The 144,179-nt window shown below is 37.1% G+C and overlaps 1 protein-coding gene across 2 annotated transcripts; it reads left to right on the top strand.

Moving 5' to 3' along the window:
- The first annotated feature begins 47,655 nt into the window (after positions 1 to 47,655).
- LOC307157350 (shisa family member 6) lies at positions 47,656 to 139,322 on the top strand. Of its 2 annotated transcripts, XM_079869237.1 has the most exons (9): positions 47,656 to 47,715; positions 48,614 to 49,412; positions 68,175 to 68,323; positions 76,813 to 76,905; positions 81,880 to 81,945; positions 128,604 to 128,669; positions 130,952 to 130,972; positions 131,801 to 131,926; positions 137,942 to 139,321. In XM_079869237.1, the coding sequence occupies exons 2-9, from the start codon at positions 48,868 to 48,870 to the stop codon at positions 138,616 to 138,618; spliced, it is 1,743 nt and encodes a 580-aa protein (XP_079725363.1). In that variant the 5' UTR covers positions 47,656 to 47,715; positions 48,614 to 48,867; the 3' UTR covers positions 138,619 to 139,321. The 2 variants fall into 2 exon arrangements, with proteins under 2 accessions (XP_079725363.1, XP_079725364.1); XM_079869238.1 differs by lacking the exon at positions 130,952 to 130,972 and having other exon boundaries at positions 137,942 to 139,322.
- Positions 139,323 to 144,179: the final 4,857 nt, after the last annotated feature.

The raw sequence follows: 144,179 nt of genomic DNA, 5'->3' as shown, positions 1-144,179 counted from the left end.
TCGACTTCGGCGCAGTAATATCTTCACTCGTGAAAAATCCTCTCACCGGCTCCCGCTCCCTCTAGTTAAGATATTACTGCGCCGAAGTCGAAGTGCTTCCAAGCACTTGCTATGGTATTCCGCTATCGGTGATTGGACAAGGATTGTGGGGAATGCAGTTCAGAATTGTGACAGACACCGTGGGGAAGGAGGACATCTAGTGGTGACCCAGGGAACATAAACCAGACACTGTGACAGGATGAGGTTCAGAACTGTTGCATCGACTGAAAGCTCGATGTAGACTGCTCCAGTTTTGAGAAAAGATGCTTTTAGCACTGTTGTCATTGCGGCCTGTAATTTTATTTTTAAAGCGTGTGAGAGTTGAGTTTGAAATATTCTGATCTGTCAGTCCGCAGCTGTTGTATCAGTGTGTGCGTCAGCAGGAGCAGCATAAGCGCACTCTGAGAAATGCACTCAAATCTCTACATTTTTAGTGCATTAATGAACTCAGAATTTGGGGCATCTCAAGCCTCATTATATCATCTCCCTGTCTATCGTCAGAATAATACGCAAATTAGCCACCATTATGATGTCATCACTAACCCTTTTTTTCTTATAATGCATAGACATTGTCATGTAACATTAGCATATGCTCCTTGAGTTATTTTATTATTATAAAAATTAAGATGGAATTAAAACAAAATGGCTAAAACAATTTTCAATCAAATTGGATCAATAAACTGGTGTTCCTGCAAAAAGCCATGATTTAGTGTTGTTGTTTTTTTTTTAGATTGTCTATGGTTAGTTGCTAAGGTGTTTTAGGTGGTTGCTAGGTGTCACTATGCAATTGCTTGGGAGTTCTGGGTATTTGCCTAATGGCCCAAGACAAATGTACTAATTAAAGTCCTGCATCAAAACATACATTTGTGAAGAGCTTGTACTGGAGTGATACAAAAAATAGTTATGAAACTTATAGAAAACTTTCTCTCGAAGGAATGTTTAAAAAATGAATGAAAACATCACTTAAATGCAGGGTAGCCGATTTGGTAGCAGAACAATTTTTTGTTATGCTGGTTGAAAGTATCTGATCCTGATAGCAATCACTAAGTTAAGTGGTCTTAATGTATTTATATGTATATACAGTGAGGAAAATAAGTATTTGAACACCCTGCTATTTTGCAAGTTCTCCCACTTGGAAATCATGGAGGGGTCTGAAATTGTCATCGTAGGTGCATGTCCACAGTGAGAGACATAATCTAAAAAAAAAATCCAGAAATCACAATATATGATTTTTTAACTATATATTTGTATGATACAGCTGCAAATAAGTATTTGAACACCTGTCTATCAGCTAGAATTCTGACCCTCAAAGACCTGTTAGTCTGCCTTTAAAATGTCCACCTCCACTCCATTTATTATCCTAAATTAGATGCACCTGTTTGAGGTCGTTAGCTGCATAAAGACACCTGTCCACCCCATACAATCAGTAAGAATCCAACTACTAACATGGCCAAGACCAAAGAGCTGTCCAAAGACACTAGAGACAAAATTGTACACCTCCACAAGGCTGGAAAGGGCTACGGGGAAATTGCCAAGCAGCTTGGTGAAAAAAGGTCCACTGTTGGAGCAATCATTAGAAAATGGAAGAAGCTAAACATGACTGTCAATCTCCCTCGGACTGGGGCTCCATGCAAGATCTCACCTCGTGGGGTCTCAATGATCCTAAGAAAGGTGAGAAATCAGCCCAGAACTACACGGGAGGAGCTGGTCAATGACCTGAAAAGAGCTGGGACCACCGTTTCCAAGGTTACTGTTGTTAATACACTAAGACGTCATGGTTTGAAATCATGCATGGCACGGAAGGTTCCCCTGCTTAAACCAGCACATGTCAAGGCCCGTCTTAAGTTTGCCAATGACCATTTGGATGATCCAGAGGAGTCATGGGAGAAAGTCATGTGGTCAGATGAGACCAAAATAGAACTTTTTGGTCATAATTCCACTAAACGTGTTTGGAGGAAGAAGAATGATGAGTACCATCCCAAGAACACCATCCCTACTGTGAAGCATGGGGGTGGTAGCATCATGCTTTGGGGGTGTTTTTCTGCACATGGGACAGGGCGACTGCACTATATTAAGGAGAGGATGACCGGGGCCATGTATTGCGAGATTTTGGGGAACAACCTCCTTCCCTCAGTTAGAGCATTGAAGATGGGTCGAGGCGGGGTCTTCCAACATGACAATGACCCGAAGCACACAGCCAGGATAACCAAGGAGCACTGATGGGCAGTAACGCGTTAGAAGTAACGCGTTACTGTAATCCGATTACTTTTTTCAAGTAACGAGTAAAGTAAGGGATTACAATTGCAAAAGCAGTAATTAGATTACTGTTACTTTCCTGTAAGCAGGCTGCGTTACTGCGTTACACTGCGAGACTGTCTCGCGACGTGAGCCGTGACTCATGCGTGACAAATGACATGAGCGCCGCGAAGTCAGTGGTAAACACTATGGCAAGCGATCGCGTTCAAAAGTCTTTAAACGAAACGCGTGAATTTTGACGCGTCAACACGCACCGTTTGTCCGTGTTCAGACGTCATGTTTATTCATGAATGATGTCGTAATGGTAAACTGGTATGAACGTGCAAACACGTTAGGCTATATTTGTTCATGAGGGATAATGCATTGGTACGTTGTGAGTGATGTCAGTCTTATGTCATGATTTGTCATGCCTTTTTAAGTTGTTCGTTTAACGTTATTTCCCAAGGTAGAAAAGACAACAGCTCTTAGAATGGGTCTTTTATTTTAGCAAACTGCCAAAAAACCTTTTCAGCATGTGTGCAGCTGAACCAAGAAAAGCTTAAGATTGCATGGAGCTGATAAGCATGAATGGCAGAAGAAAAAGACTGCAATTAAAAAACAAAACAAGAGAAAATTATTTTAATGCAAGCAATAAAAAACTGCACACATCAGCTGTGGAATAAAAGAAAATAAATGCATGATCAACTAGATTAAGGCAAACTCCTGTCTTAATTTAAACCCTGTCCACCACCCCCAAAGGTTTCACAAAGTTATTCTTGCCACTGTAACTGTAGGCTTCCTAAAGACAGGTTTATGGGTAAATAAATGAATAATAATTTAAAAAAATATACCAGGGCTCAACATTTAAGCCTTTGCATTTGTCCTTCGGTCGGTCATGAGTAAAAACATTTGTTAGAACAGGACTTTTTTTTTTGTGTGTGTGTGTGTGTGTGTGTTGTAAATATAATTTATTCCAGTATTCTCATCAGTTCAGTCAGCTTTAACATATATAAATCGGCATATTTATGATATTTTAACCTTTATAAAGGGCATTTTTCCCTAATCGTTTGCTTCATCTTTCATTTAAAATTCTTAAATTTGATCAATAAATTACAATAGAATGATAACATGCTAAAGGTCTGTTACCAATCAAATAAACTGCATTAAATAATGTAATGAGATTATTTAAAATATTTTTTGAATATACAAATAAGAAATATTATTTGTGCATAGAAATAATATTTATAAACCGCCAGTAGGAGGCGGCAGGCGACCATATTAATGAGTGAGTCATTGACGCAATGTGCATAAAGTTAAAATACTGAAACTAATAAAACAAGTTTTAAAAAAGAATGCTACATTTGATTAAATTTTAGATGATGGAATATGCAGAAAGAATAGAATTAAGCAGAAAGGTCTATGGCTTTATAGCTTATTCATTTCGTGCATCATGTTTTTGAAAAGTAACTAGTAAAGTAACTAGTAAAGTAACTAATTACTTTTGAAAATAAGTAATCAGTAAAGTAACTGGATTACTTTCTTGGAGAAGTAATCAGTAATCAGTAACTAATTACTTTTTCCAAGTAACTTGACCAACACTGCCAAGGAGTGGCTCTGTAAGAAGCATATCAAGGTTCTGGCGTGGCCTAGCCAGTCTCCAGACCTAAACCCAATAGAGAATCTTTGGAGGGAGCTCAAACTCCGTGTTTCTCAGCGACAGCCCAGAAACCTGACTGATCTAGAGAAGATCTGTGTGGAGGAGTGGGCCAAAATCCCTCCTGCAGTGTGTGCAAACCTGGTGAAAAACTACAGGAAACGTTTGACCTCTGTAATTGCAAACAAAGGCTACTGTACCAAATATTAACATTGATTTTCTCAGGTGTTCAAATACTTATTTGCAGCTGTATCACACAAATAAATAGTTAAAAAATCATACATTGTGATTTCTGGATTTTTTTTTTTTTAGATTATGTCTCTCACAGTGGACATGCACCTACGATGACAATTTCAGACCCCTCCATGATTTCTAAGTGGGAGAACTTGCAAAATAGCAGGGTGTTCAAATACTTATTTTCCTCACTGTATATCATCTGTGGAATGTGTAGGACCATAAAATGTCTGAATGCAATGATACGATGTCCTACCTGCCTGCCAACAGGTAGTATTTCCATACCTCCGTGCCATGCTCACGCAGACATCACACGTCATCCACGCGTTTCATGCTAGGCAGAGTTAGACAGACGTCAGTCACCGAGCGCCACAAACGAAACAACAGCCACCTTTTACAGTTCCTCTTGAACCAAAATAATGAGCTTATGCTGCATTCATGCCATAACTACTGTAATTTGGAAAACATGAAAACCAGTGACGTTATACTCAGAGCGGTTCGTGACTCGAATTTATACGTTTCAATGTCAACACTATCAACGCTGAAATGAATCTGCAGCAGTCAGGTGGTACAGGTCAGTGCCTTTTAAGTTGTTTATGTTCATTATTATTGTAATGTTATGTGCTTTGAGACATGAGGTAGTTTAACGTGACGCTTTGCAGAATCTGCTGTGTGAGTTCATTTGTTTTGATGGAGGTGTGGTTTTGAAAACGCTCTGAAGGGAGGGTGGGATCTCATGCTTTCAAAGCTAGCTTGCTATTGCTAGCCGCTCTCGGAAATTGCTCACCCTACCTTTAATTGAATCAGTGAATGAATTTAATCAGTGAATTGTCTAAAAAAAAGGTTTTCAGGTGTCTAAAGATTTACAAAAATGACCAAACATAAAAGAAAAACTCAAACAAAAACAGCATCGCTACTGATCCATGTGTGGTCCCATAATTGTTTTATCTTTTGGAACACTGAACATATTTAAGTCTGTATGAGCAGGACTGATAAAAGAAAAGAAAAGAAAGACAAGCAGCCACATGTCATAAATGCACACGGTTTCAATGGCACGCTATGATCTGAATCCTGTTATTATGCTCCATACATTTGCCACCAGTTGTTTTAGTATTTCATGGTTGTTAATCGCTAACGTTTATGTATGTTAATGTGAGTTGTCGCTGTTTGACTCCGATCGGCCTGTCATTGAGGCGAGATCTAAAAGAGCGAGCGAGCCGCGAAAACAAGCACATGTCTGACAACATGCCGTGGAAAACTCCTACAGCAAAGAGAGTGAGATTGATGTTTGTATTTCATCCTTAGATGGGTTTTCAGAATTCACCGCTTGGCTCGCTCTGTATTGGATGTGCTGTTGAATGTCTCTCTGTTACGGCAGCTTTCAGCATCATGGACTAATTACTGACAGCTCATGTGCAAACAAACTAATGCCGCCACTGCACCAGTGTTAGTGAGGCGGCTAGAAAGAGACGCAAGAGGGAAAATGAACAGGGAAAAAGCCCCATAATGGTAATCCATGTGACTTGTGTGTTATATTTGAAGGCTTAGACAGAACACGTGTTTCCATTCCTCTGGGTTTTTGTTTCTCCATTTTTTCCAAATAATTTCCCATTGGTTTTCAATGTAAACATGCACTTGACGGACGTCTTTAACCGCTGCGCTCGCGTCTCGGTTATAATCAGGCATTTTACAGTTAAAGGAAGTTCAACATTTAAAAAACGTGTCTTTAGACCTTCCCCTATTTTTGTTCCACTGACCTGCGTCTCGTGTTTTTAACAGCAAAAAAGCACTGCATATTAGTAATTTAGAGTGGCATTACATACCATAAGGTACTACTATGAAACTTTTAGGGGTAAATAAGCTACAAAGATGTTCTTTTAAGGGTGCATCCCCTGTGTCAAGCTGTTGTACCCCTAAAAGTAAGATTTTAACACACTTTTATTCTGAGAGTGTAGCGACTGTGGCCAAAGTAATATCAGAGATGACAACGTCCATAAAACTGAAAGTCTGAAGTGTCACTTTTGATGCGACAAGAGACCAATCAAGCTGCATGTTCATTCACCAAATCTTCATTAACCGACAGCAGCTTTTATATCTGGGAGGAAATGGAGTGTAGCCTAGAACACAAAACTGACGGGAGCAGAGAACAGTGACTGGATTTAAAACCTTCAGATGACACACAGCTCATATCTCCATCACTGTAAGTTACTGAAAACACTCATGATAGACACGCGTTTGTGCGTTGCTCTCGCACTGTATGACGTGATGGAGAACTAGTAGTCATTTCCAGTTCGGTTCCGTCCAGATCTGGGTTTTCCGAGAATGCGTTTGTGAATCCTGTAAATGTATGGGTGTGAGCTCAGTTATAGAATGTGGTTTTCACTACCGTAAATAAATGAACTTTGTGTGAACGTAACCGTATTAAGAACTCAAATACAGGACTGACATCTGTATTCTGCTTCTGTGTGAACATGGCCATAAATATGAGATCGAAACAAATTGGATTTATTGATTATAAAAGTATAAATATTAAAAACATTTAGTTTATAAGTACTTGTATTTATTAGTTTATGTTAAAACTGTGTAATCCACATGTTCAAAATGCACATTTTAAAATCTAAATATATTTTTTTAATTGTTTAATAGGTTATTTGGTTGAACTATGTGAGAAGTCGCTCGCTATGATCTTGGTGTTGCGTGTAAACAAGTCGTAAATCATTTCTGCCTTGAGCCGTGATATTTCTCAAATAATCCCAAGCTATTTACTTACTTGTAAGTGAAGTGACTTTATTTCTTGTCGACATTTCTGGCTCCTCTTCTGTTTTTTAATGAAAGCACTCGCTCTGTTTGGCCCGGGGAAAGATGCTGCTTTGCCGTGCATTGCAGTGATCCTCAGACCCTACAGCTCACACACTCGCACTGCTGCATTTATTCAGGACTTTTATTTAAAGTTGCATTGCTGCTGGCTTGGCACTTCTAAAGTTTCCTAGTAAGAAGCTCTCAGCCCATCTAGCACAACTATGAGTATGTATGTATGTATGTATGTATGTATGTGTAGGCTATGTATGCATGTTTGCATGTATGTGTATGTGTGTATGTATGTATGTATCTATGTTGTATGCATGTAATAGTCTGGATTCAGACCGCATCATAGCACTGAAACTGCGCTCATTAAAATCACAAATGATTTACTTTTAGCTTCTGACCAAGGCTGTATCTCAATACTAGTTTTACTTGATCTTAGTGCTGCGTTCGATACTATAGATCATACAATACTCTTAGATCGACTACAAAATTATGCTGGTGTTCAAGGACAAGCATTAAGCTGGTTCAGATCATACCTATCTGACCGCTACCATTTTGTCTATTTAAATGGAGAAAAATCGATCATAACTCCAGTAAACTATGGAGTGCCGCAGGGATCTGTGTTGGGCCCTCTATTATTCTCAATATATATGCTGCCACTTGGAAAATTATAAGGAAACATGGAATTAGTTTCCATTGTTATGCTGATGACACTGATGACACTCAAATCTATATTTCATCACGGCCGGATGAAAACGCTAAATTATCCAAATTGACAGAGTGTGTTAAAGATATAAAAGATTGGATGACGCGCAATTTTCTTTTATTAAATCCAGGCAAGACAGAGGTACTAATCATCGGTTCAAAAAACCGCCCACAAAACCTCTCACACTACAACTTTAACATAGTAGGATGTCCTGTTACTTTATCCTCTACAGTAAAAGACCTGGGTATACTAGACTACAACCTGTCTTTTGAAAATCATATTTCATATGTTACAAGAACAGCCTTTTTCCACCTTAGAAACATTGCTAAGCTACGTAATATGCTATCAGTTTCTGATGCAGAAAAGTTAGTTCATGCATTCATGACATCGAGACTAGATTACTGTAATGCTTTATTAGCCGGTTGTCCTGCATCCTTAATAAACAAGCTACAGTTAGTCCAAAATGCCGCCGCTAGAGTTCTTACTAGATCAAGAAAATATGATCATATAACACCAATTTTATCATCACTACATTGGTTACCTATAAAGTTCCGTATTAATTACAAGGTATTGCTACTGACATATAAAGCCCTAAATGGCTTAGCTCCAGTCTATTTAACGGACCTTCTATCGCCCTATAATCCATCGCGCTCTTTAAGATCACTAAATTCAAGGCTTTTGGTCATACCTAGGATATCCAGATCCACCAAAGGAGGGAGAGCATTTTCACATTTAGCTCCAAAACTCTGGAATAGCCTTCCTGATGCTGTTCGTTGCTCAGACTCGCTCTCCCAGGTTAAAACTAGATTAAAGACGCATCTCTTCAGCCAGGCATTTATATAATACTTTCAATCTTACAGTTAAATCCGGTCTCTAGTTCATAGACGCCAGAGGAGAACTGGCCCCCGACTGAGCCCGGGTTCTCCCAAGGTTTTTTTTTTCTCCATTAGGTCACCTGATGGAGTTTTTTCGGTTCCTTACCACTGTTGCCTTTGGCTTGCTCAGTTGGGGATACTTAATTTAATTAATCAATCAACAATACTATTGATCAGCATTACCAAACGTGGACGTTTTCCACTAGAAACAAACATTGATGTATTATTTTAATTTAATACTGTGAAGCTGCTTTGATACAATCTGTATTGTGAAAAGCGCTATATAAATAAACTTGACTTGACTTGACATGTATGTACTGTATGTATATATGTATGCATTTATAATTTTTTTTATTTGATTTTGTTTATTTGTAATTATTTTTATTTATCTCATTTGTATTTATATTTGTATTTATCTATCTATTTGCATTTATATTGTAAATCTATAGTTGTGGTCAGAATTATTGGCATCCTTGGTGTAAATATGATCAAAGATGGCTGTAAAAATAAGTCTACATTGTTTATCCTTTTGATCTTTCATTGAAAAAATGTGCAAAAATATAACCTTTCATTGAAGTAAAAGAATTGAAAGTGGGGGGGAAATCATATTATGAAATAAATGCTTTTCTCCAAAACACTTTGGCCACAATTATTGGCACCCTTTAATTAAATACTTTTCGCAATCTCCTTTTGCCAAGATAACAGCTCCGAGTCTTTTCCTATAATGCCTGACGAGTCCAGTCATTTTCTATAGGGTTCAGGTCAGGGGACTGGGAAGAAGGCAGAAGCTTCATTTTGATGTTAAACCGTGGGCATGGGGTACTTTTTATCCCTGTTTGCACCAAAGCCATCTGGTGTGTTTGCTGCCAAAAAGCTTTTTTTTTTTTTCTTTTTCATCTGACTATAGAACCAGGTCCCTTTTGAAGTTCCAGTCGTGTCTGACAACTGAATATGCTGGAGTTTGTTTTGGGATGAGCGAGGAGGATTTTTCTTGAAACCCTCCCAAACAACATGTGGTGATGTAGGGGTTTCTATCTGACCCCAAAACTCACTAATCTCTGCAAATCTCCATCTGTGATCCTTGGAGAGTCTTTGTCCACTCAAACTCTCCTCCTCGCCATGCATTAGGACTATATAGACACACGTTCTCTTCAAGGCAGAATCATAATATCTTTAGTTGATTGGAACTTCTTAATTATTGCCCTTGGTTTTACTTATTGTGATGAATGATTAAAGGAATTTGTCCTTTGTGTTTCCTCATATTTATACTCATGTGAAACAAGAAGTCATAGCTAGACAATTTCATGGTCCTAGTCACCCTGGTGTGTTAAAAAAGGTAAATATTAATGGGAATATACAGAGATATTTTACCCGTCAATTATTATTATTTTTTTTTTTTAATGAAAGATCAAAAGGAAAACAATGCAGATTTATTTGTACAGCCATCTTTGATCATATTTATCAGGGGTACCAATAATTCTGACCACAACTGTATGTATGTATGTATGTATGTATGTATGTATTTATTTTTTTATTTTTTTATTTCTATTTTTTGTTCATTTGTTTTATTGTTTTTTATTTATTTGTTTATTTATAATTGTTTGTATTTATTTATTTATTTATTTGTATTTATATTATTTATGCTTATTTATTATTGTTGTTTATTTTTTATTTGATTGCTTGTTTTTGTTTATTTATAATCATTTTATAAACACTTATTTATTATTTATTTATTTGTTTATTTATCTATTTAATATTTTTTGCTAATTTTTTTGATGTAAAGTTAAGACTAAAGTTAAGGAACTAAATGAAAAAAAAAATGAAACTATAATTACCCTACATACCCCAATTATTAGTATTAGTGTTATTTTTGTTGTTGTTAGTTGAATGTTGTATTATTATTGATAATAATAATAATAATAATAATATCTATTTATCTATTTATTTGTATCCATCCATCCATGTACTTATTTATTTAATTCATCTATTTATTTAATAGAGTATTTTATGCTAATTTATTTTGTAATGTAAACTTATAGTATGTGCAACTATTATTACCCTACTTACTTATTTTATTTTAGAAGTGGTTTCTAGAATGTTTTAGGATATTGTACAACAATATAAACTAACTGCAACGTTGTGAAAACATTTGCTAGAAAAAATCCCAGTCAGTCACCATGCACTCCTGGCTGAAAAAAAGCCCTCCTCGTCGTACTTCAAGTCTCTACCCATAAACCTTCACACTCATTCATGCGGCCCAGCTTTACTCATTATTGTGCTAATGAACTAAAGTCAGTCCGAGCCACGACTCTGCTAGCATATGAATAGCGTCTACAAAACCCCATCTTCACAGCTTCGTCTCTTATAATGGATTGGTGGCATGTTAGTTTGATTGTATGTGCATATGGCCGTGTCACCACAGATAAATGCAGCTCAAACGCTGCTCATTGAAATGCACGAGAGCGGACTCCACCGGTTCATATTTAACACGATATATGCGTCTGCACACAGCCGAGAAGATGAGAAAATGAGCTCGCTGATAGAATTACGTCCTCCCCTTTAATTTCTTCGGCAGCCCTAGAGAGCAGAGACACAGCGAGATGAGTCAACCTTAATTTGATGCCAATCAGAAATGAAAAAGAGAATATTTTACATGCAACTCATTAAATTATTTCTACTCTCAGCATTATTTCACCACCTGATATTCATCTGTTGTTCAAAGTCTTTTGCATTCAGCCTTTAATTGATGAACTTTCAGACTGCTGGCTTGTCTCGATGCTTGTCTCTGACAGACATGAGTTCGTATTTATTAGCTTAGAGAACTTTAAATGTAGAAACGCTCAAATTTGAGCAAGAGATGTTTTGGTAAATGTCGCCTGTGGTTTTAACTAGCTCTAACGAATCACGATCTGAAGTGAACAGCGAGAGGATTTCAACTTCATGCTTTCAAATCAATCACGTCGCCTTTCGTCTGACAGCATCCTGTAATTTTATTGATGAGATTCTCACCGCGAACCGAGCTTCTGGAAACACAGAAACTCACCCAAGTTAAACTGGCTCCTGTAGACCTTCACTCCTGCGGTGATGTTACTCTGTAGGAACTAATTTAACATTCATTTATTTTACAGCGCATGCAGATGCATGATGTTACGACCCAATTGTTCTTCAGGCCCTTTCACCTTGTTTTTGTATGCTTTTTTTATTTTTATTTTGCTCTTTTCGGTTTGCTTTTGTTTCTCTTGTTTTTGCACTTTCTTGCTACTTTGTAACCCCTGAGAATAATTTTTCCATGATGCCTTTTGTTACTTTTTTCTTGTAGTGAATCAAAGGAGCTTTAGAAATAACATGTTTAGGTTACACTTTACAAGTTTACATTTGTTAACATTTGCTATATTAGTTACACTTTTCGAAGAATAGGTTCTATATAGATTCTGTTAGGCGCGGTGTTCTCATAATGGGATCATTTTATGGATTTAGTTTTAATTCATTTGTATTACTTTTGATGAAATAAGCACCTCTTAAACATACTTAATCACTAGAAAGAAATGAAATAATCTGTTAAATATGAAAGCATTAGGCAACCATTCAAGACATTTCTTCTTGTATAGAACCTTTTTGGCATAAAGTGTTCTTTAAAAACCATTATTTTTATATAAAACCCCAATGAATCTTGAAACAAGCAAAGAACAATATTTCTACAGCATTTAATAATCGTAGTCAATGATAATTTTAACATTTACTAAAAAAAATTCAAATCTAATGATGTGTAATTTTAACGTGCTAATACACTGTGAACTAACATGAGCAAACAATGAACAATTTGATGTTTGCTAATTAACGGTAACAAAGATTAAATATCGCTGCAAGCAGCAATTATCAGGGTCAAGCATAAAAACTTAATAACATAAAGACATTTGTTGGTGATTTTAGGAATTTTCTAAATTGTTGGAAAATAATAAATACACAATGCAATTTAATTGCTTATTACTTTTGACCAATAGGTGGCAGTGTACACAAACTGATGGGGTTTGGTCAGTGCGGGGTAACAATCACATACACGAAGTTTGGTGTCAATAGAGCAAATTGCAGAGAATACAGCCTCAGATTCAGTTTTTCATGATGACATCGAAATTTGGTGAAAATCAGAAGCGGTCTAGGGGAATTCAAAAAAGTAGTTTTTTAAAGAAAATCAAAATGGTGGACAGGAAGTCCGGCCGACTATGCCAAATTTGGTATCAATGTTCTTGGCATGACTCAAGCAATCTATTAGGAATCTATTTCATAACAATAGGCAAAAATAATCAAAACGTATTTGCATTCTGGGCATGGTGCTGATGAATGCAAATGCATTTCTAAAATGTAGCATTTTTTGACTAAATTCAAAATGGCCGACACCCAAAATCCCTGACATGGGAAAATTGGGTTATATTTTGTATGTAATATTTAGGTGCCGGTAAATCAAAAACGAGCTCTGAGAACAACCGTGAGCAGCACTGTATATTCCTCTTTATTTTGTTTAAATGCTAACAAACTTTTGCATATCCTTCAAATTTAATTCAATGAGCCCAGTGTCTAGTTCTTTCTCAGAACTCATCTTTATTTCCAGATATAAACCTGTGCACACTGACACATGTAAATTGCACAAAGCCAGCTGGATATCAGACTGGAGCAGCAGTTATCAGAAAGCTTCTGTCAGTCTTGTGCGTAATATGCATCAGACGGTCCGTGGGATTTAATACCTCTAGTTCTCTAGTCACTCGAGGCAACTTTTGCCAAATTTGCGGTTTCAAACTTCTATTCCTTGACCTCCATCCATTCTAATAAGTCTGTGGATGAGATATCTCAAAACAGAGGTCAGGCAAGGTCATCAAACCTCATAATTACATTTCCAAAAGGTCACTTCCTCCTCTGGGTTTGAACTATATGAATCCTCCTGATATGAAGTCCAGAACCTGCGCTGTGAGTTTAAAGGCCAGAGATTTCCCGTCGGAGGGGAAAGGTCGCACTCTTTCCGGATATGTGGACATTTCTGACATTAATTCCATGCAGTCATTATTGGCTGAATTAATTATCGCTGAATACAGTTTGTGAACTGCCTGATTTATTTCTGGATTTATTGCATGCAGAGAAGAGGTTCGACTTTGCTGAACTTTACTAGACGGCTCAAGTACAGTAGTGATGTCCGGCCAAGGAAAACTGACATCTTCACCCGTTATTTAAATATTGTTAAAAATGTGTTAAAGATTTTATCATATTGCGTAGCTGTGCTTGGAGTCAATTGTTGTATTTGTGATGATAACGCTATGAAACGTGCTAAATTGAGAAGACATATTTTTGGCCAGGCTGTCATTCAAAGAAATTATGAACACACAAAAAAACAATAGAGAACCAGCTAAATATTAATATATGCTTTTTGTATTTGCATTAGGGATGCGCCAATACCGATAACCAATTCTTTATATTTGAAAGCCAATAACCGATATAGTGGCCGATAAATCTAAATCCAAATATTATATAATTTGCCTGATTACAAAAAAAATTATGTAGCCTATATGACAGCTTGTGTTGCACTTAACTGTATTTTTTTTTTGTTGAGTGATTCCAATCATATTTCAAGCCATTTAAAACCATCATGGTGCATCTGAAGTGTCTCATCTGAAGGAAATAATCTATTATTTATCTGCTTTAATATATTGGCCAAATTTTCTTATCGGGCCGATAACGATTACAGTTACATATATAGTATTTTACCATGCCTTCTACAGAATACCCTAAAAAACACAACAAAAGGTAAACAACAATCAGATTTTGCAACTTTCTAGACCTCAATAATTATATTTGAGCTTAAATCTGAATCAGTTTCTTCCAGCAATCACAGATTTATGCTCCTGTTTCATTTTTTTTCATGTGTAATTGATTATAACCGCTAAATATGTTTTGTGATTGTGTCATAGCAGTGCATAGATGTAGTAGACACATACGTATCCCATGCAAATTGACAAAAACATTACAGTGATAGATGATAATTATTTGTTCAAAAATAGACAGACTTAATATAAAAGTTTTGTGAGCATGAAAATGTTTTTCATCTAAGGGGTCAAGGTTTGGCTCGGATGCTTCAGTGTGGAAACACGTGGAAAGTTTCCATAGAAAGCACGCAGTTGATAGCACAGGCAGCAGATGGTCAGGATGTTCCCGTCTGTGTGTCATTGTCACTGTCTCGCTGTTGTTTGTTGTGCGTCCAGAAAGACAGAATGATTGTTAGGAGTGTGCGACTGTAATTATTGCTCACATAAGCAGCTTTAGTCATTAACTGCAGCTCACATTGCTAAGGGGGTTCTGATTCGTTGTTCGGTGCAGGCAGGCCCAAAACACGTTTTTATTGTGCATCCACTAACATGCTATACCCCACATCATCTGTGAAGCACAAATGTAGCAGGATGAGTAACAGGGCTTGACATTAACTGTTTTGCTCATCAGCCACTGTGGCTTGTGTTTTTTTCCAAAGTTACGAGCCACTCAGCATTTTCACTGGCCACAATTTTGACATCGATACCATGGGGAAAATATAGATATAGATATTTTTAATATAATCTCATAATTTGGCAGCAGGTTTATTTGGCTGCTGTCACTTTAAGGCCTTACACATACTGTTACGCATGCGTTTTCTTTCTCAACTCTTTACGTTCACTTAAAACATAACTGACTGTGTTTACGTCAGTACTCGCCAAGACTGGCATTATGACATTATTTTGTGTGACTTATTTGACTACTTAAGAACAATTACTTTATGTGCGCGCTCCTTGAGTGTGAGCACAAAATCTGCGGGAATGAGTAACATTATGTGCAACGCATGCAATCCCACGCCGAAATTCAAGTCATGAAACACCAACAATATTCATCGGGAGCAAATTAATCGAGTGAGTGAGTGGAGGCGGGTTTGTGTGTAACTCGCTGTCAGAGAGAAGAGAGAGAGAGAAAGAGCAGCTGGTATTGTGTGTCTATTTTGTCGAAAATGAGTATTGGAAGCGTTTCAGATATTTCAGTATCGAAAAATCTATATTTTTGCACTTAGTTTATTATTTCAGATGCCTTTTTTAAAAGACTACAATTGAAAACTGTATATTATATATAAAATTCAACCCACCAAAGTGGGCTAGTAGGAGTGACTGCATTCCACGCCACTGCTGAAATACATGCGCATTTGGCGGGTCAGTGGGTGTTAATGTCAAGTCCTGAATCTGTTTACCCAGACAGCAACATATGATTTCAACGCGCACCATATGTGGGCCGGATCTGGGCCGACACTATGTTGCTGTCTGGGTAAGATGCCTTGATCTGGTCATTTGGTGGGTTGGTGGGTGTTAATGTCAGACCCTGGTTAGTAAGTTTGAATTTTACTCTTCCAGGTTTGTTCATATCAATAACCCCAAGTGTAAGCAACAGCAATAGTGATGCTTGACTTAGCAAACTGCGCTAATAACCTGTGAAATCCATATTCATTATCATTAGATTCTTGATAGCCTGTAATTTCCATTCAGAGATTACTGAACCCAGTGCAGGAGCAGAACAATCGTTCGAGGATATTATGCACATAAAGCGAGAGAAGGAGAGAGTGGGCTGTTAATTAGGGACTATAAGTTAATTCAACAACCTTAACTGGAGGTTTTGTTTGGGCTAATATGCCGTATAAGGGCAGACTGAATATGCGATATCATAGGTTAACAATAATGAATCATGCACAGACACATTTCCAGGATGTTGCTATGCAGCTGCTAGGTGGTTGCTGACTAGCCTAAGCCTCTTTGTGATCTTAGATCACACAAAACGTGTTTTTCCATTCCACTGCGTAAACGCGCTAGACGGACGACTTTAACCGTTTCTCTCGCATCTTTTGCAGCGGCGCTTAAGTTAAAATAAGTTCAACTTTTAAAAAACAGGTTTCCAGCCTTGCACTTTTTTTCAGTCCCCTGACTCGCGTGAGTGAGTTTCTGTGTGAACCGGCCCTTAGACTATATATATGGCTTGGTTCCCTCCTTCGATATGCATCTGTTGTCATTTTTTCACCAGTTTTATAATCCAGCTGGTGAAAATGGTGCTTCTGATCAAATTCCTTGTCCTGTAAACAGCCGGGCAAAAGTTTAAAACTTATGATGTAGACGAGTGTTGAAGCTAAAGCCACAGTACTTTAGACCTTATGACCTGGTTTTCCCATCAGAATAAGTTCTGTTTTGTGAGCATTTTGAGGCATGTCTCCCCAAAAATATTCATTATTAATATTTAAACAAACTGTCCATTTTGATAAAGAGAATTAAGCATCACAATGTTTGTCAGAGATGACAAGTTTTTGTGGTTTTTGTAATAGTAATAGTCATGCACTTTTTTAGCAGACACTACTAATTAAAGACAGCACAGAAGAAGAGGAGTAAGTGGAGTAGAAAGGGAAAGAGAGCTGAGTGTGTCTGTCCTGGATCTGTCGGTGGCTTTAATGATGAAAAGCAGCATTAATCAGGTCTATCCAACAGACGCGAGAGGAGAACTTCAGCTCCCCAAAATTAGCCCTGTTGCTAAAGCACTGCCGCCCCGGACAGGAATACCCTGATCCACTTATTCCCTCTCTCTCTCTTTCTCTCTTTCTTTCCAACCCTCTCCAGCTTATATTATATCCCTGTACTCTCTCATTGAGCCTTCTAGATGTTTCACTCTGCTTTTTAAAGCATTTAGCTTTTGTTAAAATATATGTTAGCTAATTCAAGCTTCAGAATAGTTTTACATGCTAGTTTTACATGCTGTGTTCTGAAAACTGGATGAGCTGTTTTGCTGTCTATATAGGCAGCTGCTTTCTAAGTGATTTAAACCCGAATATGAGATATGGTGGAATAAGAAGTAGAGCTGCTTATCTTCTACATAACATTTCTACATAACCTTTTTGGGGTAGCTCTGTGTATTTCTATGGCATCGCTGTTGAAGGGTAATTAGCTGGTGAAGTGGATTTACTTATTGTAGAGTTAACGACAATTGTAATGTTTGAAGAGGATGTCATAAATCTCAGTTGACCGGGAAGATTTCAAAACGAGCGGTTCATTCATAAATCCGTAAGATCTTCCCTTAAGCTGTGGACATACACACCGGAAAACAGAACACAAGAAGCGCAGAGCTGAAAAGGAGTGGGGCTACATAAGTATAAAATATATAGTACACAAAAATATTGGGGATTTAACTGTTTTTATAAACTTTTTGATATTATATATTGGAGGCTATGTTTTATGCTTCTGAAGTGGCATGTAAGTGTCTGAACACTGGGGTGGTTTAAAGGGGTGGTTGATTATGATTTCACTTTACTAACTTTAGTTAGTGAGTAATGTTGCTGTTTGAGCATAAACAACATCTGCAAAGTTACAACGCTCAAAGTTAAAAGCAAAGGGAGATATTTTCTTTTACAGAAATCGTTTTTTTAAGAACTACAACAAACGGCTGATAGGGAATACAATGAGGACTAAAATTTGCATAAACCCTGCCCCCGGGAACACGGTTTATAGATTATCATGACAGAATCACTGTCTGGAAGATAGTTAACTCCACATCAGCAACATAAATTCATCAACTAACCATTCAGAAATGTCCTACTAATTTCTGACAACGCTAAGCGATCAAAAGTCCTGTTTGATACGATTGATTCTATTCTAAACCCGACTACGAATATTTTATCTGAGGCCTCTATTGAGCTTTGTGAAGATTTTTTAAAACATTTCACTCAAAAAATTGATGATATTAGAAACTCCATTGTTCCCTCTGAACCATGTAACTTGCAACTGCCCTGTCCTATGAGTTGTCTGTCTAACTTTAAACCTGTCTCTCCAACTCAGCTAGCTGATATAGTCTCTACTATGAAGTGTTCTGGTTCTAAGTTAGATATTATCCCGGCTCGTCTTTTCAAGGATGCTTTTTCTACCATTAGTCATATGGTAACCGCTATCATAAACAGCTCTTTAGCCAAAGGTGTCGTTCCAGCTAGTTTTAAACATGCAATTGTGCAACCTATGTTGAAAAATCCTCAACTTGATCCAGAAATGTGCAGTAACTATCGACCGATCTCTAAACTGCCTTTTATCTCTAAGCTTTTAGAGAAAGTAGTTTTCTCACAGCTCCAGTTTTATTTTAATTCTTTTGATATTTTGGACATGTTCCAATCTGGCTTTAGATCATTACATAGCACTGAGTCAGCTCTGTTGAGGGTTACAAATGATATCTTGCTTGCTCTAGATTCAGGCTCTTGTGTTGTGCTGGTTTTGTTAGACCTGAGCGCTGCATTTGATACCATTGACCACAGCATTCTTCTTGAACGGCTAGAATGTATGGTAGGTGTCAAGGGCACTGTATTAAAGTGGTTTGCTTCCTACCTCGGAAAGATGACTTTTTCTGTAAATTTAGGAAATTGTTCCTCGTCATCTGCGCCTGTTTTGTTTGGTGTGCCTCAGGGATCTATTTTGGGACCTTTATTGTTTTCCCTTTATATGCTCCCCTTGGCCCTCATTTTTGGCCCCAAGTACAACATTTCATATCACTGATATGCAGATGATTCTCAGCTTTACCTTCCAGTAAGGCTTGACACCACTGCTCCATTTGATGTGTTATTGGAATGTGTAGATGATATCAAGAGGTGGATGACAAATAATTTTCTGCAGCTAAATGAGGATAAAACAGAGGTTTTAATTTTAGGTTGTCCGGCAGATTCCTCTCCTGCTCTGAAAGCCCAGTTAGGTCCTCTCTCAACAAATGTATGCAAACAAATCAAAAACCTTGGAGTGATCTTTGACTCTTCACTATTTTTTGATAAACAAATTAGTGCTGTTATTAGAGGAAGCTTTTTCCATTTAAGATCTATTGCAAAGTTGAAGAACATTCTTTCAAGCAAAGATTTAGAAGTTGCAATTCATGCATTTGTAACATCACGATTAGACTATTGCAACTCTCTTTATTGTGGTCTTCCTCAATCTTCACTATCTCGTTTACAAATTGTTCAAAATGCAGCTGCAAGACTTTTGACTAGGACTTTTGACTGGGTCTAGGAAGAGGGATCATATTTCTCCTGTTTTGGCATCCCTTCACTGGCTTCCTATTAAGTTTCGAGTTGATTTTAAGATCCTTATGTTTGTTTATAAGGCATTGTCTGGCTGTGCACCAAGATATATTTGTGATCTTATTGTGCCATACTGTCCTGCTAGGGCACTTATATCTTCAAATCACTTACTTTTAAATGTGTCACAAAGTCGCTACAAATTAAAGGGTGATTGGGCCTTTTCTGTGGCTGGGCCCAAGCTTTGGAATGCTCTCCCTTATCATGTGAGGTCTGCTCCTTCACTGGACATTTTTAAATCTACTCTGAAAACACATTTTTATTCTTTAGCTTTTGGAAACTTGTAATTGTTGTTTTTTATAGTGTAGTCCTGCTATGCACTATGTACAGCACTTTGGATCAATTTGTATTGTGTTAAAAGTGCTTTATAAATAAAGGTTGTTGTTGTTGTTATTGCATTCTACATGTTGTCACTTCTTCTTGAGTCGTCTCTCCATCATTGTCTGACTCCGGTTTGAACATAAAAGGCTAAAAGTTTTTGAAACTTTCAGTGTATGTCTGTGTGAGGTAATCGGAGCTGCTAATAGAACACACAAGATCTATAAGCTCCGCTCTCTGTGCCGGGAGCAGCAGCTCATTTGCATTTAAAGGGACACACACAAAAACGGCACGTTTTTGCTCACCCTCAAAAAGTGACCATTTTAACATAAAAAATATCTGTGGGGTATTTTGAGCTAAAACTTTACATACACACTCTGGGGACATCAGATACTTATTTTACATCTTGTTGATGCCTATACATCATCATAGGCAGGGGTGCTCCCCCTGCCTATAATGATGTGCTCCCTTGAGAACCAGACCAAAAAAGTTATGTGCACCCCTGATTATTGGAACCTTTTAATGCTGCTCGGGGCTTCGTTTTTCTCAAAAGCTTTCGTGAGCTAAGTTGATCATAGAGACCATTGTTGTCAATGACTGTGATTTACTTAGGCTTGTGATTACTAAATTATCGTCCACACCAAGGTCACGATAACGCTCTTTTAATTCTGCAGTTTTGTCGACTGCTGCTTTAACAGTTGTCAATTAATATTCATTATATTCCAAGCTGCCTACATGAATGGAAAATCACAAATACTGTATGATTTCTTTAATATCTCATTCTCCTAGACAGTAATTAGATGGGAGGAAACTTAATTTCCCTTCAAATTAGAGGAAAATAAAAAACCATCAACAGTTAGAGATCTCATTATGAACACTTCTTATCACATTCTTCCAAACCCAATGATCTACACATTCATTTTAAAGCTCTATACTATATGACAATTGCTGAGTAATTTGTTTCTTATTTCTTTCTGGAGAAACACCAGAGAGAAAGTTGATTTCTACCCGACAGACCAGCCTGTAAGATCACATTAAACCAGCAACAAACCAAGTTGGAAAAACCCAAAATGACCTGTTTTTTTCCATCAGGGTAAGATCTAAATTTGTCCATTCAGAATATATTGCAATGCATTTCTGAGGCTTTGTGCCATTTGCGCCAGATATTCATAAGTGTGTGAATGGTGTGTCTGCATGGAGTGATGGTGGTGTTTGTGATAAGACTGTGTGTCACAGCTGTGGACAACCAGCAGTCACTGTTCCCACACAAAAGAGCTGACAGCACCGATTCCATATCGATCCAGACGGCACACATCACAACTGTGACTTCTCTCTTAGCCACGAAAGATGGATGCGGAGAGAGAGAGAGAGGCAGAGGGAGAGAGAAAAAAGATGCTAGAACCAGATAATGATGCTGAAGAGACACTCAGGGAAGCTGAAAGAAAGAAGTAAAGGTGGAAAGAAATGAGAGAACCGAAGACATAAGGAAACAAAATGAATCTTTCGTCAGTCAATAAATCTTCTTCTTCTCTCTCTCTCTCTCTCTCTCTCTCTCTCTCTCTCTATATATATATATATATATATATCCCCCTCTCTCTCTGTCTCTATCTCTCCCTCTCTGTCTCGGTCTGTCTGTCTTGGTTGGTTAGACATGAATTGAGAGAGACAAAGTTTATCTCTATCTGGCAGACCAGCCTGTAAAGACCAGCTACAAACCATCTCCCATGTTGCTAAAACCAGAGTGACCTGCTTTTTCGATCAGGACAAGTTCTGTTTTGCTAGCATTTTTGAGGGATGTCTCAACTCAGTGATTCATCTTTTTAACTGGTTAATTTAAACAAATTGTCCAATTTGGTAAAAAGATTCAGACGTCACAGTGTTTGAGATCTCAATTTGATCTCAATCAAATTCTCCCAAAAGGAAAGGATCCACTTTTTAATTTTTTTTTTTTTTTTTTTTTTTTTTTTTTTTTAATAACTCTATACTTCTACTTTGTGATATGTTGACTTATTTATGTCTGGATTTATTTCTTCATAAAGTCATTTCTGGGAGAAGAACCTGAGACAAACTTGATTCCAACCTGGCAAACCAGCCTTTAAGATCACAAATAAACCAGCAACAAACCAACTCCCATGTTCCAAAAACCTTTGGACTTACCTAGTTTTTCCATCAGGGAAGTTCTGTTTTAAGTTTGTCTCCCAAATCAGTGATTCAGGTCTCTTTTAAATGGATTCCTTTAACCCCTAAATGCAGTCTAAAGTGCGGCCCGGATCTATATCTAACACGGATGGATCTCTACCTGTTGTGATAATTTAAAACTTAAAGTAACAATTACAGAAGAATAAAATAAAGCATATTTTGTTACCTTTTGGAGCTTGGAAGGGTTCAGTTTGAGCAGATGTTTTATACCATCATCACTGTCCTCCTCAGAGCTCATTTCACAGAACATTCAGCATCTGGTTCATAGTCGCCATCTCAAACATATTCTTAAAAATATACATTTCCAGTAATATTTGACTGCGTTCAGTTCTTGAGCCATAAATCGCTGAGTCATTTCAAGTTTTGCTGATGATTTTTCCTATTCTTTTGTTTTCTGCCTGCGGTGACTATGAGTGAAACGTCACTTTATCATTGTGTATCAGACACTGCTACCTTATGGAATAAAGGGGAAATGCATTTATTCAGTCATCAAAGATTCAATAATTGTTGCGGGGAAATAATATACTTAAACTGTTACACAACTCAGGTTGTAAGCGACCCTATAGAATTTTTACAAAAAAAGAATCTGAAAACAGGCATTCTTTTATAATTGTATTATTTATTTCTTGTTATATTGTTTATAATGATTGACTGATTGAGGAATAAAAAGAAGGTTGATGTCTAACTTTATAAAATTAATGAGAAGGAGGGTTGTGAAGAATGTCCCAGGTCCCTAAAGACCTGAGGTATGTGTTTGAGGTGTTAGCCAAACAATCCGATATGATAAAGGACCAGGTGTTTCAACTTTTGCAATGATTTCACACTCAAAAAAGTTAAACTGGAAAGTGTTTGTTTCACAAAGTTTTATTGGGTAATATTCTTTTCTTTTTCTGGTAACATTAAACACTCCCGTTCCACACACAAGCACTTTTTTCCCCCAAGTTTCCACCACACTTATTTGCAAAGAACATAAAAGCTGTGCTAGAATGGCTGATTCATTCAAAGAACCAATGCAGAGTTTAATGCCGTGCCGCGTACATTAGCCCACACAAGAGACAAACCCTCAGACGGGGGTAATAGAGGAGGGCTGATTCATATTTGCTGAGACGTAGAGGTAGATGAATGACCTCTCCTCGCCTGCAGTAAATTAGCGAGAACGCGATCACTAACAACAGAAAGCAGCGTCTGGTGTAACGGTTATAAATGGTCCTGCTGGGTGCTCGGTTAAGACTCATTAAGTTGTTTTTTCCTTGCCTTGCGGACCACTGAAAAATGTGGAGAGTGGAAGTTTTAGCCTGGTTTACGGTCCTTCGTGGACTTTATATTAATGAGATGCGGGTTGCGGTGTTGTTAGCCAGATAGCTATGCTAACTGCAGGTTGAATCCAGTCAGGAGCTCATGAGCTGAGCAATTATGCACTAAGTGTAAAAGACAGGAGGGGATGAAATCAGTTCAGCTAGGCTGTGCGTGAGGCGTGTTTCTCTAAATTGGAGGTAATAGACAGACGGAGAAAGGCAGTAGTGCTGTGCTAAGGGTGTCTAGTTCTCAACTGGAGGAAGAGTCTTGGAGAATCTGAGAAATGTGCTGTGAATGTCTGGCCTGTCAGATGATGCAGGACAGAGAAAGTTTCATTACCGTGGAATGTCTATGAGAGAAGAGAAGCGTTTGGCAGTAGTAGCCTAATACTGATACACTGCAAGTATTTTTGTCTTGTGTTTCAGTACAAATATTTAAACATTCTTAAATCAAGATACATTTACTTGAGAAGGAAAATGACTGAACCCTCCCCTTTCAGTTTCATTTTTTTTTTTTCTTCTTCGGAATGGTACGAAACTTGGTAAAGGTTTTGGCACTTGCTATGTGAACACACACGCACAAAAAAAATCATGGCATGATTCGAAAAGGTTAACTGGTCCTGAAATAGTCACACTTGTAATGTTCACGATCAAAAATGAGCGCAGTGGAAATGAATGGGCGAATTTCATCAAGTGGAAGCGTTTGGTACTCCACACAGAAAAAAAACAAAAAACAAAAAAAAACTTTTTGCTACATTTTTTCTAAATATCAAGCTCAAATAAGCAACACAGCTTGTTTAGATTTATGGCTTTGATTTTCTCACAGTTTTATAGTAAAACATGTTTGGTATTTTTGTCCATTTTACATATCAATAAACATAAAAAAAAAAAAAAAAACGTTTTAAAACTTGTCACTTTAGCAATATCTGCCAAGTGTCGTCTCTAAAAAGAGACCAAACTTAAGTCTGTGCTTGGATGTTTTTAAACATCCAAGATTTATGACAGTTTAAGTTGGGAAATTTCATTTTCAGGTCTAAAGTGAATAAATGGATTATTACTACATAAACATAATTAAGTATCACAAAATATTAACAGACCAGTCAAATTTGCACAAAATTAAGTTCCTTGATGCTTAAAATAAGAACAAATATCTGCCAAACATAATTTAAGGGGAATTCCGAGGTCAATTATTCCCCAAAAACAACCATCGTCAATAGCAATTCTATATAATGAGCGCTAATCCGGGTATTTGATTTGGATTGAAAAATCGTGGAAAAGATTTTGCTAAGTCAACAATTAATAATTTAATCCCCTTTAAGTAGCAGGGTAGTGTTAACGGCAAATCACCCAGGTAATATTTCACCAATGAAGTTGTGTGTCCAGTATTTTAGATGTTTAGAATTAGAACTAGCGATGTTGTTCCAGACTTTAACACATGCAGCTTTGTTCACAATGTCAAGAGGAGCTCTCAGGCCTTGCTTGAGTAATTGCTAACAGATCTTCCTTTACCACTTCAGCTTCCTTCGCTCGGGCAATCATGCCTCAGAGGGCCAGATGCTCAGATCCAACCGTTTAAGATGTTTTTCAACTGCTTTCTTCAGATTCATTCAGAATAAAACACATGAACTGAACCATGGCACATGCCAGTTTGATTTCAGATGCACATGAGCAACTCTGTAATGGAAGATTTGTTCTATAATGTTGCCTATTCTGGCAAAGGACCGTCTTTTACGCATGAAGAGAGGTTCTGGTCGACATGTAAAGTGATGGAATTTTTAATTAATCATAACTAACATTTATTTTTCTTGCAGGAATAACATTCATATGCTTTTGAATCCTAAATGTCCCAAATTCTGCCATGCAAATAGCGAATCCGCCATGGTGTGAGCGCAACTGGCTTTTAAAGGGAATGGGAGATGAGACTCTGATTGGTTTATTGCATGTTACGCCCAAAACACACCCATTACTCATTAAGATAATACGGACAACCCTTTTAGACCATGCGCCGGACTCACCAACCTTTTTTCTCATCGTTAAACTAGCAAAAGTGGATTCGGGATTCAGATATCTTTCAAAGACTCATCCTTACAAACTTTGTCAAATGCAGTGACTTGTTCTTCCTCAGAAGTGCTCGTAACAAGTGACCTGTAAACCCGAGCACTCTTGACTCCCAAACATTGCGTAAGCCAGTAAACAAGATTGTAGCCATCCCGATTTGAGGAAGCTCTTGCCATTCCTGTGTGCAATATTCATCAGACGATCCACGAAAGTGATGAAACTGGGGGCAGCTTACCTGAGATTGAACTTTCACATCAGATACTGATCTGTCGACACTAAGAAAGCCTCTTAAAGCTGTTTATCTTGGTTAAAATTGCGACTTCAACTGTCTACTCTAGTTTGCCTGTAAGTGGTCTGAGATCTGACATATAATCTCTCTTTCTCAAACACGCACACATTCTTTACTGGTGTGCTTATTGTGAGAGAAAATAAATTGAATGTTTGACCTCAAGGAGCATTCAATAGCTGTGAGATTCATTTACAAACACATCTCACTTCATTTCCGATTGAATATTCCTCCCTTGTAGTTTTGGACAAACCCCTTCCAGGCTGTGAACCCCAAAGCAATTGAAAACAACAAACGTTCAAGAACTGTTGAGATGAATGCAGTTCCACATTTATTAACCACGTATTACGCACCTCATTCACTCTGAGCATCATGCTTTGGGTTTTCTGAAATGAAAGTGATTCCCAAAGGGGTGAGAGTGTAGAGAGATAGTAAGATAGAACAGAGCCGGAGAGATGAGGTGAACCAGGATCAAAAACCAGTTGGTTCTGTCAGTTGAATCGACTGTCATGATCTGGAGTAGCTGTTTCAGGGTGTGTGATGCAACCTGCCGAATCTTTTGCACAAGGAAACCGATGAAAGTCTTGTTATCATCGCAGTTATTTTCCACACGTGTGTACAGTATTCCCAATCCTCTAGATTCTGCCTCTATTTCCAATGGTGTAGAGAGCAATAATTGATATAGCCTATATGTCAGGCAGAATTTATGTCTGGATAAAGGGATTGTGCACAATTTAGAATTGATTTAAGAATGTGCCAGTTCATGATGGATGTAAAAAATGGATTGAAAATATAACTAGAAAATAGTATTCAAAGTTGCGAATTTAACACCAAAAAATTGGAATCTCACATAAAACATTTACGAATAAAGCAGTGTTTCCATCCCATGTGTTGAGAAAACAAAAATCGTCACTTCCTGGAAAATTGGTGCAAAAATATTTTTGAATTTATGCGCTGCATTGTGTTTTCATTGTATATATATATATAAGAGAGAGAGATGGATGGAAATATAGCTTATGAAAGTATGTCAAGGCAAGTTTCGATTGTTGACTTGATTGGAAAAATCCAATTGGAATCGGAATTTGGAACATTTTGGAATTTTGATGACATTTTGGAATTTGATTAAATTGGCATTGGGAAAAATTTGGAATTTTGTATTCAGGATCGATGACATGCATATTTGGCAACATATTTGTTTAACCATCTTCATTTTCTTAAATAATTGTAGATGCCAATCTTGGTCACTGTATATATTTTCCTTGTATAACCAAAAAATAAAATAAGTTTAAAAAAAAAATGCAGCTTAACTCTTATTGCATTTTGTTAATTTCCACTTCCTGTGATTCCAATTAATCTCCATCTGTGTTGTGGCTAATTCAAATTCCAGCATATTAATCAAAAGAGAATTTCTTTTTTTAATTTAGAATTTTGCATGCCCCTGCTGGGAAGATGAACGCTGATGTAAAAAACTTGTTGACTAACTTGTTTTATTTGTAGAAGGTTATTTGAAGGTGTAGCAACAATACGGCCTTGAACACTTTACCAAACTAACTCTTATTTTTCTCTCTCTTTTTGTCCATGTCTCTCTCTGGATGACCTGGAGGTGGAGGTTTTTCATTTAAAGAAGTAGTTGCCAATGTTGACTGCACACAGTTTTATTTTAGTATTATTAATGTTCCATTATAGTATTTCTTCATATTTTAAACTAGCTTTGGTTTTTTACCCTACCCTGAACTGAGGCTAAAATGGCTAAAATCATATTTTGGTGGTTCACAGGAAAATTATGGCATTTTTGCATTGTGAGACTGGGCTGTTTTAATGTGCGATTCAGAAAATCATGCCGTTGCCCTTATGGACTTTTAAGTCCAGAGAGCATTAAAAATGTGAAGCAAGCAAATCACAATCTCCCATTAAAACCCAATTACGTGTGATTAGCGAGAGCTCTGGGTTTGTGTGTGTAAACGGTCCGGCCGCCATCATTTGTCAGTGTTTGAATGTGTCGTCTTTCTTCAGGGACACTGACATTCTCTCTTTAAATGGCCGTATCGATCGCATCTAGTCTGTGTCTGTGGCAGCAATCTTTAGGACTAGTCTCTCTCGCTTTCTCTCGCTCAGTGTAACGCATGAGAGGAGATAGAAATCTGTCCTTTTAGATGGTCTCTCAACACTAACGGGCAGCTCTCGACGTTTGCGCCAGCCAATCCTGACACTCGTGATGAATGGAGGGTCCAATGGGGGGACGTGACCCATTGCCTCTTCATCCTCCCTTTGCATTTTGCCTGCCTGGTTTCCTGAAACAGAAGAAAGGCTTGCCTTTTGTGGACGCCGCGGGTGGTTGGAGACGTTCTTCTGTAGTTCCTCTGAGCTTTGAGTCCCACAAGTCAAACAGAACTGCGTAACTGGGGGGGTTTTGTAGCTGCATGAAAGAGAAGAGAACAAAGAAAGAGAATAAAGGTATAGAGCGAGAATTTAGGCTATACAAAATGTAAGACATGGAAGGAAAATGTTAGGAGCTGATGGTTAAATGATGATGTCTCCCATTCAGAAAATGAGATGTTCAAAACACAGCGTTTTTTGCAAAGCCTTCAAAGTCAGCATCCTAAAGCAAAGGAAACATCATCAACCCTATTTTAAGGATCTAAGCGCATGGTCTAAGTGTAATCCACTAAGTCCGAATCCACTTTTGCTAGTTTAACGACGGGAAAAATGGTCGGCGCTGCATGGTCTAAAAGGGTTGTCCCTATTCTCTTAACGAGTAATGGGTGTGTTTTGGGCGTAACGTGCAATTAACCAATCAGAGTCTCATCTCCCATTCCCTTTAAAAGCCAGTTGCGCTCGCACCATGGCGGATTCGCTATTTACATGACGGAATCTGCAAGCGGAAAAACTGAACGTTTCTGCTGCGAGGAAACAGATCTGCTCGTCCGCGTGGTTAAAGCGAGACCATCTACGGGACAAGCCGGATTCCACCATATCTTTATGTACACAATATTCATCTTTTACATTGTAATCCTTTTATTTTTAATATTTGGCATGTCTGTGTGCTGCAAAAAAAAAAAAAAAATATTGCGCCAATGACTTTAGACCACGTTTCAGTTGGTCAATTTCAATTTCAATTCCTCAAAATAGAAACTCAACAAAATGCGCCTGAACACACCTCGTTTTCAGACCAGCAGCCCATGGGCGCACAAATTGATGCGAATGCATTTGCTATTTAAACAATGTGGTGCAGGATGTGAAAATTAAAAACTGCTCGAGCTGTTCATAGGTAACATGCAGTACGTCTATACTAATAGCGCTTCTTTACAGTGTGCTGGACTCTTGCATTGTCAATACAAGATCTTGACCAGAAATTTCTAGAAATAAATGTTGTGATGTTATTTCCATCCATATTTCTGGTCAAGATCTTGTATTGTCAATGCAAGAGTTCATCACTCTGTAAAGTCTCCTCCAGCACATCCCAAAGACTTTCAATGAGTTTAAGATCTGGACTCAGAGGAGCCGATTCATGTGTGAGAATGATTCTTCAAGCTCCTCTCAACCATTCTTTCACAGTTTGAGCCTGATGAATCTTGACATTGTTCTCCTGGAATATGGCCATGATGTTTCTCCCTACATTGCTGTTTAAGAAATGAAAAGCCACTCCATCAGTTAGCGTTAGAAGAACTGTTCCATAACATATAACATGCTAGAAACATAATAATCACTGCAATAATGATCCAGTCATATACTCTTAAGCATTTTCCTATTTAAATCCAAACAGCCAGTTTTTATTCGGCCAGTTTAAGTGCGGCTTCTTTTTCTGAATTGCATTTGCAATGGATGCATTTAGCCAAAAGAAGTGTGTCTAAGATGTTGAAAAGGCACCGCTTAAACAAGCCTAAGGTGTTTAGCTGGTCTGGTTTGCTGGTTTTAGAGGGTTTTGGGCACGTGTCAGCTGGTCAGCCTGTTCTTCACAGATATGATGGTGTAAGTGCTGCCTGCGTGTACAGTATGTACTGTAGCTCAGTGCGTTTGAGAACACAGCTTTAGTCTCATGCAGATGTGACCCAATTCAGACCCGCAGAATGATGAGAGGAAAAGAGGGAGAGATGAAAGAGAAAAGAGCAAAAGGGTTTCTGAAACAAACACACAATATCACGTTCAGCCTCGTTCATTCATTCGTTCTCTCTATATTATCATCCCTTCTCAGGTATGGGACAGTTTTGAAGACTAAAGTAAAGCTTGACCTAGTGTATATACTAAGTGAGTTTAAAATAAAATAATCAAAATATAAGAAAATATATTCTTGTCTCTTGATTCTGAGTCGTAATGTAGGGTGAATTCAGGTTGATTGAGAAACTTTTTGTCATTGACATGACTGGAAAAATAAATCACCAAAATGAATGTAATTTTTGCCCCATTTTTAATAATAGCAAATTTTTTTTTTTGCTATCATTCACGTCTATATGAGATGCACCTACATTTAATACTTACTGTAGCGCAGGGTTATTAAAAATAAAAACATAAAAAATTTCACTACTTCAAATAAAATAAATGTTGTTAACTGAAATAAAAAAAATATATATAAAAAAATACATTTTATTTCAGTAACATTTCTCATTTCACATTTGATTTAATATGCTCGATAAACTAAAACTGAAAATGTATAAAAGCTAAATAGACTTAAATAAACACGCCCAATTCTCTAAAACTTTAACCGTAACCAAAATAAAAATTAAATGGAACACATAAAAATAAAAAATGTTACTAGTATAGTAAAAATAAAAATATAAAATAAATATAAAAAAATGTATAATAAAATAAAATTAATAAAAACTTTATATTTCAGCCTGTTTTTAAGATTTACGAATTTCAATTGTATAGTAAAGTTGCCTATATGCCATTCAATTGTATTTCAGTTTATTTAATTCGTATTCATAAATTTAAAAATAAATAAAAAGATTGTTTAAATTTATGAAAAAGAATCACATAAACTAAATGGCCCATTCCCTTTTTCCGTTAAGATTTACAGTATACAACATATTTTATTAAGCTCCTTTTTTTTACTATTTTAAAATTCTTAATTCATAATCTGAATAATATAAGGATTATTAAATTAAATTTGATGGAACTTTTACTATACAACAGAAATTCGTAAATCTTGAAAAAAGGCTTAATAAAAGTATAAAATAACACCGCTGTAGGGATTTAGGGACTCGAGCAATAGTTATAGTGATTCTCACTGTTCACAGATTCAGAAACTCATCATTTCGGTAACTCCACCATGACATGAATTCAGCGTTAGTGGAGTTACTCTTATTCCTTCCATCATATTACCGGCAGCGTGGTTTCCAACGCTTCATCCGTCTACGTGTCTGTTCTGCTTCCCTTTAGACGTGACTTCAGACGGAGAGACGCTGAGATTTTGTCTTCGACTCTCTTCATTATCCTTCTCTCTCTGGCTTCATCCTGAGTCAGCTTTCGTATTCGTTGGCTGAATATTAATCAATTCATATTTCACTGATGATAACCTTCCAAAGACCCCGGAGTCATTAGACATTTTCCCATCCCTCTTTTCTGCGTTGGCTTCTAATTCCCCTGTTCTTTCTCCCATCAGGCCTTTCATGGCTTTTCACGCTTTCATCTGAGGCTGACGAAGAGGATGCTCTCCCAAACTTTGAAGGGTTTCTCCTCATAGCAGTTCTTCTGCTCTCTAGAAACACTCCAGACAAATAATCAGCATTCCTGCTTGACTTCAGCTCATCCGGTATCCCGGTTCATGGAGTGACGTGCCCTCTATTTTGATGTGTCAGGCTAATACATGCGGCCCATTTGTTTTAGTTAATTGGGGCAGAGCATTGCATTCTGGGTACTGTCTTCACCTCTCTTCCTTTTCTGTTTAAATCGGCCTGAGTGTTTCATAATTTACGCCTCCGGAGAACCGAACTCTGAGCTCAAGAGCCGAATCAAACGCTTTTTCTACCTCTTCTATTTCCATTCATCTGCTCTTGCTTTACTCTTGTTGACTGGCGTTTTCTGAAGGGAGAGATGATATACAGTAGGAAAAATGCTTTTTTTTTGTAAATACGAGCATTTTGTATAACTTAATGCATAACATAATTGCATTTACAAACCTCAGTACTGACGGTCAAAATATGAGTTGCATTATTGTTCAAGTCGCTTGCTGTAAATATACAGAAATCTAAGTTGTTCAGTTTTTTCAGTTTTTCAAGTTTTTTAGTTTGCTAATCTAATGAAACAGAATGACTAATATACTGTACATAGCAAATACCAAAAATTCATAATGTTTATCCTGACACATTTTGTACACTGCAAAACTATCTAAACATTCTCAACCATCTGGTGCTCTTTTAGCCTATAGCGGCAGCAAAATTTATTTTGCAGCCAGGGTAGTCTAGCAACTCTCCGTTGACTTTCGTGCTGTAAAAACCTAAATTGGGTCAGGCCAATCATCGTATATAGAGTAGGCGGGGCGGGCTTAAAGGGGGGGTACAATGGTGTTTCATGTATTCAGAGTTGTTTACAGTGTTAAAGAGATAGATTCTCATGCTAAACATGGGCAAAGTTTAAAAAAAATATTTTGGACGAATAACGGAGAATTTCTATGCTGAAAATCTTACTTCCGGGTTGGTACAAGTTTCGGCTGGTTTTTTTTAGATCGTGGATCTAATGACGTAGATAAGAGTGGAACTCCTTATATGAGCATTTCTCTCGGAAAAGCTCGCCCGCGAGCACGTCGACTAGAGGAGAGCGAGACCGCGCACATCAACGCGCTTCAACAGGAAATCATCGGCAGCGCTGCATAGGATTTGTTCAAGAATGTCTCCAAAAAAGTGTGTATTTGGATGTGAGGGAAAGCTTACCGTGTTCAGTTTTCCAAAGAACCCAGTGTTACAGGAACAGTGGATGCAGTTTGTTTTTCCGGGGCAGCAACGGAGTGTAGGAAGTGCGGTTGTGTGTTCTGGTCGTTTCAGTGACGAATGTTTTATTAACAAGGCTCAGGTCGACGCTGGATTTGCAAATTGTTTGCTATTAAAACGTGGAGCGGTCCCAGTGATAAAAGACCCCATTCATGTAAGTACAACTGGATCAGATTTCTGTCTTTTGCTGGAAATCAAGAACTACCGCTTGACTCTATAGCTCCGCCTCCAGGACCTCGGCTTTTTCCGGAGAGAATCGGAAAGCTGTATTTTTCTTTTCTAAATATAATAAAACTAAACACTTTTTTGAGATATTAAGGATGCACTACTACTCTATAGGTACTCAAGATTAACATGAGATTAGGTGAAACTGTGCATGTTATGTACCCTTTAACATAATGACGACAGAGTTGCGACGGTTCCCTGCTACTTGAAAACAAAGAATGGCGGCTGCTGCTGGCGAAAAAGTCTTTCGAATCGGCTTTTGGCCGCGACTCTGGAGGACTTGGAGTTAAGTTTTTCTTTGAAAAAAAAAAAGAGCAAAGAATGGCACTTAAGTCATTCTTAAAAAAGGAAGATGTGTTCGTAGTTTTGCCAGCCAGATTCAAAAGTTGAATCTATCAACTAACGTAAGCTCCGCTGTTGGGAAAACGCTCTGGTTGGTTGAAGCGCTCCTATTGCGTGCAGAGTGAATTTGAAAGACAGCCGTTTATCCCGCCCCTCGGATTGAGCCGTGTCTGTGGTGAGTTGCCAGACCCAACATCTTGAACACAACTTGTTTAGATTTATGGCTCCGATTTTCTTGCAGTTTAGAGTAAAGCGTGATTTTGAAAATATATATTTCATATAAAAATTGAAAATAGTATTTTTGTGCATTTTTCATAATAATACACGTAAAATTCTGTTACTTTTTTTTAAGTTAACTTTTTTAAAACTTTTTTCACTTCAGCACTGCCAAGTGTCGTCTTTGAAAAGAGATCAAACTTAAATTTCAGGTCTATGCTCAAAAAGTGAATAAATGGATTATAAATACAGCGTAAATATAATTTAGTATAAAAAAATCCCCTAAAAATACTAAATATTAAATAAAAAAACATTATCAAACTAAAATATATAATACATTCATTTCATCGACAAAAAAATAAATAAAAAATCTGTCATTTTTGACCGACATGCGAAGAGCACCAGAGGGTTAAATCAAGATACATTTACTTGGGAAGCAAGAGTTTATGCTTAAAAGAAGAAAAATAAACAAGTTAAATGTATCTTTATTTAAGAATGTGTAGATATTTGTACTGGAAAACAAAACAAAAAAAATATTTTTTCGCTGTGTAACACGATGCATGACATACGTTCTTAAAAAATAAAGGCTCGAAAAGGGGATTTTGACAGCGATTCCAAAGAAGAATCATTTTTGGTTCCCCAAAGAACCTTTCAGTGATCAGTTCTTTTCTTAGTGTGAAGAACATTTTAATATTCTAAACAACATTTTGTTGAATGGAAAGATTCCATGGATGTTAAAGGTTCTTCATGGAACCATCGATGTCAATTAAGAAGCTTTTATTTTTAATAAAGAGAGCTTGTGCAAGTATAAGCCTTTGCATTGATGCACTTAAGAGTATGTTTCTGCTTTATGTGGGAAACTCAAGCTGTGATTGGTAATCAGTGGAGTGTTTGTTCATGTAGTGTTTTTAATTAAGGGTAATTGTGCTGCGTGTCACATGCAGGGTTCAACACTCCACACGTTTCCCTCAATATGAGCAGAACTATAAAACATCTCTATAAAACTCACCTGGGAACTGGGGTGCATATATGAGGAGAATCATAATGGTTTAGTATCAAATTTTTTAATAATTCACACAGAATGTGAATTCCACTGTGCTAGTTTTCCATTGCTCTAGAAGGACGTCTTTGACCATTGGACTTTTTCAGGGTCTCTCACAACATTTTAAAAACGCAGCACTCCAGTTAAAAGTTTAACTTTAAAAAAATGCATCTTGAGACCTTGCGTGTTTTTCCATTCCACTGCCCTGGATGATGTGTCCTGTGTGAACGAGCCCTTTGACCTCAACGCCAAAAGTGTTGCGGATAACGTTCACGGAAAGGCGATTTTACAAGGTTGTTAGCATTAAAGTGGGAAGTAAACAGTGAAAACAATGCATTGAAAAGAGGAGCATGTATTTCAGACTAGAACACCACAACAAAAAAAGTCCAAGTTTTTTAAGTTTAAGTTTGTCATCTAATATTTAAAATGTATTTTATTTCAGCTTTAGTATGATTAATGACATTTATTTTTAATAATTTTAGTTAACAACTACAACTGTGGTTTTTATGTTCTGATGAGATTTGGACATCAACAGCGCAAGTTAATTTTAAATAACAGATTAAAAACGTGTTATAAAAGTGTTATTTAACAGGTGAGAAAGAGATGCAGGAATGCAGAATGTCTAGAAGAGACCAACTTAGTGTGTGTGTGTGTGTGTGTGTGTGTGAGAGAGAGAGAGAGAGAGAGAGAGAGAGAGAGTGAGTGACTTGAGTGTGTGTGTGTGTGTGTGTGAGAGAGAGGTCTTAATGCCTGATTGGGCTGATTAGAGGAAGTACTGCGCTTGCACTTTTGATAAATTGCTTTGATGAGAAAGATACCAAATGAGCAGCATAGGAGCTGTTAAAGAGAGAGAGAAAGGGATGGAAGGTGGAGAACGGACGGCTTCATGAAGGTTTAGTGTATCACTGCCCTACAGCAACTCATGAGTCACGTCTCGAGGGTAAAAAAGCCGGAGATATACGATACAGAGATATAGATCAGATTGATATCTGATCTTGTCTTACAGGGAACCGACCCAGGAAACATTTTAATGATAACTTATAAATAACTTATAAATCTTTAAAGACAGACCTAAAGACAGCTAAAAGGTGTTAATCGATGGGATATGCTTTTGTTGAAGGCGCCACTCTGCATTATTTCAACTTATTTGTTTTTTTTAAACAATCATGTTTAACATAACTACATTACCCATGAGAAATCAACCAATTTCTCTGCTAAGAAATCAACCAATCAGAGAATCACAACAAGCAAATCGCTCCAGAAGCACTGCCAACGAAGTAATAGTCAGTGTCCATACACTCTTAAACTATTTAAACATTTGTATACATAGCCTATGCATATTTTGCAGTAAACATGAAATGTGTTGTTTCTATATATATAATTAACATCCTTAATTCAGAAGTTTCATATTCATGCCGTTTTTAATTTGCATTTGAAATGCTTCATGGGATTGTAGATTGCAGAAACATTTATTCATCAATATAAATTAAAGCATATTAGACTTCTATTGTGCCAACTATAATAATTATAACAGACTAATGAGCTTAATTGTCATTTACTTTAAATACTGTCCCAATGCTGAAAAAAAACCCAACATATTTCATGCATGCAAAATCAGATTTTGTGCTTTTTCTTTCTTCTGGTTTTGCAGTGAAATGTGAAATGCGATCCAAGAACGGTGTCGGCTCAACATTTGCACACTGCAAATCTCTCTCCTTGTGGGATCAGAACTGCTTTGCTCCCTTGATCTCTGTTTTGCTCTCTCTGTCCCTCCTCTAGTGTCCAGATCAGTGACATTTAGACAGAAATGGTAATTGATTCATGTTGTGAAGACTGTCCGCCGCGGGGTTTCTGAAGATGCTTTCACACGCTCTGGTTATTAGATGTGTTTGCTAGCATTGCTATTGCTCATTCTTAGTACAAACTTCTAACCCCAACTATTAAACTTCAGCATGCAACTTGTCTATTTGATGGACGATAATGCATGTGACACAATCGCACAGACTGCATTGAGTCTAGAGACCTGAATGACATTGCATCATGGCGCCACATTTTGCACAGGCAAGTACCTCTAAAATCTACATTTGTAAAAAATCTTAGAGCTAGCACTGGTCTGTTTTTATAATGGCATAGCACTCACGGTGCATTCACATGAGGCGTCGGCGTTAAATGGTTGCGTTGCCGAACTGAATTTTGGGTTCCATTGCGCCTTTGTTCGTGGCAGAAGTTGAAAAAATTTCAAGCGCCAAAGCAGGCTTCAGCCAATCAGATCACCTGTGCAAATACCCTAGCAAAGACGTTAGCCAATTGCGTTCATGCAACACCGGAAAAGTGATATGATTGGCTGTTGTCACTATGACGGTCACGTCAGCACCAAGCTTTAGACACGCCCTCCGTCAAACATGGCTGGAAATTTTAGCTGGAAAATATCTTTATTCAAGAACCGCTATAAGCCAAAACAATCTCTGTTACCTTAAATTATCCGTTTGTTACTGTCAAGCCGCTTTGAATCTACATTGTTAAAAGCGCTATATAAATGAAGATGACTTGACTTGACATGACTTATAACTCTTAAATGATATGTGTTGGGTCCCCGCTATGATAACAGTAACTTTCTCAAATGTTTACAGAACAAGCGGGAACCCAGTGTGCCTGTATCTTTCTCTATTGCTGTTCTATTACAAGATAGAAAGTCTAAGGCCTTCAATAGCCGTACAGCAAACCCAACTAATCTGGTGCCTCTTACACGTCAAACTAAGATTGCTGTGGTGACCAAAAGTAAGACTGTTAAGTTAGCACTTTTAAACATCCGCTCACACACAAATAAATCACTTCTAGTCAACGACTTAATAAATGAGAACACCAGTGTACTATTTATGAAGGCTATATCCTTAACACCAAGCATATCTGCAGACTCTGTTGATTTTCTTCTTGATTCTTTTAACTCAAAAGTTAAAAGTGTAATTGATGATATTGATCCTGTTAAAGTCAGGAAGAAGAGTGGCAGACAAAAAGCACCTAGGAGAAATTCAACAGCAGTGCAAAATATGAAAAGACAATGCAGAAAAGCAGAGCGCATGTGGCGGAAGACTCAACTTGTAGTCCATTATAACATCTACAAAGACAGCATCCATGCTTTCAATATGGAACTAGGCAAAGTTAGACAGACTTTCTTCTCAAATATTATAAACAGTAATTTAAACAACACACGCACTCTTTTTGCTACTGTAGAGAGACTGACAAACCCCCCAAGCCAGATTCCCAGTGAAATGCTCTCAGACAACAAGTGCAGTGAGTTTGCTTCTTTCTTCTCTGAGAAAATCAATAATATCAGAAAGGTGATCAGCACATTCTTGAGTTGTCCTGGGGTCAGACAGATCAAACCACCTGAGAAAGTAGTTACTATGTCTGATTTCAAAGAAATTGATGGAAAAATTTTGGAAGAAACCGTACAGCACCTTAAAACATCAACCTGCGCTCTTGACACACTTCCCACATCTTTTTTTCAAAAGTGTGTTAAACAGTTTAGAAGCAGATCTTCTAGAAGTGGTAAATGCTTCACTTCTCTCTGGGAGTTTTCCAAACTCCCTGAAAACTGCAGTTGTCAAGCCCCTCCTGAAAAAGAACAATCTGGATAAGACCATATTAAGCAACTATAGACCGATCTCAAATCTTCCTTTCATAGGCAAGATCATTGAAAAAGTTTTCTTCAATCAGCTGAACAAATTCTTATGCTCGAATGGATACTTTGACAATTTTCAATCTGTTTTCCAACCGGATCACAGCACAGAGACAGCGCTCATAAAGATAATAAACGATATTCGCTTAAATACTGATTCAGGCAAATTATCAGTGCTGGTACTACTCGACCTCAGTGCTGATTTGACACTGTCAATCATATCATACTTCTTGACAGGCTGGAAAACTGGGTGGGGCTTTCTGGGATAGTCCTAAAATGGTTCAGGTCATCCTTAGAAGGGAGAGGTAATTATGTGAGTATAGGAGACCATAAGTCTGAGTGGACATCCATGACATGAGTCCCTCAAGGCTCAATTCTTGCGCCACTCCTGTTCAACCTGTATATGCTCCCAATGGGCCAAATAATGAGAAAGAACCAAATTGCTTACCACAGCTATGCAGATGACACACAGCTCTACTTAGTCCTATCGCCTAACGATTACAGCCCCATTGACTCCCTGTGCCAATGCATTGACGAAGTCAACAGTTGGATGTGTCAAAACTTTCTTCAGTTAAACAAAGACAAAACTGAAGTCATTGCGTTTGGAAACAAAGATGAAGTTCTCAAGGTGAATGCTTACCTTCACTCTAGGGGTCAAACAACTAAACATCAAGTCAGGAATCTTGGTGTGACACTAGAGTCAGACCTTAGTTTCAGTAGTCATGTCAAAGCAATAACTAAATCAGCATACTATCATCTGAAAAATATTGCAAGAATTAGATGCTTTGTTTCCAGACAAGACTTAGAGAAACTTGTGCATGCTTTCATCACCAGCCGGGTGGATTATTGTAACGGACTCCTCACTGGCCTTCCCAAAAAGACCATAAGACAGTTGCAGCTCATACAGAACGCTGCCGCCAGGATTCTGAGCAGAACCAGAAAATATGAACATATCACACCAGTCCTCAGGTCTTTACACTGGCTCCCAGTTAGATTTAGGATTGATTTTAAAGTGTTATTACTGGTATATAAATCATTCAATGGCCTAGGACCTCAATATATTGCAGATATGCTCACTGAATATAAACCCAACAGATCACTCAGATCATTAGGATCATAACAGCTAGAAATACCAAGGGTTCACTCTAAACATGGCGAGTCCGCTTTTAGCTATTATGCCAGCCGCAGCTGGAACCAGCTTCCAGAAGAGATCAGATGTGTTCCTACTGTAGTCACTTTCAAATCCAGACTCAAAACACTTCTGTTTAGCTATGCATTTACTGAATGAGCACTGTGCCGCTGTTTGTCCGACTGTTTGTACTGTACTGTATTTTATTTTTCTAAACCGTTTTAATTATTCTTATTTCTTTTTATTATTTTAATTTCTTCAATGTAAAGCACTTTGAATTGCCATTGTGTATGAAATGTGCTATATAAATAAACTTGCCTTGCCTTTCCTTAAATAAACACGTTTTTTAAAATACCTGTGGGAAAAATACTTCTGACACCAAGCCTGCTGAAAAACTGGGCTGGCAATGTTTATTGTTGCATACTGCATACTGTTTCCCATATGTTTTGAAATAGGTAATACAGTATATTGCATAGTAAGCAGTGCACTAGTGTTCCAATATGTAAGAAAAATTAGGAATTTTTGATGTCATTCTAGTGTCATTTTCCATTCCCCATTTTCTCATTGTCCCTGGGGATGATGGGTCAGAGATCCCAGATATGTAGAGCTGCATTAAATTTCTTTGAATCCACCACTGTGATCTTTCTTTAGACCACACGCTGTGTTTCAGAGCGCTGATGAGTGGGAACCGGATGATAAGACCATGCTAATTTTCCCTCGTCTTATCTCATAAGGACTCTGCGGTGGATTCGGCTCGTTGCTGTTACAAGATACCAAACAACTCGTGTCCACATTTGATCTCTCTGCATGTAAGTGTGTGCGTCCTTGATAAAACTGTAAGGCCAAAAACGTACTGTACAACCGAAGCCTTTATTTACTTTCAGCTTTCAGAAAAGACTTCCTAATAGAGTCTTTAGGTTGACTTGATGCTTAATTAGTTGCTTGTCATGTAACTGATGCTTTTTATTCACACAGTGATTTTAAAACTTCACTGACTAATGCACCGGTTCCTCTGAGGACATCTGCGGTCTTCCTCAATTTGCACAATGATTCAGGAAAGGAAACATAAATGAGATATGAGAGAAGCTTGCCATCAAAATCAAGAGATCTCAATATGAACTCATCAAAAATAAATTATAAATTACATGACAAATTATAGTTAGTAAGTAACTATAGTTAGTAATTATAATCCATTACAGATTTAAAGTAATATAATCTGACTACTTCTGGACTACTTTTAGATTACTTTTAACCTGTTTATCACATTACACATTTTAGGTAATATAATCTAACTACTTTTGGATTACTGTTAACTTGTTTTTCACATTACACATTTTAGGTAATATAATCTTACTTTTAACCTGTTTATCACATTACACATTTTATGTAATATAATCTGACTACTTTTGGATTACTTTTAGATTACTTTCTTCCTAGATCTGCTCTCTTCCTTTTCTGTTGATGTTCATGCTGCAAAATCTTCTTATTTCCACAACAAGATCAACAGCGCCTCTAACATACAAACACTTTTCAAGACATTTAACTCTCTCCTCTGTCCACCTCCACCATCACCCACCTCCTCTTTAACTGCTGATGAATGATTTTGCTAACTTCTTCACCGACAAAACAACAACTATCAGCATTCAGTTCTCAGCTCCACACACACAGGAACCCAGACCAACCTCTCCCACAGCCAATATCCCTCTCTCCTCCTCCTCTCCACTAACCGAGGAAGAAGCCATCTCTCCCACACTTCTTCCAGCACTCACACACATTATCAACTCATCCCTCCATACTGGCATTTTCCCTACTGTATTCAAGCAGGCTCGGGTAACTCCAGTGCTTAAAAAAAAACACTTATTACGGAATTACAGACCTGTCTCTCTCCTACCATTCATTGTGAAAACACTTGAACGAGTTGCTTTCAACCAAGTAACATCCTTCTTGTCTCTGAACAACCAGCTGGATGTCAACCAATCTGGCTTCAAGAAAGGGCATTCAACCGAGACTGCATTACTGTCGGTCACAGAAGCACTACGGACCGCAAAAGCAGCTTCCAAATCTTCAGTCCTCATTCTCCTGGATCTGTCTGCTGCCTTTGACACTGTGAATCATCAGATCCTTCTGTCCAGCCTCTCAGCACTGGGCATCACAGGAACTTCTCTCCACTGATTTGAGTCCTTTCTCACAGGTAGATCCTTCAAGGTTGCATGGAGAGGCAAGGTATCCAAAGCACATCAACTGACCACAGGGGTTCCTCAGGGTTCAGTTCTTGGACCCCTCCTCCTCTTCTCCACATCACTGGGACACATCATACAGGCACATGGTTTCTCTTACCATTGCTATGCTGATGACACACAGCTCTTCCTCTCATTTAAACCAGATGATCCAACAGTAGCTCCACGGATCTCAAGCTGTCTGGTGGACATCTCGGCATGGATGAAGGAACATCACCTGCAGCTCAACCTGGCAAAGACTGAGCTTCTCGTCCTCCCTGCCAATCCGTCTCTACAGCATGACTTCACTATCCAGCTAGATTCATCATCAATCACCCCATCAAGGTCGGTCAGAAATCTTGGAGTAACGTTTGATGACCAGCTGCCTTCACAGACCACATTTCAAAGACAGCTCAATCATGCAGGTTTGCACTGCACAACATCAGGAAGATCAGGCCTTTCCTAACTGAGCATGCAACACAACTTCTCGTCCAGGCCCTGGTCATTTCTAGGCTTGACTACTGCAATGCTCTTCTGGCTGGACTTCCATCATGTGCAACTAAACCTCTACAAATGATTCAGAATGCTGCAGCTCGTCTTGTCTTCAACGAGCCCAAAAGGGCACTCCTCTGCTCATCTTTCTGCACTGGCTACCTCTCGCTGCTCGCATCAAGTTCCAGGCACTGACGCTTGCTTACAGATCTACCACAGGGTCAGCTCCCTCCTACTTTCACTCACTCCTACGAGTCTACATCCCTACCAGAAGCCTACGATCGGTCAATGAGCGACGTCTCGTGGTTCCATCACAGAGAGCCACAAAATCACTCTCCAGAACATTCTCATTCTCGGTTCCATGCTGGTGGGATGATCTCCCCACCCTCATCCGGAATGCAGAATCCCTGGCAACATTCAAAAGACAACTGAAAACTCATCTCTTCCGTGAGCACTTAACCTCATAAAATATATATATATATATATATATATATATATATATATATATATATAATATATATATATTGGTGGGCCGTTATCGGCGTTAACGCGAGACTCTTATCGCGCGATAAAAAAAATATCGCCGTTAATCTATTCTCCAAGTTGGGTTGGGAGCTGGCTCAAGCTACACAAGCTATGATGACGCAATCTACCCGCGGCCGCGAGGAACACCCGGCTGCAACGCATCATAGGCCTATTCGTCGTCATCTTAAGTAAACACGGCTGAAAGTGAAAGCTGGTGTAAAAGATCGGTGCAACATCCATTATTATTTGGACTTGGTTCGGATTTAAGCCGTCCGACGTAGATTGTGTGGTGTAACAGTTCGGTAAGTTAACACACGACTAATCCGTTCTACCACCTCAAATTCAAAACGAAACATATCACTGAATACCAGCGCGTGCGTATTATTCCCAATATATCTTAGTGAGTGGTGTAGCACATAATCTCTTTTTATTAAAAGCGCCCGATTTTAAGAATCGTTGTTGTGTTTCTTTTTAACTGAAAAGACATCAGTTATATTCTAATTTTAAATTTGGGGTTTCATAAGCTCCAAGCCATAATAAACATTAGACCTAACCTTACTTAAGTCTCTGCAGCTAGTGTACTTAAATTTTATTTATCTGCAAAATTATGTTGTATACTTACAGTTTTGCACAATATATGTTCTCAAAACTACGTGCACCCTTTCAAAAAAAAAAAAAAAAAATACATTTAGCAGTTGTTTAGCAGGGTCTGTGTAACCTGTTCTGAAATGGTTTTATTATAATAAATATCGTTATCGCAAGAGGCTGCAATGTATATCACATTATGGATTTTAGGCCATATCGCCCATCCCTAATTGATAGCCTATAGTAGTTGATAATAACATAGGCCTACCTAATGTTGCCTACGGATGGTAACAGTACAGTAGTAACCTTTTACAGTCTATGAGCAGAACAGCTTTCTCAAGCAGTTTGTGATGCATTTTGGAAACAGGAGATGAGCCCCTGGTCTAATGCGCCACCTGGCTTGAGAAACCCGTTCACAAAGACTTACTTTTATAGTCATTATTTGGGTAGCACACATATTCTGAATGCCTTCGGCAGAATTCAAATGAGCCATTTTAATCTAGATTAATCTTGATTAATTTCAAAATTAATCTAGATTAATCTAGATTAAAAAAAATAATCTATGCCCACCTCTAATATATATATATATATATATTTTTTTTTTTTTCCTTTTCCCTTAATCCTCCCTTATCTGGCTTATGCTACTCTGAGAAATGCCTGCACTTTGTATTTTGAGCACTTCTGGCATTGTTTTTACATCTTCACAATGACTTGCTGAATTTGATCCTAATTTGTAACTCGCTTTGGACAAAAGCGTCTGTTAAATGACTAAATGTAAATGTAATTACTTTCGACCTGTTTATCACATTACACATTTTAGGTAATATAATCTGACTACTTTTTGATTACTTTTTGATTGCTTTTAACCTGTTTATCACATTTCAGATTTTAGATAACATAATCTGATTACTTTTGGATTACTTTTAATCTAAAAGTAACTCTTATTAATATAAAAATACAAGGGGAAAAAGAAAGAAAGATATTACATCAACAACATGAAGTGCATTAAACATTACAACATGAAGTGCACTAAACATTACATTACGTCTGGATTTCCCAGACTGTGGTTTGTGAAGAAAATGCAGAGGGTTTGTGAATTAGAAAAAGCTAATAATTAAATTATAAAAATGTAAAATTCAAATAATAAAAATAAAAATGAGTTTGAACACAAAAGCCTTCTAAATATAGTAACACATTAAATGGCTCACTAAGTGAAAATTCAAATAATAATGTTAGTCAGATTTGATTCAGTATGCAATGTTGAGAAATGCTCTTGAAAGTGAAATGATTTCTGTAAATCCAGTGGTCAAATGCTTTGTGGCCTCTCAGTTTTTTGTAGCCACCTGACTAAGTGTCTGGTCTGTGTGGGCAATTTCACAAAACTAAAAGACTTCCTGAATGTATATAAGTGATATGTTTTTTTAAAAGTAACATTTAAAACACGAAAAAGAAGATTTAGTGAGAATCAATAAGTTATGAATTATTTACTGCCATTGTGTAACTGTAGTATGATTACAAGTATTTTAAAACACAATATAATCTAATTGCAAGTGCTTAAAGTCCCCCTGTGGTGAAAATCAAGATTTTAATGTTGTTTATATGTCTATGTGGTGTTTTTAACATGCTTTAAGACAAACCATGTGTAAATTCATAAGTCATCACCATTGCTGAGTATTTTCTCCTTAAAACTGCAGTGAATCAAAGACAGTCTAAAAAAAAAAAAACGGGTTGAAATCGCTGGTGTTTCTGACATCACAAACTACCTTGTAACCAATCAGATCAACGTGTGATCGTCAACGAGTGGATCTCTGAGCTGCTGTGAGTGAGTGGAGACAGGGCTCAGTTGCATATTCATAGAACCACATATACTAAATGAGGCAAGGGTGTAGAGTTACATTTAAGCTAAAGCATGAAGAATTATTTTAATTTTTTTTCCAAGGAAATAATGTTTAAATATGTAATTTTGGTGATCAAAGATGAGTTTTAAGGTATAAAATTATTGACTACAGGGGGGACTTTCATTTTGGGGATCTTATCTTCTCAATTTTAAGTTGCAAAATGTAACTAACACTGGTCAATTATGAGTGGAATTAAATGATGTGCACTAAATTATAATGTAATAGACTCATTGCTTTAATTAGAAGTTATGTCGCCAACAAGACGAAGAAAACAAAGAAGGTTGAAATCAGCAGTTCTCAGTTTATCAAGCGATAATAAGTTATCCATGCTGAAATGTTTACAGTCCAGTGGTGTATGCAGATCTATAGGAGGTCCCGTGTTGGAACAGCTTGTGTGGACGCCCCGTCTTCACAGCTGAATATTCCTCTGTGATTAATTACGTCTTTTCTGAGGGCTGAAATTTCTGCCTCATAATTCCTAAGCCAATGTCAGCGCTGACGTTACCTGTCAGGGAAATTTTTTTTCTTTCTTTCTTTGCTGAGGTCGCAGTTCTGAGGTGGGAGCAGTTAAAATCTAATGGACAATCTGTCCTTCCACAGTGCATCTGTCATACTTGCATGCTGATTGACAGAATACAGCACTCGTCTGCAAACCTCCGAACCAAAGAGCTCTTAAATCCAGACGGGTTCCTCAAACTCTTCCTGTTTTAACAGTGTCTGCAAATTACTTCCTCACTTTACTTTTGAGAGACATGAAAGCTCTACTTTATTTTGAAGACTTTCTATTACTGGCTATATGGATGATACACCATCACATGTTAGTATTTTTAAGTTTTAGTGAGCAATTAATATATACATAGATTCTTATAATATATATATATATATATATATATATATATATATATATATATATATATATATATATATATTCCTTAGATTCTTCCTTTTGCAGTCTGCTTCTAACAGTACATGAACTATTATTATTCCTAACAGAATGGTTATTAATCTGTTCTTTAGACATCAAAAATGCAAAATCTGAAATTCATCTTAAGGTTCTTGTCATAACATTCTTCCCTTTGATATTTATATCCTTTTGCTGTCCAAGACATCTTCAAGACTCATCCCAATAAGGATGAGTTAGGGTTTCGTAATCTTTTCTTGAACTCTGACTTCTTAAGTCTTTAATTATTCTGTTATCGCATAGTATCCAATCTCAGCTGAACTTCTACAGCATATTGAACGAGTTGAGAATCAGATTTCATGATGTGCCAAATTGCAAACTGTTCCTGCACACAGGAACAACATTATATTCAACTTTTCAGATTTTAAGAATTGGAAAAGACTGAGGGTAAGGGGTTTCACAACACTTTTAACAATCTATCATTTTGATTTTATGGGTTGTTAATTGGTTCAGTGAATCGCCTGAAAACTGCCAGAAAATGCCCCATTCATACTCCACCACAGGATAAAAAACAAAAAAAAAACAAAAAAAAACCCAAATATTTTTATATAATGAAAGCGTGGCCAATTCTGGCAATGTGCACTTTTCACAATAAAATGAATTCCTTCCTTAGATTTGTCTAAAATTGAACATCCAGACCAGTGTCACTCTGAAGAGGTTGTCAAGGGCAAAACATATTTAAGATTCCCCATGAATGCCACATTTCATGATTTAAAGTGTGGGCTACATTTCAGTTAGTGGCTGGTTCTTGACCAAAATAAGATGCAGACCTTATGTCACATCACAGATATTGTTTACCTACTGGAGTATTTTGATAGGCCTATCTCCTACTCAGTTTACATATTTTACGGGCATCTGGGATTTATAGTGTCAAAACATTGTAATATTAGAAGAATGCTACTTCTTAAATTTCACAGATCTGTTAGATCAATGTACAAAAGCCGTGCATTAGTTTGGTTATTGATTTAGACCATGCCTCTGATATGATCCGCGCGCTTTCAAAATTCAAAAGTTAACGGTCATATCGGCCATCTTAGTTTAATGATCTCTTTCTTATTTCTTGACGAATAAATTATTAGACCCAACACATTCTCTTGTTCGTAATAGAAAAATAGAGACAGAGAGAAAACCCCGCTTAATATACCTGGTAATCATTTCTTGCTTTTTAAAAACATTGCACTATTGTATGGAGAACAAAGTAATGTAAGCAAAGTACAGTTCTCAGAAACGTATGTTTTCCTCACAGGAATGTTGATCCACCAACATGTCTTGTGTGTGTTTAAAGGCTGTCCGTGACACTAATGCAGTTGTTGAGAGGTGTAGTTGTTATAACGCCTGCAGGAATGAGCAGGCGTGCGTTTACCCGAGACGGGTTTGTAATTACCTGACTCGCTGTTGACGTTTACAAGTAGCTACACCGAGAGAGAAAGAGAGAGAGAGGGAGAGAGGGCGGGTTAGAGCGTAGGGGAATCTCTCTCTCTCTCTCTCTCTCTCTCTCTCTCTCTCTCTCTCTCTCTCTCTCTCTCTCTCTCTCTCTCTCTCTCTCTCTCTCTCTCTCTCTCTCTCTCTCTCTCTCTTTCTCAGCTGTGTTCGGTTCGGAGACGCAGTGACGGACATCCCGGAGTCGAGCGCACTAAACGCGTAAGTTCTGCTCATTTTTGCTGAGTTAAATCCACTTTTTAGCTTCTTCATGGCTGTATGTGGAACGTCAGGAGATTGTGATTTAAAATGTGAATATGTATTCAATTTAATTTACTGTAAAAGTGAAAATGTGTAGATTTGATTAAGGAGCAATGTCTAAACGATCTGGCTTTTAAAAAATACTTTTGTTGGAGACACCCAGTGCAGTCAGGTTGATTCGGTCATGTTAAATAATGTTTTTTTTAAAACCTGTTAATTTGGATGTTACCACATGTAGCACATGTTCAGGTTTACTTAACGGAAATCAGTGTAAATGGGATCGGGAAATAAATTAAGTTGGTTTCCTTTTACACAGTAAATTATTTCTTTTATTGTATATTAATATCGTCATGTGTTTAAGAATTTATTAATTTATCTTTAAATGTATTTATTCTTGTATATTAATCTGATTAAAAAAAAAAAAAAAAGGCTATATCTTTTATGCAGCATATGATGGCATTATACAATAGATTCACTATTCATAGCTTTTTAATCGTTGACAGTCTTCATGTGTTAAAACATGACTTTTTTTCTGTCAAGAACATAACTGAACTATGATATGTACGCTGTCCATGGTGCTGAAATCATGTTTGTAGTCTGTAGTGCAGTGGTTTTCAACCCTGGTCCTGGAGACCCTCTGCTTTGCACATGTTTTATGTCCCCCGTATTTATCACACCTGATTCAGATCATTAACTCATTTGGTCTGATCTCCAACTGAACTAAGTATGTCGGTTAAGAGAGAAATGTGCAGAGCCAGTATTGAAAACCACTGCTGTAGTGTTTCAGACATTAACTGAGAAGAGAATCTGTCCAAAATTGTGTTTGTTAATTGATTTCCGTCTCACATTTCTTTTTCAGACAAACATAATGTTTGAGTAAGTTTGAGAACCTATTCTCTCCGTTCACTCAAGGTGAAATGGGCATTGCGCAGTTGTTGTCTTGACTCTGTAAGTGCTTATGCCTTAATAAATGAGAGTCTTGGAGGAGGACTGTTGAAATGACGCTATGCGGAGATGGAGAATGGAGGACCCGCAAAAGTGCGTGACAAGCAGGTCAGGGTCGGTTTGAAGAAATCCTAAAACGAGGCGAAACACACATCACCACCTGAAGCCATGGGGATACGACATCTCCTGCTTCTGTTGGTCTATCTAGACCCGTTGTGCGTGCTGAGCGCATCCACGACCAAGAGGAGCAAACCCCCTTCAAAGAGACCCCCGAAATTGAAGGAGGTCAACAGCACTGTTGCCCCAACGGTGGCTCCCCGACGGATCACACAAGTCCAGGCGCCCATCATCGGTGATCACGACATCTGTCTAGGGTACTACGACGTAAGCGGTGCGCTCGACAAAGAGTTCGCCTGCAACAACACTGACCACAGGTACTGTTGCGGGAGCTGCTTCCTTCGCTTCTGCTGCCCCGTGAAAGCCAAACGAGTGGATCAGAGAGTCTGTACCAACTACAACACGCCCGACTGGATCAAAACACAGCCGCCCTCACCGGCCCCCACAGGGGACACGTATGACCCCGCGCTGGACCAGACCAACACCACCGTCTACATCACCTGCGGGGTCATCACCCTCATTATTATCCTGGGGATTTCTGCCAAAGTGGCCTATGATAAAGCCACCAGACCACCTCAAGAGATGAACGTCCACAGGTAAGTCTCAGAAAACTCTTTGGAAATGTACTTACTCTGCAAACCTTGGGTTAAAGCATCACAAGAAAGAAGTATTGAAGGTTAAGGGGTGGCATAGCCTGGTTAACACTCTAAAAAAATAAAGGTTCCATGAATCTTAAACATCAATGGAAACTTTCAATTCCACAAAAGGTTCTTTATAGTGAAAAAAAAGGTTCTTAAGGTTTTTTATATGTTCTTCGCACTAAAGCCGGGCTCGATTGTGAAATCTGGTTGCATCACGCACATAGGAAGACTCTTCAAAGAAATCTCATACCTGCACATACTACAAGATTTGAAAATCGTGGTGCATCACACACTACAAGATATTCTTAAAGTCCCCCGTGGTGAAAATCCATCTTTTAATGTTGTTTATATGTCTGTGTGGTGTTTTTAATATGCTTTAAGACAAACCATGTGCAAATTCATAAGTCGACACCATTGCTGAGTATTTTCTGCTTAAAACTGCAGTGAACCAAAGACAGTCTCAAAAACATGGTTTGAAATCGCTGGTGTTTCTGACGCCACAAACTATCTTGTAACCAGTCAGATCAATGTGTGATCGCCAACGAGTGGAGTGGAGGCGGGGCTAATTTGCATTTTTATAGAACCATATTCACGCAATATGTTTTAGAGAAACTCCTTAAGGAGTGTTATACACCAAAACAGTTCAAAGAGCACTGACTACATATCGAAAAAGAGTGATTTGTCATTGTTAGTGCATGAGACTGAATGAGGAAGTGAGAACTGAATGAAACCTTGTAACACATCTCAGTTGGAACATACAGTACATAAACTAGACCGTGAGTGAAAGCTTTACGGTCTCAAATTAAGCACTGGGTTCTGGGCTAAGATGGAATATTAATAGTTAATTGCATACTGTATTAAATCTAGGACTCATCTGTGTCTAGGAGGGATTGATTCTGGATTTCATTAGTCTTGTGCTGAGATGGAGGTCAACTGGAAACCGTCGTAGTACTAGGAGAACTAGGTCTTCATGGTGCAGTTTGTCAATAAGACAGATTTATAGTCCTGTGGTTCGTCATTGTCAAAAAGGAGAAATTTCAGAGAGCAAGGTCAAATTCTGCTCTAGGTTTTATCTGAATTTATTAGATTTATGTCAGACAATGTTAACTGAGAACAATGAACTCTCATATTAATAATGATGTAACACTGACATCATAGCCGTTTTAATAAGTCACTTGCAAGAAGTCGCTCCTGTGCAGAGCTGTTGAGAGTATTGAAGATGGCACATTGCTCTCTTCTTATTGAACTGATACATGTACCAAATATGAGTCAAGCTCAGACAGTCTGATAAGAGTTTGGCTGGTGCTCACAATGAGGCTTATTGGATTTGTGAAGACGGACTGGCATTCTCCACAGCTGCTTGACACTTGTGAGCAGCACACTTAAAATGTGCAGTCTGTTGTTATTTACTCATGTCTTTCCAAACCCGTATGATATTTTCAAAATATATACAAGTATTTTGATATTATTAAAAATAAATAATAGTAAATAATTTGAAAACATTATTATATATATATATATATATATCAGTGTTTGCTGTAAGCTAGTTCCTCTGAACCCCTCCACCTCCCCCCAGCTCCACCTGCCTAGATCTGCTACAGGATTTATGTGTGTGTCTTTATGCAGCAGGAGCAGATCTTACATGCTCACAGCATCTCTGTGTGTCTTTTAGTAGTAGAAGCCTATATTTGCTCTACAACAGCAGTAGCGTAACATATCTAGTCTGCCAAGTTATGTGCTTAATTGTCCTTAAAATAATCAAGAATCTTAAAATTGTGAAGCTCCTAGAAACAAACTTTTTTTCTTTCTTTTTTTACTCAAAATATAACTTGATTTAATTCTGGGGTGAAATATGACCTGATATTTTCTTAATGAGATTCGCAACTTAAACGAGCTTACTTTAATTTTACTTTCATACTACTTGCTCTAGTTTTTCTTTAAAGTCCCCCAGTAGTCAATCATTTTATACTTTAAAACTCATCTTTGATCACCAAAATGACATATTTTCCTTGAAAAAATTTGTATGAAGAATAATGTATAATTTGTAAAAGAATGTAACTCTACACCCTTGCCTCATTCAGTATACTTGGTTCTATGAATATGCAAATGAGCCCCGCCTCCACCCACTCACTCAGCTCAGAGATCCACTCGTTGACCATCACACGTTGATCTGATTGGTTACAAGGTAGTTTGACACGTCAGAAACACCAGCGATTTCAAACCGTGTTTTTGAGACTGTCTTTGATTCACTGCCGTTTTAAGGAGAAAATACTCAGCAATGGTGTCGACTTATGAATTTACACATGGTTTGTCTTAAATTATATTAAAAACACCACACAGACATATAAACAACATTAACCCTCTGATGGTCTTTTTTTATGTCTACACTTGAGTTCTTTGGGGTCTCTAGAGACCCCAGACAATAACATTTAATTTTGTAACAAGATAATAGTTTTTTTTTTTTACAAATGTAATTTTATTCTGTTTGTTAATGTTTTTACTCAACATTTGTGCAGTTTTTGGAGAATTTATGATATTTTTTAAATTTCTATAAATAAATAAATAAATAAATATTTAAATAGCCTTTTTACAAAAAAACAGCACTTGATGTAAAATTCACTTTATAAAAGACCCAGATTTCTAACTTTCATTCATGGGGATAACATGGATGATTTTAAATGGTTTAATGTAACATTTATGCCCATTTTTTGGAAAATGCAGTTTTAAAATAAAAAATAATAATTTTAACCACTAGATGGCTATAGAGCTCCAGTATATGCTATTTGCTATTAGACTACCTGAAAGATATCTTTTCACAAGTTGGATTCAGTTGGATTCATATCTAAATATTATAAAATCACAATTATAACAAAAATAAAATATTTTTGTCAAAGTTTAGCATTTTTTTGTACCAAAAAACCCCCCAGTTTTTCAATAATGTTACATTATGATTAGAATCAAACCTGAACAAAATGTTATAAAGAGAAATGTTGGAGTCTTAAGATTTTATCATTTATTTCAATCATTTATTTTTAATCTAATTCTAGATTCTAGACACACTCAATTGTGTGTGTGTGTGTGTGTGTGTGTGTGTGTGTGTGTGTGTGTGTGTGTGTGTGTGTGTGTGTGTGTGTGTGTGTGTGTGTGTGTGTGTGTGTCTGAGAGATAAAGAGAGAGAGAGTGTGTGAGTACACATTGTCGATGAGCCAGTGTCACCACACCACTTTATATTTGTAGTGGTTCCGCATTTTGGATGATTTTATTTGACACATTATAGCCTTACAAATGTTCCTGTGTGTGTATGCGTGTGTGTGTGTGTGTGTGTGTGTGTTTACATTTTCAATGTGTCAGTATCACCAATTTATTTTTGTGGTGGTACTGCATTTTGGATGATTTTATTTGACAAATTATAGCCTTACATATGTTCCTGTGTGTGTGTGTGTGTGTGTGTGTGTGTGTGTGTGTGTGTGTGTGTGTGTGTGTGTGTGTGTGTGTGTTTGTGCACATTTTTCAATGTGTCAGTGTCACCAATTTAGTTTTGTGGTGGTACTGCATTTTGGATGATTTTATTTGACACACTATAGCCTTACAAATGTTCCTGTGTGTGTATGCGTGTGTGTGTGTATGCGTGTGTGTGTGTGTGTGTGTGTGTGTGTGTGTGTGTGTGTGTGCACATTTTTCAATGTGTCAGTGTCACCAATTTATTTTTGTGGTGGTACTGCATTTTGGATGATTTTATTTGACACATTATAGCCTTACAAATGTTCCTGTGTGTGTATGCGTGTGTGTGTGTGTGTGTGTGTGTGTGTGTGTGTGTGTGTGTGTGTGTGTGTGTGTGTGTGTGTGTGTGTGTGTGTGTGTTTACATTTTCAATGTGTCAGTATCACCAATTTATTTTTGTGGTGGTACTGCATTTTGGATGATTTTATTTGACAAATGATAAGAGAACAGTTTTTATAGTCTCAAAAATGTATTCCTCTATGTGTGTGTGTGTGTGTGTGTGTGTGTGCACTTGTTGTGAGCAAAATAATTCAGCATTGTGGATGTTTTTTGCATTGGTGGAAGTGTGGCACTTTATTTGTGCCATTTCTGTCGATGTGTTCTGCGTTGTTTCTGATTTTGATGATGAATTTTGTCTATTTTGATTGCGGGGTCTCCAGAGACCCCGAGGACCTCGAGTGTCACAAATTTTGTCACGCTAACATAAAAACAGATATCATTCCACTTTATTTTTTTTTTTGTAGATCTAGAAAGTGTTAAGAGCCGTAGAAGGTTTCATACCATTTGGACAAAGGGAACATTTTTTTTAATTTGAGCAAAAGTCATTTGCGGGTCAAAAAGACCCCGCGGACCATCAGAGGGTTAAAAGACGTCAGTTTAGGTATTTAGTGAATAACTAAATACAAATTTCAGTCTGTTTCTCACCCAAAACTCTCATATGACTGTAGAAGTCTTGAAATATAGACCACAATTCACATGGTCACTAAATCAATCGGTCAATCACTTATTCGATTGTGATTATTAAATTGAAATTTAACATTTAGACACCTTGAGCATTTTTATATTCAGAACAAGCTCTTCTGTTAAGATACAAAGAGTATGAAATGTGTCCTAAACACAATCCTAAACATTTCTCAGAAGGTTTTGTAGCTAAACTCAGATGTGTCCCATCTTAGATCAGTCTTGTTCTCCGTCATTACTTGACAAACCGTCCCTGCTGCTCACAGCGTCTCATAGAGACAACACGTTTCGTTCTAGTATTACAGAATGTTCCAGGACATTTGTTTTAACCAGCACCATTTGAAACTGCTCTGCTTCATTTAGACTGTGTGTGTGGAGGCTGGTGATTTGCAGGAAAATACAGTTAAATATATGATGAGTGTGTGTTTACCCAGCAGCTCAGATGTGTAGTAAAACAGCTCAGGGCTGGAAAGCTCTTGATGTAATGTGTGTGTTTTTGTGTGTTTGAAGAGCATAGGCACATGAAATGCGGGTTCTCTGAGGAGAACGTCTGTGTAGGACTCGGTCAATAAGGGAAAAGATCTGTCTCTCTCATCTCTGGCTGATTCATTAATGAATTGATCACAAGGACTATATAGTTCTTGTAGCTATAAAGGGCATGTTGTGGTTTGACCTCATAATTTATTGTTATACTGGAGACTGATGATATAGTGATGACGAAAGGACTCTAATGACCTCATTCTGGGTAAAAGATGGATTAGCTCAAATGGATAATGGGTTTTAATTTGAGCTAACTTTGACTAATTTGTGCTGAGGAAGAGGCAGACTACTTGTGTTGCATAATTATATTTTTCCCAAGCTTTACTTGGGTGAATATCACAAATGCAGTTCTCAACTCTTTTATATTTCAATTTGAAAATGAGCGTGAGATCATTTTAATTGCAAACTAATGTATAATGTAAATTGTTTACGTCATAGATTTTGCTAGAAACTAAACTAGAGTAAATGTAATGGTAATTTTAATCAAATATTAGTGGGAAACGATTAATCACATCCAAAATAAAAGTGTTTACATATGTGTGTGTACTGTGTATAATTATTTTCTATATATAAATACACTCACATGCATACATTTTTTTTTTGTTATTTATATATAAGATATTTATATTTATATATAATATAAATTATGTATAAATATATATACAGTATATACATTCAAATATTAAATATATACATATGTATTTATATATACAAAATAATTATACACAGTACACACACACATATATTATGTAAACACAAACTTTTATTTTGGATGAGTTTAATTGCAATTAATCGTTTGCTGAGCACTATAAAATATATATTAATTTATTCGATTTCTTTGAGAATATAGTGCTTAAATGTCTTGAAAATAATCATCTTAAAATCTTACAACACCCCAGAAACAAACTTAAATTTGTTGACGCACAAAATAACTCTTGAGTGAAATATGACCTGAAAATTTCTTCATAAGATTCACCAACTTGCATTTTGCTTGCTAGTTTTTCTCCTCGCCTTAAACACAGACATATTTGTCGAGTCATCAAAGAGCCTGCATCTTTTTCAACTGTCTTCTCATATTCTTATTACAGTAAGTGACATATTGAGAAGTTTCTTTGATCATAATGCCATCTAATTGTCCCGTGTTGATGACATAATAAGGAATGTGATTGGGTGAGCAGCTGCAGTCCTGTCCGATCTCTTCATCCCCGTGTGATGACTCTCCATCTCTCAGCTACCCAGAACCCCCTGCTGTGTCTCAGCGTGTTGTCTATCTTTGTTTAAATATTGATGGCGCTGTGCTGCTTTAGACACCTGCTGAAATGGCCAGGGAATGAACAGCCTCTGGGAGAAAACAGCAGAATAAAGAAAAGTCCTTGAGAGATTCACCATTAAAGAAATAAGAACATGACTTGCCTAAAAAGTAATGAATGAGAGTTCAGTGCCATGAATATATGATCATAATATTGGAATTTACATGCAATTTACATGTAAATCGGTCGGTCAGTAAGAGTTTTTTTTGTTTGTAAAATTTAAAGGATTAGTTCACTTCAGAATTCAAATTTCCTGACAATTTACTTACCCCCACATCATCCAAGATGTTCATGTCTTTCCTTCTTCAGTCGAAACTAAATTGAGTTTTTTTAGGAAAAAGGAGGTTTTTCCAGTGCAGCTTCAAAGACTCTACACGATCTCAGCCGAGGAATAAGAGTCTTATCTAGCGAAACCATCGCTCATTTTCTAAATTTTTTTTAACCACTTTCTAACCTCAAATGCTCTTCTTGCACGTCCTCGACTTCACACATTACGTAATCGCATTGGAAGGGTAGGGCGAAAAACTCCCTCTCATTTTCTCCTCCAACTTCAAAATCGTCCGACATCGTTGTTTTACCTTTTATTTATTTATGGTTTTTTTACATTTTTTTTATGTAAAGGGCGTTTGACTTAGTCTTTGCATGTTTGCTTTGTAAACACTTGGTCGGTACTTCCGCCTACGTCACACTTGACCTTTCAACGTGATTACGTAATGTGTGTTGCATCACAGCCAGTGCAAGACGAGCATTTGTGGTTAAAATGTATATAAATGTTTATTTTATTTTTTTAGAAAATGACTGATTGTTTCGCTAGATAAGACCCTTATTCCTCGGCTGGGATCATGTAGAGCCTTTGAAGCTGCATTGAAACTGCAATTTGGAACTTCAACCCGTTGGACACCATTGAAGTCCACTATATGGAGAAAAATCCTGGAATGTTTTCCTCAAAAAAATTATTTCTTTTTGACTGAAGAAAGAAAGACTTGGGGGTGAGAGAGATTAGGACGACTTGGGGGGTGAGTACATTATGAAGATTTTTATTTTATTTTTTAGAATTCAACTTTTTTTATTGTTCAACAGTCAAAACTTCAGAGTACATCACCACTTTATTCAGTAATCACCTTTGCAATTACACATTCAGCCACAGTCACCGTCAGTGGAATACAACCAAAACAAAAGCACATTAGAATTTAACAATTGTTAAGCAGTCCTATTTATTTACACCATTTTTTAATGCTGCCAAAAATGACCCCATGTTTTTTTTTTTCACTCCCCAGCATGTTCTCATATGAAGCAATTTCAATCATCCCATCAACTCAGTCTTTCAGGTCTGAGGTTTTGGGGCATTTCCAATTTTGTAAAATCAGTTCCTCTAAAGTTCCCTCTAAAGTATTTTGTAAAATCATCCTGGAAGCAGTAATACAACCACTCTTAATAAGGGTAAATATATGTGTTGCTATGCTAGGTTTCACTGATTTATCTCCAAGAAGGCATAGTCGTGGTTCCACAGGTAAATTAGACCCCATCCACTCTTCAAGTACTGCCAGAAATTTACACCAGATTGGGTGAACTATAGAACATTCCCAAATCTGATGTTAATAAGTACCCTCTTCTTCATTACATTTCCAGCATAGATTATTTCCAGCTATCCACATCCTGTAAAACCTTGATGGTGTATAATAATATCTTTGTACTATTTTGTACTGAATGAATTTCCCCCTAGCTTCTTGTATGTTCTTACCCACATTAGATAGAATTTACCGCCAGTCATTATCATGGATATTAATTCCCAAATAAATAAATCCTTCTGCCATATTGTTTTCAGGTTATTACAGGTATCTGCAGTTACACCAAGCATTGATTTGTAACACATAGAAACAGTATGAGCTACACATGGCAACTGAAGATAAACAGGGTTGCATAAACAGGGTTATCACTTGCATTAAATTTGTTCTTGACACAATGTCTAATCTGCAGATACTTCCAAAGGTTTCATTGGCCTCCAATATTATATTTTTTCACCAATTCAGAGTATGACATAAAATACAGATTACAGTGACCCCTTTAAGCTGCCATTGTTTCCACAATGATGCATATGACTGTTTATAATGTGATGTCCTGCACACTTTATGAATTTTGCTCCAAACATGTCTTGAATGTATTGTCACTGGATTTGAGTCCCATTTAGCTCCAGAGCATTGTGAAAGAATGCTGATGGGATGCAATGGTGAGGCCAGTTTCTGTTCTATCTTGATCCAGTCCAACTCAGATTAGCCAGTCTCGTCCCAATGTTAAGCCAGTTTGGCCATTTCAAAAGAGATATTATACATTCTCACATCAGGTAGTCCCAGGTTTGTCTCTTGGGGAGGTCAGCTTACTCATTTTGATCCTTTGTCTTTTTCCTTCCCATAAAATGTCCTTGATAATTTTGTCATATCTTTTAAAGATAGGGTCTGGAATGTTCACAGGTATCATCATGGATATATAATTGAACTGCGGAGCAATAACCATTTTGACAATATTAACTTTACCCCACAGAGAGAGTTTCAGCTGTTCCCATTTGTCCACATTATTTGTTTTTATCTTTGACAGCAGTGACTCATAATTCAACAACATATCCTCCACATTCTGCGTTAATTTAACCCCAAGGTACTTCAAAACTTTTGGAATACATTTAAACCCAAATCGGGTCACTGTATGGGAATGACATGTTCTAGATATTGGCATAGCTTCTGACTTCTCCCAGTTTATTTTGTATCCTGACACACTTGAATATAATTGGATAATGCTCATTAATGGAGGTAAATATTTGTGAGGATCACGAGATAACAACAAAATATCAACCACATACAGCATTAACTTATGCTCTATCCCCTCCTCTACTCCCCTTACTCCCATAATGTTTGAGTCTGCCCTGATCATAATGGTTGAGTCTGCCCTGATCATAATGGTTGAGTCTGCCCTGATCATAATGGTTAGAGTCTCTAAAACTATTGTGAATAATAACGGGGTCAATTGGCATCCTTGACGAGTACCTCTATAAACTGTAAGAAAATGAGGAAGTCATGCCATTTGTCATCACTGCTGCTCTAGGATTTTTATATAATAAACTAACCCAGGACCTAAAAAGTATGACCAAATCCAAAATTCGAAAGCCTTTTCGCCGTCTAAGGATATAGCCGCGATTAGGGTGTTTTCTGAAGAATTTAGCCACATCAGATGAATTAGCCTTCTCATATTATCGGCTGATGACCTTCCTTTAATGAAGCCCACTTAGTCCTTATAAATTATACTTGGGAAGATAAAATTTTGCTCTAATCGTGAAGCTAAAACACCTTACAGTCCACATTAATAAGACTTAAAATTAGCCAGATCTGTTAAATCCCTATATATTTTTTAGCTATCAGTGTTATCAGTGCTTCCATGAAAGTACTAGGCAATACTTCAGCTTCAAATGCCTCTATACTGTAGACTTCTGTTAGAATTGGGGCCACTATGTCAACATACTTTCTATAATATTCAGCTGGAAACCCGTCCACCCCTGGTGATTTGCCAGATTTCATAGAGGTTATTGCTGCTTTAACCTCCTCTTGTGTAATGGGAAGATCTAGAGACTTGGATTGCAGTACATCTAATTTAGGTAACTCCATGTTAGAAAAAAATGTTTCAGTTTTTCTCCATCCAGACTACCTGAAGATTTATATAGATGTTTATAGAACTTCTGAAAAACCTCGTTTATATCTTTTGTAAATGATACCATAGTATCTCCTTTCTTAATTGCCGGGAAATGTTAGCAGCATTTTGCTGTTTTAATTGTCTGGACAGGAGCTTGCCCGCTTTTTCACCTCCTTCATAAAATAAAACTTCATATTTACAAATATCCTGATATAAATCATTAGAGTTATGTCTAGCCAACTCCTTCTCCTGTGTACAAATTGTTGCTTCCAAGTTCTTAGCCAAGTCTCTTCCTTCCTTCCTTTTTCTTTCTAGCTGCCTGTGCAATCAATTTCCCTCTAAAGTATGCTTTTGAGGTCTCCCATACATACGCCAACTTATCAGTGCTTCCTACATTCAATTCAAAGAAGGAGGTCAGATCATCAGCCAATAATGTGCTAAACTCCTCATCTTGTAATAATGCAGTATTTAAACGCCATCTTCCCTTTCTACCAGCTTCTGTATTTAGATCTATACCCAATTCCACAGTCGCATGGTCTAATAATATTGCTCCAATTTTACAATCTACAACCTGATCAGTGATAGAGTTCGAAAGCAAGAAACAAATCTATCCTAGAGTGAGATTTATGGCAATGAGAAAAAAAAGTATATTCTCTTTCTGTTGGATTTACCAAACGCCATGTGTCAGTCAATCCAAAATCATCTCTTAGCAAATGAAGGGCAGCCCTATCCTTTGGTACTGAAGGTCCCTGATTTGTACTCTTATCCAGAACCCCATCCATAACCTGATTAAAGTCCCCAGCCAAAATGATTTGCCCCTCTTTGTCACCAAGAATCTTGTTTATTTTATTAATAAAACCCGGATCTGTCTTATTGGGGGCATATACATTGCATAATATCACTTTAACTCCATTAATGAGGGTTTCTATATAAACCTCCCAACATCGTCTTTAGTTTCCGTTAACATTACAAAATCTATCCTCTTATTTATTAGGATCATAACCCCATTTTGTTTGCTTGTAAATGATGAATAAAATACATGTCCCACCCAGTCTCTTTTGAATTTGAGCGCTTAATTATCTGTTACATGACTTTCCTGTACAAAAGCAACATCCACTTGTTTATGTTTGAGATATGACAGGACCTTTTTTTCTTTTAATCAGACTTCCACATCTGTTAATATTCCATGTTATAAACCTGATTTGACTACCTATGTATAAAACATATTAATAAGCACATTATCGTGCGCATAATCAAATGTGTTGAGTGACTGCCCCCTATTGGGGAATGGCATATTAAACCGTGATGCACATTTATTCAAATGTATTCAACCTCAATTCGGTTCCACATAACTTCCAGGCGTTTATCATATCGCTCGGCGTCACCGACGAGCTACGAGGTGACGTCTTCCATATTGGAGATGCGGCCCTCCGCTTCGTCCAGCCTTTCTTGGATTGCATTCACTGAATTTTTAAGGTCAGTAACAACCTCTTTTATTGATGACACATCCGCCGCTACCACTTAGGTAAGGTAGAGTTAATTTTACTTATTTCGGATAATACGTTTTCCATCTTTGTACCTTGGTCTGTGGGCCGGGATGATGGCGACTCGTGTGCCGGCGAAGTCTGTCTGGTCGTCATGCGGCTCGTCGTTATCTCCTTAAAATACTAGATGTGGAGGTCGACATTTGCGATCTAAAGCACTTTTTTGTTCTCCAAGTATTTGGTCTTACCAAGGACACTAGTTTTGATAAAAATGTGAATATTCTCAAATAAATAGAAAATATTGGTGGGCCTACGGAGCGACACAACTATGCTGCCATCTTCCTCGGCGGTCCCATGTGTCTCCTCATTATCAGGAAATTTTAATTCTGAAGTGAACTAATCCTTTAAGGCTTTTGAAAGGTGAGTAAATGACGACCAAACCATCATTTTTTTAAAGAACTCTGTGGAAACATGACAGCTAATGCCGAAGTGAATCCTTTCCATCCGCTTTAGCAGTTGTTGAAAAGACTTTAGATGGTTTTCACACTCTGAACTCAGCGCAAAGTGACTTCCGGAGCTCTGTAAGCATATAATGATTCAGTTCTGACCTTAGAGTGTTTTAAACCCTCATCACTGTCATGGCTCGGCCAGTGCGGACCATAGGAAAAACTCAAACATGCCTATTGTATCCGGTAAAAAGCACTCTGGGAGTGTTTATTCCAGCCAATCAGATTGCCTGGAGCTGGTTTACCAGTGACGTTGATGGCATAAAGCTTTATGCTCTATAACCTGACAGCCGTACATTAGCAGTTTGAGTGGAACACATGATTAGCCACGCATCTCAGTGGCAAAAAAAGCTGAGTTTTGGATAATTTCCCAGCTCCCCATGGCATCCGAGGTCTCTGTGAGCTGAAGCTGAGAGGTGGAAGAGGTTAAAAGAGGTTAAAAGAGGTGGCAGCTGTGTTCAGCACATGCAGATTCACCGGTGACCTTCAGCGAGACAGAGAGGCCGTGTTTTGAAAGCCTCCGCGGGTGATCCGAGTGCTTTTATTGATCAGTCTCCTCGGGAACACGCTCCGATGCAATCCGAGCTCGCTCTGACGTAAGAGAAGGACTTTTTTACCCAGACAGACCACTTTGTCACAGTTGTTCTTGATTTCAGTGCTTTAAAAAGAATGCTGTGGAAATAAACTCGTCTTTTGATTGACCCATTTGGCCAGGGCTTGTTTCTTCTGAGGAGGCATTGTCTCCTCAAAAAATTGGATGAGAAAAATAATAAACAGCACAAAAATGTTACAAAACACACCATTAGAAAGCATATAAATCATTCATTATTTTTTCTAAAGTGACACTGTCCAGCAGTGATGTCAATGGTTAAAGAATTAAACAAAAAGATGAAACAAAAATGAAACAAAAAGATTTTTGTCTTTTTTTCCAGACCAAATATCTAAAAATTATTATATCAAGAAGCATTTACTAGATAAGTAAGAAGTAAGAATACAATTTTTGATAAATATCATAAAAGCATTTTTTTGCAGTGAAGCAAAGTCTCTCTCAAGTTCTGCAAAGTTACAAAGTCCCTCCAGCGGGAGTTATTCTCTATATCAGTGTCACTGTTTCTGTCTTGAGTTTTCTTCCAGGAATAAACATGTCACAATATTCCTCATTTAAATAATTCCCGCTCAAGGCATACGCAGAAAAAATGGACGAGGCCTGGTTAAGTTAGTTAGTAGAGTTAGTTAGTAGTTAGTAAGGTTATGGTAAGGGGAGGGACATTTCCAAAACAAGCATTTAAAGCAGTTGACCAATCACAGCACACTGTTCCAGCCGACCAATCAGAGCACATTGCTCTTTCAGAAGGAGGAGCTTCATAGTAACAGGAACTAAACAGAGCGTTACTGACAGACTGGGAAGAGAGGAGCTGCAACAATGGAGAATATGTAGAAAATAATGTGTTTTTTGAACACTGAAGCATGAAAACCTGTTCTAGAAGAGCCCAAAAACAAATATAACATGGCCTCTTTAAGAATGAATGGGGAAAAGTCACATGTGCTGTGATTGGCTTATTACAATTTCACGATAAATCCCGCCTCTCGTTTTCCGGTGCGTTCCGCATCAACAAATCGGTATGCATTAATAAATAATGGTGTTACTGTGAAAACTAATTAAAAAGTAAATAACTTGATATCACTGCTTTGCCAAGTCACATTCAAACTTCAGATGACTTGAAAACATGATCTGTGAGGGATATTTTAATTAGCAATCAGATTGGTGAAATAAAAGATACAGTCCATCTCCATATCTGTGACCATCATGACACACGTATTGTGAAAATAAGGCGACTAATAAAACAGCTGAACATCAGTTAACAAATAAAATGAACATGACATATGATCTTATATGAATCTGTTACTGAGTTCTTTTTTTTTTTTAGATGCTCAAAAAATACTAACTTGATGCTTGATGCATTTTCGTTTGACTAAACAACATTAATTACATTGTTGTATTGTAATATAACTATTTTGGTTGTTGTTGTTGTTGTTATTGTTTTCTTTATAGTATAAGTAATGGTTAGTGTTGTTTAACCTGAAAAATTTGTTAGCATTAAGTGCAACTGGAACATGAATTTACATTTAAAACTTTAGATAATAAAAGCATCTGCAAAATGTATTAATGCAGGTAAATGTAATTGTGTCAATTCACTCTCCATTGGCAAGTGTGGCCAAAGTACATTTTGGACCTCTAATGAATCACAGTTTCAATCACTGCTTATACTTGCATTTTAAACATGCTACCAGAGTTTGAATGAGTAAGAGAGTGCGTTTGAGTGAGTGTGTAGTTAAAGTGTCTAATTCCCGCTCTAGCAACATCGAGTCTCTAAAGCCCCCATATGTTTCACCATTCAACCCAATTCAGGTGATGGAATGAGGGAAATTGGCCTTGATTTGTTCAGAAATGGTGCTTGTGTGTCCCCGGAGGCTGCACCAGGGTGTTTTGTGAGGATGTAATTAACTCACGCTGGTGTTTGGATGTGTCTTTAGAGCAAACAGGGTAGCACTCGGGCCCAAATTACCCTTAGCAGCGTCTTGCATATATTAACTCCAGACAATTGAATGGCTTTTGATGAGGATCTGCCGAAACATGGAAGGTTGTTTGTGTGGCAATGCATCACCTGCATGTCTCGCAATGCATTTATCCTGTGTGTGTGTGTGTGTCACACTTGACCCTAAAAGATTGAGAATACTTATGCAAAAACATTTTTGGAAAATGTTGATTTACCATAAGATAATTTTGATTGACTGATTTAGTATTTAGTATTTATTTGTATATGGTAATTTATTTATTTAGGCAAAAATGACAGTTTCAATAAGGCACTTAAAATGTAAACAAAGCCATAAAATTTTAAAGGGTTTAAAGGCAGAAATGTGCAGCTTATAATGTTCATTATTTAGTGATAAAAATCTATTTTTTTATCTGTAAAGTCGTCAAAATCACCCTTTTTTAGGTTGTGCATGAGATGTGAAACTTACTGCTGTTTACCAGCTTTTCATGGGTCATGATATGAAGTTGAAAAACTGAACACGCTTAACACACACTTAACAAGATTGTTGAATGGTCCTATCACACTAGTCTAGTAGCTGTATACTTCTGCATTCATTGCTTTGCCCACTTTCATTGTGAGCGTGTTACTGTAACCACAGTGCTTTTTTTATTTTTATATTTTGATATTTGGATGAGGGGTGTATGTTTCCATCCAAAGTTGCAAATTTATCTTATGTGCAAAATTGGAATATATTGCATACAACATTTTCGAATAAAGCAGTGTTTCCATCTCATGTGTTCAAGAGAACAAAATAGTCACTTTCTGGGAAATTGCCACAGCATGTCTGTTATAAAAACTTTTATACTTTTTTTGTACAGTACATCATAAATGTGTCTCAGAAAACAATAAAAGGTTCTCTCTCGTTCGGGTGTCTGGTGTTTGGGAACGCAATCGCGTGAGAGACTTCTGAGAGGGAATTAAACCAAATCATTCTGATGATTCTTTGGTTCAGGATTTTCAGAACAACCAAACCAATATTTGAGATCCTGTACGATGTGATTGGTCCATTGGTTTGTCCAGTTATCCAATCACATCCTCTGTTGAGGCAAAGTCATGTTAGTTTTCTGCTGCACATTGAGGGATTTATTCAGTAAACGTGTTTCAGTCATGGTTTATGCGCATGTCTTCTTATCAGAAAAAAATATACCCGATATAAAAGGTGGATGGAAACATGGATTATGTTAAACTGTTTTAAATCTCTTAAACTTATGCTCTTAGAAGAAAAGGTTCTATCGAAGCTTAATGGGTTCTGTCAGGCGCATCATATATAGAACCATTCCATCATGGGATCATTTTATGGATTTAGTTTTAATGAATTAAAATTGTATTTATTGTAATTACAGTTTATGAATTAAGCAGCTCGTAAACAATGTATCACTCAAAAATAAATAAATAAATAAATAAACAAGCATGAAAGTATTATGCAATCATTTAAGACATTTCTCCAGTAGAACCTTTTTGGCATAAATTGAGTCAAGAACCCTAGAGTTCTCCAATCTCTCCAAAACCCAATCTCTCTGGAGTTCTAGAGAGATTGTACAGCAATAACCTAAAAAGGAAGTGACATGCAAAAACTACAGTAAAAGAGCCCACTGAAGTGCATTAATGTAGCCAGGCCGGGCGGGCCTGAAAGTGTCACCAATCCTGCAGTGTTTGAGCTGAAAAAGGTGGAACGGTGGAGTTGAGCTCAGAGCCTTACAGCCAACTGGGCCACTGAAACCAGGTCGCCCCCACGTGAGAACAACTTCTGTTAAAAAAGGCCTTCTCCTGGAAGGGAAAGACTAATTATACATCCTTCCAAAGTCACACTTTCTCTCTCTCTCTCTCTCTCTCTCTCTCTCTCTCTCTCTCTCTCTCTCTCTCTCTCTCTCTCTCTCTCTCTCTCTCTCTCTCTCTCTCTCTCTCTGTCTCTCGCGCGCTCAGAGATGTGGACCGTGAGGCAGAGCGAATACGCTGACATTGACACAGTTAAGACGCCATTTCAGGCTTCTCATGTGAGGAAAGATGGCCTCCGGGCCTGCTGGATCTATAGCCGCGTTTGAGATAGCTGGCCATGAGAACTGATGGTCCGACCGAATCCAACCTTTTTTATTGGTTCTGTATATATATATATAGATATATAGATATGTATATAGAATACATACATATATATATTCTTTTTTTTTTTTTTTGGCACTTTCTCTGTGGTTCTAATAAACATATAAGTAGTGGAAATGACTTTTGTACGATATTCCAAGTCTTCTGAAGCCATATGATAGCTGTATGTGAGGAATAGACACAAATTTTATTAATTTACCCTCTGCCGTACACTGTAAAATAAAAACAGTAAAGTTTACGTTTACAAAATGGCAGGAACTGAATGCATTAGGAACCTTACATTTTACATACTGAACTATAATTTACAGTAAAAAGACAAAAGATGACAAAAACTTTTTGGTAACACTTAATTTTACAGTGTCATTGTTACATATGTTACATGCAGTTACTATAGTAATAACTATAAATTATGCATAATTACATGCAACTAACCCTAAACTAAACTAAACCCTAATCCTATAGTAAGAACATGTAGTTACCTAATATTTCTCAGTACTTAAATGTACTGTATAGTTACAGTTTAACAAAACACCTTAAAATAAAGTGTAACCTTTTATTTATTTTTTTATTCATGAACTTAAATTTACACCAAAAATGTGTATTTCATTTAAGGAAATAATGTTAATCACAGAATTACTAAAATCTGTTTTTTTTTTACAAACGTATATTTATTTACAAACTTGTACATTTTTACTGTAGATTTATTTCATTAACCTTAATAATGTTACTATACCATTATAATATACTATCTAACTCTTTATTAAGTATTTGGTCATTTATTTATTTACATTCATTTAATGACATAAGATGTAGCATAAAACCATAATGTATAACCGATGATTAAAAACTAAGAAGAAAGTTATTTCAATGAACAACCATCAACTGTGAAACCTGAATGTCACACATAGAATTCTGGGAGTGTCAATTCACGGGGTTTCAGTGTAAATGATAAAATTACTGTTCTTTTTCACTCCCAAAAACTGAAAAATTACATGGAATGTCCAAGTAGATCTATTAGTTTTTCACATTTTTACAGTATTTTACCCTAAAAATTGCTATAATTTTTGTCATTCACACCTGTGCTTATTCACGCTTTGCACATTGCAACCAGTTAAAACCAGAATCTAAGTCAAACCTGGTGCATCTTCACACATCGAGATTGAATATGGGGTGCACTTTATTTTACAGTACATGTACGTGCACTTACGTGTTCTTACCTAAGAAAGTACTGGGTAATATAAGGTAACTACATGGGTTAAGGGTAGGTTCAGGGTTATTACAATTACTATAAGGACATACTATGTACACGGGGAACAGGACTGTGAAATAAAGTGCTACCGAATATGTGCAAAATTTAATAAGGAGCCTGCAACCTTTTAATCACCATTTTTGATGTTTACCCACTAGGCAACACTATCCCAAACTTACAAAGTTCGTCTGCAGTGAAAAAGTTAAGGCCCATATAACTGCACACGCTCCGAAAACTGCATTAGTGAGAAAATACCATTAACTTCAGCGACCAGAATCTCGGATTGCAACTGCGTCGAAAATCCATGAGGCGGTTGGGTCTCGAGTCAGAAACCGTGTCCTTAGGGCCAAAGAGCAAAAACATGAATAGAATTTGAATCCCATTAGACTGGTGTAGGTGGGGTGTGTTGCTCCAACGCTATATTGCCGAGAAACATTGATTAATGGCTTGTGTTTATTGCTGTAGAGCTCACAGGCCTGAGGTCTAGAAAACCTGGGAGACTAAACCTCGACTGTTCATTATAACACAAAGCGCAATTAAAGTTGTGTGTGTGTGTGTGTGTGTGTGTGTGTGTGTGTGCGAGTTCCAAGAGGCAAGAACCTTCGCGAAAGGAAAAACAACAGAAACAATAGCATAAACAGGGCCAATTGACTAAACCTCATGGGGGCCGGTGTGTGTTTGAATCTTTAAACTGGATGAAATGCTAAACAAGCTTTTATTTCAAAGCTGAACCGCATTTGGACAGGTTTTGTTTCTGGAGGGTAGTGAAATGATCTTGGACTTGTGTGTTTTTCACAGAGCGCTGGCGGACATATTGAGACAGCAGGGGTCCGTTCCGGTATACGAGCATGAAAACGTCGTTGCTATAGACGCCTCGTCCAAAGAGAACACGCCTGTACGGACGTCCAAGAACCACTACACACCTGTACACAACAAAATCAACCATGGTAGGTGCTGGCAGTTCTGTCTTCTTTTTACTCACTAACAAAACTGTACTATGGTATTACCTACAGCATGGTATTGCTACATTGTTAATACAGCATGGTATTGCTATACCTACATGCTGTAGGTATTACGGTATTGCTCTACAGCAATAAATTATAAACACCAATATTTTGGTGGTTACCATTAAAGTGGTGTTTTCTGCCGTGTAAATGCCATGGCACATAAATGTAGTACTTAAAAGGATGAGTTCTTTTTTGACATGGAATTATTTTTGGAACATTCCAAAAGTTTGAAATAAGTTGCAATGGTAATGTGGTAAATTTTAACGCTTAAGGGCCCATTTTAAACGATCTAAGCACATGGTCTAAAGCGTAGGGCGCAAGTGCACTTAGGGCATGTCTGAATCCACTTTTGCTAGTTTAACGACGGGAGAAATGGTTGGCGTGCACGGCGCATGGTCTAAAAGGGTTGTCCCTATTCTCTTAATGAGTAATGGGTGTGTTTTGGGTGTAACGTGCAATAAACCAATCAGAGTCTCATCTCCCATTCCCTTTAAATGCCAGTTGGCGGATTCACTATTTGCATGGCGGAATTAGCAAGTGAAAAAACTGAACGCTTTTCTAGCAGACAGACCGTCTACAGGACAAAGTGTACGCGCATTGTGGACCCGCCTATAGGCGCACATTACTAACACACTCTTTAAATAACAAAAATATTGTGCCATTGATGTTAGACCAGGTTTTTGTTGGCCAGTGGCGCAGTCTATTTCAGTTGCCTCAAAATAGCAACATGCCAACAATGCACCTGAACACACCTCATTCTCAGACCAGCTGCCCATAGGCGCAAATGCATTTGCTATTTAAACATCGTGGCGCAGGACGTGAAAATGATAACTGCGTCAGGCTGAAACTAGCAAAAAACACTTGCGCTTGCGTCACGCCTGGCGCTGCATTGCGCTAAGTATATGATAGGGCCCTAAATATTAAAGGTATTTCGCCATCATGTCGTTCCAAACTCAACAGATTTTCGTTCAACTTTGGAATACAAATGAAGATCTTTTTAATTAAATCTGAGAGATTTATGTCCCTCCATTGAAAGTCTGTTCATAAAGAGATCGAGTGTTTAGTCCAAGTCTGATTGCTTTATATGATGAACAGATTGAATGAATAGTATCTTGTTGTGTAAAATAAAATGATATATTATAAAAAATATTCTAAAATATAAATATAACTTTGGCCTGGATGTTTCAGCAGCATGAGACGTTTTCTTAAGAGATTAGATCATATTGCATTGCAAATAGCAATTTATGACCAAATAATACATTTTTATTTCACTAAAATATGCAGTCTTGTAAATAAATTATAAAAAAATAAAAATAAAAAACTACATAAAACACTAAGTAAAAAATATTAAATATTTGATTTGTTTTTCTGCATGTCAGTGGACCAATAACCGACATATGAGAACCATAAACATGCAAATGTTAAATTATTGAATATAAATTCAAAATCTCAGTGTAAAATATTTTACGTCAAAGGGCTTCGGCTAACAAAAAATGTTTGAGAGTCTTTGTCACTTGTGACCATGGTCATGGGTTCGATTCGCAGGGAATGCATGATCTGATAAAACGTACAACTTCAATGCAGTGTAAATCGCTTTGGATAAAATCTATATGTGTGCATCTGTGTGTGGGTGTTGTACATATGCTCAGGAGTTTATTTGAGGCGATATGTTTGAGGAAACATCTGCTGTGGCCCAAACTTCTCGCTCCATCTCTCTCCCACAGCACTTCTTGAGCGTGTTTTCTGATTCATATTTAAAAGCTCAGCATCACGCTGTTTGCCGGCACGCCGTCCAAGCTAATATCAGAAATCAAATCTGAATGAATTCCCCATTCACACAGAGCGCAGCAGTCAAGCAGCCATCGAAACACGCTCCTGATGCTCTTTTACTGACTCCAGTTCAGTTTTAGCATTAATGCAGATGTACTGTCTCGTTTGTGTTTGAGCTAATCAGTGCTTTGCCTTGTTGTACATCAATATTCAAAGCGCTACTGAATAAACTAAATGCAGCTGTGTTTGAATGAGGTCAGCGGTTGGGCTTAGCTCTGAATGTTACTGTTTGTCTGAGTGAGATGCTAGTTTACAGTTTACTCACTCACTGCTTCATTCATGGGGATACAAACATATAAAATGATATTTATAAAGTTTGTCCCATCATTTCATATAAAGTACAGTAAAAAGGCAGCAATAAATGACTGATAATCAAACCCTTTGATGAATTTGATATCAGATGCTGTGCTGCATCAGACTGAATGTGGGTCGTTCCTATGTTAAGGCATATTTTCATATCCCAGTCATGTTTTATGTTATGTTAGAATATGCACGATGGATACTGAATTAGTAAAATGTCTGCAAGCACAGTATCTGTATATATTTTATATGTATTCCCAAGGAAACATGTATTAAAACATAAACACTGGTACTTTCCTGTAGCTCAAACAGTAAGAGCGTTGGCGCTAGCAACGCCAAGGTCATGGGTTCGACTATATATATATATATATATACATTTTAAATATTATTACAGGTAATAAGTAATAAAATAAGAACAAAAAATCTATTTATGAGCAATAGCACAAATAAATACAACAGAACAAACATACAAATGAAATAAATAGTTCTTTTCAGATTTTCATGTAGGTCTAAACTAGATTTTCAGATACAGAAATAGTAATCAAATGTAAAATATGTCTTCACTGTAAAAAAAAAAAAAAAAAAAAGTCTTCGCTGTAGAACTATTAACCTTATTACAGGTGTTTAATCAAGAGCAGTGAGCATTTTTTTGGTCTTTTGTTTGATTAACGTATAAGAACAGACAACAGCAGGAATATTAGGCTGCTGTCACTTTAAGAGCTGCACGGATCCAATACACCTTTACACATGCATCTTATCTCATGCATCACTGGCCCGATCGATATACACTACATTTCTAAAGGTAAGATCTTATGGATTTATGAATGAACCAAACTCGTTTCTAAATCTTCCCAGTCTGCTGACATTTGTTATGACACTCGCTTCAAACATTACAGTGCTCATGATAAGCTCTCGGTAACTCTACAATAAGTAAATCCACTTCACCAGCTAATTACCCTTCGACAGCGATGCCATAGAAATATACAGCGCTATCGTAAAAACAGAAGTTCAAAGACAAGATTCTAAAGACGGCAACGCGCTTGTTTCTCTGGCGTATACAATCTGTACAACATACAAGCTTGTGACTGCATGAGAGGAACACTGCTGCGTTTGATCTTCTCCCGTCCCCTGAGAACTGGTGACAAAGTGCTCTTGTGATCTATAAAATGTCCGATTTGATTGATTAAATGCCTTTAAATTGGGCACGAAGTTCATAAAAAGCCTTCAAACCCAAAGAAATTTGAATGTTTGTTCACCTGATTAATTGGCTGAAAGAAATTCAATCCCATTGCCTCCCTTATTGATTCCCCACGCTGAGATTTTCTTTCAATCCTCTGGTCGTCCATCTCTCCGTGCGCTCGACCTCCGTGACCTCCATTCCTCCCGTCACTCTGCTCTGTCCATTAGCGTTTTGCCATTATAATGTATATAACTGTAATTGATGCATTCAATTTAATCAGACACTTTAATGGATTCATGAATGAATTACACTGACATTCGTTCCAATATTAAATCACGTATTTACACCAAAAGCAATTGTGTTAATGTTGTGCAACTAGGAGAAAATAGTATTAGCAACGCCAAGTTTTTGCATTTTCTGAACCTAGCTGAGTTTAAATAGCTTTTAACTGGTGGCAAGACGTGCGATATTAGATGTCTTTTCTCTTTTTTGAGCGTCGCATGACACAGTCTGAGACCTTGTATTCAGTGATTTATAGCATGTAATTATGCCTGTTGTGAGCGCATTACATGCTTATTTAAAATGGTATTTTGGGACTGACTTGATTCCAGGAATCACTGAATGAAATTTAATTTATGGTTGCAGTTGTTACAACCAATGTTAAATTAGCTGACAGGATTATTATAGTCACTTGTAGATATTTGGACTTGTTCATGGCTCTTATCATGGAAAATAGTGTGTTTCTCTTTTTGAACAACTCAAAATTTAGAAATCAGTATGCAGAGGTTAGCCAATCACAATAGAGGTCATTTGCAAGTCTTAAAGGTACAGTAGCAAAAATGGCCTATTTAATTTTAACAACCACAGGGGTGGAAAATAGTCATGAAATACTAAATTATGATGTTTTTAGTGCTGGGATTATAAATGGACACCAGATTAGAAAATTAAATAGCAAAATTTTGCCTTGCCTCGGGCTATTGTAACCAGGATATGAGGATTTGATGCTGATGTGCCAAAATGAAGCAGATCTATCAGATGAAACACATTAGCATGCGTGTTGCCTCAGTTTTACTCGGTTTGATGAGAAAAAAATGGTTCAATGAGGTCTTGTTTTAATAAAAGACAAACATTAAATATTAACTTTCATCATGCAGCAATGTACCAAAATCACAGTGATGGACAGATCGGCCTCTGTGAGGAAAACATGAAGAGAGAGAGAGCCTAATGAAGATGGCAAATGGTCGCATCTGCCATTCTCATTATGGTTTCCTTAATGCGATCTGATCTCTTGTCTGTTCCCGGGTCATCTCGACACCCGTGTCTTTGATTTCGTGTAGAAATGGACACTGGGTATTTTAATTGTGCACTGGTTAGGCTACTTGAGGCATTGGCCTGTGATTCCTTATATCTGATTGAAAAATCTAGTATGCTTGAACAAAAGTCAAAAGATCTGAGATTTACACAACTTTACAATAAGGTTTCATTTGCTAACATTAGTTAACTACATTAGTTAACATGAACAATGCTTCTACAGTATCAATTCATCTTAATGATAATTTAATTTACAAATACATTTTTAAGTGCCCCTATTATGCTATTTTAAAGGTTCACAGTTTTGTTCTGGAGGTCTCCTACAATAGGTTTATATGCATCAAACGTCACATTAATTTCTTCATAATGTAACCTACATTGCACATCACCTAATTTCAGTCTGAAAACTGTTTGTTTGTTTGAAGATTCAGTCTCTCTAAACCCCTCCTTTCAGATGGTCCAGTCTGTTGTGATTGGTCTACTCTGCTCTGATTGGTCAGATGGCTCAGTCTGTTGTGATTGGTCTACTCATCTCTGATTGGTCAGATGGTCCAGTCTGTTGTGATTGGTCTACTCTGCTCTGATTGGTCAGATGGTCCAGTCTGTTGTGATTGGTCTACTCTTCTCTGATTGGTCAGATGGTCCAGTCAGTTGTGATTGGTCTACTCTGCTCTAATTGGTCAGATGGCCCAGTCTGTTGTGATTGGTCTACTCTGCTCTGATTGGTCAGATGGCCCAGTCTGTTGTGATTGGTCTACTCTGCTCTGATTGGTCAGATGGCTCAGTCTGTTGTGATTGGTCTACTCTGATCTGATTGGTCAGATGACCCAGTCTGTTGTGATTGGTCTACTCTGCTCTGATTGGTCAGATGGCTCAGTCTGTTGTGATTGGTCTACTCTGCTCTGATTGGTCAGATGGCTCAGTCTGTTGTGATTGGTCTACTCTGCTCTGATTGGTCAGATGGCCCAGTCTGTTGTGATTGGTCTACGCAAAATATATTCGAAAAAGCATAATGGGGCACTTTGAAATCAAAAGTTGTATCTGTTACCATTAGTTAATGCACTCTGAACTAACATGAACACATTTTAATAAGTAACATTAACAAAGGTTAATAAATGCTGTGATAAATTGCTCATTGTTACTTCATATAAGTCAATACATAAACTAATATTAACAAATGAGACCTAGTAGTAAAGTTTTACAGAGTTGTCAATATGCTTGTCTGATTGTAAATGTACAGTATAGTTTTTTTACTTCTGGTAGGGATATTTTTTGGAGACAAAAAAAAAGGGCATTATTGAAATACTGAAAAAAAAGGAGCTGATGTTTCGTGAAGCATATTGTGGCTATTTTTTTACAAAGCTTTGCATGTTTTTTGTGTGCCAGAAATAACACAAAATGGAAATATAGGGCTCAAAATGAGAGACTGCCTGAAAATGTTTTTTCCGTCTCTCGGTTGCTGTTAGTATTGACCGTAATCTCTGTTCCGCCTCAGAACCCTGAACTTTCAGCGCTATAAACTTCACAGAGAAATATCTCAACACAATTACACAGCACCCAATTGATTTATGGAGCAATAACGTGTGCATCTCTCTTCAGGTTTTCCCTTGAATTGAGAAAAAAAAAAAAAAAACATAATGAGTGACTTGAAAAGTGCTTTTCACTAGCATTGAGAAGTCTGATAAATATTAACCCTGTCATCCCTGACATATTTTTAGTCAGAATTTTTTTAATTTTTTTTTAGATAGAACAGTTTATTGAACCTTTAGACAAAATATTTGCATACATATTTATCATTCTTTTATGGCTCATTTAGTGTGATATAGTGAGAATATGGAGCTCATACTTGAGGAGGAAGAATATCAACATCTGCATCAAATTGCATATTTTTGCAATATTTATATGATGAAATTCTGATAGCTTTTAATGTAAATCAATGAGATCTTTATAACAGATAATATAAAACTTACTGTACATAAAATGCATATAAATATCAGTCGTCACTATATATCTGGCTGTAATATGTCTTAGTAAGATTTAAATGTTTAGTTTATGATCAAAGCTCTGTAGTTTCAAAACATATAATGTAATACAATGATATGATTGCGAGATTAACAAATCAACCTTCCTCAAAAACCTGAAGATCATATTTGATACTCATATCTGAACATGATTTTTCCAAAAAATGATTGATTGGATATTTAAGTAAACTTCAGTCCAGTAAGTGTTCATCTTGAAATATTATTAACAATATAAAAGTTACTCTTACATTTACTATCTAAAAATCAGTAAAGATTACACAGCAAAAAAAAAAAAAAAAAAAAAAAAACGTAAACCACGAGCAGAAGGAGGACGTTTTTTCAATTATACTAAAAGGTATTTTACTTGCTAAAAAAACTATCAATCAGACGGAAGGTGTGTAGATTGTGTTCAACAGGTTTTTCAGCAAAGCTTTGATCATGTTGATCATATAGAGGCCTAAGAAATGTGCGTATCAAATATGATACAGGAGGCTTTATGTTCTAAACACTTCAGCTGTAAAAAAGATTGAAAAATGATCTATATTAGATGACTTGTCTTGCCTTGGCTTTCTGTAGAGCTGAGCAATGACACAGATAAAGCTCTCAACTCTCCCATCTCGTGACCTCGGATCAGTGTCCTGGTCAGAGACGTCAATAACTGTGCAATTAGATGGAGGATTCACCTGCCAGTGCAAGACGGTGAAGATTCCCATCTCAGCCAGTGTCCTCTAACCCCGCGGGGCTGAAGACGAGCTGAGAGTGTGTGTGTATTAGTGTCGAGTCCCTGTGCAGAACCTCTGCCCTGCCACACACACACACACACACACACACACACACACACACACACACACACACACACACACACACACACACACACACACCCCATTAATGCTTAATGAAGCACCTTGTCTTGACTTTGATGTTCAGATGTATTAAATATGATCATGCTTTCTTCTTTCAATAATCATTGTATTGCATTGCATTATACGTTTTAAAACTACAGAGCTTTGATCATAAAACCTTAAATATCATCTTACTAAGATATGCTATTGGTAGATACAGAGTGACGACTGATATTTATATACATTTCATGTAAGTATTTGCTAAAGATCTCTTTGATTTACATTAAAAGCATCAGAATTTCATCTTATTTTTGGCCATATAATATCAGCATCTGCACTATATTTCATATTTTTTCTCAGTTTGGGTCTCTGAATAAAAGTGAGGTGTTTTTTTCCCCTCTTTGAGAATACGGAGAAAATCATTTTTTCATGCACTGGTCAATTTTGATATTTTGATCTATTTTGCTTGTATAACATGTCTTCTTTTAGATTAATCAAAAATACACATTTAAGTGTTTAATATATTGCATCTATAGATTTCAAACACAATACATAAAGTTTTTTTCTCCACTTCAGCAGCATTTTAGAAAACATGAACATGATACAAAGCAATAGAAAGTCTTAATGTCCTGTGATTAACCAACTTGAGAATTTATGGTGATATCTATTAGTAAATCATTTTTTAGTTAGTTGATTTTGCCCTTTTCACCATGGTGTCTTGTCTAAACCCTGAATAAAGGCATTCTTCAGTCGAACAGACGTCAGCATAATGTCTGTCGCAGTCGGGCCGGATGATTCATTCAAATGGAAGTCGAATCACTTCTGCGTGGTTTTAATAAAACACAAGCTTTTTCAGGGACATGCCATGATTGTTTTTAACTACTGTGCTTTATTTGTGCGATATGTTTTCATTTTATAACACTTGCTGCGTTTCTGTCTTTGCAGGGCATTATGGGAAAGAAAACTTCCGCAGTGGTCAAGACATGCACAACTACATCTCCTCTGGCTTCGTGACAATCGGCAGGAGTCACCTGAAAGGTAACCACACAGATCGTGATTTGATGAGCGACACCTTGTTAACAGAATAAGTTAAGCTTGAGCATCATTTGAGCTCAGGGTTGCATTTTGTATCAAATGCAGTGAAATTCCGACACTTTTTAAATGCCACTGTGTCTGTACCGCATCCTACTGACAACAGCGTTATTTTAATATTATTTATACACTACTAGAATATTTATATAGAATTAGCTTTTATTTGTATACACTGAAAAAAACAATAAGTCAAATTTACTTAATTTTTCTTTGGCAAGTTTTTGCACGAATATTTTTAAAGTAAATTTCACATATGGAATTAAGTAAACTCTGCTTAACTAAGTTAAGTGAAAGTAACAAAGAAAATAAGTAATTTTAACTTGGCTATTGAAAGGTTGAGTAATATCTATTTAATTAAAGTTTCCTTTGCAATACATTTCACTCAAACAATATAACATTGAATTAAACCACACTTTTAAAGTATATGCTTCGCTTGGAAACATCTAAGTAATTAGCACAATAGATATGTGTGAGACACCATATCTAGAGACCTCAATACTTGGTAGACAATACACAATGACGGTAACATTTGATGGATCGTTTTTGTGTTTGAATGTGTCATTTTGAGTAGAAAATTAACTCCAAATGTCACAAAATGGCAAGTTACTAATCCTAACAACAAAAGCAATGATAAAACAATGTAAATACAGTGAAAAATCAACCTAATTAATTATTCAAGGTCCAGTGCATGATGGGAACACCAGTATCAGAAAAGTTGAGTAATTTTACTTATTAGGGCCCGAGCACCGATGGTGAGAGGACCCTATTGTTTTTGCTCCGTTTATTCTTCTTCTTCTTCTTCTTCTTCTCCAAAGTGAATCGCTTTTTAGAGGGCCTAAACATGCTCGAAAAATCATGAAACTTTGCACACGCCTCAGAAGTGGTGAAAATTTACGTGTGATATGGTTTTCAGAATTGGGGGGGGGCAAATTCGGTAAATTATTGCCCCCACATTTTGCCCCGGCTCCTGGTTTCACGTACAGGTATGAAATTTGGTACATGCATGTAATGACCCAATACCTACAGAAAAGTCTCTTGGAGCATAGCCCTAAACACAACAGGAAGTGAGCTATTTTGAACTTCCTCCTAGATTTTGGACATTTTCCGTAATTTCCTGATGTTGTACTTTAACATACTCCTCCTACAGTTTTGATCTGATCCTCTTCAAATTTGGTGAGTGTAATCTTAAGGCATTTCCTAAAGGCGCCGGGTGGCGGTGGCAGGGGTGCGAGGGCCCTTTTCATCGCTGCTTGCAGCTTTAATTTTTTATTGATATTTAACATTGATATTTACGCTTTCAATTCTACACGCTTGAATTGAGTACTAATATAGAATTTAATTCGTTTTTTTTATTCTTGCCTAAACTAACTTTTTCATGTAAATTACATAGTGTTTTTCTGTAGCATTTACTTCACCACAAAATTATTTTTTATCGTTTTAGTCTGTTTTAAAAAAAGAAAATGTGCTTTTGTTGCTTCTATTTTTTACAGCATTCCTATTTAGCTATATTTTTTATTTTATTTTATTTTATTTTATTTTATTTTATTTTATTTTATTTTATTTTATTTTATTTTATTTTATTTTGTTTTATTTTGTTTTATTTTATTTATTTTTATTATTTGTTTATTTTATTTCAGTTTTAGTAATTTTAGTACTTCAACCAGTGGTATTTTATATCGTTGAGATACCATCATAGTTTTTATTTTCATATTTTCCATTTTCATTTCAATTTTATTTATTTTTTTGTAATTTTGTGGTGTATTCTTGACATTTTACCTAGTTTTTTCTCCCTTTTTTATGTCTATATTGTTTTCATGAATTTGTATTAAATTCTTAGTTTTAGATCAATTAAAATAATAAGCTGAAATAAAAGAAGTTTAGTTTTTATATTTTATATTTTCAGTTAATGTTTATTGTATAAATGTACCTAGTTGCTAAGGATCATTTAATTTTTTCATTTTATTTTTTTTATTTGTGGTTTTAAGGTTTATTTTATTTCAACCTATTTAGCCTTTTATTTCAGCTTTATTTGAAGTATCAAATACATTTTATAAATACAAGTAAATACAAGTTTTATAATCTATTTACATTAACGACACTTTCAATGCCATTTAAAAAACAATAGTTAATGCTTAAATACATGTTAAAACTATTCATATTAATATTACTGATCTTCCAATCTTTCAATTACTCAACTCAATTGACAAAAAAAAAAAAAAAAAAAAAAAAAGTACAAGGCCAAATAAAAGCCCCCGAACGTCTAGTTGTTTTTCATTTGTGTAGTGCATGTCCTAAGGGGAGATTGAGCTGTTGACAGTGTAATAATGACGTTTCCTGAAACTAATGAACAGATGAGGAACCTTGTGGGAAAGAAAAGTTCTGCCAAGCGTCTGCGCTCCTCATTGTCTCTCCTGAGTGAATCACCGCGGCCCACATAATCACGCGATTGTTAAACAACATAATCGACCGGCTTACACACACACACAACCAGTAACATTTACATTCATAGCCGTCTGAGGAACATCCGTGACATCATCGTTCTCACCTATGACATCACACATCACACGGAATGATTGCCGTTATTATTTTGACACAAAAATTAGCACCTTGGTTTCCTTGGCGAGTGAAGAATGTCAGTTGGTTGAATCATCTTTTGATTGAGCTGATTGTGCGTCACTATAGGCAGATTTTTCGGCGTGTGATTCAGACGTGACTGTAAAAGAGGATAAAGTTAATACCCCTACACTTCCTCAAGGTGAAAGAGTTTAATAAGTTGCTTAAGTATTTTTTTTTTTTTTTGCTTATTCAACTTCTATCAGAAGCCCCTGCGGTTCATGCAAATTGGCCTTAATCTTCACCCTGTTTAATTCCACCTGATTGAATTTGTTTCTAGATTCTCTCCGGAGGCGAAGGAGCGAAGCTGCCCGCTCGTTCTGCTCCTCAAACTCACGACTCGTTTCAGCTCGGCCTGATAGAGGCAACATCAAATCTGACTTTCAGCCTCTTTACTTACTTAACGCACCGTATTGTGAAGGATTCATCTGTGGACGTTAATTGTGCACACGTTTGGCTTTCATTTAAATATGTGACCACCTCGGGACCACAAGACCAGTCATAAGTCGCACGGGTATATTTGTGGCAATAGCCAACAATACATTGTATGTACATAATTATCGATTTTTCTTTTATGCCAAAAATCATTAGGATATTAAGTAAAGATCATGTTCCATGAAGATATTTTGTAAATATCCAACCGTAAATATATAAAACATTTATTTTTGTGAGTGAATGCTGCACAATCTCGAACATAAATGGACTTTAAAGGCAATTTAAACAGTCTTTTAGCAGTGTTATTTTATTTGTATGCTTTGTAGTAATTCATAATATTTTGAATTTGATTTTATTTTAATACTTTTGGTTTGCATTTTAATCATAGTTTCAGTAATTGCGTTACTTTATTGGTTTTTATTTTAAAAAAAAAACTGTTTATCTTTATTTTTTATTTAAGTTTTAGTAATTTATTTTATATGTACTTGAAACTGCTTTACTTTTTAGATGGATATTTTTTTAATATATGTTATCTGGTCACCAAATATCTATTTATTTTCATTTTGCATTACAAAAGTAAATGGGTATATAAATATCTTTATCACTACATCTTGTTGATGAAAGTATTATTTTAGTATGATTTATACACGATTATATTATTAATATTTAGAATTAGCTTTTATTTTTTACTTTTTTTTTTTTTACATTTTCATATGCATTTGTCACTAATATTTTTTGTTTAGTTGTCACTTTTTTCTAGCTAATATTTATATTTAACTTAAATTTTTATTTTAGTTTTAGTAATTTTTGTACTGAAGCTTAAACTAAGTTAGCTGCCAATAAATATTTCTCATTTTCGCTTAAATTTAGGTTATAGATTTTTATTTATTTAATTTTTTTATCTAATATTAATTTTTACTAACACTTTACAATAAGATTCCATTGGCTTGCATTAGTTATAGCATAACTAACAATGAGCAAAACATTTGTTACAGTTTTTATTAATCTTTGTTAATGTTAGTTAATAAAAATACAGTCATTCTTTGTTTGTTCATGTTAGTTCATTAAATGATATTAACAGATACAACTTTTGATATTAATGATGTAGTAGTAAATGTCGACATTAACATTAACAATGATTAATAAATACTTCAGAAATATTTTTCATTGTTAGTTCATGTTAAACAAACAATTTTAAACAAGTTAAAATGAAATGAAACCTCAATGTAAAGTGTTATTTAGTGTTTATTTCAGTTTGAGGGTACAGTACATTTACACCATGTACTATGGAAAATAATGTTGTCAAAACGATCCTCGTTCACACGGATCTGCGAGACGATTAAAAACGCTGCATTCTGCTGTCAGGCCAGTAGATGGCGATGCCACTTTGTAACGAAACACACTGCGCCTATAGACTGAACACGCAACATGCATGCGCATGACATCACCGTTATCACAAAATCGCATTTTTGTAAAATAAAAAAAAACGGTATCATTTTCAAAAAGTTTTCAACAAGTTTTTTATTGTAAACAGACCCTTAGTTTTACAACATTTTACATCAACTTAAACTTATTTCAGTTAGTTGCCATAGGAACATTTCTAATTTTCATTTAAGTTTTAGTTTCAAGGTTTAGATATTTTTTAATTATTGATATTAAAGCTTTATTTCAAGTAACAACAATGTTGTTGTTTTTAGTTTTAGTGTTTACAATAACAACTCTGGTCGATGTCAATTAAGCACATTTTTCGATGCTTGAAAGTGTTTATATTGATATTAAGGAGCATTTCATGTTTACAGAGCGTGAAGTCCAAGTGTTTGTGCGTGAAATATGTTGATGTGTGTGTGTGTGTGTGTGTTTGTGTTTCTGCAGCGCAGCACTCTGTTGACGATCTCGGGCAGTCGTGGCAGGGCGAGCTGGATGTTCCTCTGTCCTACAGTATGTATCGTGCTTCATTCATGCACTTAAAACACAACACACGCGTTCCTCACGGATGAGCTTTGTGTCCTGAGTCCTGACTGATGTTGGGATGTTCTGCAATCTGTCGGAAGCCACACTTATGAAACAACTGTGCGCTAAATGCCCCTCTTGAGAAGAGGAAAACTTATAGCAAAAATTTCCTAATATCGTGCACCATTATGCAAGTTAATTGTATTAGAAACATTGAATATTAAGTAATTTTAGTGTATCTTTACAAATCCAAGTGTAGAATGTCTTATGCTGTATTCTTTTTTTTTTCGGGATTCAAGTTCAAAAGAGCAGCATTGATTTAAATTTGAAATATTTTGTGATATTATAAATACTGTCACTTTTGATCAATTGAATGCATCCTTTATGAAAATATTTTTAAAAATCTTTCTGACCACAATCTTTTGAAGGGTATTAGAATTTTAAGCGTTTTCCCGCTAGTTTTTAGACCATTAATATTTTTAGTGGCTAAATATTTATGCTAGTTTTAGTCATTTTTACCATGCACTAACAAGATTGTTTTGCTCGATTTTAAGAGATTTTTGCTATATTTAAGATTTTTTTGCAGTGGTCAGTCTAGAAGACGGAATGATATGTTCTGTCGAATGTCAGTTCGAGGAAAGATCTGAATCTTGCTCAACTGAATGTTGGGTTGTGTGTTTTTGCGTCTGTATGTGAGGGTGTTTTGACATATACAGAATGTGACATATATGTATAGTTTCATAGTTTAATGTAGGTGTTTGTTGGGTAAACGGCATTTATGTGCAGCGGTTCTGCTTTAATTTGCTCCCTTGTGCTTCACGTAAATTAACTTTTTGATTAATTTCACCTCCCGTACCAGGAGCAAGTTTAGTGTTGGTTCATTTCTAGCCTTTTTCCCAGTACAGTATCTCTAGGTTATTAATGACTGTTGTTGCGGATTTCTCCTCGCTGTTACCATGGTGATCCTTTTAACCACTGTGCCATATAATTCAACAAAAACGTTTGGCTCTAAACCAGCTTAAATCCCTCTTTGTTTAAACCCTGGGATTATTCAGCTGACCTGCAATAATTACAGCTTTAATTATACTGTGAACTCTCAACAAACATAATTAGTGCTGTTTGCACTAGCAAGCATTGCTGTTACTATTGCTCATATTCAGAGTTAGTGATTTAACAAACCCAGAAGTATCGTTTGTGCTGCAAACTGTTGTTGGGGGAACTGAATGCAATTTTGTTTTTACACAATGCTCTCATGTAGTTTATGCATACATGCATTCATGCACCCCTGTTCATGTAGTATCATTTTTTTTTTTCATCAATGTTTTAGGTTGGTTTTTGTTTATATTTTTACATTTTCTGTTTTCAATTTTGTTTTGTTTAGTTTTTGCCATTATAATTATTATAATTATTTTATCTTTTTTTCTGACCAATCAGAGCAGAGTAGACCAATCACAGCAGACTGGGCCGTTTGACCAATCAGAGCAGAGTAGGTTCTCAGAAAGTATGGGTTTAGAGAGACTGAATTCTTTATCGAACTGTTTCAGCCATTGTAAGAAAAGAGCTGATGCTGCAATGTATATTATGAGAAAATCAAAAGTGTTTTTTGACCTTGGATGCATGTAAACTTATTGTAGGAGACCTAAAGAAATTTCAAAAGTTATTATCATAATTCATTTTAGTTTGTTTCAGATCAAATGTATTTTATTTCAAGTGACTGGTTTTGGTTGTAGTTAACTATAGTAGCCCTGGCATGCATGTGTTCATGTGCAGGTCAAAGAAATCCCATTGGTCCTATCAGAGCTAATAGACTGTGTTACAGCTGCTGTGTTGTGTTTTAATTTCTCTGGTAGAAGTTTTTATGCCCGTCCGCAAGGACCCGGTGTGTAATCGCAGCAGATTTCCAGCCGCGCCGTGAGCAGAAAGGTAATACCTCTGGCAGTGTTTCAGCTCTGATGCCATCAGCAACTGAAGTCTCACACCTGTTTAGACGTCCAAACAGAGTCTGGCGTTTTGGAGACCAGTGCCAAGGATCGGTCAGATCCACTTAGACAGAAACAGCTGCCAGTCATGATGAACAGCAGACAGATCCGCCAATGTGACTGACAGGGTTTGTGTAAAGTAGTATAACCTTGCCTAACCGTGTAATACCGCTCACATCAATCATCTGTTGTGAAGACAACACGTCTTAACAATTTACACATCAAACGCATGCCGTTAATCTCAATGAACACCCTTAAACTCTTAACCCTAAACACTTCCAAAAACATAACAGAAAGCTTTTCCCAGAGCCCTGTTTAAGAGATTTCATTCATGGTCTTCCTTGCCTACATGATGTGATGCATAAACTCAAAAGACTTCTACTGTGCTAAATTCGTAGCTTTTACAGCTTGGTTTCAAAACAGCGTCTTGTTGCACTGAGTACATCAAGCACTTTAAGGTGTCAAATTAGCTTTTATCCCAAAATAATATTAGACCACAAGAGCTGGCGCTACTGTTATTGACTAATATTGATTGATTTCAGCCGACGCCACACTTGCGAAGACCTCAGATGACGCCAACTTTGGATCGAATATGAAACTGTCAAATATTGTAATCGTTATGAGCATTATGTTGTAGTTGCTGCCTGACATATTCATTGTGTCTGTTTAACTGAATACATGACGTTAACTAACCAATCACAACAGACTGTACCATCTGACCAATCAGTGTAGAGTAGACCAATCACAACAGACTGGGCCGTTTGACCAATCAGAGCAGAGTAGACCAATCACAACAGACTGGGCCGTCTGACCAATCAGAGCAGAGTAGACCAATCACAACAGACTGTACCATCTGGCCAATCAGTGTAGAGTAGACCAATCACAACAGACTGAGCCATCTGACCAATCAGAGCAGAGTAGACCAATCACAACAGACTGAGCCATCTGACCAATCAGAGCAGAGTTGACCAATCACAACAGACTGAGCCATCTGACCAATCAGAGCAGAGTAGACCAATCCCACCAGACTGAGCCATCTGTTAAATCCACATGTACCAGATGTGGGCCGGATCTGGGCCGATACTATGTTGCTGTCTGGGATCTTTCGTTAAAAGTAAGATGAATTCAAATAAACGTGAACTGAATTTTCATACATCAGACTTGCAGTAGATGCTGTATAGAGTGTGAGACTCAAGGTAAGCCCTTGACCAGAGAGACACTTCCACCTGTCTGTCACTTCATCATCGGGGTGATTTACGGGCCGGGTGGGGCAGACGGCGGGCTTCTGGAGATTTATTTGACAGCATTGCCGAGGAGACGTCGGGCGATAATGACCTGGGCCAATCCGAGCCATCCGTCTAAATGACACGGCGGAGAGATCAAGAAGCTCTCTGTCAGACAGAGCGTCTGTTTATCATGTCTGCTGATTTACTCGCCCGCAGCCCGAGAGCTTTTGTGTGGTCTTTCTGACGGTTGCGGTGTTGTTCGCCACATCAAATTTTTTTAACAGGAAATATGTCACCAGGTACCAACGGCGGTCCGGCTTCCTGAGTGATTGATTAGTTTTATTGATTAGTTTGGATGTTTTTAAACACCTCAAAAATATCAAGAATTTCCCTCTTTGGGTGCAGGAAAACAAGTACAAATATCTAAACATTTATAAATCAAGTTTACTTGTTATCTCACATGTTATGTTATTTGTTATGAAATTTGGCACACGGATAGAGGACAGTCTGAAATGTCACTATAGCAAATTTGGAGTCTCAATCCTCTAGCGCCACCTAACTGTCCAAATTTGCACTCATGTTTATGCTAGTAACTTTTGAACTGTAAGGGATCTTTTTCCCTTCGATTCGATTTCCCTATATGACGTCATTTTCTGTCATGAATTTTTTTTCTGCCACTTTTAAAGTCCCCATGAAATCAAAATTGACCCTATTTACTTTGTTAGCGCATATTACTAGTCTTGTGGTGAATAATTAATCCGTGCAAGAAAATATTTAAAAAAAATTTTTTTTACCATGTAATCTTTAATCAAAATCTGAAAATGCCCCTCCCCTCTGCATTGGAGGACCTTCTCTGATGACGTAGGTTTGAGGAATTGGTTTGGGCAACGCTTAACCACTCCTCTCAAACCGTTAGTCTGCTATGAGCGAGAGATGGAGAGGAGGAGCGCTAGAGTAAAACCCTGCCCTCTGTTCAATATTCCTTTTCACTGGGAAATACGTCATAACACTGGAGAAAAGTCGTTTGCAACTTCCGGTTCACGGGGACTTTAATTTCCTGCTAAACCTACTTTTTCAAACTCTTCCTATAGCCCATTGCTCCAATTTTCCCGTAAATTGAACCAGATCATCTTCCTTGGGTCATGTCGAGAACATAGATATCAATTTTGCCATAGTCGGATGAATTTCCTGTCTGCCATTTATTTTTCTTTAAAAACCTACTTTTTCGAAACTCTCTTAGACTGTTTGTCCAATTTTCACTAAATTTGAGTCAGAGCATCTTCAGACTGTGTTGACAAAAAGGCCAGTGCATTTAGTGGCTAAATATTTATGCTAGTTTCACTAGTTTACTGACCCCAAACGTAGTAATGGTAGTGTATATTATATTTGCACATTGCATATGTGTGGAAAAGAAAAATACTTAAAATCAATGTGAGAAATATTGTCCTTGAAAAGGAAGAGAGAATGAAACCAACTGTGAGCTTTGTGTTGACATTCACGCAAGACCGATTTCTAATATCCAGCTCATTTGTGAAACAGTGACATGCTGAATAATAAACATCAGAATTATTCAAGTGATTCTGCATTGTTTATATTTGACTTTAGAATAAGAATTGACTTTTTCAAACATGTGCCAAACTGGGTCTTAAAGGTATCGTTCACCCAAAAATGAACATTCAGTCATAATTTCATCGTTCCAAACCAAAACTTACTTTCTGTTGTGGGACACAAAATGCATGTAATTTTTTTTTTCTTCTTTTTTCTGAGAGGCAGATTGCAGTGTGAAAATCACCTAGGAATTCCTTTGACCATTGTATAATTGGCATAATATGGAACTGGAGAGGAACTCGGCTCTGCTTTTCTCGGTCAGCTGCTTTAACGGTTTGCTTTATTAGTACCAGGTCAGAAGGTTGAGATTGAAATGGTCATATTGGATAACTTGCTCTGGACACTTGAAGTGGCTCCTCATGGTAGATGACCTGTTTAATGACAGCAGAGGGAGCTCAGTCTGAAAATATGTCCGAAGGAGAGCAGGTTTCTCTGCCCTGTGTCCTCATTACTGCTCCGTGCCTTTGGGATCGTGCAGAGCGCAGATAAAGCACCCCTGCAGGACCTAGTTCAAATGCAAAGGGTTTTCTTATGGTGTGCAAATTATTTCAGCAGTATGTCTCTTTACTGTCTTCCTTTTCTTGTCCTTTGCTCTTTCTTTTTTCTCAGTGAATCTGTATGCTTACTGCCCATTCATACCAATTATGATAACTATAAGATTACTATATTAGCGAACCAACCACCAACATCATATCATATTGTTCTGTTTGTTTTAAGTAAGCGCTGTGGTTATGTCGTCTGCCGCTTTAAATGTTCCAACTCTTAAAGCAGGATGGATTCTGATTGGCTGTCATATGGGGGACCCATATGCAATGCAGCGCCAGGCGCGACGTAAGTGTTCTTTGCTAGTATCAGCCCGACGCAGTTATCATTTTCACGTATCACTTTGTTAAATAGCAAATGGATTTGTGAAAATTTGTGCGCTCATGGGCTGCTGGTCTGAAAACGAGGTGTGTTCAGGTGCATTGTTAGCATGTTGCTATTTTGAGGCAACTGAAATAGACTGTGCCATTGGCTTTAGACCAGGTTTTTGTTAGTCAATGGTGCAGTCTATTTCAGTTGCCTCAAAATAGCAACATGCCAACAATGCACCTGAACACACCTCGTTTTCAATATATTTTTTGTTATTTAAAGAGCACATTAGTAATGTGTGCCTATAGGCAGGTCCACAACATGCATACACTTTGTCGCATAGCATGCTTTAACCTTGCGCATGAGCAGATCCGTTTGTGGAGACGCGTTCAGTTTTTCCGCTTGCAAATACATCCATGTAAATATAGCGAATCCGCCATGGCGCGAGCGCAACTAGCATTTAAAGGGAATGGGAGATGAGACTCTGATTGGTTTATTGCACGTTATGCCCAAAACACACCAATTACTCTTTAAGAGAATAGGGACAACCCTTTTAGACCATGCGCCGGGAGCACCGACCATTTTTCCCGTCGTTAAACTAGCAAAAGTGGATTCAGACACGGCCTAAGTGAACTTGCGCTTTGTGCTTTAGACCATGTGCTTAGATCGCTAAAATAGGGCCCATGGACACAGTTTGTTGATGAATCCGAATTTAGTGTTTACATGAACGCTAAATAAAGTGATCGGGTTGATGTGTGTGTCACAATCTTCAAACTGGAATTGATTTTTTGACATGCCCACACTGCACAAATTCAGTTTGTTCATACTAACCATTTTCCCATATTGCTTCATTTCTTTGTTTTAAAGAGCAGACTTAGGGACAGATTTACTAAACAGGACAAATTAGCGCGAGAGCGCAATCCCATAATTGCATGGAAAGTTCGGCGCGTGATCTACTGACGAATTACAGAACACAGACGCAGCCGTATCATTTCCACAATGACACCACAATCTACCAAGAACAGTGCAAATTAGCATCTGGTTTAAGACATGCTTTTTTAGGGTGGTAAATAATGTTGCAAATACCAGTAAACTGACAAGCGCAAACCTTAGTAAATCACCTTGATACACTTAAATAAACTCCTCACATAAATTTAGCGTCTGAAAGGGAAACTCCTACAAATGCATATGCAAAAAGATCGTCCGCAACAATAACCCTGTCCACGCCTTTTCAGCGCTAAGTTTTCACTGTGTGAAAAGATGGTTTTAAAGCGAAAGATGGTTTTCACTGGCGCGAGCTGTTAGAAAATCTGGCCCTTAATATATATCTATTTTAAGGCAATAATTAGGAGACAACAAGTTCATGAACCATTGTGCCGTGCTGCTTATATTTATCACGCAGTAAAAACGCTGCATTATTCAGCAGTGAGATGAGCGTTTACTCAGTGAAAGCGCACTGTTATATCACACCGCTGATCAGACTGTGTTTGTATGCATGCGTGTGTATCAGTGTACGCTTTGCCTCTGATGCCGTCTGAATTCTGATAGCATGCTGTGTTATGGACCGAAAGGAGAAGCATAAACCAATGCAGCATGCGATCAGAATTCAGAAAAGTCTTCTCACCCTTCATAAATCACTGCGGCGTGATTCTCTGCTGAGTGCAGATGCGGTTTACTACACTCAAACATTTGGTGTGGGATTTACCAACCCGATCAATTTTACGAGGTGGATAATTCGTAAGAATTCATACGACCTCACTCGTACGAATTAGTACGATTTTTGCTAAATCTTACATATTTCACAGGTTGCCCAATTTGTATGAATTCGTATGAATGACCTACCCCTGACCCCGTCCCTAAACCTAACCATCACGTGAGTTTAGAAAAATCATACGAATTCATACGAATTAGACACCTTTTAATCACTCGTACAAATTTGTACGAATTGGTTGTGAGATAGCGTTGAATTTACTAAGAAATTGCTGGTCAATTTCTCAAGTAATTGCTAAGAAACAGCAAGTAACACTGTACATTGAATTGCCAAAAATTTTAAAGTAGAAAGAATGAAATAGTATTTTCTTGTAAAAGATAATGCACAACTTGGATATATATATATATATATATATATATATATATATATATATATATATATATATATATATATATATATATATATATATACACAGTGCATTATATGATCATTTTTATTCCATTGCTTGTGTCTTGTGTAAACATTTTGTAAGTGTAGTTTTTTATTGTTATCAAGCAACGTCTCAGTCCAGTGAGATTCATAATTTATTGCGTTTTTGTGTTTAATTTGTGTTACATAATTCAAAGCGGTTTTTGCTCAGAGGCCATTTTTTTCTTTTTATGTTTCATTTTAAAAAAGCATTTATTTAATCAAATTCAAAAAACAGCTCGTTTGTAAACTGCGGGTCACACGGGCAAATACATTTGCATATGACTACAGAGCAAGACATCGGTGAATAGTTATATATCATCGCATCATAGGTCGATTTACGGCTGATATTTGCTTACACTGGATGTGAGTAATAAAGCCATTATAATCACTGACGCTGTCTACACTGGATACAGTATACAGATGTGTGTTCAGTTCAGAGTCTTTCAACAACAGGACAAATGGAAGCGAAAGAACGTTTGCTTTAAACAGGTTCAGTTTAAACAGCTCGTTTGCGTCTCTGGACAGACTTCAGAAGGATTTTAGCATCAGAAACAAGTGGATGCTTTATTTTAATAGCATCCTGGATTGCGTCTGTGGATTTTATGTTTGTTCTGAACATTTTGATTTGTAAACAGGTTAAAGAAGAGTTCATAAAGAAACTTTTGTTTGTGTGTGTTTGTGCAAAAAAAAAAAATCGATTAACATTATAAGTGAACCTCAAGGAACTAAAAAAATCCCTGTCATGACCCGTTTAAATGGACTGCTGAGAGGTGACATCACTGAGGAGTCCAGGTCAAGGACAGTGTGTCTCTGTGACATCGTCACCAGATGCTCTATAAAGGAACTTTGCAGGATGTGCATTCTAAGGTTCGTAGTGCGGAATGTTTTTGTATGACATCACAGTCATAATGGTGCATGACGTTCTACTGGTCCTTTTGAGTGTCTTTATGAAATCACAGGTTTTTGTTTGTTTAGTTTTTGGAAAGTTTTGGCATAATGTACTAAGGTCTGGTTGTATATACGGGATGTTTAGTTTCAAAGTCATACACAGGTCAGTGGTTTAATTATTAATTCAGAGTGCAGGCATACACGCATTCATTTAGGGCTGCTTATTTCGTGTGCTTTAGAAGAGGAGAGCATCATTCAAGGGCTGCATTACTTTACTATGCTCCATAAGCTCATTAATAAAGCCATGAATTATTCATGAAGACAGCTTTCTGATGAAGAGCACTAAAATGAACTTTTTAAAAGAGAAAGTTGGCAATCTAAAAGGCGTTTTGAAAGCCTGCCTTTCTTGAGTTTCACTCATCAGTCACATTTCATGATAAAGCTGAAATTAGTATATTTTAAAATGAAAAGAAGCAAACTATGTAATCAGTGTTTAACATCAAACATTTTATTATGTAAATAACAACTACAATTTCTATGCAATTAGTAGTATTTGTTAAGGCAAGAAGCTATTGCTCATGTAAGTCATGCAAACTCATCTTGGAGCGTTTGTGACATGAATGATTTCTCAAATTATGTTTGTTGTTAAAATACAGACTTCTGCGCCTAAAAAAAAAATAGGAAAACAAACCCAAAATGGCCTGACAAAACAGCTCTCATAGGATGTTGTGTATTGTGGGAGGATTTAAGTATGGAATTGAAATCTGCTCTGCTTTAGTAATTGTGTGTGGGACCAGGAAAGGAAAGTAAATAGAGCCTTTTTTAAAGTTGTTGCATTCCTGTAGGTCAAAGACAACCAATTAAAATGACATTCTCACACATATTTCCCCACAGTTCACAACACAAGCTAATCAATGGCTACAGCGCTATAGTTTTACAAATGTGTTTGGGATGTGTTTCTCTTGATGATGATAATGCTGGATCTTCTGTTGGAAGTGTCCTTGAGCCAGTAATGGCACTGCGGTGAGGTGACGTCAGTGATAATGATCTCCGACACACAGTTTGTGGACAGAGGAATCTTCCTCCTGCTGTTCCAGCACATCCATCGGCTCTGTAGATCACATCTGCAGTTTCCATTGATCTAGTTTCTCTTGTAAACTCTTAAAAATCCAGGTTCTTTATTGGCATCGTTGGTTAAGAACCTTTTATATCTATGGAGTCTTTCCATTCCACAAAAGGTCCTTCATAGTGGAAAAAGGTTCTTTAGATTTTTTAAATGTACTTCACACTGAGAAAAAAAAAAGTTTCTCTTTTAAAACTTTTTACTGAAAGGTTATCTTGGGAACCAAAAACGATATTTTATGACATCGTTGCAAAATGTTTAGCTTAGTTTAGTTTAGTTTAGTTTAGTTTAGTTTAGTTTAGTTTAGTTTAGTTTAGCTTAGCTTAGCTTAGTTTAGTTTAGCTTAGCTTAGCTTAGCTTAGCTTAGTTTAGTTTAGTTTAGTTTAGTTTAGCTTAGCTTAGCTTAGTTTAGTTTAGTTTAGTTTAGCTTAGCTTAGCTTAGCTTAGCTTATCTTGGCTCGGCTCGGCTCGGCTCGGCTCGTCTCAGTTCAGTTCAGTTCAGTTCAGTTCAGTTTAGTTTAGTTTAGTTTAGTTTAGTTTAGTTTTAGTTTGTTCAAAAAATACACACTTTTTTTTTTTTTTTTTTTTTTTTTTGGTTTGGTTTAGTTTGTTTCCAAAAAAAATACACATCTTTTAGTTTATTTTTGTTTAGACTTTGTCATTATTTTATTTTATTTCATTTGCATATGGTTCCATGAAGATCCTTCTCTTGGGATCTAAAAACGGTTCTTCAGAGGCATCTGTGCAAAATGTTGTTGTTGTTTTTTTTTTTTTTTTTTGGTCTGTTTCCTAAAAATAAAAGTGTTTAGTTTTGTTTAGATTTGTTTTTATTTAATTTCATTTGCATCTATGGTTCCATGAAGAACCTTTAACATCCATGGAACTTTTCTATTGCACAAAAGGTTCTTTATAGGTTTAAAAAATGTTCTTCACACTAAGAGCATTTTTTAGTTTTAACTGAAAGGTTCTTGGGGAACCAAAAAAAGTTCTTCTGGAATCGTTATATGTGAGGGTGATTTGTGTTGTGCTGTTATGCATGTATGTGGTGAGGAGGTGTTAATCTGAACAGATCTGGCCCGGTAGGAAGCTGATTTCCGCCCACAGGCCTGAGCGCGTCCCGCTGTGAAATGAATTGAGCTCATGGTCTGAGGAGCAGGCGTCAGTGTCCACTCAAACAGCCCTGAGACTGCCTGCATGTGCTGGCCATCCAAACCAGGTCATTCTGGCCCTGAAACGTCCTGTCCTCACTGTTGGAAAACTCCTCAAGACATGTTTAGAAACTATTCCTCTATCTCAGAGGTCAGCTGTCTAAGATGAGGGAGGCTTGAGTCATTGACAGCAATATCAAGTGTATTTATCCTATTTTTATCATTTATTTTACCTACATGCCATCTACCTTATTCATAGTTTTGTGGTCTTTTCTGGAAGTTTTTTTTTTTTCTTCCTAAATTTTTTAGCCTATACCAGACTTCATATGTAGCAAGAATGAATATGGTTTGTGTTGGATTCATACAGCGAGGTGTTTTCTACCAAGGCCTCTTGTCCTCAGAAACATAATTTCCTCTTGTCCGTTTCATAACTTACCTTCATTCTCTCGTGCTTATGTTACAGATCAATCACAGAACGCCTTCAACCTTATTCCTTTGAAGCTGAGAAAGAGCTGCAAATAACCCAGCACATTTCTGCTGACCTGCTAAAGAAATGAGATTGAGCGGATAGAGAGAGACAAAGTTGAGGAAGCTTCTTCAAAACGTAATTTAAAACCAGAGTCAGTCCTTGTAGACATACACCACAACAGGGACGTGCAGAGATTTCCTCAGGGGCAGAGGCAGGGGCTCAAATGTAAAAAAAAGGGCATATATATATATATTTGCATCACAGAAATAAATTATTTTTGGAAGTACATTAGCTATTTAATGGAACAATATCTTTAGACTAGACTAGAGCAATTTTTATTATTATTATTATTTTTCCATTGTTTTAAAATATGTCGAGTGATGCATCACTTGTAAACTAGTAACTCCTCAACACTGATTCCCACACGCTTATTAATAACTCTGATGAAAAAAGAAAAAGAGTGGAAAGGTTAGGAAAGAGGATAGTCATGCGGAGAGGAGGATGTGCTTCAGCGCTCGGAGAACTTGAGCACAAATCGAAACCCCACAGACACAATCTGTGCCGACCCAAATACTGAACAAACACTGAGCTTTCAGCACAAGAATACATAAACCACCGTTCTGAGGGGTGAGGTCGCTAAGAGTTTTTAATGTTTTTGACTCTTCTGCTCAGCAAGGCTGCATTTATTTGATCAAAGATGCAGTAAAAACTGTAATATTGTGAAATATTATTATAATATGAAATAAGTGTTTTCTATGTGCATATATAGTACAGTGTAATTCATTCCTGTGTTCAAAGCTGAATTTTCAGCATCATTACTCCAGTCTTCAGTGTCACATGATCCTTCAGAAATCATTCTAATATGAGGATTTGATGCTCAAGAAACATTATCAATGCTGAAAAAAGTTGTGCTGCTTCATAGAATTCTCTGACGAATAGGATGTGTAAACATTTATTTGAAATATAAATCTTTTGTAACATTATAAGTGTCTTTACTGTCACTTTTGATCAATTGAATGAATCCTTGCTGAATAAAAGTATTAGTTTCTTACTGACCCCAAACTTTTCAATGGTAGGGAAAGAAAAAGCATTTTAAAATCTCAATTGTTTCATTTAGACAGCGTGAGATTAAATATTGCTGCTGTTACAGGGCTTGAATTTCAGTGTGGGATTGCACGTATTGCGCATAATTTGACTCATTCCCGCAGATGTTGTACTCACACTCAAAGTGCAGCACATAAAGTCGCCTCTCAGCGCTAAATTTAGCTCTTTTTTGCTGCTTATTGCACTTAAACAGTCAAATACTCACAAAATAATGTCAAAATGCCAGTCTTCGTGAGTATTCACGTAAACAGTCAGTTGTTTTAAGTGAACGTAAACAGTTGAGAAAGAAAACGCATGTGTAACAGTATAATGGATCAGTGCGTCAGCTCTTAAAGTGACAGCAGTCTAATATTCCTGCTAAAATGATAATTAATATTATTTTTAATAATATTAAAAATATCTATATGGCCGTTTTTCCCCGCTGTTCAGAGCATAATCGCGGATTGGAAAGTGAAAGTAAAAAGCACATTCAAAAACGTTTTCAATAATCCGTATACTGATAGCGGCTTCCTGATGCCTGCAAGTTGTATACAATATAATCACCCAAATATATAATTATGCGAGAATGCAAAAGCATTGGCATATATACTCTGCTTTAGGGGCTCAAAAGAATCCGTTATCTCCTTTCCCAAATTCTTGACACATCCCTGCTTCTTACAATGGACCATTTTCCTAGTTCAAAGACAAATTTGCATGTTCGAAATGCAAAAGTGTCACATCAACACAGTAAATGCTCTTCTTTTGTGTCTCACAGAGAAAGTAACCTTTGAGTTCGGGACAAAATGAGGGTGATTAAATGACGAACTATGGGGAGCCATCCTTATGTTTTCAGATCTCAGCTCTGCACATGCAAAGCGCTATGATGCACGTATATAATTCAGCATGTGGAGGGTTAAAAGCGCAACACCTTGTGAAATGACCAGGTCCCTCTTGAAGGCATATCCACAATGAGCAGACACATGATGAAAGCACAGGCCGTGTAGAAAACACAACTAAATTACGTCCGTAAAAGGGCCTGCGGGGTTTGAATTGGCTCTCCGGCGTTCCTGAAGGCAGATTACAGTCCAAAGCAAAGCCCTAATGCTCAGAAAGCACTGTAGGAAAAACATGCGCCTCATTAGCAGAGCTGTCTTTATTAGTCTGTTTGAAGAATATCTCTATTCATGGTGCCAGAATGACGTCTGTAGTGTAAGTAATAAACATCGCTATAGCAACTCGCATTGTGTATATGCACGATGAAACGAATGGCTGCTTTCATGAACGCTGTTGAACAATGCTTTCTTTCTGAGACAGGTCTGTCATTAGGAAAAGATGATACATTGATTCATGCAAGAGTGTCAGGAGCTGCAGACTGTGGCACACTGCCAAACCAAATCAAAACTCACACACTCTTGACAGCAGTGCAAACGCTTTGAGAAAATGTAACGTTTAGTCCACATGGTTATTGTGGTAACAAACCACTCATTTAGATAGAAGTCAATTAGTTATTTATGTAGTTATTTATAAATAAATACATTCATACAAACAAAAATAATGTATGCATCTTTTATTAATTAAATGAATACGTATTTTTAATAATTTTATTTAGCATATTTTTAATCATTTTAGGGCTGAGTAAATAAAAATGTTATGTATCTTGTATTATTTATTTATTAATAGACATTTTTATTTTTTTCAGTAAAATAAGCACTAGTTCTTGCTGCAATTTTCAGTGAGAACATAAAATAGTGCGTAAGTATGTGAAATAAGACGCACCTTTTGAGAAAATTAGGGCATTATGAGAAATAATAAGGCCTAAGTTAGTCACAGACTACAATGCATGTTTTTAATTTGTAAATATGTCAGTGTCATTGTTTTGTCTCAAGATGCACACCAGTAATGGTTTTTTTATCTAAGGCATGTTTATAAAAGCTACTTAAATGTCCTATTTGAACTAAAGCCTAATCCTGGCTCAATCTAAACTCTGTGTGTGAAATCTTCCATTACGGTCCTTAAATTGCAAGTTAAATATAATGAAATATAAATAAATTAAATACAAATTTCTGTTGGTGGCATTTCAAAGATTGTTTATAAGTAATTGGATGTGGGAGACGAGCGTCGCTGCCTCCTGCTGGAATAATCAACACTGTTTGTTTGTTTGTTTGTTTGTTCGTTTGTTTGTTTGTTTTGTTTGGGGTTATTATGCAGATTTCTATTGAAATGGTTTCCACGAAATAGGCTGAGCGTAGAATCATGGTTAGAGTTATTTGAGCATATGTTGTTTTCACATCCGGATCGTTGTGAGATGCCTCATTGAGCCGCCATCAGCTAAATGTGTCGCGTGAGTTATTAGCGCATTAGCAAAGATCTTCAATGACATCCTGACAGCCCTTTCTGTTACGACTTCATCACTTAGTTTTTCCTCTCCGGTGTCATTTTGCAGTTTGTTCTGTTTCTGCTCCAGCCGTTTATTAATGGATATATAACACCATCTCTCATTCAGCTGATGTTTACTAGACTGAAGCTCACTCAGTCTTCTGTAAGTCTTCCTTCTCTCTTGTGCTTGACATCTTGAGAGCGAGACTGTCCTGATGTGGCGAGTAAACCAACCCGTCTGGGAGGTCTTAAAATATTCTCTTAACTAGGACAGTTTGAGAAGGTTTGCGTGGGTTATTGGTTCTGTAGGACTGAGATTTCATATGCGCTCACATACTCTAAAAAATCCTGGGTTATTTTTTCTACCCAAATCCTGGGTTGAGCCTTTTGGGTTCATTTTTGTGGGTTATTTTTTCAGTGTTTTTTTTTTTTTTTTTTGTTACCCGGATCCTGGGTCAGACGTAACAACCCAGTGTTTGGGTAGTTTTGTGTTACCCAGCTCCTGGGTCAGATGTAACAACCCAGTGTTTGGGTAGTTTTTGTGATACCCAGCTCCTGGGTCAGACGTAACAACCCAGTGTTTGGGTATTTTTGTGTAACCCAGATCCTGGGTCAGACGTAACAACCCAGTGGTTGGGTAGTTTTTGTGTTACCCAGATCCTGGGTCAGACGTAACAACCTAGTGTTTGGGTAGTTTTTGTGTTACCCAGCTCCTGGGTCAGACATAACAACCCAGTGTTTGGGTAGTTTTTGTGTTACCCAGATCCTGGGTCAGATGTAACAACCCAGTGTTTGGGTAGTTTTTGTGATACCCAGCTCCTGGGTCAGACGTAACAACCCAGTGTTTGGGTATTTTTGTGTAACCCAGATCCTGGGTCAGACGTAAAAACCCAGTGGTTGGGTAGTTTTTGTGTTACCCAGATCCTGGGTCAGACGTAACAACCCAGTGTTTGGGTAGTTTTTGTGTTACCCAGCTGTTTGGGGTAAAATTGACTGGGTAAAATTAATTCAACATGTGTTCTGTCCTACATTCACCCAGCCCTTTGATCGAAAACATCCCAAATTGGGTTGTTTTAAACCCAGTGTTTTTTAGAGTACACATTTACTGAGCTGTCTCTAGACAAGGACATAACATGCACTGAAACCAGCACGGGGCAAAAGACACACAGTATTGATACTAATACTTTAGCTAAAATAAAATGTTTTTAATAATGTTTAAGTTAATACTTGTTCAAAACAATCACTTTAACCCACATGTACCAGATGTGGGCCGGATCTGGGTTGACACTATGTTGCTGTCTGGGAAGTTTGCACTATTTTGGGTTTATTTTGATAAAAAAAAATAAAAAAAAGAATTCATTGTTGTTCAATACATATACTGTCATTAACATACGTTTATTTTAAACTTACAGAAACAAAATTATTTAAAAAAGTAAAGATTCTGAAAGCATTGAATGAGATCCCATAATAATTTAATATAGATTTACAGTAGTATAAATAAATTTATACTATATATAATAAATTATATTTTAATATTTGAAATGATTAATAGATAAATATGATGGCTTCATTATAAACATTGTGATGATCTCTTAGCTGGGCACCCAACTTAATATATGATATCTGAATCCAGCCGTGTCACGTCAACAAATGGAAAAATCAGCCGGCAATTTATTATCATGTTAATTATTGTGCCTTTTACCCCAAATATTGAAAAACGGTTGCTTTAATTCCCTTGAACAAAAGTGAAAATTGTTATTGATTCTCATTTGCTATTTTTTTTTTTTTTTTTTTTTTTTTTTTTGAAACATCAAATATTAGATCAAATTAGCACAGAATCAACTTTGTGTTGCTGTCCAAATTTCCGCGTGCAACTTGAAAAGCAGTTGTTAAGAAAAGTGCTGAGCTGAAATTTGGTGCCAAATTTTAGTTCAAAAGAGAATAAAGTCAAATGCACCTTTTACCCCGGTGCACCTTTAAGCCCTGCTGTACCCCTATCTGAAAATAAACAGCAGTTGAATATAATAGTTTGGACTTCATTGTTAATTTTAACCTCTAATATTACAGTAATGCACCAAATGTTGCCAGCATCAGCAGATATCATTCTGAATAATCGGCTATATCAGTATCAACTGTGCATCTCTGCTTATTTTATCGTTTATTACTGTTGTTGTTGTTGTAGGATTGAAGGCAGTGAATGTGTGAGGATTGAGACACACACATTTCCCCTCGTCTCTATAGGCCATCATGATGTGTGTCACATCTGAAAGGTGTGATGTTTGGCCAAAGATACAACAACAGTTTGAGATTGGGTTTAACACCCTGCGCCCCGCTTTAAACACAGAGCAGCAGAAGCGTAAATATGCTTCTTCAGGACAAACAGAGATATCAACTCTAAACCTAGTGTGCTGATGGTCCCGATAGGCAACGAATCCACAAAAGTATTGCTCCTCATGTAAAGCGCATGAAAGACTTGACTCAAAATTGATTTCAGTCGAGTTGATTCTTCGCATATTGCTTAGTTAACACCATGACTTTCTAATGCATATAGAAATATACTCTATTCTTCGATTATAATCATAATATAATGGATCTTTATTGATTATAATGGATTGGGCCAATCAAAATTCCACTCACAAAAAAAGTTCAAATGTAATGTTATTGATCAAAATAATAATCACATTTTTTTTTTTTTCAGATCAGAATTGTTGGTACACTTTACAATAAGGTTTCATGTGTTAACATTAGTTAATGTATTAACTATTTTAACTATTTTATTATGTGTAAAAATACAGCTGTGCATTGCTTGTACATGTTAGTTCACAATGCATTAACTAATGTTAACAAATACAACTGTTTTTAATGATGGATACGTTGAAATTAACATTAATTTAGATTCATAAATGCTGTAGAAATATTCTTAATTCTTAATTGATGTTAACTAGTCAGCTAATGAAACCTTATTGTAAAGTGTAAATTGTTCATCAAAATCCCACAAAAAAGTAAAAATGTAATGTTATTAATCACAATTAATAATCACATAATTATCATATAAATTCTATTTAATTTATATAAATACTATTTACAATATCTCAGGAAATAACTGAAAATTATTTTTGTTACAATCATGCAGACCTATTTTTAAAGTTCTGTATGCAAGTAAAAAACGTATGTTATTAATCAAAATTAGTATATCATTTATATAAATAATAATTACAATATCTCAATAAATAACTGAAAATTATAATTTTTGCTACAATTGTACGGACCTATTTTTAAAGTTATGCAAGCAAAAACCAAATGTTATTAATCAAAATAATGTTTATATATTATATTAAATAATTATTACAAACGTACAGACCTATTTTTAAAGTTTTAAAGTTCTGTAGGTTCAAATGTAATATTATTAATCAAAATTAATAACAACATAATAATAATATATGAATAATAATTTATATAAGAAATCATAATAATATCTCAGGAAATGACTGCACATTATGATTTTTGTTTCAATCGTGCGGACCTGTTTTTAAAGTATTTAATGTAAAAATGTAATGTTATTAATTAAAATCAAAAAGAATAATCACATAATAATTATATGTAATTTAAATAAATACTAATTACAATATCTCAGTAAATTATTTTTAAAATGTATGTTTTTATTGAAAATAAATAACCAGAACCATTATATAAATAATATATCATTTATATGAATAATTACAGTATCTCAGAAAATAACTAATCATTGATTTTTGTTGGAGTCATGCAGACCTACTTTTAAACTTCCGCTCACTCTGCTTTCCTACAGAGATTTATAGATTTTGGACCCCATTGACAGAAACTAGCTCTTCCAACATCCACAAGTGTGCAATATTTCAGATAAACGAGCAGGTGCGTTGGAGTGTGTGTTTAAGAAAGCAGAACTGTGTGGTCACGCTGTACGAGTCAAACCACATTCGTCACCATTACCAAATATCTCACGACCGCAACAAGACGAATGCTGCTCTTTGAGTCGGGGAGAGAGAGAGAGAGCGAGAGACATTTATTCAAATCAAAAGCTCTATTATGAAACTCTCCCCGGCAGGCAGGAGGTAAAACCCTTCATTACCCATGATGCACTGCTTGTCCGACATGTACTTCCCAGGCGGATCCCGCAGGGAAGCTCCCAGCAAATTAAACTGGTATTCATAATGCTTCACCTTCACCTGGGATGCATGCTTTAAACGAGATGTGTGTGTCTCAGGACCCAGAGCGCTGGGAAATAAGGAAGCGGAGACATTCGCTTACGGGCTGAAATGATGAAGTACGACAGCAGGACTTCAAACAGGGGTCCTTCCGGGCGGGATGAGCGTGTTTTCGGGAGGGTTTATCAGTTAGTCACAGACTGAAGTGGAGAAAGCAGGTGGTGAAGGAGTTTAATCATAAACTGGCCGTAGGGAAACACCTCCCATCGCTTGTGGAAATTCATAAAACTCACACTGAACACTCTTATAATCAGCAATTACGATAAGAACTGTGAGTTTTATTTGGGGCGTTTCAAATTTGGAGCTATTTATGTAAATCTATCAGTTTAGCAAACTGTGAGAAATCTGAGCTGTTACACCCTATAGGAGGTGCAAACAACTTTGCCACTGGGAATAATCTACAGGACGTCCCGTTTCCTTCCCACTGTAGTATTTATTTGTTATTTGGTATCTCTGCTGCCAGACTTTTGATGTTTCATATAGTGCAGATATGAATCCCGTCAGACCTGCATCTTTTCCAGCCCACAGTGTAATAAAGCACTGTTTACTGAGAGAAGTTTCTATGAAACTCGCTATGTGAGCGACTGTGTGTGTGTGTGTGTGTGTGTGTGTGTGTGTGTGTGTGTGTGTGTGTGTGTGTGTGTGTGTGTGTGTGTGTGTGTGTGTGTCAGTCTGGTGAGTAAACTACAGAAATTACTATGATTAATTACAAAAAAAGTGATTATATTGCCAATGTGTGTGTAAATACAGTAAAAAACCAGTAATAACTTTACCTTGACAAACTTTTTATTAAGTTAAAAATAAGTGTAACTTCTTAGAATTTCATTAAATTTCAGTTTTACTTCCTTACATTCACATTTTAAATTGCAATTCTGCATCCTGGGGCCAGATTGACAGAAATATTCTAAGAAAAGAATAATTAAGACATTCTAAGTTCATTAAGTGCAATTCTTAATTCAAATATTATTATATTATATTATTTTATATTTTATATATTATTATTTATATTAATTCTCCATTTTTTTTTTAGCTTAGTAAATAATAAAACTACAGTCTATGATGCTGTATAATATCCTAATAGATCAAAATAACACCAAATAAAGTGTTATCAGATATTAAGCAGACAGTTTACTAATACTCTAATGAGAGTTAGTTGACATGTAGTTGCAAAGTTACTTATAGTAAGTAGAATGTCTACCATCAAAATAAATTGTTAATAAAAAGAAAAATGCATTTTAGAGGAATTTTATTCTTAAGAATTTCATAAATCCAGTTTGCTACCCTAAATTCAAATTCAATTCGATTTTAAAAAGAATTCTCTATTTAGTTCTCAGTGACACATAATCATGATCAATATTTATCGCTCTATACTCGCTCTTTATGTCAACAATGTGCTCTCCTGTGTTTCTGTTTTTATTTCTCGTAAAGAAAGACATCTCATAAAATTGCAATATTTCAAGGACAAAAATCTGCTTTGTGACAATATTTCCTCCATTGATTGAATTTCTCTCTGACAGAAAGGTAATAGAAATGAAATACTGTGTCAATGTTAACAGAATAGAAGGAAAGCAACATTAAATTAATGTTGGAGAAGTGGAATAACCCAAATCCAGAAATACTTCATCCTGGCGGGATGTGGTAATGGCCCTACCGAGAGCCGTTTCATCTGAACTTCTCTGAGCGCTCGGGAGCTCCAAAATAAGTTTGACATTAATCTCACAAGGTCCAATATCTTCCAGATCTTTTATCACAGCTCATGCTTTATATTGTGTCGTTCGTCAAACGGGAACAGATATAAACCTGCATCACCCATCTCGATGAAACCCCAGCTGAAAGACACACTCAATGAACACTCTAAAAAACACTGTTCAACCCAATTTGGGATCTTTTCAATCGAAGGGCTGAGTGAATATAGGACAGAACACATGTTGGGTTGTTTATTTAACCCAGCATAATGGGTTGATTTAACCCAGCATTTATTCATTTTTACTATAATACTATAGCTTTTTTTTTCTTCTTCTTTTTTTTTTTTTTACTTCATACATGAATTAATGTCTGCGGATTAACTTAAATCCTCTAATCTTTTTAAAAATGATTGATACAACCACTGGCTTGCATGATAATTCCTTTATTTTCAATAATATTTTACAGTATAGTATATTTTATATAATTTTTAATACATATTGCCAACATTTAAGCTCTTTTAACAAATATTAGAAGCAAAAAATTTAACATTTATGAGTAATTCAAGTGTAATCGACCAGACTCTGTATTCCCGTTTCAACCGTAACGGCGCTGGATCTATTCTAACTTCAGACCTCAATAAATCAATCCCTGGGTTGTTATGTCTGACTCAGGATCTAGGTAACACAAGAATACTACCAAAACACTGGGTTGTTACGTCTGATCCAGGATCTGGGTAACAAAAACTGCCTAAACACTGGGTTGTTACTTCTGACCCAGGATCTTGGTTACACAAAAACTACCCAAACACTGGGTTGTTACGTCTGACCCAGGATCTGGGTAACACAAAAACTACCCAAACACTGGGTTGTTACATCTGACCCAGGATCTGGGTAACTCAAAAACTACCCAAACACTGGGTTGTTACATCTGACCCAGGATCTGGGTAACACAAAACTACCCAAACACTGGGTTGTTACATCTGACCCAGGATCTGGGTAACACAAAAACTACCCAAACACTGGGTTGTTACGTCTGACCCAGGATCTGGGTAACACAAAAACTACCCAAACACTGGGTTGTTACGTCTGACCCAGGATCTGGGTTACACAAAAACTACCCAAATACTGAGTTGTTACATCTGACCCAGGAACTGGGTAACAAAATCTACCCAAATACTGAAAAAGATGACCCAAGATTTTTTTAGAGTGAAAGAAAACAGTTGACAGTGTCTTTAAATAGCATAACACTGGTAGATCTCTGTTAGCAGATTAACAGTGCTGTAAAATATCCCACAAACTTACAGGTTGGTCTCTCAGAAAGAGAGCAATACAGCAATGCTGAACTCACTGTTCAGGCCAAATAAATGAGGTCGAGTGTTAAATAAACAGCTCTAGCAGTAGATTTCCTCTCCACTCCCTCGTTTTTTGTGTGTCAGAAAGCTGTACACTGTAAGAAAGGAGTTGTTGAGACTAAATAACACTACTTTGGTTTGTCCATTTTAATTTGTTTGTTCACTAAATGAGAAATGCCTTATTCAGCCAATAAATTCCATCAAAGCAAGTGCAGATTTCTCTCTCTCTCTCTCTCTCTCTCTCTCTCTCTCTCTCTCTCTCTCTCTCTCTCTCTCTCTCTCTCTCTCTCTCTCTCTCTCTCTCTCTCTCTCTCTCTCAGGGCCAGTAATCTGTAAAATATGTAGTTGCTTTTATAGTAGCCCTTGTCTGTAGAAACGCACTGGGGTCGATCTCAAGTCAGAGAGCCAACGTTATTGATCGGTAATATTGCAGAGATTCCTCTTTTGCGAATATCAAGGTTACGTTCTCAACTGCTCTGAGTCTTGACACCTTAAACACCTTCAGGAGTAAAACCTGCTCGAATCCTGCCTTTCAGCCATAAGAACGGATTCGTTTAAGAGATTTGAATAAGTTCTGTTAGGGAAAGATTATGGCATGTCTAATATATTCACTTTCATATCTTCCAAATGCAAAACTGGAAAAGCAGCCTTGTTTAAAAGTACAAAGAAATTCGGACTTTGTTCTTATGAATGCAATACGTTTTCTCTGCAATGCTGCACTTTTCCTTGTGTAGTGCTGTAATAGTACACATTAATATGATGAGAGGCACAATTCTCTTATTTGTGATCTACCGTGTTTATTGCTTGCCTTTCTAATGGCAACAACGTACCAATGCTGAAAGTAGAGCGCATTAACTAAAGTACACAGTGGTTTACAGTGCCTTGTCTCCACCAGGACCACCTTCGGTTAATTGCAAACCCCTAGAAGATGATCATGAATCACTGTCTAGTGTTTGTGTGGACGATGCATCTTTGGAAATCGCTCCATTCTCACTCGAGCAACAATTATCTGCATTTAAAATCCAATTTAGCAGGGTGAACTGTGCCGACTCAGGCCCCTGGGGGTGGCGGGGGTCTTTTGCACCCCTCTCAGCGGGACGTTAAATGTGACGTGACGGTCAGGAGTGGGAGGAGAGGTTTACTGCATTGCTTGACTGCAATTAGAGATGCCCGTTTGCGATCGGGCCGGGAGTTTAACTGTAAACCAACGCGGATCCATTCACCAAAGCTTGTGTGTGCTTATATTAAACATGCAAGTCATTCACGCATATGAAAACTAGATACTCTATGAAGAATATGTGAGTGATGTTTGCCCATTCATGATGGTAGGATGTTGTCAGGTTGCCAAGGTGTTGCTATGCGGTAGCTAAGGTGTGATATGATATTGTGGTCTTTGGATGTGGTTCTGGTCTGTCCTTCAAATGTCACTGTCGTACTTTAACCAGCTTTTTATGTAAAATTCTCACATTTCAAGCTATTACTATAATTTTTTTTTAAGCATTTGATGTATTTTTCTGACATTAAAACATATTCCTAAAAAAGTTACTAAAATATCTTTAATGATGTTGTGATGTTGCCGAGGTGTTGCTATGTGGTTGCTAAGGTGTCTCTGTGGTATTCTGTTCTTTAGTTATGGTCCAAATCCATCCTTCAAACATATATCTTTTTTTGAGAATATAAGAATAAAGAATAAGAATAGATTGCAAAAAAGTTAATAGGATTTTGTCCGGTTGCCAAGGTGTTGCTATGCGGTTGCTAAAGTGTCTCTATGGTATTCTACTCTTTAGTTATTATTCAAATCCATCCTTCAAATATTTTAAAATAATTTGGCATCCTTCAAATATATGTAATTTTTTGACATGTATAAAATAGATGGAAAAAAATGTTAATAGGATGTTGTCAGGTTGCCAGTGTGTTGCTATGTGGTTTCTAAGGCGTCTCTATGGTATGGTATTTAGTTATGATTCAAATCCATCCTTCAAATATATAGAATTTTTGACATATATACAATATATATATATATATATATATATATATATATATATATATATATATATATATATATATATATATATATATAATATATATATATCTCTTCTTTTCTTTTTTTTCTTTTTTTTTTTGACATGTATAAATATAGATTGCAAAAAAATAAATTAGAATGTTGTTAGATTTCCAAGGTGTTGCTATGTGGTTGCTAAGGTGTCTCTATGTTATTCTGGTCTTTAGTTATGATTCAAATCTATCCTTCATATATATGCAAGTTTTGATATCCTTCATATACATTTTTGACACGTATAAAAATACATTAATAATAAGTTACTAGGTGTCAGTTTGCCAAGGTGTTGCTATGGGCTTTTCAAGTACCCATAAACACTAGTGGGAGCTGTGTGTGCATATAAAATGTAGTGCCCTTGAAAAAGACACTTGCACTCCCTGTTAGTCATGAAAACATGAAAAATAGCTCCTGTCACTGGACAATCAAAGCTGATTTTATTGCGATGCAATTTATTAGACCACAAACGAGAGTTGATGTGCATGTTTTCCCCCCGTTAGTGTCCTTCTCGATTTCTTCATCATCTAAACACAACCTCAAAGAGTCTAAGAAGCCTAAAGCAGCGACACGCACTTCAATAGCCGTCAAATCTCTGCATCTAGAAGAGAAGAGCGTATTATATCATATATAGAGCAGCTGTGGCTCACGCTGAATCTCACGTTCACCCTCTTCAACTTTCAGAGAGATTACAGGCGATAAATGCTTGATTTACATCCCATCTTCTCCAGCGAAAGCTCAAGGTCTCAAGTAATGAGGTTGTTATCGTGTCGCCTGTGTTTCTGGTGTTAGAAAGGCTGCAGTCTAACAGCCTGAAGCATTTAAGTGAAGGAGAAAAGCTTTGCTCCGGGAGGTCGTGCCATCACACTTGTGTGTTCATTAGGATGTGTGCTAACATGCGGCGAGCTGATTATAATCACACAATATCGTCCGTTCGGTAATGACAGGGTTTCACCAAAGGAATTTGATTGTGGGAAGTGATGTTTATGACTTTGTAAAGCTGAACATAAAACACAAAGCACTTCTCATGAATGAAGAGTCAGTCTTGTCGTTAATGTTTCTCTCCGGCAGGTGTGTGAGTTTATTCTGTGTCGTATGCTCTCATTTGGAAGTAAATCATCACTCGGTTGTGTTTAACTGGAACGCGCTGCTATCCGATGCCACCTGCGCATGCTAACCTGTGCAGTTATGCAGGTGTATTTACCCTTCAGACGTGTGTAAAGTTGCCCCAGTATCGGCGTTTCGGGATTCTAGTTCAGATCCTCTGCATTGCAGATTATTCTGACCCGTATAGATGTGTGTGTGGTGTATTTCAACTTTTACTGCTCAGAGATTTTCTTTCACAGCTCAGGAGACTTTAGGGAGTTCTTGGTTATATTGTGTTTAAATAACATAAATAATCCTTATTAAAGAATTGCAGACATCTTTTTATTGAAAGGTGAAAAGGCACTAGAATGTGATTTTTGGAAGATACCTTTGATACATTTTTATTGAACTGTAATATTCTATAGGCAACAATATTTATGTTTAATTTATTTACCCTCACCTAAAGGATTATTAGGAACACCATACTAATACTGTGTTTGACCCCCTTTCGCCTTCAGAACTGCCTTAATTCTATGTGGCATTGATTCAACAAGGTGCTGAAAGCATTCTTTAGAAATGTTGGCCCATATTGATAGGATAGCATCTTGCAGTTGATGGAGATTTGTGGGATGCACATCCAGGGCACGAAGCTCCCATTCCACCACATCCCAAAGATGCTCTATTGGGTTGAGATCTGGTGACTGTGGGGCCATTTTAGTACAGTGAACTCATTGTCATGTTCAAGAAACCAATTTGAAATGATTCGAGCTTTGTGACATGGTGCATTATCCTGCTGGAAGTAGCCATCAGAGGATGGGTACATGGTGGTCATAAAGGTATGGACATGGTCAGAAACAATGATCAGGTAGGCCGTGGCATTTAAACGATGCCCAATTGGCACTAAGGGGCCTAAAGTGTGCCAAGAAAACATCCCCCACACCATTACACCACCACCACCAGCCTGCACAGTGGTAACAAGGCATGATGGATCCATGTTCTCATTCTGTTTACACCAAATTCTGACTCTACCATCTGAATGTCTCAACAGAAATCGAGACTCATCAGACCAGGCAACATTTTTCCAGTCTTCAACTGTCCAATTTTGGTGAGCTTGTGCAAATTGTAGCCTCTTTTTCCTATTTGTAGTGGAGATGAGTGGTACCCGGTGGGGTCTTCTGCTGTTGTAGCCCATCCGCCTCAAGGTTGTGCGTGTTGTGGCTTCACAAATGCTTTGCTGCATACCTCGGTTGTAACGAGTGGTTATTTCAGTCAAAGTTGCTCTTCTATCAGCTTGAATCAGTCGGCCCATTCTCCTCTGACCTCTAGCATCAACAAGGCATTTTCGCCCACAGGACTGCCGCATACTGGATGTTTTTCCCTTTTCACACCATTCTTTGTAAACCCTAGAAATGGTTGTGCGTGAAAATCCCAGTAACTGAGCAGATTGTGAAATACTCAGACCGGCCCGTCTGGCACCAACAACCATGCCACGCTCAAAATTGCTTAAATCACCTTTCTTTCCCATTCTGACATTCAGTTTGGAGTTCAGGAGATTGTCTTGACCAGGACCACACCCCTAAATGCATTGAAGCAACTGCCATGTGATTGGTTGATTAGATAGTTGCATTAATGAGAAATTGAACAGGTGTTCCTAATAATCCTTTAGGTGAGTGTATATATAGAATATTTTTTGCATTTAGAATTTATTTATATTTAGATCTATATCTAGACAGACAGATAGACATAGATAGATAGATAGATAGATAGATAGATAGATAGATAGATAGATAGATAGATAGATAGATAGATAGATAGATCGATAGATAGATCTGTCTACATTACTGTAATAAAATTGTCTAATTTGTGTCTATTTCTATTTCTCTACATTTATTTATTTGTGAAATGTATTTATGGAAGGAAGGAAGGAAGGAAGGGAGGAAAGGAAGGGAGGAAAGGAAGGGAGGGAGGGAAAGGAAGGGAGGGATGGAGGGAGGGATGGAGGGAGGGAGGGAAAGGATAGGGAGGGAGGGAGGGAGGGAAAGGATAGGGAGGGAAAGGATAGGGAGGGAGGGAGGGAGGGAAAGGATAGGGAGGGAGGGAGGGAAAGGATAGGGAGGGAGGGAGGGAAAGGATAGGGAGGGAGGGAGGGAGGGAAAGGATAGGGAGGGAGGGAGGGAAAGGATAGGGATGGATGGAGGGAGGGAGGGAGGGAGGAAGGGAAGGAAGGAAGGAAGGAAGGAAGGAAGGAAGGAAGGAAGGAAGGAAGGAAGGAAGGAAGGAAGGAAGGAAGGGAGGGAGGGAGGGAGGGAGGAAGGGAAGGAAGGAAGGAAGAGAGTGGAGAGAGGGGAGGAAGGGAAGGGAAGGAAGGAGGGAGGGAAGGAGGGAGGGAGGGAGGAAGGGAAGGGAAGGAAGGGAAGAAAGGGAAGGGAAGGAAAGGAAGGAGGGAAGGAAAGGAAGGAAGGAAGGAAGGAAGGAAGGAAGGAAGGAAGGGAGGAAGGGAGGGAGGGAGGGAGGGAGGGAGGAAGGGAGGGAGGGAGGGAGGGAGGAAGGGAGGGAGGGAGGTAGGGAGGGAGGGAATGGAAGGAAAGGAGGGAGGAAGGAAGGAAGGAAGGAACAAGAGAGAGAGACCACTTTTGGCAGTAATGTGGGCCGCATAGTTCAGATCTCAGAAGAACTTGTTTGGTTGACATGAGGAAAGACTTTTGATTACAGATTCCACCATCTTGGCAAATACAGTGTGAGATCTCATCTGAAACTCTAGTAGAGAGAAATATTGGATTACTGGTGCCTTCTTCTCAGTAGACATCTCCATTTTCCTTCCATTTAATCTTATTGGTGTCTGAGAAGCAGTTGAATTATTAAAGAGATCTCATTTGTGATTTTTCTGCTCCAGTGGAGGGTTTTAAACGGGTCCTTTGCTGTCGTTCCACGTTTGAACGTGTCTTGGAGATTGCAGAAGTTCAGCTTTGCCTCTGAGATGTTTGTTTCTGAAAAGCACAGATAAAACATATTACCATTCACCACACGACGTCCCTCCTGAGCCCAGACTGAAATCCCGGGCTTTATCAGGGACACGCGTTTCAGAGCGCTGCTGTTGTGTGCTCTGGCCCTGATATCTGTGTGTCGTGAGTCGTGGCCTGAGCTTCACGCTGAGTCCAGTGAAGGTGTTTGAGACCTGGTCAAATGAACTGCATATCACACAGAGAGAGCGAGGCGTTCATCGATTCATCTCAGATCTGGGTTCTCGCTCGCTCTGTAGACGGCTTGTGTCGTGCAAACATGGGTTTCTTTCCTCTGTTTTGAAATAAAAGAGTTAGTATGATGATCTGCATGAAGTTTGGAAGCATCAGTTTGAATGGGCAAAAGTGTCGATTTTAGTGTGAATTTGTAGCCGTCTCGGAGTATTATCACTATTGCTGTAAATTGAAAGCATAAACATTTTGAACACAAAGCTGAGAAAATAGATTTTTTTTCCCCAAGACTAGAACGTGCAAGCAATGCTTTTATTGCTTGTTTCTGCTTCTTCTTCTCCTGTGTTTTGATCAGGAGATTCAGTACTCTTTCTGAAGATGTGTAATAGCGCCCCCTACCGTATTACAATGAAACACAAAAAGCCGGAAATTTCCGTTAACGGCGGGGAAAGAGTTAAATATATTTCTAAAGAAAAATGTTACTAAGCAACAAAATATTTGTTGTAAATATACCCTTGATGTATTATTTTTTCATTAACATGTTTAGACATATTTGGCAGTCAGATATATTGCTAAAGAAAAATGTTATTATATTTAGAATTCTTTTGTGATGTTGCGAGTCAAAATGTTGAGTGTTAAGACCCGTTCACACCTAGAACTTTATAGATAATTATAACTATATCTGTCGCTTTAAATGCTTGAGCTCTTCAGAGTCAGGTGGATTCTGATTGGCTGTCAATGTTTTTATTGTTCATCTGCCGAAAAAAAAATAGGTGTGATAGTCTGCGTCAATGTAGTTGTAGTGTTGACTTCCCATTTCTAACATTAGAACTATTATTAAAACTGTTATAGTTATCGTCCTTGGAGTGAACGGACTTTAAGTATAAATCTGAGTAAGTAAAAAATATTGTTGTTGAGTGCTGCATGTTGCTGATGTGTTCTGGCCGATTGATAGGCAGCGGTCAGGTAATCGTTATGTGTGGTTACTAGGGTGTTGCCAAGTGGTGGCTGATGTGTATTCAGATGTTTCCAACTTTTAAAGGTGTAGTTTAACCAACATTTTTTATTCTGGGCCAACTTTACCTTTAAGATATTCTGGATGGACATTGCTGGGCAGTTGTTAGAATGTTCTGATAGGTGGTTACTAAGGTGTTGCTAGGGTGGTTGCTATGGCATTTCCATGGTGTTGCCAGGGTGATCCGATTGGTCATTTTTTGGGTAGCATCATAAATCCACTTTGGATTACTTTCTTTCCAAACATTAGCAGCGTCCTCCTCTCCGCTGCCTAAACCTGCGTGTATCTGTGTCACGCGTCATCGCTTTCAGAGCGTTTCTCATTTTCTGGCTCTTTGACTCCTGTCGCGTCTCTGTATCATGAGCTCGAGTGGACGATCAGTAAATGGAGATTGACTTTCTGAATTAAACGTCTCTCACAGACACTCTGCTCACGTCAGTCCCTCAAAAATCTCCTCACTTTTATCATGAGAACCCAAAACCTTCTTCTGGATCTTTTGAAATAAAAGAGTTTATTGTTATATGGAAGCATATAGTAAAAGTATTGACTAATATTAGAAACAAACCACAGGGAAAGAAATAAAAGATTTATGATATGAGTCCTTTAATGTGATTTTATGGAAAATATCTTTCAAATGTCTTTTTTTAAATACCAAGGAGTTTTCCTACTTATTTGGGTTTTTTGGGGATTTATTGTTCATTTATGACGGCGTCAGTCAGGACATTTTTATCTTTTGCATAACTTTGCCTGTAGAATATATGAGTGTTAGATTTCCAAACATTCCCTTTGCAAAAGTTGTGCTGATCAAGAGTGAGTGATATTTTTGTACGAACCGGAGTCATGTGACGCACTCAGAGATCTGATCTCACCGTCATCGAGTCCGTCTGGGATTGCATGAAGAGACAGAAGCAATTCAGACTAAATCATAAATGCATTGAAGAAACACCTGCAAACCTCTATAAAAACGAGGCACAGGCTGTTTTAAAGGTAAACCAAATATTGATTTGATTTTCCAGATCTATGCTAATTTTATGTTCAGTTTTCTTTAGTGTGTAATGTTGCTGTTTGAGCATGAAAAATGTTTGCAAAGTTACAAAATGGGAGTTATTCTCTATATCCGTGTCACTGTTTCTGAACTCCATGAAACGCCTCCATTGTAGTCTTGAGTTTTCTTCCTGGAAAAAACATGTCACAATATTCCTCATTTAAATAATTAATATGCAGAATAAAGGGGCGGGGCCTGGTTGAGTTAGTTAGTAGTGTGTTGAAACTTATGGTAATTAGGGGTGTAACATTTCCCAAACATGTTTGAAACAGTTGACCAATCACAACACACTGGTCCAGCCAACCAATCAGAGCACATTGTGCTTTTCAGAAGGAGGGGCTTCATAGAGACAGGAACTAAACAGAGCGTTACTGACAGACTGGAAAGAGAGGTGCTGCAAAATAATGTGTTTTTGAACGTTCAAAATTGAGACTTTGTAAAAGGGCATAATAGGGCATAATATGTAAAAGTTTCAAGCATCTTGGAGCAGAAGTTAAAAGAAAAGTTTTTGTGATGCTTCTAAGACGTCCACTGCCATACAGCTGCATTTTATTCAAATACATTTTGTATTGAGGTGACTTAACAGGTGTTTCACATCACAGCTGGTATATTTGCACAGCTGGAACGCTGGCATGTGGAACTAGAATTATTTGTTTTATCATTATTGATGATTATGCATAATTATTGGTTTTTCAGCACCACATGCAATCATGAATGTGTTCATTCCCACATCAAAGCCCTTGCTGGAGTGTGTAAGGCACCTTAAATCAAACGCTGGTGTTTGTTTGTGTATCCGAGCGTCCGCTGGGGGCTAATTAAGCGTTTAGCGCCTGATTACGGTTTTATGCAGTTAAACGCTGTTCGTCTGCACACAAACTGACACGTTTCACACACATCTGTTTTAGCACAGACCGCCCAGCAGCTGTCATTGTTTGGGCTGTCAAATCGAGCATCACGATTTGTTTTTATTTTGGCAAACACTTGTCTGAATGACTGATGTCATTGTTTCATTTTTTCCTAAATTCCATTTCCTCGTTTTAATTTTTCTGTATTTTTTTTTTTTTTTTTTTTTTTTTTGGTATACCGTTTTAATGGTTACATTACATTTTAGTCTATGTAGATGTGTAATTAAATGAAATCTTGAAACGAATACAATTTAACAATAATTTTATTTTTTATATTTATTTATTCTTTTTATTTTTTCCCCCAAATTCCAATTTTTACTATTTTATTTCTTCAGAAATCTTGTTTTTCAGTTAAAATTTTTCCTGCATTCCGTTTTAATGCTTTGTTTACTTTTAGTAATGTCTAATCAATTCAATACATAAAACCTTATGAAATGTTTTACTTTTCAGAAATTCTGTAATTTTAATTATTTAATTATATTTTAACAATCAAAAACCATGCATAATTAATTAAACTCATACATTTTTAACCATTTAATTAATAATTCATGGGTTTTGATTATTAAAATATTTAGTTAATTAAATTCATACATTTTTATCCATTTAATTAATTATTAATTGTTTTACATTATTGGACCCTATATGGGTCCCCCCCCCCCCCCCTCCTCAAAAATACCCCTCTGTGATGTATGTTTTATTTTAAGATTTAGAACAAAGACATAACATTAACAATTAAATTAATCTTTTGTAATATAATCAAATGATTCCTTTGCAACTAGAGTGCTGCACAACATTAATTAAAACACAAAAGAAAAATTGTGTGATATTCCTTAAAAAATAAGTATCATTTTTATAATAATATTATAAAAATGTATTATTATAAACAAAGCACACTGATTGTTAACCGCATTAAGCCGCTGCGCCCCTCGCCTCTCCACAGTTGCAAGGTGCCAATTATTTCCCTCAATATGCTAATAAAGGTGCTTTAGTGGCACATTCTCAGACTAAAGTCTTTGTCTGCTGTCACCAGGCTTTAATTAATGCCTGCTATCACCAGTGCTGGAGTGCTTGTGTGTGTGTTTGGGAAGCGCTAAGAGTCTCTCATCTCTATGGGCGTCTGCGCTGATACGGGCAGATAATCAATAAGACTCCCGGTCCATCACGGCGTGTGTTTGAGAGGCTGGGGAAACACACACACACACTCTGGGGAGCCTGATAGTGCCGCATAAATCAAACGCCTCGTAATAAATGCCCGGAGACGCTCGCCGGACGCTTCTGCCAGTCACAGATTTCACAAATGTTCCCATGCCAGAGTTAATTGGCTCCATTCCTCCGTGTGTGTGTGGAGACACTTGATTAGGTCTTGCCGAATAAATCGCCGGACCCATAACCTGCTTGTTTAAAAACCTGTTTTTGGAAAGGCATGTAACGGGAAGGTCATGCAGGAATGTGAGGGGCTTTTAAAAAAGCTTTTACGTTTGGCAAGCTATTGGGAAGTGCTTTTAGAAGAATTTCCCAAGCAATCAATTACAGCTGATGTTCATAAACGTAATGCTGCTTTACATTCAAGGTCAGAGAGATCTCAATAGCCGCTTTCCACCGAAATTACCCGGAATAATTTGTCCCAGGAACTTTTTTTCCCCACAGACCTGTTGCTTTCTACGTTTCCATCGTGCTCTAAAGTATCGTGAAGATTAGGGAAATTAGTCGGAAATTAGTCGGGAAATTATATATGCTTTTACTTCTTTTACTAATGTATGTTTAGTAGATTACGGATTGTATTCGGCTGCAACTTCACACATTTTTGTACAAATATTTTAGATTTTTAGACAAAAACAAAGAGAGATTTTTTTTTATTTTTTACTTTAACTAAATTTTAGTCTTGTCACAGTTATTATTTAATGATGTTGGTGTCGTCTTGTCATCATCTCATCTAAGTCATGGAAAAAAGGTTGTTAACAAACATTTCACCATAGATTTTTGTGAACGAAATGAACACTCACATGAGATCAACCAATAGCACATGCTGTCCAGGACATCAGACATTGGACGGCAGTTTTCTCCTCCTTTGGTAGAACTTTGCAGTAACTGGTGTTAATTCATTCATTTATTTTGGTTTATTAGCGCTATTCTCTTTATGAGCACTGAGTGACTGTCTTGTCCAATATTCACATGTGTTGTTTTGGCTGTTTCATTGATTTTTTAAATAATAATCGTTGATTCGTCAGGAGATATGCTTGTGTGTGTCCATCTCTTGAGGCAAGACGTCAAATTATGTCGGAGTGATGTAATCGAACATACTTTGAGTGATCTATACTAGTATGGATCTATTGAGTCTCCAATGCGATGTGACCTGTATTGAAGACTGTGTTGTGAGAGATTTATAGCTATTCTGTGGTTGAGAGATTTTTAGAAACAGTGGCATTTAAAGAGGCACATATATCAATGCTATAAGTGTATTTTCTTGTGATTTGAAAGGCTTTATTGAAGTAAAATCAAATAAATGCAGAACAAAAGATGTTAATGTTACAAAAGATTTCAATTTCAAATAAAAGCTGTTCTTTTGAACTTTTTTTTTCATCAAAGAATCCTGAAAAATGTGTCACACAAAGATATGAAGACATTTCAACACTGATAATAATCAGAAGTGTTTCTTGAGCATCAAATCCTCATGTTAGAATGATTTCTGAAGGATCATGTGACACTGAAGACTGGAGTAATGATGCTGAAAATTCAGCTTTGAACAGAGGAATAAATTACATTTTAATATATATTCACATAGAAAACACTTATGTTACACTGTAATACTTTTTCACAATTTTACAGTTTTTTTCTGTATTTTTTATCAAATAAATGCAGCCTTGGTGAGAAAAAGAGACTTCATTCAAAAACATTAAGCAGCAAATATTTGACCCGAGAGTGTCAGGATTGACCAATCAGAATTAAGTATTCCTGAGAGCTGTGTAATACAACCCAGACATGTTCTTGACAGGTTTTGTGTGATTATCGCAGGATAAACAACTGCCGTATGTAAGCATGGAAATTATGCATTCAAGCCTAGTCAGTGAAATGTCAGTACACAGTCAAAGGCAATCCATAATTACCAAGTCATTTACAGATCTGTGGTGCAATTTTCCAGTTTGCGGCGTCTTCACAAAGCCTGACATTTCTCCCTCATTAGATTGTTTTATATTTCGGGACTGTTCTCCACAGCCTCGTGCCACAAACACGAGCCTAATTGGGAGGAAACATGCAAAGCAATTAATCAAACAAAAATTAGGGCCAATGAGAATTCAGGAAAATAATCCACTTTGCATTTATATATTTTAGTGCCATTACACGCTTCCAGCCAAACATGAAGCTTGTTGTGTCAGTGTGGAAAGTTTTGATTAAGCCGCACAGAATTAAAGTAGTTTATCATTCCTTGCTGCTCGAGAGTTTCATTCACTCGCTTTGCAATCTTTTGACCATTTTTTCCCAGATGCAGGGGTTGGGAGGACGAGATTGAGTTTACGGCTCTGCGTGCCGTGCGTTTTAAGAGACTCTCGGCTTGAATGAGAGAGATCTGACATAGACAGTAATAGAAATCGCTCGAGTTCACTTGTGAAATGTGAAACACTAGCTGAGGTTTATATGAGGTCTCATAAAAAGTGCATGAAAATTATATCACACTTTTCTGAGTTTCCTTTTTTTTGCTGTGTTTTGCACAACACGATCTCAGCTCTCCTCAAGCTCCTTCAGGACGCCCCGTCACGTCGGCTCACGCTGCACCCCGGCGGTCGGAGGAATCACTGCGTAGAGATAAAGACAGTTTTGAATGATGTTACTTCTTTCAAATTGAGGAAGACATCAATTAAATCTGTGCTTATCTCTACAAGCAAGCAAATGAGACCCGGATCCCAGCCGCATCACGCCAAGACCTGCCAATGACGGATAACACGGCTGGATCGGGGCTTAGTCCCGCTTCACAGCCCAACACTCCTGTCTGATTACTTTATTCTGTCCTCACTGTGGAATATAAATGATGTTGTTATCTACATGTTCATAACATGCATGTTTAGGCCTGTACTTGCGCTACCTACCGTTCAAAAGTTTGGGGTGGGTAAGATTTTTTTAATACTTTTATTCAGCAAGGATGCAATAAATTGATCAAAAGTGACAGTAAAGACATTTATAATGCAAAAAAAATCAAACAGATACTGTTTCAGAACTTTCTATTTTTAAAAATGTATAATAATAATAACAGACGTTATTTATATAGCAGTTTTCAGGCATAAAATGCAGTTCAAAGTGCTTTTCATAAAAATAATATAGTTAAATATCAACAATGACATCACATTCAGTAAAAACATACATCAAACGAGAAAAATGTAAATGCAACACAGGATAAAATACTAAAACAGATGAAGGACAAACATAAAAGTAAAATTAGTACTTCTAATAGGAAATAATAAACCATATAAGAGATCAATTATAAGAGTAAGTTCAGAGTAACTCAGAGTAAAAAAGATATGTTTTTAACTTTCTTTTAAAATTACTAAGTGTTCTGGCTTCCCTAATATCTGATGGAAGTGCGTTTCATATTGCAGCATGATTTGCAAAGGCCGCATCACAGATTTTCTTTCGTCTATAGCTGGGAACCTCCAATAAACCTGCATTAGACGATCTTAAGGTTCTTGATGGGATATAATTAACGAGAGAACTGGCAATACAGCACAACCTCGGCTGGGCTTTTTTAACAATGAAGTCAATGGGATCGTCCCACTTCAGATCCTGAGAGATGATGGTTCCCAGAAACCTGAATGACTCCATTGCAGCCTCAGTGCTGTCCATGATGGGGAGTGTAGGTAATTGCTGGGATGTTCCTCCTAAAGTCCACCATCATCTCCACGGTTTTAAGTGTGTTCAACTCCAGGTTGTTACCAGACAGCCAGTTGTTCGACCTCTCGTCTGTATGCAGACTCGTCACCGTCGTGGACGGGGCTGATGACTGTGGTGTCCTGCAAACTTCACTGAGGGGTCTTTAAAGGTGCACTCATTTGTGTACAGGGAGAAGAATAGTGGGAATAGGACGCAACCCTGAGGAGCACCAGTGCTGATAGTGAGAGTTTTCCCAGTCTCACTAGCTTCTGCCTATCTGCCAGAAAGCTGGTGATCCACTGACAGATTGGGGTTGGCATGATCAAGATCAGGTATTGAAGGCCAAACTGAAGTCCACAAATAAGATCAAGTCCTTGCACAAGTCCCAGGTCTGTCGAGATGTTTCAGGATGTAGATTGTTTCATTCCCATGTAGACTGCATCATCCACAGACCTGTTTCAGAGCAAACTCCAGCAAGGCTCCAGTGATGTTCTTCAGGTAGACCAACACCAGTCTCTCAAATGACTTCATGACCACAGAAGTGACAGAGACAGGTCTGTAGTCCCTCTAGTCCAATGATTTTTGGTTTCTTGGGTACAGGGATGATGGTGGAGCGTTTGAAGTGATGTAGTGATCCAGTGATCTGTTGAAGATTGGGGCCAGTTGGTCAGCGCAGGCTTTTAAGCAGGCAGATTAAACACCGTCTGGGCCTAGAGCCTTTCCTAGTCTTCTGTTTTTTTAAAGACCCAGCTCACGTCCTCCACACTGACCTTAAGTTCAGGTTGAATAGGAGGAGGGGGGTTGCAGAAGGTGTTAGTGTATAGCCGTGTTTCCACCACAGGAACTTTTCCCAGGAACTAGGGACTTTGAGGTGGGACTCGGTGTGTTTCGACCGCAGGAACCAGGGTCTAAATGAAGTCCCGGGTTAAAATTTGCCCCTCAGAAAGTTCCTGCTTGCAAGGTACTACTTTTTCAAAGTTCAGGAACTTTCAGGGGTGGGACTTGAGCACTGAACATGCTGATTGGTTGAGTTCATGCCACATTTTGATTGGTTGACTCCACTCAGCATTTCATTTAAACCACCATTTTTAAAAATCTGTTGCAGTGCGTGCAGTCCAACGTCACCGGACTAATTTGCCTAATCTTCAGGGTACTTTAGACCGCGGTGAAAATGCAGAAAGCAACAGGTCTGGGGTAAAAAAAAAAGTTCCTCGGACAAATTGTTCCGGGTAATTTCGGTGGAAATGCGGCTTATGTGTGAAGTGCAGGTAAGAGCGGGTGTGGAGTGAGAGTCTGGGCTTTTCAAACCTGCAGTAAAACACATTCAGATCCTCGGCCAGTTGTTGATTCTCCACAGATCGTGGGGGTGGTGTCTTGTACTTGGCGATGTTCCTCAAGCCGCCGAATTGCTGGATGAAAACTGTTTTTTCAGCTTCTCCGAGTAGCTTCTTTAGCCACTCTGATCTCCTTTGTTAGTCTGTTTCTGGCCTGGTTTTACAAGATGACAAAGCTGTCTGAGTTTTTGCTGTAAACCATGGTTTATCATTATTGAATGATAAAAATGTCCTAGTAGGAATGCACATATCCTCACAGAAACTGATGTGTGATGTTATGTGATGTGAGCTCATCCAGATCGGAGGCAGCAGCGTCTAGAGTTATACAGGCGAGCCGAGGGAAAAAACACAGAAAAGACTGACCATCATGGGAGAATCTCAGAGTATCCACTGTACGTCGACTGACTGCACTGTACTCTTCCTTTTGAGTCTAAACTGAACTCAAATGGCACTGAGAATTGGGTAAGAGAGAAACATAAACCACTTAATTGGTGAAATTGAAAGATGCAAAATATGATACACCAGTGTTTTGAGCACAAAGTTTATTCTATGTATCATATTTTTACTACTTTAATTAATTTTACTCTAATTCATTCCTTTATAACTGTTTTAATTTCCCTTGCTTTTATTCTGTGCTTATTTTCTGTGCAAAGCACTTTGAATTGCCACAGTGTGACGTTTTAATTCCTTTCTATGTAAAGCATTTTGAATAACTGCTTTAATTTGCCTTGCTTTTATTTGATGATTATTTGTACTCCTTTCAATGTAAAGCACTTTGAATTGCCATATAAATAAACTTGCCTTGCCTTGCCTAAAAACACTGTAATCAGTGCAATTGGAGCAGGCTTGTACATCCTGCTCTGCTTCATTAGTCCATCTTTTAACAGTCCTTATTAGCTGATCAAATCGGTATAAGATGAACCAGACAGTGGTCAGAGAGCCCCGGGACAGAGTGATATGCATCCTTTATTGTGGTGTAAAAGTGTGTTACTGTCTCTGGTGGGACATGTAACTATACTGGGACATGTTACTGCCTGTCTTTTGGCAGTTCACGGTAGAGATTTGCTTAGTTAAAGTGATAGTTCACCCCATGATTTACTCATCCTCAAACAAGAAAAAATATTCATATTTAAAACTTTATGAACTAAAATAACTAGCTTCCGACAGACGGCCAGAAGAAACTTCTTCAAAAATCTTACTGACCCAAAACTTTTGAATGGTTCTGTCTTGTATTTATGTGTGTATATATAAATTCATCTAGAAAAAACAACAACAAAAAAGCATATGCAAACTATTTCTTCTGTAATCTGACATAAAGTAAAACAGGAAAGAAGATTTTATCATGCAGGAATTGATTGGATTGTCAGAAGTGGGCGTTATATACAGGTTAGTGTATGATAAAAAAAAGATGATGTTGTAAATAAAAGTTGTTTCAGAAGATACAGAGCTCGTTATATTGGTTTCATGAAAGTCTACCATGATGAATGTTTTTCTCTGTAATACTGTGTGCTGATGAATTGTGCATGATGTGACCAGGAATGTGCGTTTAGAAAGTAAGTAAATAGGGTCAATTTTGGTTTGGTGTTGACACTAAAGCAAGTTGATTCCTCCATCTGTTCCGGACAGAAACTAGAGCTCTTCTGAAAGGGCGGCTGGCGGGATGGAGGCAAAGCCACACAGAGCAGTTTGATCCCCATTGCCAGCTGAGAGCTGTGAAATGGCTGGTTCCCCCTGCAGACCGTCAATGTAGGGCACTTACATTTAGAAAGCGGCCTGGATGTGAGCACTCGCTCTTAAAGCAACAGACAGATGCTGTTCCTGTACTAAAGTGATGCTGAAAGCTGCTGTAAAGGCCATGAATATGAAATCGAACCTGTTCAGGAGTGCGATTCGTTTTATGAACAATTGAGCAAACGGATGACTTACTTTGAAGGAGGGGCCGAGCCGTATATAGAGAGCAGAATATCATAGACTCAAGGGTGTGCAGGATGCTTTTCACAAAACACCCTAGCAATCACATAAAACACTCAAGACCGTGTTAGAAATAGCTTTGGAACAGCCTGGAAACTGCCCATTTTTTCTTTCTTTTTCTTTTTTTGCATAAAGTCGAACACATATGCTCAAACATATGGGTGAAGCTTGTGAAAAACATGTCTATTTTTAACCCCAGAATCATATAGATAAATATAGAAAAAATGTTTTGCATTAAGAAGATGAAGCCTATAAGAGCATTAGGTTTTTTTGCATAGTGACCAGGTTCATTTTAGTGTCATTGCCCCCGTTTACAGCTGGTATTAAGATGCGTTTTGGTCGGTCGGATCACAAGCAGACGAGGGAGACTCATACACGTTTACACCTGGTGTTTTAATGCGTCTCTTTTGTCCACTTTCAACCACTTCTGTCCTGATTTCTTCAACGGGAGGGTCTATGGGCGGGTAAATGTATGTGTTTTTCAGATGTTTTGTCTAATGGACAAAATAATTGCTCACACAATTTACATATGAGATGACGGAAAAATATATGGAGAGCAGCAGTTTAAGTTTCAGCTCTGAAAGCCACGAACCCAGCTGAACGCAATGAGTGTGTGTTAGAAATCAGGAATGGAAAGAGAACATTGTGATTGGTATGTTTTTCAACTCAAATCAAACTTGTGTCCTCAGCTGACAGTTCAAATCGCGTCTGGCTAGTGTTGTAGTTTTTGTTAATATTTTAAATTAGAATTTATTTTTATATTTTCTGTTTGCATTTTTATTTTAGTTTTAGTAATTTTGTTGTGTTTTTGTCATATGTTTTTGCATAGTTTTTAATAAGATTTTATTTTTGTTTTTATTTGAGTTATTTTAGTTTTTCAACTTAAACTAAATGAAAATGAGAAATGCTGCTTTGGCAACTTTATATTTTATTATTTATATATATTTTTTCAGTTAATGTTTGTTTTATTTAAAAATGTTATGATTTTATTTTTAGTTATGTATAATAACCATGATGTATTGACTTTTATTTATTTTATTTATTTATATATGTTTTATTTTTATAATCTAAATTTGTATTTAGTTATTTATTTGTTTGTTTATTTATTTATATTTAGCTTTATTCTGGTGAAAAAGCTTAATGGTCCTAAAAACAATAATATTTTTTCTCTATCCTAAATATTATTTATTTATTTATTTGGTTGGTTGGTTGGTTTTCTTTTTAGCGAATAGAGTGAAATATGTGTTGCATAATTATTCAGGCATTATAGCAAAAATAAATCATTTGTTCATGATAGCTAGATAATATCAAGTTTCCATAGTTCTATTACAGTACGATGGAGAAATGACTATTTCAGAATCTTGTCTGAGAGCCATTTAGTCATATTTTCAGCTGTGTGTTTTATTGAAATGAATAAATTCCCCATGCAGAAAGGAGGCTGATGTTAATCAGGTCAGCTGGAGTGTGTTGTTCAGTGTCCGCTCGGAGATCTCTCAGCGTTTGATTAACATCCACAAGTGTTTGCCACACACAGGACACTTCAGAAAGAGCTTTGTTCAAGCCTTGGGGAATTTTGTCACTGTCGGTTGAATAACTCTGCCTTTTTAGGTGCGGATTCATTTAGCTAGACTGAATTCAGTGAATGATTCACACAATTAATGGAATATACTTCATATTCAAAACAGCATTGTGTGTTTTATTTAGGTTCACCTTCATATCTTCCCAAACCTGTATACTTTCACAAAATGAGATGCTGTTCTTTCCCAAAAGCCACCAAACTCCAAAAAAGCATTATAAGAGAGAGACTTTCAGTGAATAACAATTTAAATTTGGGTCTGTTTCTCATCAAGCTATCAAATGATTTCAGAAGACTTGCAATATAGTGCACAAATGTGGACTACTATTACGGTGCTTTTTGTTAACTATAATAAACCTGGTAACAAGGCGTTGAAACGGATCATTTTAATTTCTCGCCGTGATCGTATAATGAGGACACACACCCATGTGTGTCGCATAACTGACTTGGAGGGCGAGGGTTGTGACCCTGTTTTTAGGAGAAATAACTTCCAGCGCTTGAGGGGCTGTTTGACATTTGGTTTTGACATCAGGGTTGGGAATCTTCATCAAAAAATGTTAATTCAGAGAATGCACCACTTGAAAGCAACTTAAAGGGACAGTGCGTGTCTCGTCGAAGAGCACCATTCTTTAATGGATGTCTGGTGGAGGGCAGATTAATTAAAAGTGTGACAATAATTGATTAATGTTTATATGTTTCGGTGGACACTACAGCATTGGTCTAGGATGCAGCATCATACAAAATGAGTTGTTTTCCCCATCATTGTAGAAATAACTTGTTCACTGATGTGATGTATGTGTGAGCCATGATACATTTATTAAGCAACCAAAAGTTGGGAAAAAACTGAGACAACATTTGATAATGAACTTTTTATTGGTTTTTAACAAAAGTTTCATAAACAGACCTACCATAAGTTGCAAGGTTGTTACATGATGATATATCCTTTTTCTTATTTGTTCTTAAAAATTGCGCTTAATTGGCAAATTCCCCATTGAACATTACTCAGGGTTAAGGGTATCTCCCTTTCAATTCAATACTGTGAATTAGAAGTAAATCTGTCTGTCTGTCTGTCTGTCTGTAATAAATAAACTAATAAAGATCACCATAAAGTCCCGAGTTGATTAATTACAGTATCGGTAACACTTTACAGTAAGGTTCATTAGTTAATGTATGAACTAAAATGAACCAACAATGAGAAATACATTTGTTACAGTATTTATTAATCTTTGTAAATGTTAGTTAATACAAATCATTGTTTGTTCAAGTTAGCTCATGATGCATTAACTAATGTTAACAAATACAAACTTTGATTTTGATAGTAAATGTTGAAATTAATTTTAACTAAGATTAATTAAAGTACTGTTCATTCTTAGTTAACTAAGGTAGTTAACTATGTTAGCTAATGAACCTTATTGTAAAGTGTTACCACAGTATCAAAACCGGTTTTCTGAAATTGTATGTTTAAAGCTGCAGTCCGTAACTTTTTTTTTTTTTTTTTTTTTTTTTTTTTCATGGACATCATGAAAAACCGTGTTCCAAACCGTGTTTTTGTCTTATCCTGAATCACTACAATACACCTATAATAAGTGTTTATATTGGGACTATTTTAGACGGGTACGGGCCGGCACCAGTAGCCGCGTTTCCACTGTCGGGCCAGGGCCGGGCCAGGGCTTTAAACGGGCCGTGCCGGGCTAATGGCCTCGGGCCAATAGCACCGGGCCTGCGTTTCCACTGTCGGGCCAGAAGCTCCACAGCGCTTCACTAAAACACGCCCGTAACACGCCTCTCTGGGACAACGTCACACTAACCCATCATTTCACCAACAAATAGAAGTTTTATCAGAAAACTAATCAGAAATCACTGGAAACAGCGTTGAAAACAAACACGATAAAAGCGGCCGTTTGCTAGCTTTTTTTTGTTTGTTTGTTTAGCAGCTACTTGAATATTTAAAACCCAAGCATCGATGTTTTACCACAGGTTTACAATAAAAAGTGATACATTGATCATAATGAATTAATTTATGTAAAAATTGCACATTAGTCACTCAGAAATAAATTACCGTTAGGTCTATTTCACAAAAGAAAGAGGACACACTTACTTTTTCAGTCGCGTCTGTTTCTTTAGCCTATCTGGTAACTTAGTTACAGGACATATTTACATCACATTTAGAAAAAATGATAATTTCTACAAATATACGCCATACGACCTGAGGAGCTTTAGCACTCTCTCGACTCCCATATTTTCAGTCAGAGAAACAGGGAAGCTCCCGAAAAAAAAAGTTACTTTATTTTTTGATAGTCCGGTTTAAAGAGACGAGACGTAGGCTATGACAGATAAAATAAAAACATTACTGTGATAGCCTTTAAGATTGGTCTGATTTCTTCAAGCGTTCGCTATGTTTTTTTTTTATATGCGCATCTTCAAGCGTTTACTATGTTTACTATGGTAACGGCTAGCGCGCATAGTCTTTTGCATCACAAACAGAAGGCATTCAAACATGAACGCGATTTAAATTATTTTATTTTTAAGTCTTTAATGCTGACAGAATCATCCGGCGCTGCCGTCTCCCAACGGTAAACTCCTCCTCTATTGGTAACCACTCCTCTAGCCCGAGCTGGCCCGCTTTGGCCCAAGGTATTCGACGGGCCAGAAATCCTGGCCGTTGGCCCCGAGTAAGCCCCGATCAAGCCCCGGAAGTGACAGTGGAAACGCGACTGGCCCTGGCACGCACTAGCACGGCCCGGCCCTGGCCCGACAGTGGAAACGCGGCTACTGAGGAGTATCCCAGTACCTGCGTGACTCGACATATACATAAACACAGAGAAGTAGATCCGGCTACAATGTTCTTTCGCAAGACGCATGCAGTTACAAAAGTTACGAAAGTTGCTCTAGTTTTGCGCTAAAAGTTACAGACTGCAGCTTAAATAAGTAAATTAGACATTACCTATTTAAATATGCATACCTGCTTTTTTCCCCAACAATCTTCTTTTTGCCTCAAAAAGTATACATTTTTTTCTTGGAGCTGGTTAGTTTAGTGTTTTTGAAATCGCTGTGGAAAAAATATTTCAGTGGACAGTCCCTGTAGTGCTTCATTTGATGTGTATTATCCAGTTACCCTGAAAGGCATTGCAGATATTGGCACAGATTGCATGTAGGGACTGCTGTGGTCTGACAGCGTGGGTTTTTGTCCCGTCAACGTCGAGCTGAAGTTGTTTTGGATCACCATTTGAAGCTAATTGATCCCATCTCATCTTTCGTGCATTCGGAAAGCTTGACTTTAGCTGACTATTTTCAGGCGTCATGTAAAGCTTTTTTTTGTTTTGTTTCAGCAATGTTCCATCCAGAGATATTTTTTTTCTTTCAAATGCTCTCCTGACTTTCTTTATCATTTCGGATGAAAAGCAGTTTTCAGTTGGTGTTGTGAGTCTGCAAAGTATGTGTGTGTGTGTGTCCGTGTGAAGCAAAGGAAAGCTTCCCGTCTGAAAGCACCAAACAAGTTAATTTACGTAGCGGAGTGAAGACTGGATAATTGGTCCCTTGATCAAAGCGGGATGTTTGAGTGGGACAGCAGCTAGCGGTCCTGCCGCTTTAGCATGCAGCGCTACATTGTGTAATTGGACTGTGTTTTCTGCTGCGGAAATGCACCTAATCACCTGCGCTTGTCTGTTCTGCTTTCACCCTCGAATCCACAAACCAGAAGAGACCGAAACAAGCTCTGTGATGTTTGAAAGCTGCAAACTGATTACACCAAACACATCCTGTTTTTCCTCTCTGTGTTTTGAGTTGCATAGCCGGGACATCCAGATAGAAGAGTAAATCTTTGTTTTAGAGTGATTTTCAGTGAGTCTTCTCATTAATGTCACGTTGTTGTTGTTGTTTGCAAGCTTTTTTCACTCGAACTGCTCTGAGAGGATTTGTGTAACCAGATAATCTGTCATTGCTGATTTGCTTCAGCATTATAGGAAAATTAAACCCGGTCAAAGTCACTGATGTTAATCACATATAAACAAGCTGGGTTTTTATTGGTGATCTCGTTGGCTAATGAGATATAATTGTCTACATTGTGTAAACCTTTTATTTGCCTACTGAGCATTACATAAAACCATTTTATGAGTCCTTAAAAATGAGCAAGTGTGATTCCAAACCTCAGACCATTAAAATGCTCAGTCATTTTGAATATCATTTGATTTACCTGCTATGGTAATAAGTATGTCAATTGACCCTTCGCAAAACACAAAGAGCAAAGAGGACACTGACAACACGCCAACAGACAAGACAGAGCAGGTTACTTTTGGTATAAAACAAAGTCTCAGCCATCAAATGTTGTCATTTTTTAAGAAATGCAGCAATACATACTGTACCGTTTGTGTCTCTTTAATGTTCAGATCGCTGTAACTCCTCAGTTCAAGCAGCACTTGAACCGATATCTCTTCCTCTTTAGTTATAGCACAAAATAAACATGAATGAACATCAGAAGGTATGTTGTTTCGACCGCAGAAAGACATCAATACACATTACACACCATTTTTCAACGTCCTCCGACGTTAATTTACTAACTCTCCTGTCTGGTTTGTTTGTCGGACAAAATGGTGGATTCACCGTTATGATTGGTGAGATCGCCTGTCAATCAAACTCCTGGCAAAAGGTCAATTGTTTTCGCTCAAAGTATTGACATTTGTAACTCTTCCTGAAGCACACACACTATACCGGTGAAAAGTTTGTAATTGTTTCCACAAACATAAGCAGCAGCATGAATAAATTCACATGAATAAATTATATTTTAACATATATTACAATAAAAAACTGTTATTTTGAATTCTAATAATATTTCAGAATTTTCCTGTTTTTACTGTATTTTTGATCAAATAAATGCAGGCTTGGTGAGCAGAAGAGACTTTGTTCAAAAACATGAATGTATTTGTGTGCTAAACATCACTCGCTTCTTCAGAAAATGTAGAAATCTGGTTCTTTTCATGCAGTCCTTCTATCAACCACGCATCCCTGAGATCATTTAGTTTAATTTCAGTTTCAAGAGTAAACGCTGACGTCTAGCAGAAATGGAGCAAAATTGGTTTTAGTATTTTTTGTTTATTTGAGGCTTAAAAGCTGCAGTTCTTGCAGTTTAGTTTTCGATTTCATCCTGTTTTCCTCTCTAAAACTTTTCTCTACGTGTTCTTGATAAGCCTTGAGGGATTTCTGCTCTTCTTCTGAGTGCTGTACAGATGTTTTCTGCTGTAAACAAAGACATACTGTCTTCCAGAAGCATCTACCGAATGGATAAAGTGTCAGGAATGCTGTGTTTTCTGTGTCGAAATTGCACAGGCTCCGTCACGCAGATTAATTCATATGGAATACATTAAACCACACCAGTTTTTCCCTCGTTTTCTTTTAACAGATAACCATCCACACGACCACTACACCAGCCATCTGGATCTCACTGGGTCACACACACCTAAAATCGGTGAGTCGTTTAACACCTTTGTTTCCAGGTAATTCATTCATTCATTTAGTCCGGAGTTATGAAACGACACTCAGAGTTTAATTGATTTATGACGACATCAGTGTCTTCCACATCCAGATGGTTTGAAGTGTGAAAAACATGGTGGATAATATCAGTGCGGTGTAGATTTTGAGAAATTAATGGAGCTAGATTTTATCTCCAGAAAAGATTTTCATAATTAGCCTCATCAAATGAGCACTGATAATCTCCATTACTCAAGATGCTTAACTCCCCGGCAGTCCTCAAGATCAGAGACGGTTTTCACCAAAAAATTGATTGGGGAAAAAAGCAGGGCTTTGACAAAAAAAAATAAAAAAATAAAAGGTCTCTTGACAGGAAATTAAAAGCTTAGCCTGTAAATGGCCCCGCTAGCGGGGAGGTTTCTGTAACAAAACAGTATGCTAATCGGATCTGCACAGTTTGCCGACGTTATTGAAAAGCCACAATTATAATTATTCTGACTATATCTTGCATTCCCAAATTTGATTTTGTGTGAAAAAGCTTTTCAGACTGCAAAGCACACATCTCTCGTTTTGGAGCCGCGATACCATTAGCTTTTGTGCTCAATTAAATTAACCTTGTGTGCTAAAGCTGTCATTGAAAACGAACTGGTCTGGAGGAAGTTAATATCAGCTCACTCCAATAATAATGAAGGGTCATTCTGTGTCAAATCAACCTGACGTCCACAGCTCAAAATTTTGATTTTAATCTCTTTTTTTTTTTTTTTTCTGGTGAAAGAAGAACATAAATGGAGAAGAAAGACAGAATATTAAATGTCATAGCTGAATATTTACCAAGTAATCCACCATTCTGTTGAGAGTGTCGAAATGACCATTTTCACCTGAGATTTGGAGCCAGATTAAAGGGGGGTAAAAAAGACTTAAGATAGATGGCAGCATCATTATTTTATAATTACTCAGAGATTGGTAGGTCTGTAAGTAAAATATGTTGACTTTAGCAATCTTTGTTGCATTATATGCCAACGTTGAGAGTTCAAAAATGGGGAGAAGCATTTTTTCCCCCAAAGTTTGCATGTCTGTAACTCAAGAAATATTAATGATTGTTTTTCATAAACTTTTCTTTTGGTGTCTTCATTTGTAAGGCCCTATATCGTTCAATTTTAGACATATGAGGATTTCAGTGTGGCTCCATGAATAAATTATACACATTTTCAGTGGTCAAAAACCAAATGTGGGTCACTTTGCAAACAGCTGGTACTTTTTCATTTAAAGAGGAATGTCTGAAGAACAAATAGTGTTGAAACTAGAAATCTATCTTGTTTTCCTCTATCAAAACAATTGAATAGAAAATTCCTCTCTGAGTGCCAAACATATTATTTTTCCAAAGTTTCCACATGCACCTGTAACTCTAGACATGTTAAATATTTCACAATATCCTTTTAGATGTTGGTTCTTAACAAGCTTTTGTTTTGTAATCTTCATTTTTAAGGCCCTCAATGGTTCAATCCCAGAGATATTGGGATCTTAATGCGGCTCAATGTTAAAATTGTTGAATTTTATCCATTTTCAGTGGTCCAAATCCAAATGTCAGTCACTTTTGCACACAGCCGATACTTTTCTTTTTAAAGAGGAATGTCTGAAGAACAAATAATGTTGAAACTAGAAATGTATCTTGTTTCCCTCTATCAAAACAATTGCATACAAAATACCAAAAAAAATATTCTTATTCCAAAGTTAGCATGCCTGTAACTCAAGAAGTATTAAAGACATCTAATGTATCCTTTTAGATTTTCCCTCTCAACTAACTTTTCCTTTGGACGCTTCATTTTTTAACACAGTTTAACCCAAATTTGGGTCAAATATGGACAAACCCAACCGTTGGGTTAAAAATGTAATTAAAAAATGTAACCCAGCGGCTGGGTTTGTCCATATTTGATCCAAATTTGGGTTGACACAACCCAGCATTTCTTAGAGTGAAGGCCCAATATGGTTCAATCCCAGAGATATTGAGATCTCAAGGCGGCTCCATGTTAAATTTTTTCAGTGGTTGAAAACCAAATGTGGTAACTGCATTCAATAGGGGGAAAAAAATATTTTTTAATGATAAAAGTGCCATTTTTACTGCAAAAAAAAAAAAATCAACAAAATCAAAAATTGTATCCAGTCAAGTTTCTGAAATTTGGTTGATCTGACACAGAATGGCCCTTACAATATGTGACACAGTGAATTAAAATTCTGCAGAAAAAAGTTACTGATTTTGTTTTTCTCACTTGGGTTTGTTAGGACACAGAATAGAGCACTATGGTAAGTAGTACACATGTTGCACATGTGTATAATTTCTCATTTCTCGTGTATAATCTCCCAGTGTTGGTGTTCATTCGTTCTGTGTGTCACAGTACTTGTACAATGTCTATACACTGCAAAAAAAAAAAAAAAAAAAAAAAAAAAATTCTTAGAATTTTGGACTTATTTTTCTTAAATCAAGATACATTTACGTGAGGCACAAATTTACTTAAGGTATTCAGTCTTGTTTTCTGAATAAGGTATCAAAATTAAGTGAGTTTATACTTAAAACAAGAATGGGCTCAGAAAATGAAATTAATAAAGAAGAGAAAGCATTGGCAGATATTTGATTTTAAATCAAAAGCATAAAGTCACTTAATTATGATATTTTTTCCAGAAAACAGACTTAATATCTGATTGCTTCTCAAGTTCGTTGCTTTAAGAATGTTTAAATATTTTACTAAAATCTGAGTAATACCAAGTAAGAATATCCTTTTTCTTTTTTTTTTTTGCGGTGTGTATGTGGTGTGACATATATAATGTGCCTATATAATGTCATGTATGCGAGTCTAGAAACGCATGCCACTGAAAATAGATTGGAGATCCCAGGCCTGGCAGTCCATAGTCTCATGAGCACACTATTCAATTAAAATGAGGGAACGACATTCCCAACAAGTGTTTTACTGGGTGAGCAGCTGCCCGGACCAACACTCACCCTCATTAAACAGGTTCTTCAAAAAAGATTACACACACACACTCAGACAGATGCCATGGTGGCCTGCACAAACACAGAGCTCGTATTGGATGTGTTTCATCTTTCTCTGCCTTTTTTTCTTTTCCACCCCGCAGAGAAGCCGAGAATGAACAACATCCTGACATCCCAGACGGAGCCGTACGAAATGTCGTTCTCCCGCTCCTTCCAGAACCTCGCTCACCTCCCGCCGTCCTACGAGATGGCCCTGAAAGCAGACTTAGGTAAATACTCTTCCCTTCCTCACTGTACACAACACATCCAGTGTGCGTGAGAGAGAGATTCATACTTTTCATACATTTATGAGCAGAATTCTCTTTAAGATGGTGGATTTGTATATGATTTGCCATATATCTTACTGTAGGTTTCATACATGTCTACTCATCATTGCAATCTGCAATATTTTGTTCCTCAGTTGTTGTTGTTCTGATAAAACTTTACATTAAAGTTCTCTTTGTGAAGGGTTTATAAAGATGTACATTAATTACTAATGACTTGTTTGCAAATGCATTGTAAATCATTGATACGCAGTTAAAACTGCGTGAATAAAAAAGGTGACTTTAGTGCAATGCCTGACAAATAGTGAAGCATTTTAATTGACATGTTATAAATGCTTAATAAATAGATTTATTCACATTTAGTCACCTTTTTATTCATGCAGTTTCATGCATTGATCTTTTTTTTTCAGGACAGAGAGAGATAAAAACAGACACAATTTGTGTCATACAGTAAGCATATAGAGTTAATGTGCATAGCAGCTCAAGATTATCTGATTCTGGAGACATGTTTGAATTCATATGGAGATCACTGCCTTTTCTAGTTATTAATTCTATTTAGGAGAAGCAGTCAAGCTCTAAAGGAGATCTTATTAATTATTCTGCCACTAATGTAAATTCACATTCACATTAGCAACCCAGTTTGATGTGTAATATATATATATATAGTTATATAAAGTTTGGGGTAAGAATTGGAATATATATATATATATATATATATATATATATATATATATATATCAAAGCTATATATATATATATATATATATATATATATATATATATATATAATCATCAAAGAATTTCCACAAAAATATGAAGCAGTACAACTGTTTTCAACATTGATAATAATCATAAATGTTTCTTGAGCATCAAATCCTCATATTAGAATGATCCCTGAAGGATCATGTGACACTGAAGACTGGAGTAATGATGCTGAAAATTCAGCTTTGATTGCAGGAATAAATTACAGTTTAACATGTATTCACATAGAAAACAGCTATTTTGAATTGTAATACTTTTTCACAATATTACAAATTTTTCGCTGTATTTTAATCAAATAAATGCTGCCTTGGTGAGCAGAAGAGACATCTCTTTCTTACCTCAATCTTTTGACCAGTATAGCACACATCACATGATCTCGGTGGGTTAAACCCCTATTAGGTTGTTTCCTAAATGAGTAAGTTTTCCTCTCACTTCAGTGACCTTGTGTGGGACGCTCAGCTCCACAGGGACTGCGCTCATAATAAACGCACTGCGGATCTCTCCGGATAAAAGCACCTGCTAAATGACAAATAACCAGACGGCTTTCATTAAATATAAAGGGCAGGATAAATTAAACATTAAAGTATTGACATGCTGCGTTAACATAGTCCAAAACCATTATGATCAGATGGATGCCACTATACGGCTCTTAAATGAATGACATTCAAAACCAAATGAAGAAAATGAAAACATTGAAAACCAAGAAGCTTCTTTCTGAAGTGCAAACCGACACTGATCACAAAAGCAAACTTGCCATGACAGACGAGAAAAATCGGTCAAGTCACCTTTATTGCTATTTATTTCACTATTGATTCAAAGCAGCTTCACCGTAATAAACAGGAAAATAGCAGAATCAATGATGCAAACTTCATTATATGAGAAACAAATCCATATTCAGCTGTAAAGCAGCTCTAAAAAGACAATAGTTTTGTTATTCAGCTCAAGACGGTTCAGTGTTGATTCAGTTCAGATCAATAAGTCAATGTTGCAAAATTAGTCAGTTGTAACTTGTGAAACAAATAAACAAGACAATAGTGTCATTATTCAGCTCGAGTCGGTTGAAGTTTTGTTCTCATCTGATGGTGTCAGTGCAGTCAAATCAATGATATTACTGAACACTAGGCGAGCCAAACCCAGTTTTAGTGCTTTAGACGTGGTTTTGTTCCCAGTGGGGAGTAAATAATGGTGCTTCTGGAGTCTTAAATCACAAGCCCTGTTTGCAGTGTGGTTTGAGTAATTTCGGACTTCACCTGCTGTGAGGCGAACAGGGAGGCAGACCTGAGAGTAATGAGCAGTAATGAAGAACAATTAGTCTCGTTTTTAATAGGGAGACGCTTCGTATGGCACAGAGAGAGAGAGAGAGAGAGAGAGAGAGAGAGAGAGAGAGAGAGAGAGAGAGAGAGAGAGAGAGAGAGAGAGAGAGAGAGAGAGAGAGAGAGAGAGAGAGAGAGAGAAGGGGGGCATTCAATTTAAAGATGGCATGCAATTTCTTTTTTTGGATCTTTGTCGTAAGTTTAATCCTATAAATCCTACTGTATCGTATTTGATACACAAATTTATAAGACCTCTGAATGATCAACATGATAAAAACTGCTGAAAAGACTGTTGCACATAATCTACTTTTTTCATCTGATTGATCGTTTTTTAGCTAGTAAAAGACTTTTTTAGTGTAGTTGTAAAAACATCTTCCTTCAGCTCGTGGTCTTTTGCTGTGAAATCTTTACTGATTTTTATAAAGTAAACGTATAGAATAACTGTATAGAATAATATTTCAAGATGAACACTTACCGGACTGAAGCAGCTTCGGTTACTTGATCATTTTTGTTGAAAAATCTATGAGTTTTTCACACATGATCATCAGGTTTTTGAGGAAGGTTTATTTGTACATCTCTCAATCATCATTGTATTGCATTATATGTTTTAAAACTACAGAGCTTTGATCATAAAGCTAAACATTCAAATAGTATCTTACTAAGATATTATTGGTAGATATAGTGACGACTGATCCATTTATATGCATTTTATGTGAGTATCTGCTAGACTGCTATAAAGATCTCAGTGATTTACATTCCAGAATTTCATCTAACTTTTTGGCCATATAAATATCAGCAGTTGCAACAAATCGCACATTTTTTGCTCAGTTTGGGCCTCTGAATAAAATTGAGGCGTTTTTCCTACTCGAGTGAGAGCTTCATATCCTCACTATATTATCACTAACTATATGAGCCATAAATGGTGTATCAAAAATGATACTTAACAAAAAAGCAACTTTTTGGGAGATTTCTATTAAAAAAAAAAGTATATATATATATATATATATATATATATATATATATATATATATATATGCAAAGAGCATGACAAAAAATAGAAAGACACAAAGAGGCTCATAATGGAATTTTGTGGAATGGAAAGATTCCATGGATGTTAAAGGTTCTTCATGGAACCATCGATTCCGATAAATAACTTTTATTTTGTAGAATGCGGGATGGCCCGTAGCTCATATTCCTCAGCTGAAGCCTGTGGCATTAGATTCGCTCTTATGTGAGTGTATAATTGAGCTCTGGGGTCCTGGAGTGACCGTTAGCCAGTGCGAGGCCTTAGGCCTGTTCACCTGACCTTTTCTCTGTAATGTCACGCCCTCGCATCGGCACATTCGGCCTTTGGAAACCGTTCTTCTGCCAAAACCCTGCCGTGTCAGTGATGGTAATTCTGAACTACACAAGCCTGTCTTCATTAGCTCCAAGATAAACAGTTCAGTGCTGAATCGATATCTAGTCTTGTACCGAACGCTGACACATTCACATTCATGTTTCTCGTAACTTTGCTCTCTGTCCAAGGCTGTTCAGAAAGGAAACGGGCAGGGATTTTGGGGAAGCTACTAGAACACTGTAACTTGTTATAATTTCAATTTGTTAAAGCTACTCTTTTAGAAAAGTTGGTGGTTAGCAAACAGTGTTGCATTACCGCGCGCCCCCTTCTGGATTGGGGTGTGGATCGCCTGTGACTCACCACATTCGTCGTCTGACTGTATAAACCAAACTGTAACGTCCGAACCGTGATAGTTCAGGATTGAATACATTTGCCGTTACACCCCTATAGGATACCATCCCAAACATCTGCCACAGACGCCTACTGCTTCATGAGTAACTAGAAAGAAGCTTTAACAAGACTAGAGCAGCATCTAAGGAGAAGTGCCCTATCCTTGAGTTCATCTGCTGATCAACAAACACTACAAAATGGGCCACACACACACACACACACACACACACACACACACACACACACACACACACACACACATTCTTGTACATCTATCTTTATGAGGACATTCATTGACACAATGCAATCTCTAGCCGCTTACCCTAACCTTACCCATCACAACTAAGTGCCTAACCCGAACCCTGACCCTAAACATACCCTCATTATAACCTTATCCCTAAAACCAAGTCTTGACCCTCAAACAGGCCTTTAAAGGCTCTCAGAAAGTGAGGACCGGCCAAAATGACTCACTTTACTCTCTTTGTCCTCACTCCAATGGTCGAAAAATCAAACTGGTCCTCACAAAGATAGTTGTACAAGTACACACACACACACACACACGCACACGCACACACACACACACACACACATACACACACACACACACACACACACACACATTTCCCTGTTCCACAGAGACTCATCATATGGTCTCAATGGTTTCAGACCAAACATTGTGTTTCCTGTGCCATTGTTGAGAAAAACAAAGAAAAGATTAACAGAGCAATACAAATAGAGAAAGCGAGGCAGCAGAGACATAAAAACACAATTTAGAACCCCATTGCACATCAGCAGAATAGTCTCTGCAGGACCTGTAGCTTCGGCATCAGCTGCACTTTTTAGGGGGCTTCATGTTTTTTCAAACTCACAACAGAGTTATTTTATTATCAGTCCGATTTTGTTCTGTTTCATTTCTGCTGATGTTACTCTGATCCAGTGCAGCATTGTAGTATGTATTTTTATTTAGAATTTTGGGATTTTACTTTTATATTTGAGTTTTAAAATGTTTGTTTTAGTTTTAGTTATTTTAGGACTTCAATGTAAACTAAACTAGATTATAAATAGAAATAGAACTACATTTTAGAAATGTTGCCTTGACAACTAACTGAAATAAAATAAATTGAAGTTTATTGTGTGTGTGCGTGTGCATGCGTGTGTGTGTGTGTGTGTGTGTGTCAGTTAACATTTATTTTATTTCAATTCATGTAAATGTTGTGCAAAAGTTTAGTTTTAGTCATTTTTGTGCGTTTTTGTGGTTTTTATCTTTTTTTTATTTTATTTAGATTTTAGTTTTTTCATCTAAGGCTATGGCTTAAGTCAATTGTAGCTCTTATGTTTCTCTTTTTTTCTGTTCTGTTCTGTTTCCTTTCGTGATTCTGCTTGTTAACAGCAGGTGTTCATCACTAATACTCAATCATCACTTAATTAATCACTTAATTATCTCATTAACTTTAACTCTGATTCAGAGTTACTTTAAGGCCATGTGTCCACCAAAGTGTTTTTAGCCTGCAACGCAGCATTTTTTTCAGCTGAGACACTTTGCTTGTTATGATACAGAATATCCGCAAAAGTGTTACTAGTATTTCATTTCACACATATTTTGTTTCTGTGTTGATTCTATATTAAAATGTCGATACAGTGTAACGTATTTTCTCTGGCTCTTGTTTTAAATGATTTTGTTCCGTTATTATGCTTGTTGTTGTCATCTGTTAACCTTGTACAAGCAGAATGTGGCGGTTGGTCGCTGTGGTATTAGTCCCGCCCCTCCTCCACTGTGATTGGACGGTTGGGTAAAAAGTGACAGTGATGAGCGCTGCGTTTGAACTCTCGGCGGGCTGTAAAAAACGGCGAGCGTTCAGCGCTTAAGCGTGAAAAAAAACGCTCAGCGCCTCGTTAACCTCATGGTGTTTTAAAAATGCGTCGCTCCCATTGAAAACAATTGAAAAAATACGCCAGGTGCGTGAAAAAAACGCTTTGGTGGACACACAGCCTAACACTCCTTAAAGTGGGACCATATGTACTCTGAGCAGAGTAGTTCATTTAACTCTGGGATTTACCTGTGTAAGCAACTAATTAACAGTGAGAATTGGACCCTAAACTAAAGTGTTAGTTTTATTTTCACGGTATAACAGCACCGCTCTGATCTCTCGTTCTCAGGTGACAATGACGACGAGTACTACATACGGAAGCACCATTTGTCCGACCTGACGCCTCGCGGCGGAAACCTACAGACGCACATGATCAAGCTGAACGTGGATCCGCCCGCGCAGCGCCAGAAGCCCAAGCGCGTCCAGCGAGCCATGTCTCAAGATCACGTGCTCTCGCCCAAACGCGTCCAGCGTGCCATGTCCCAGGACCACGTGCTCTCACCTGCCCGCTCCAAGCCGCACCGGGACTACGGCCTGTCCTCGTACACGGGCGGCGCCGGCGGTCTGTCTCCGTACCACGGGCGAATCCTCTCCGAGGAGCAGCTGCTGTCGGCCGACCGACTGCTCTCCCAGGATCCGCTGCTCTCCCCGGATAAGATGCTCTCCTTGCGGCGCTCCAACTTCCGGGAGAAGGCCATGTCGCGGGCGCTTTCCCAGACGGACATGTTCATCCCGACAACGCCGGTCATGGACCGGCACTACAAAATGATGAAGATGCATTCGCACCCCACAACAACCCACAACAACGAGTCCTACAACACACTGACTGTTAACAGCGCGCAGGTGGGAAACAAACGGCAGGCGTTCGCCAACCGAAAGATGCACACGGTCGACCACCTGCAATACATACCTGGACACCACCATCATCAGTACAGAACCGCGAGTAAGACCGAAGTAACTGTCTGAGAGAGACGGGAGAAGACGGGAGAGCGAATGATGTCAACAAACAATCCGGCTCGGGAAATGTGTGGTGTCCCCCTGGACAGGTTTCTTTTTTTTAAGCGTCCAACCTTGACCTGTTCCCGCTTCCAGCGCAAGCTTTCCACTCCATCAGTTCTGGGTCAGCTGGGATAGGATCCACACTTTCCGGAGCGACCCGGATCTCCTCGCACGTAGAGCAAACGCAAGGGCTTCGCGCGTGGACGCCGAACTAGAAACAGAGGCCTGAAACTATTTTTTTCAGAATCAGTACTGAACTGTTGCGAACCTGCACTGACTTTATATACATTCAGTATCAAAAAACCTACACTGCTGGTCAAACGCTTGGAATTATTATGATTTTTTTAATGTTTTTTTTTTATGGAGTCTCTGCTCACCAAGGCTCACCAAATCATCATATTAGAATGATTTCTGAAGGATCATGTGACACTGAAGACTGGAGTAATGATGCTGAAAATTCAGCTTTGATCGCAGAAATAAATTACATTTTAACATATATTCACAAAGAAAACTCTGGAAGCTTGTTTCTTGCCATTGAATAAAAAAATGAAAAGGTAATTGCGACTTTTTATCTCTCAATTTTGACTTGATTTATCGTAGTTGCAAGATTATATCTCGCAATTCCAACTTTATTTCTCGCAGGTGCAAGTTTATATCTCGCAATTCTGACTTTATTTCTCGCAGTTGCATGTCTCTATCTTGCAATTCCCACTTTTTTTCTCGCAGTTGCACATTTGTATCTTGCAATTCCGACTTTTTTTTTGCAGTTGCAAGTTTCTATCTCATAATTCTGACTTTATTTCTCGCAGTTGCAAGTTTATATCTCGAAATTCTGACTTTATTTCTCGCTGTTACAAGTTCTTATCTCACAATTCTGACTTTATTTCTCGCAGTTACAAGTTTATATCTCGCAACTCCAACTTAATTTCTCGCAATTCTGAGTTTCTATCTTTCAATTCTGACTTTATTTCTCGCAGTTGCAAGATTATATCTCTCAATTCAATTTCTCGCAGTTGCAAGTTTATATCTCGCAATTTTGACTTTATTTCTCGCAGTTGAAAGCTTATATCTGACAATTCTGACTTTATTTCTCTCAGTTGAAAGCTTATATCTGACAATTCTGACTTTATATCTCGCAATTCTGATTTTATTTCTCACATTTGCAAGTTTATATCTCGAAATGCTGACTTTATTTCTCGCAGTTACAAGTTTATATCTCTCAATTCTGACTTTATTTCTCGCAGTTACAAGTTTATATCTCGCAACTCCAACTTCATTTCTCGCAATTCTGAGTTTCTATCTTGCAATTATGACTTTATTTCTCGCAGTTGCAAGTTTATATCTCGCAATTATGACTTTATTTCTCGCAGTTGCAAGTTTATACCTCGCAACTCCAACTTCATTTCTCGCAGTTGCAAGTTTATATCTCGCAATTCAATTTCTCGCAGTTGCAAGTTTATATCTCGCAATTTTGACTTTATTTCTCGCAGTTGCAAGTTTATATCTGACAATTCTGACTTTATTTCTCGCAATTCTGATTTTATTTCTCGCATTTGCAAGTTTATATCTTGCAATTCCAACTTTTTTTCTCACAGTTGCAAGTTTATATCTCGCAATTCTGACTTTATTTCTCGCAGTTACAAGTTTATATCTCGCAACTCCAACTTCATTTCTCGCAATTGTGAGTTTCTATCTTGCAATTCTGACTTAATTTCTTGCAGTTGCAAGATTATATCTTGCAAATTTTGACTTTATTTCTCGCAGTTGCAAGTTTATATCTCGCAATTCTATTTCTCGCAGTTGCAAGTTTATATCTGGCAATATCGACTTTATTTCTCGCAATTCTGATTTTATTTCTCGCATTTGCAAGTTTATATCTCGCAATTCTGACTTTATTTCTCACAGTTGCAAGTTTATATCTCGCAATTCCGACTTTTTTTCTTGCAGTTGCAAGTTTCTATCTTGTAATTCTGACTTTATTTCTTGCAGTTGCAAGATTATATCTTGCAAATTCTGACTTTATTTCTCGCAGTTGCAAGTTTGTATCTGGCAATTCCAGCTTTATTTCTCGCAGTTGCAAGTTTATATCTCGCAATTCTGACTTTATTTCTTGCAATTGCAAGTTTATATCTCGCAATTCTGACTTTATTTCTTGCAATTGCGACTTTATCTCGCAATTCTAACTTTATAACTCACAATTGCAAGTTTATATCTTGCCATTCTGACTTTATAACTCGCAATTGCAAGTTTATATCTTGCAATTGTGAGAGAAAAAGGTCAGAATTGTGAGATAAAAGTCGCAATTACCTTTTAAATTGTTTTATTCCATGGCGGAAACAAGGTTCCATAGTAAACAGTTATTTTAAATTGTTATAATATTTAACAGTTTTACTGTTTTTACTGTATTTTTGATCAAATAAAGGCAGCCTTGGTGAGCAGAAGAGACTTCTTTCAAAAAACATGGAAATATTGTAATTTTTCCAAACATTTTTGAGCGGTAGCGTATATAGATTTATGATTTCTAACTTGAGTCCTAAACATAGCGATAGCGATTCTTCTTGAATATAAACTTGTGTAAGCACTTTAGCGAGTGCCTCTTCTCAAAACACGTCCCGCTTCGATACCGAAGTGGGGAAAGGGTTTAAAAGCACAATAAAACTGACGTTGTTTTTCTTTTCCTTTGTCGCATTATCTCTGTTTGGTTTCTCAGTTTCATGTATTTTTTTCAGTGGACCTGTGTCGTTTCCTTCTGCGTAGGTGATTGTAAATATACACTCGGTTAGCAGCAGTTAAACAGTGAGTTCGCTTTGTGGGTTACTATGGGTTGCTTTTTGCATTTTCATTGCTTCTGTTCGGACATTTTCTAGCATCAACCCACCCGAAGTATATTTGATGACACAAATGTGTACAGTAACGTGCGTGTGTGTGTTTTTTAATCTGTACTTGTAGACTAATGGTGAATAAATTTGGTTGATTCAGCCATTCGTACGTATTGTCTGCTAGTTTTGAATAGGAATAATCCTTCCCTTTGCTTTCAAGATCTCTGACATGTTGAACAAGCAGACAAAAGCAATCAAAAGCAATCAAGATGAGAAAATGAGTGACGGAAAATTAATGATAATGGAAGATATGCCTTTAATACTCTATTATATACAATCAAATCTGCGTATACCCTCGAGATGGATGTTAATTAACAGCCTTCTGTCTATGATGTTTACCATCAGTCTATCAAGGATTTCCCATGATGCTTTGCCACGGCACTGATAGTCTGCACAACTCTGAAGGGGATTTGTGTTGTTTTATTGTGTTGGTTCTCAATAAATAAGGTTTTAATGAAATGTATGATTTTCTGACGTTCACACAGAGATGCCCTATCTTAAGTCTTTTTTTTTTTAGTTTATGAAATATTAGATTAAACTCGCTGTGTCGCACATAACCAAAAGATGGCTGATGATAAAATAGACACCATTTACAAGGGTGTCAAAGGAAGGTTTGGGGTTCAATAAAAGTTAAGCTTTATCAGTAGCATTTGTAGAATGATATTGATTACCATAGAAAATAATTTCAAATGATTATTAACTGATTAATATATATATATATATATATATATATTATATAAATAGATTATATATATATATATATTTTTTTTTTTTTTTTTATTAAAAAACTTCAAACCACAGAAAATAATTTCAAATTGTTATTGATTTGTTTATTTTAAAAGTTCAGAATTTATTTGTTAAAGTTTTTTATTTATTTTTTAAATAACAAAAATAAAAGTAACATTTATTTTAATAATTTATTTTAAAAGCTTAAAACCACAGACAGTTATGTCTTAACTTTTTTTTTATTTGTTAAAAAGCTTAAACACAATTAAATCAAGTCAAGCTCTATTGACAGAATTTGTAGCATAATGTTGATTATCGCAGAAAATAATTACATCTGGATATTTATTTAATTGTTTGTTTATTAAAATAGCATGAAACCACAGAAAATTATTTCTTAACTATATTTGAAAGTTAAATGCATTTGCATGAATTCTTCCTTTAAAATGTGCATAGTTTGAGTCGTGAAGTGTCTAAATGGTCATTTTAGCAGAAGAGTGGCTGTTTACTGACTATAAATGATCATGACGAGTGGAAATAACTGCTATCGCATCGCTGAAAACTTTGGTAAGTGACTTAATTGCACTGATCTCATGTTAACACAATGTTTAAGTTTAGTAGAGAATGCTTTTGAAACCATGTGTATTTAAACATTCATTGTCTTGCCCTATATAGACATCCATTGTAAATATATTGCTCTAAACACTATTTCACAATTATTATTTTTTAAATTCCAATCTGAATTAGACTAATAATAAATGTCTTCTGTTTTTGTTTTATTTCAGGTAAATACTCCTCATCTTCACTGCAGTTTTACAAAAGCTGTCAGTGAAATCACTTCATGTATCCGTATTTTCTGTCATATTCGTGCATGTATTTGGTGTTTTTCTGCTTGTGTTTGTGATTTATTGATGAGCCTGCTGTGTTTTCAGCACAACTGTGATGCTGGTAAGAGAGACTCTGACAGCTTCTTGACTTTTAATCTTCAACAGCAGGATTCTTACCTTACATTTTTTCAGTGCGCAGAACATTGAAGGAAGAAATGATTCCCAGCGGCTGCGAATGTCCCTGTTTGATTGGCTGTTCACTTGAAGGGCTTTGCTTGTCACTCCTTTACTATGAGCAAATTGTGCTGTACGGCTGTTCGTAAGATTAGCAGTTTTTTTCAAAAGTTTCGTTCAATCATTGTGATTTGTTTTGTGAGTCCGATCTTTAGTTCTGACTGTCCACATTATCAGTGTACCATTGATGAAATCGGACATTGTTCAGTGTGATCAATATATGGGATATCAACACCAGTTACTGTATCATGTGATCATGTGTCCATCATGACATGTTTTGACAGCATAAACACTCTACTGTGCACACACACACACACACACACACAGTCCAAAAAATGTACTGGCCTTAATTATTCTACAAACAACCAGAACTGTAGATGGATGGATGGATAGATAGATAGATAGATAGATAGATAGATAGATAGAAAGATAGATAGATAGATAGATAGATAGATAGATAGATAGATAGATAGATAGATAGATAGATAGATAGATAGATAGATAGATAGATAGATAGATAGATAGACAGACACCTCACTATTATAAAGGCCTCAGTCTGAGCTGTTAAATGATCACCATAATGACCAGATGGACAATATTATCGCCTTTAATGTCGGGAGGAGAACAAAAAAACAAAACCTTTCAAAGAGTAGCTCTCCGTCGTAAATGCAATCTCGGATCTTGCAGGATACAATCAATCTCTTAAATGGTTTTCAGCCGAACACGTTCACACATTAGCAGATTATTATTCATCTCTGTGTCATTAATGATTCTCCTCTATGATATTGTGTCGTGTTTTACAGATGTTTTGTGTGTCTTTGATTGGATGCTTTGTAGTCTCGCCTCCTCTCATGCATACAAGATC

This window comes from Squalius cephalus (genome assembly GCF_949319135.1).
Source record: "Squalius cephalus genome assembly, chromosome: 1".
NCBI lineage: Eukaryota > Metazoa > Chordata > Actinopteri > Cypriniformes > Leuciscidae > Squalius > Squalius cephalus.
Note: the sequence above shows the minus strand (reverse complement) of the source record. Positions and strands in the feature narration are given on the sequence as shown.

Coding starts and splice junctions, on each gene's coding strand:
- LOC307157350 (XM_079869237.1), top strand. CDS start 48,868: ATGGGGATACGACATCTCCTGCTTCTGTTGGTCTATCTAGACCCGTTG. Junction 49,413..68,174: donor CAAGAGATGAACGTCCACAG/GTAAGTCTCAGA, acceptor TGTTTTTCACAG/AGCGCTGGCGGACATATTGA. Junction 130,973..131,800: donor ACACAGAATAGAGCACTATG/GTAAGTAGTACA, acceptor TCCACCCCGCAG/AGAAGCCGAGAATGAACAAC.